The sequence below is a fragment of the Urocitellus parryii genome, chromosome 1 (assembly GCF_045843805.1).
Source record: "Urocitellus parryii isolate mUroPar1 chromosome 1, mUroPar1.hap1, whole genome shotgun sequence".
Classification (NCBI taxonomy): domain Eukaryota; kingdom Metazoa; phylum Chordata; class Mammalia; order Rodentia; family Sciuridae; genus Urocitellus; species Urocitellus parryii.
Window position 1 is genome coordinate 219,381,165 of NC_135531.1, and position 133,952 is coordinate 219,515,116.

The following is a 133,952-nucleotide window of genomic DNA, read 5'->3' on the forward strand; positions in this document are numbered from 1 at the left end:
ACACTAATCCCATAATAAGGGCCTTGTCCTTATCTCCTAATCTTCTCTCAAAGGTCCCATATCAAAAACAAAACAAAACAAAACAAAAAGATACCTACTGGGCTTAGAGAGCCAGCATATGAATTTGGCAGGAACACACACATTTAGTTTTAAATGTATAGTATCTGCTAATAATAAAATAGAATATACCTTGGATTATATTTTTTATCTATCATACCTTCCTGTACTTTAGATATTGAAAAGTCCCAACAGAAAAAGAGTCCTAGCTTTTAACGCATTTTATGCCAAGGTGAAGAAGATATAAATATAAATCCAAGCCAAACTAAAATGTTATATAATTTATGATCTTTAATTTATGATGTTTACCTAGTACCTAGTATGTATTAGCAATATGACATATTTTAATTTATTCAATCTTTACAATAAACCTGCTAGGTTGTTATTAGCCTCATGTCAAGGACCAGGAAAGAGAAAACTTACAAGGCGGGGGGGTGGGGGATCTTTGCTAGTTACTCTTCAGACAGAGGGTTAATATTTAGAAAAAATAAAAACTTAAAAACTTTATACCAAAAATTCAAATAACTTAATAAATGGGAAATGAAATTAAACAGACATTTCTCAAAAGAAGAAATATAAATGGCCAACAAATATATGAAAAAAAAAGTTCAACATCATTAGCAATTAGGGAAATCAAAACTATGCTGAGATTTCATGTCGCACTATTCAGAATGTCAGTCATCAAGAATACAAATAATAATAAATGCTGGAAGGATGTAGAAAAAAGGAACATTTTTTTATACTGCTGGGTAGGATTGTAAATTAGTACAACCACTATGAAAATCAGTAAGAAATTTTCTCCAAAGACTAGGTATAGAATCACCATATGACCCAGTTATACCACCCCCTCAGTATTAATCCTGAAGAATTAAAGTCCTCATACTACAGTGATACATGCATAGCCAGGTTTATAGCAACACAATTCAAAGTAGCCAAACAATGGTACCAGTCTAGGTGTCCATCAACAAATGAATGAATAAAAAATGTGGTACAAATACTGAAGGGAGTTTTACTTAGCCATAAAGAAAAATGAAATTATGTCATTTATAGGAAAATAGATGAAACTAGAGACTATCCTGTTAAATGAAAAAAGTCCAACTCAGAAGATCAAGGGCTAAATACGTTCTACCATATTCAGAAGCTAGAGATAAAAAAGGAAAAGGAAGGTGGGGGCAGATCTCATGGACATCAAAGGGAAGTCAGTAGAAGTAGGGGACCAAGGGATGAGGGGAAGTGATATGGAGTAATATTGTACAAATTATGCTATTATATTGCATGCACATACAAATATGCAACTACAAATCCTTCCATTATGTACTACTATAATGCACCAATAAAAAATGTGGAAAAAATGAATTAGGAAACTGAGAAAGCTAGGTGTTAAGTAATTTTGAAAGTCACTTTGACCTTTAACAATGGGGTCAAAGGTTGGACTAGCTCTCTTTTTTCCTAAAGCCATGCCTGCACATGGTATACACACTGCTACATGTTGATTAATTTATTTTGTGAGAGGAAAAATTTCCCTTCATTTTAAAATTTTGCTTTACTTTTATCCTTTTTCATTTTTAGATTTTCCACTGGTGAATTTGATAAACAGATGGAAACTGGATCTGATTTACTAAGAGATTATAAAATGATAAGAGAACGGTTCTGTTGGATTCTTCTACTTCTCTCTCTTTTCCTTTCATTCTCTCTCTTCCTTCCTTTCTTTCATTCTTCCTTTCTTCTTCTATGCTCAGGATTGAACCCAGGGCCTCACGTACACTAAGTATACACTAGACCACTAAGCTCCAGCTCAGATCAGATTATGAAGAGGAAAGTTAAGAGTGGGAGATAAACGAAAGGGTAGAAAAGAGAAGGGGGTGAGGAAGCTCAGGATTATGAAGACATAAACCAGAAAGGGGAGAGAAAAGAAGGGAGTGAACCCTGACTGGGTATTTCTCTGGGCATGGTGGTCTGATGGCATGCTAGCTTCCCACTCTATGACCCTGATCTCTGCATCTCTGACCTGTGGCCAAGCACAGAGCTTGGCAGGGTCTATCCAATGGTTAAAGGTGTTCTGGGGAGAGGCTTATGAGGGTGATTTCCCGCAGCTATTCTTGTGTTCTAATCTTCCTCGAAAGGTTTTGGTGGTTAGTCTCACACCACATAAATACTTAACTCTCCTTTGAGTTATATTCCAGAAAACTGTTTTCAAACAAGAATAAGTTAATAGTCTAAGTTTCAGTAACCACAAATGGATATTAATCTATACTAATGTCACTGTGTTCTTTCTCTTCTAGAGATTTGAAAGTACAGATGTACAAAATTGGTCTTGTTCATTTTATACCTCCCTTTACCTTCTATTAATATAGCACAGAATCTAAGATGTACAAAAAAGATTAAAGTCCAATCATTCAATCCACCTCTCTTCCACATTTTTAAAAAACATAGTCCAAAGTAGTCTTACAGCTGTTATAATTCTTATAGCACAAGGACTCACCACTTTTGCAGGTATTCCTCTCCATCCTTGGACAACTCTGATATTTATAGAGTGTTTTCTTATTTACCAGTCAGGATAGTCCAGGCATTTTCTAGTAACAAAATGCCCTAAGATGTGAGTGACTTATTAGAATAATAGAGGTTTACTCAATTGCTTACATCTGTGTTTATCACCGACCACATGGCTCTGCTGTATATTCATTTCTATACCCTGTCTGAGTAAAAAGGCTCTCTCTGGGACATTCCTAGTCTCAGGGAAGAGGGAAAGAAATCCTAAGGAATCACATGCTGGCCATTTGAGTTTCCGCTTTGGATTGACCAACCAACACAAGTCACACAGAATTCTCCTACAGGGAAGGACAAGGCAGGAAGCAGGACAACCCAGAGAAAGGCACAGGATTATTTTGAATGGAAACACACTCTATCACATATTCATTGAGTCAAGATTTTTGCCTGACTGATACTCAAACCATTGTTCTTACTCATTATTTTTTCTTTCTACCAACTCTCCAAATATAATAAAATCTCAGTGTCTGTATTTTCCTTGAGCTGTCTTCCAAGTCTAAAAACCCCCATTTCCTGCATTGACCAGTTCTCTGTATTTAGAGGTCTCAGCTGACACCTTCTTCAGAGTATATTCAGCTGTCTTGGGTCAGCTGGTGAGAAAATTGTTGGTCTGTTCTGCAAAAGAGGATTCTCTTGACATATTCCACTTGAGGACAATGGTTTGGGCTAGGGCCAAATTTTCTACATACACACACACAAAAAAAGTTTTTCTAAAACAATACCTTATCTATTAGGTCTCCCAAATTTTTTAGCCAATCAGATCATTATCCTTTCAAGAACTCTCAAGCCCTTTGCCCATTATTATATACATCAGTATGTGGAACTCTTTAAATATTCCAGAGAGCCTATGTCAGATCTCTGACTATATTTTAGTTAGCAATTTGAAGAATACTGGGAATGGATGAAAAACTCTATTGCCAAAGTTTTTCAAACCCATTATTTTTGCACAGGATTGCTTCAGAATATGGGCTTTGAAAAAAAATTGGTCTTGGATCAAACATTAATTTCAAATTATTACCTGTATGAACTTAGGCAAGTTGATTAATTCTCAGCTTTTATTTTCCTTACCTAACAAGGCGGAGATGATAGGTTATCTTCCACATGTGGTTGTTGAGAAAACTAAATGACATAACAGTTGGATTCAATGAATGTCTTTTCTTGTTCACACAAAGGGGTTCCAGCACTCAGTTATCTCTTGTCAATCAAGAATCAGGTCCTCTAGAATTTCTTAGGTTTACTACAGCTATGTATACCTCCAACCTCTCCTGCAAGTGCTCTCCTGTCCTCCTGAAATCTTTTATTCCTAAATAAAAATTACCAAGTTTGACTAGTCTCTCTTCATATGTTGTCTAAGAACAATCTCTGCTAGAATCACTTGGAGGCTCACACGTTCCATTTCAGACCAACACACAGAATACAAATATGGAACTGGTAACTCTGGATGTTAACAAGCTCCGTAGGTGGTATTGCCAGGTAAAATCAAGGGTATCCAGATAAATCTGAATTTCAGATAAACAAAAAATATTTTTTAGTATGTCTCATTCAATATTTGGAACATACTTACACTAAAAAGTTATCCATTGCTTATCTGAAATTTAAATTGAACTGAGTGTCCTGTATATTTAATTGCTAAATCTGATGAACAATCCCAGGATTCTGATGCTTACTAAATTTAAAAACCACTGGCCTAAATATTTGACAAAGCCTCAAATTTAACTACATGATCTTTCCCTCAAGGGAGAAAACAAAAAGGGAAAGAAAGCAAGATAAAAAGCAAGCAAGAAAAGCACATGGAAGTAAACTAGATATCCCCTGAGTCTGCAAAACAAATATTCCAGAAAGCAAGGGTACAGTTCTCTTCTCTTCAGAATAGGTAAGTCTTTGTTTCCAGCAGTCACAACAACAGAAGTTGACCATCCAGCAAAGAAAAATTATCTTTCTTATATCCCACATAGTACACCAGCTTTGGGTTGAGCTTTAACTGTCTCTTTCTCTTCCTCTTCTTCCCTCTTTCTCCCCACCCACTTCTCTTTGGTCTCAACATCCCCACACCATGCTCACTATTACCTACTCTTCTTTCATTTGGTATTTCTTCTTTCTCTTTTCTAGAAGCATCTTGGACTCATCCTCCTCTCTCTGCTCTAAGTTCACAAATACCAGAATGCCTCATCACATAGCCTTCTCTCTCCCCCTAATGTTGTATCTGGAGTCCCCAACTGCCATTCTCCCATGGTAACATCCTGATCTCAGCCCCTTCTTCTTTATCAGTAATAGAGTAATACATTGAGCTCATATTGTTTGTTTGCATTTACACAATCCTCAAAGTAAACACTATTTTGGTTAATATTCACATAACCCCATAGATAGGCACACGGAGAACTGAGGTTCATGAGGCTTAATGGAAGCTGAGATTTCAGCCTAGAGCATTTTATTCCTAGATGAAGACCCTTTTCACTCAGCCATTTCCTCCTTTCAGGTTATTACACTCACATTGGTCATTTGTCATTTTAGAATACTAATTATGCCACAGGTGTGTGACCTTGGGCAAGTGGAGTTTTTGTTGTTGTTGTTGTTTGCATTTCTTTGATCACATTTTTCTTTTTTATTTATTTTTCTTTTCTTTTTCTTATATCTTATTTCAATTATAACTGTACACAGTGTTTGGGTTCATTTGACATGCAAAGAATTTGATTTCCCCCATCAAGTTTTTTTAAAACCAATCTATCCCTCTATTTCTCATTTGTAAAATTACTTTAACTATGCTATCTATGTTTATGGTGCACTCAATTTAATGAGATGATCCACATCTTAGCACCCTAATTCCAACTCTGTGAGCACTCCGAAAATATTAGCCATTATAAAATTAATTACCCTTTGGACTAGTTCTTTTTAAGGCTCAATTCCCCTTATGTTATTTTCCAGTCAGTAGGTACAAAAGGTGGGAAATTTAAATCAAAACCAGCAAAGGAAGAAATTTTAATGGCTATGTCATAAGGTAATGCAGGTCTGTGCTGTATTTTCTGTTGGCCAATACTTCCTTTTATACTGCCCACATCCCTCAACTCTTTGTCCTCACTCCTGGCAATTTTATTTGTATGCACAGTGAGGAATATATTCATCCAAAAAAGACTCTGCAGTCTGGAGATTACTCATTGAAATATTAGCAGTCTGGAGATTACTCATTGAAATATTAGCATTTTTAGTTAAAAGCAGGAACTGGAGTATGCTACTAAGAAAAATGGGTATTATTTGCATTTATACTATCCTTCATTTTTTCCTTGGTACTATGGTAACTATGGCATCTTAATGCCAGCTGTTTGGAGTTATAATATTGTCACTATAGTCATCATCTATTCTTATTATGGTATTTATATGATAATAGGCCATGTGCTATAATAGTCTCATTGGATGAGATACAGTCACCTGTACATGGGCAACTTAAAAACACAATTTTGTATTGCGTCTACTTGGAATATTTTCTTCAGAAAACCTTCAGGACGATGTTCCTATGAGTAATGGGAACTGAATGGTGATTTTTGCATACACACACACACAAAAAAAAGAATGTCAAAGTACTGAATGAGAACAAGGGAAGCTATCTAGACCAGTAAGTCTCAAGATGGGGTCAATATGCAGCACCAGAGGAAAGACAAACCAAAGTTCTCTTTTCATGGCTATGTCAGCTTTTGCATTACTGTTTCCTTTTTCTCTTAAGGGCATCACACAAATACGCAAAAGAAGCACTAAAGATAGTCTTAGGACAGCAGTAAAATCCTACAAACATTTTTTTTTGGTGGAACTTTATATTTGATTTTTTAAAAGTTTTCATAAGTAGAAAAATTGCAATTTTTACAGGACATGTATTTTTGGCTGAAAGTTCGTTTGTTTGTCTGTTTGAACTATATTTTTGGAAGAGTACAGGATGGGTAGACATTGTAATCTCTTATTTTTTAAAAGCTCGAAATGTTTCTATCAAATGTAGTTCAATACTCCATAGGATTACTTGACTTTGGTCATTGAGAGAGAGATCATAAACCTTTTATCCTCTCTCTGGAAAAATGCTGATTTTCCCCATATTAGGAAGTGGAATTTTTCAGTATCATTACTCTTTTATGAACAACAGGTCAGATTATTTCAGGTATTTTACATGGTTCCTAGCATAAAGTACCTTAGACACCTCCAGTGGCTCAAATACTTTTGTCTTTCAGTGGTACCAGGAAGTGTGTACTTGGAGCATATACTTGATCTTTCTCCATCTACTGACATACTAACACTTTGGCAAGTCCTATTTTATTTGCTATGCAATTACACAAACAGTTCATTGGACAAATATTGACTGAACAAGTAACATGTGAAGGGTTCACTCAATGAATATTTTCAACTCCACTATTCATCATGCATGAGAGGTTTAACTAGCGGGAAAAGGAAAACAAGAGGGAGGAGAGAATTCCTCTTCTCAGGAGCTTCAAATGTTTAGAGGAGAAGATATGGAAATATAAAATCAGTACATTTCTTCTGTTGCACCCATAGACCGAGATGAAAGGGGGTAGATGTCAGAAGGAAGAACAGTGTGCTAGGGAGAAGTATATTTTACAGGGCAAAAATTGACACCGACAAATATGAACTGAGACAGACTATAATCATGCCCTAAGAAGAAATAGGCTTTTATTTGAATTGAAGCTTAAGCAGTAGAAAAATGTATGGATTTTGGAGTTAAGTAAAATTTTGAACCAAACTTTTCCAATGAATTGTGAGACCTTGAACATGTTATTTTGCTTCTTTGAGCCTCATCTGTACAATGGGAATAGGTATGCTTATCTCAAAGTGTTGCTGTATGTCACACAGTGGCCCAGAGCATGGACTTTAAAGTCAGACTGCTTGAGTTGGAAGTTTGGTGCCAACACTTAGCTATTAAGTGTTTGGCAAGTTACTGGACTTGTCAGTGCCTTATTTTCCACATCTGAAAATGAAAATTATAATAATAACTAGTTGACCTCCTTCAGTTGTAAGAATTAAATACTTTTCTACAATACCTAAAAGAGTGCCTACTCATAGTAAGCTCTCTACCCATTTGGAATTATAACTTAAGTACTTAATAATGCAATATGTGCCATTAAATTAGTAAATTGCCTGGATAATAGATTTCTAATAAACTTTTTATTAACTGTAATGAACTGTGCACTGAAGCAATGCATACGTGTAATTTTAGGGAAGACAATGAAAAGAAATGTACCCTAGTTGTAAATAATATTCACAAGTAATCATAATAAGATGGTATGTAATAAATACACAAGAAATAAGTAATAAGATCCTAGTAACATATAAGAAAAATAAGAGAGTAGGGGGAAAAATGAAAAAAATAATTATAATGGAGATATGCCCTAGGAGTATGGAATTCTACTGGAGGAGTGGGTGTGTCTTGGATGGAAGGAGAGGCAATGATCCTTGAGTCAACAATGCAGGGCTACGTAGGCCAGAGCTGTGGATTAAGACAGGGAAGGCATTCCTGACAAAACCAATAATGGGTTGGAAGTCTGTGAAGCATGAGAAGGCCGTATGTGTGTGTGTGTGTGTGTATGTGTGTGTGTGTGTGTGTGTGTGTTGCAGAGAAAAGAGAATCATTCAAGATAGATGATCATAAGATGTGTACTTGGGGCCATCACATGACAGATGGTGATACAAAGATGAATAAAACATGAAAGAAGCCTTTGGGATGAGGCTTGCTGGACACTGTTTTTCTATTTTTTATGTGCTTTCCTTCTTGACTGCCTCTCTCCTTTCTTTCTGTAAAATATATTTATTGTTAGCTACAATGATCCAGGGAAATGTGCTTCCTCTTGTGTCTTTTCTTACAAGGCAGAACTTTGTCATGAAGGAAGTGATAAAATAGAAATTCCTTCATAGCACATCTCACACGATAGAACTTTGTCCTGTGAGAAGCAATATGATGAATATTTTATTTCAAGATGCAATGAGGCTTCAACTGTGGTCTTTCATTAAACACTGTTGGTGTGGTTGCCGTCCCTTCCACGTCCCTAGACTGTGTAGAATTCTTCCTTTTAGATCAAGTGGGTTTGGTAAAGGGTAATCAGGCAACAGGTACTTGCAGCATTGGCCTGAATTGCTCTAAGACTTTAAATGTTCTAGAAGGTGTCACAACTTGGTGACAAAATTTAACAATTTGATGGCAAATTCCTTCCGAAACCGAAAGTGGAATGTTTCTTTAAAGGAGCATGAGTTTGTGGAGATCATTTCTCTGGTTTAATGGGATTTGGGATCTGTGTGCTGTTTTGGTTTTTGTTGTTGTTGTTGTTGTTGTTGTTGTTTTTAATGCACTGAACATTAAACCATGAGGATTTTTTTCAGATTCTGAAATGTGTTATTTTAGCCCTAAATCAGTGCCCATCATTGTTAGTTTTATAGTGTACTCATTAATTTTTCATATTTTTATTGTGAAGTTGTTCAAGTGAAAAAACAAAAATTTTGTCAAATCTACTAGTGAGGGTACATTGCAAATATAATACATGCTTCAACCTAGTAATCTCATTCTAGAACTTTATCCTACTTACACAAATTTACACATTCATGCAGGCATATTTCTCTATGATTACTATTAGTTACTATAGAAAAAAGAAGATGATAACAACCCAACTACCCTTCAATAGAAAACTAATTAAATAAGATATGGTATATCCACGTAACCAAATATTACAGTCATTAGAAAGATGATGTAGAACTCCATAGACTTGTTTGAAATGAACTTTGGGACAGGTTTTTAATTTAAAATTATGCACAAAAGAAAGAGGATCAGTATCAGGGAGAAAATTGTCATTGTAAGACATAAATTTTTTATGCGTTTTATACATCCATTTATTATCCATGGCTATTGTGTATAACAGAAAATTTCTATAAAAATAAGCAAGAAAGTACAAATAATGATGACTTCTGGATGGCATTTGGGCAAGGTTGCAGGCACATATATCCTTTATTTTCTGCATATCCTTTATTTTCTGCAAAGTTTGTCATGAGCCTGTATTTTTATTAAAAATTATTTAATTCAGGAAAGAAACTAGCCAATGGAGCAAAGTCATTAACTCCATGGTGGCCATTGGGAGACTCAGTAATAAGAATTTTGTCTTTGATGCCTATGTTAGTAAGTCTGTTTCCCAACCTGGCTTTATTACAAGGGCATTTTTAAAAAATCTCTTAAGAATATCTAAAAATTTCAAAATATAATTCCAAGGTAATTTAGTTTAAAAGGAACCATGTTTTATACACCTTGGGAAAAATAAAGTTATTTTCAGAAAGAGTGCTGTGCTCTGATAAACAATCACATTTGCATGTCTATGCATCCTTAAGCTAAATAGAAAATAGTAAAGCTGTTCTTGTAGAGTACACTGTAAAATTGCTTTAATTTCCCTATATGCAAAGGTCAAAAACACCAGAGAACCTCTGACTCTTGACTTCAGCTCCTTGGGGGCAATATTTCTCTTTGCTCTGGAACATAGTCAGCCCTTGGGGAGTGAAGCCAACTTCTCAGTTTCTGCCTTTTCTGGGTTTCTGTCTTCCCCTCTGCTTCAGTGCAGGTCAGTCACACAGATAAGCATTATGCCTGGAATAAAACTGGCTTTGTTCATCTGAACTAATAAATGAATGGAACCAGTTATTTTCATTGGCTTATTCTGGAATGAAACCAAACTAATTTCCACAGTCCTTAAATTGGACCTAAACCAAGTTCCTTGTCCTTGTTAATAATAACAGCAGTAACAATGAACCCAAAGTATAGAAGTAAACGTTTTCTACAAAGGTTAGATGTAGTTGCCGCCAGGAAAGGAAATGTGGTTAAAACCAGTTGCTGACATTGGGGACTCTGCAAGTCATGCAAAGATCTTCCGTGTCAAGGAGTCTGAGCCTTGCAGGTCGGTGGAATCTTTCTTCACGTTCTAGATGCTCTCATTTTACTCCAGTCAACAATCCTAATCAAGCTATGCTGCCTTCTGCTGATGAGCAGATAGCATCTGTGTGGTACACTCACAACTTTTGCACAGACCTCTGTGTTACTTAAGATAACTTTAAAAACTCACATTTGTACTCCCAGGGTTCCTGACAGGTTGTATGCTTTATTTCACACCTTGTTCATGAGCAAGGAGATTTTTGACTTCCATTGGGTAGTAAAGTGTTCTCATCAGTGATCTTCCCTTCTTCAACCGACGGCAGAGGCTCCTGTGTCCAAAGGGCTGTTCCCATTTAAGATTCATTATTGGCCATTTTATCATACTCCCAAGACCACCCCTAAATTTATTCCCATGGAAAATATATAAAAGTATTTAACTTAATTGTTATCAGGCTCAAAGATATGGACAATTGCTTGGAGTTGCCTCTGGGACTATTGCTTATGTTTCAGAAGTGCTTTAGCTATTATCCCCAATAGTTATTTCTAATACAGTGATAATGGGAAAAATTCTTTCATTGGAAGAATTAAATTATTTATTTATTTATTTATTTATTTTAGTCCTTTTGGATAAATATCAAGGAATGGAATAGCTGGGCCATTTGGGTGGTCTCATTCCTAGTCTTTTGAGGAATCTCTATATTTGCTTTCCAAGGTGGTTGTACTGATTTGCAGTCCCACCAACAATGTGTAAGTGTTCATTTTTCTCCACATCCTCACCAACATTTATTTGTATTCTTTTTTTAAAATTTATATATGACAGTGGAATACATTACATTTTATTGGAAGAATTTATAAAGGAGTCAATTCAAGGAGTAATTTCCCATAAAATATGTTTTTAAATGAAAGTAGTTTATTCCTTCTTTCTGATCAATAAATAATTTGACTTGTGGAAAAACAAAATCAGACAATTCATTAAAATTAAATAAAATAAACCCATCCATGTTCCTAAATGAAAAAAACATTATGAAAAATTTCACATGCTTTCTTTCAGACATTCACATGGGTAGAAATTAGGAAAATATACACACACATTTTAAGACTGAGGAGTTCAGGACAAGACAACCCAAAATATGTCCTTTTGTATATTGGTTATTTTGAGAGGCAAGCACTTGAGAAAGAGCAGGTACAGGAAGGGCTTTTTAACCACGTTTTTTTTCTAAAAACAAGCTCTAAAATTTCTGATGAGATTGCACTTCTTCTACCAGAAAGAGAAAAAAATCCTGATCACCAGAGGTTGGAAATCAACACTGAAATAATTCTATGTGCATTTACTAAAATAACCTTATGGTTCAATAGCTTTCCCCAATATATCTTTAGTTGCTCCCCTACCATTTACTGCCCCTAGAACATTTTTCCTACCCTACAATACCATACTCTTTTCCAGTTAAGGATAAACCTTTGAGATTCCTAAAAGAATTAAAGATAGACATATAGAAAGATCAGTAGACTTTTGATCAATTGATCTCCCCCTCATCAATGATAATGCTACACAGTACCATAATTCTATTGGATGTATTTCAGAAATTTACTAAGGATAAACAGTTAAATAATCTTAATTCAATTTTCAAATAACAAAAGATTAATTTCAATTTTTCTAATAACACTATAGCAAACACCCATGTGCATTTGTCTGATTATTTCTTTAGTTTTTTCCCCCCTAAAAGTTACTTAATATACACATTTAAAATGTTAGAAATGTATTCTCAACCTGCTGTCCACAAATGCTAAGATCATTGCACAGTGTTAAATGCTATTAAAGGACGGTTATAGATGCCACAAAAATTCCTTGAAAGCCAAGCACAGTGGTACATGCCTGTAATCCTAGCAACTTGGGAGGCTAAGGCAGGAGGATTGCAAGTTTCAGGTCAGTCTTAGCAATTTAGTGAGGCTCTAAGCAATTTAATGAGAACCTGTCTCAAAATAAAAATTAATAAGGACTGGGGATGTGACTCATGGTAAAGAACCCTTACGTACAATCCTCAGTACCTAAAAAAAAAAAAAAAAAAAAAAAAAGTTACGTGTAAAGATCTTTTGAGTGAAGGAAGCAGTGAAGATGGAGGATAAACAGCAGATGATACTAGATATATTTCTTAAGAAAAAAGATCTTAAGAATGTAGAAATATAAGTAAAGCTCATGGGTTATAAAAACAACAACAACAATAATGATAAAGGTATGCGTGACATGAAGTCAAGCACCAGTTCCAAGTCCTTGTCCACAGCCATGTGAACCTGAGGCACCTGAAGGAGAAAATCCTGTAGGGTTTTATGGGTGAGCTTCAGTGCAACTGTTTTGCTTAGAAGATTGAACAAGATAGCAAGAGATACTGCTTACAACTTTTTCCAATGTCAATAATTTCTCAATGGGCTGAAAAAAACTGGTTCTCCTTTTCCTACTACAGTCAAACAAACAATAAAAACAACAACAAAAAACATTGTCTTCTTTCTTCCTACCTCAAACATCTTTTTGGAGACTAGGAGCTGCTGGGTTAGATCTGGTTAGTGAATATCCTCTGGAACAAAATACACTTAGAAACAGGACTTTACTGTTTTGAAATATTTCTAAAGTGTATATAGGTAATTCTTACACTTCTACAGATGTTTAAATGCAGAAGTTTGTTCATGGCTAAAAACACAGAGGTCATGAGGTTTTATAAAATGAACCCTTGATAAACCCATGGAGGGGTGGAGAGGAGTGTATACATACTACATACTATTGTTGAACATTCCATGGTTTCTCAGGTCTCCAACCTCCCTGACACCTGTAAGCCCCATGGGCCAGCTCCTCCAGTCAAGCTCTACCCCTTCAGACAAAACTGCCAGGTAGGAACCAAGGACTGGAGGTATACCTCATTCTCTGCAGCCAATAGAAAAAGTCTGCTCACTGAGAGGGATCCAGGTTTCTTCTAATAGGATGTTTTCAACTAAACCCCCAATCACAACAAGTAAGGCGGTAGCTCTTGTTTTCCATTCACAATTGTAGATACTGATAAGACACTGATAAATCAATATTATTTCAGTGGAGCTGCAATTTGACTTCATCTTTAATTTTATCTGAGCAATACACATTTTCATACTTTGAAAAATTAAAATAGGACTTGAAGCCTTTTAATAGCTTTCCTTCTCCAGTGCTCTATGCTAAACATGACTTTTAGCATTGGGTTGTTTGTATGTATCCCCGAATCTCTAAGCTACCTATTCACCTTACTGATTTTCCAATTTTAGATATCATTATTGAATGATTTCCCCTTATGAAAAAATGTCAATTAGGGGGTCTAACACCCCTTCTCACCACACACCATAAATACATCCTATCTATAGCACACTTGGGAGTAAAATCAATATTAATGTTTACAATTGCTATGACTGCATCACTCGCAGCTGAGCCACCCTGTGTTTTATAATTAACATTTCTTCTCTTGCAATAATTGTTTTTCCTGGACTTTAGCTCTGCACTGTTTCCTTACTTTCTTGTGTACTTATCATTCAAGCATCCTCAAATTTTCTGACTCTGCTGTTAAACTCTCAGTAAAATCAGGCACATTTGGGGATATACTATTTTCACCAAGATAGTCTTTTTGAGGCTGTGCAGCTCTTCAGGCCTGCTGCATTGCTATGGGCCAAGATATTTCTTTGGCCCATATTCTGTGTATTCCTGTCCTTTCTCATTTGTAATCAACACTTTATGGTTTGGGTTTGATGCCTTCTTTTTTACTTACTTCTTCATCCTGAAGAAACAAATAGTTGAGCAGCCTCTTGAGAAGAGGGGATTGGGAGGTAAATATTTTGAGTTTTGCCTGCAGAACAAGTACCTTTATTCTGTCCTGTAGCTTGATTATGGCATTTCAGGACACAGAGTTCTGGGTTGGAAATTACTTTCCTTCAGAATGTTGAAGGAAGAGCACTCCAACTGCAATGTGGTCAATCCTGCTCTTGAGAAATTTGGTGAAATCTGATCCTTCTTCTGAATCCTTGTAAAGAGATTTGATTTTTCTATCCTGGAAAACTTTAAAGTCTTCCCCATTATCTCTATTTTTTTAAGGATGAGTGCAATCAAATATGTGATTTAATATCTTTTGATAAACAAAATATTTCATAAGAATAGTGAATACATATACAATTTTTTTTTGCAATTTTGAACTTATCACACATTAAGATACAAAACTATTTTAACTTATCCCAAAATAAACTTGTATATGTCTTTTAACTTTTAGAAATTTATTTGATTATAAATTATTATTACAAAATACCAATCAAAATGGAAATTTACAACTGTGTAATCTATAGGCAACTCTGAATCAAAGGACACAGCAGATTGAAAGCAAAAGGATATAAGAATGTTACATACAAAATTCAGAAAAAGAAGGCTATGGCGGCAAAATTATGGTATGAAAAATATTTTAAAACAAAAAGTTATATGCAATAACATATATTTTAAGTTAAAAAAAAACTTTGAAAAGAGGAAAAGCAGAATATTACCTAAAAAAGGGACCTTTCCCCTAGGATACATAAACAAGAGTAGATAACTCTTGCAACAAACACCATAATTCCAAAATATAAAAAGGTAGGATGGAGAAAAAATGAATAAAGAGGTAGAAAACAGCACTGAATACTAAGAGACACCAATCCCCAATTCCTGTAAGAAATAAAGTCATTCAAAACAGTAATCTCAAAACAGAAGACTTTGAAAAATATTTAAACCAATTAGACTTATATACTCAATGTTTTTAATAGCAAAGGGAATATTATACTGGGTAGACCAACTTGTAGGAAATGAAATAAAGATTAGTAGACATGAAAATATTAAAAATATTTTGATAAACATTATAGAATAAAATTAGAAATCAAAAGTGGAAGGGGATTTTAAAAATCCATAAGTATGTGATCATAGATTGGGCACTCTTGAACATGGTCTTTTTCAAAATCTCTGGCCTTTTGATAATGAACCTTGATATAATCCCTTTTTTCATTCATTGTGATAAGGCCTTACTCAGCCCTTTGGCTCTAAAAAAATTTTATTTCTTTGATAATATTGTCCCCTCTATATTCTCTTCACTGCTTGTGAAACTATTATTAATTGGATATGATGTCTCTTGTTTTCATCTTTTATATCCTGCTTTTCATCTATTTTTAATTTATTCTAATTTGTTATATGTGACAGCAGAATGCAATTCAATTCATATTACACACACAGAGCACAATTTTTCATGTCTCTGGTTGTACACAAAGTAGAGTCACACCATTCCTGTCTTCATACATGTACTTAGGGTAATGATGTCTATCTCATTCCACTGTCTTTCCTACCCCCATATCCCCTCCTGTCTCTTCCCTCCCCTTTGCCCTATCTAAAGTTTGTCTATTCCTCCCATGCCTCCACCATCCCCATTATGAATCAGCCTCCTTATATCAGAGAAAACTTTCAGCACTGATTTTTTTTGGGATTATTACTTCACTTATCATTATATTCTCCAGCTCCATCCATTTACCTGCAAATGCCATGATTTTATCTCTTTCAATGCTTAATAATATTTCATTGTGTGTGTATGTATGTATATATATATATATATATATATATATATATATATATATATATATCACATTTTACTTATCCATTCATCTACTGAAGGACATCTAGGTTGGTTCCACAATTTAGCTATTGTGAATCGTGCTGCTGTAGACATTGATATGGCTGCATCACTGTAGTATGCTGTTTTTAGCCCTTTGGCTATAAACTGAGGAGTGGAATAGCTGGGTCAAATGGTGGTTACTTTCCCAGTTTTAGTGTCTGAAAGATTATCTGAAATTTTATGATTTTATTCATCTAGTTTTCTTGATAGTACTGGATTTTTTTTTTATTTTAAAGAGCTCTTTTAGATAGTATTCTGCTCTGTTTTTCATGGATAATCTACTTTTGACTCTGAAGATATTACTTCCAGATACTTTTCCTTATACTAGATGAGGGGTCTCTGGTGTGTGGTGCTAAGAGTATGGAGCTCGGCACTGCAGCCAGTTCAGATGCCAGTATGGCCATTGAATGTAGCCATTAGTGTTGGGCAGATAGGTTGTTTGATTTCTGTTCATCAGATTTTCTCAGTAAAGTGAAAGTAATAAGAGTATTTATTGTATGGGTTGTTGAGAGTTCAATTGAAATTAATACGTTTCAAACATAGTACCGGAAAAAGAGTAAGCCTGTATGATACTGTATCCATTTTCTTTTTCTTTTTTGTTTTGTTTTGTGTTTGTTTCAGTCTTTAACTTTTTGCATTAGACACTTTCCTCAAATGCCTGGTGATCCTTGGTTCTGAGTTTCTATTTAGGAATAAGGAACACAGAATCTGACTGGAACCAAGGAACTTGGACTTGTGAGCTGCCATGCAGGGAATCTAACAAGTGGAATTGCAGCTCTGGAGACAGGCACATGATTACAGAGCAAGGTGCTCCAGGAACCCACTGTTGCATTCAGCATGTGAAGGCAATAAGACACCCCAAGTGACAACCACCTCACCAAGTCCAGTCAAACCCCACATGATGAGTTATCATAATAATACTAAATGATGGCCATTGATTTATGCCACCAAGTTATTAAGTTATGTGACGATAGTTGGAAGAGATTGGGCCTAGAATGAGCAAAGGTCTCAGCTAGTATTAGATCTTGTGACTTGTAAGTTTCAACTCATCATTCAAAAACAACCTTCTGATCTCTATTTCCTCAAAGTCTACTAGAAAATACCCCTGGTATATTCTCTCTAGACATTTTTAAAAGTTCATCTTTCTCTGTGGTTCACAATGGTCATAAAATTACAGCTGGAGTCAGTGAGGTGTAGGAACCAGCTTTGAGGCACAGAAATCACTTGTTTGCTACGTATTAAGGTAACACATAAACGGCCTACAACAAACAGTGTAGTCATTACCTGGATTAATAACACTCTTCTTCTCTTAGCATCTCATTAGTTCACTCACTGATCTAAATTCATTCCTGTGCATTCAAAAGAGTGCTTTAAATTAAGGGAAATGAAAATGAGATGAAATTTCCAGAGAAGGCTTCTTAGAAGATAAAACAGTCCTTTGAAAAGAGATGCCCACAAATATTAAGGCTTGGATTTTAGAAGCAGATAATTCAGTATTAAATGATGTGCAAGGTAATTGCTTAAAGTGCATTTGTTTAGATGGTGGCACAACTATTACTCAGCTAATACACTGTGAAGAGGGTTTGGAGCTTTGAACATGTTCACAGGGACCTGGTGTCTGAAATGTGTTTATTTCAAGTCAATAGACACCGTTTACATGTCACTGCTCACTTTATTTCCACAATTGAAAATGAGATTAAACTTCACTCAAAGAAGTCATTGCTAACGGAGGGAAAAGGCAGAATCTCACAGAGGAGAAGGCAACTAAGCACCCAGACTGAAACACTTACATTGAAACAGCAGTAAACCACATAATCAGCCATTCAAAATGAAACCGTCAATTTCAGCCATACTCATTAAAATTTTTACTCTGCATTTATTTGAATATTTCAAAACTCTAAGTTGAAGATGAATATCAGGTTAGCAGGAGAGATTGTACCTATTCTGATTTTATCAAGTTAGTCAACAATGGGGAAGCACCATGTAAGTTGTGTAGAAATGGTTACTATTTATTGAAACTACTGTCGGCCCCATTCACAGGCTGAACCTTAACCTTTACATCAGTCAAGTGCTGTGTATAAGAATGCGCAGAGGAGGCACAGCTATCTTTTAAGTGATTTCCATTAAATAAGAAGGTTTATACCTTTCAAAATCTTATATGACCTCAAAAACTGCAGCCACTGTTTTAATGGGTCGCTTGTTTGTGAAGAGGACCTTGTGGAGAATCTTGATCATTTATCCTCTGAATCAGAAATCATAAATATCTGGGTTGGGATCAAAGGGTATATAGTCAAGAATGTAAGATTCTAGTTCTCTTTCAATGAGAAAGTAATATATTTCAAAATGGTGGTATTGAATGGTAAAAAATACATAATCTGTAATTTGTATTTGCTGTGTTGCTTAAGAATTGTTAATTCAGCTACAAAAGATAAGAAAATGAATGGGATGGGTGAAACTAAGAAGTATTAAGCATAGATGAGTAAATTAGAAACCTGTGAGATGTGTTCACTATAAGGAAGTAGAGCATGCTCATGCGTGTGGATGTGAACAGACAGAAATAGAAGGACCTACTGACATTAACCATTCATGACATTCTAAACAAGAATGCAGCATATGTGGCATCTGACAGTCACAATGCATGAAGGGTGCAATACAGAGCGGGAAACACTCAAAGAGGAGCTCTCAAACGGATGTGAAAGGGCAGGGCTCCTAGGAGACACCTGGACCGAATTCTCAAGTAAAACAGTTGAAGTTTATATCATCCAAAGTGGGAAGGCTTGTGGAGAAGCTTAGTGTATCCAACTCCAAAATCTTACTGTGAAATACATCTTGATAAGGGATGTTTTAACAATTCTACTCAAGTACACAAAAATTTCCACAAAGTTTGATAATTCCAAGTTTATGTGACACTTTTACACTCCTCAGTAGCCACAGCAAGAAGTAAAAAGTAACATCCTACTGTCAACCCTGCTCATAATAATCTGTAGACAAACATTTTCCTTGATACTTCAAATTGCCTGTTGCAGCCCTACCTATCTCCAGTACCACTGTGAGGATTATTTAGCATCTTCACAAACTTTGCATTCTTTCTCATCAATACAAAATGGTTAAGATAATAAGGTTAAATTTTTAACTTCTTTCCAGAATAATTTACATATCATTAAGACTTAAGTTTGGACTTCAGATGCAGTTCAGTGGTAAAGTGCTTACTTAGCATGCAGAAGGCCCTGGGTTTCATCCCTGGTAAAACACACACACACACACACACACACACACACACACACACAGAGTAAACACATGATATCAAAGGAATATATGCTTTTGGTGGTTGCCTTTTAATCCTTGACAAACAGCCTAAAAGAGATTTTGCTTTTCTTTGTTTCTGAACAGGAGAGGGAGAAGGAATATGCGGTAGAGATTACTGAGTGGGAATGTACCTCTGACAATCCCTTGCCTGAGAAATAAAAAAAATTAAACTAGAGGTGAGGTTTCATTTCTGCATCCTACTAATATTTTCAGAAACCTGTGTTCCTTCTTTCCAACTAAGTTTTGCATGAAGTTAGGGAAGGTTAATTGTGCAGTTGCCAGGTAATCTCTGGGTTACTTGGATTTCAGTGTTATTGGATAGGGCCTTTTGGGAAACTGATGCAGGGTAAAGACAATCCCCGGTAAACCCCAATTCTTGAGATCACGTCAGACTTGTATCTCAGAGTAGCAGGCATAAATTTGTTAAAGGGAAAAAAGACACTTTCAAAAGAGAAGGTGGGTCCTTTCAGAGAGGAGAAGGACAGCATGCCTCTCCTGTACTCTAGTTTTGTTGGGGATCCCAGAGAAGTTCCAGAGACTCCCACCCAGGTCCTACTCTTGATTTTTGACTGAGAGCTGAATGACATTAGACATTCTAGACATTCAAGTTCACACTACCATGACAACTCTAGGTCACCTTATTTCCCTGAGTTTCAGAATCTGGTTTAAGAAAAGGCTCCACAAAATTTTCAGGTTACCTTCAGGGTAACTTGGGTTCCTTTTGACATTATTTTGGGCCTACATTTCTCCTACAGATAACAGTTTGCTGAGGAATGTGACATATCCTCTTCACTGAGGCCAGGCAGGGCTGCAAGTAAATTGCTTCTCAGAAAAGAGAGAATGTGGGAATGAGTACAGTGAGCTCATTTTATAGAATTATTCCTTTAACCTCATGTTTCTACCACTTGCATCTGTCTATCCCCTATCATCAGGAGGAAATTATCAGGGCTAGGGTTCACTGTGGTTCCCCAATGATTGTATTTAACAGCTGAGAGGTCAAGGAGGCTGTCACTTTCTGAGCTTTACTTTCCTTAAATTTCACCTGGGCTTTTAAATATTGAAACCAAATAGACACACATGATGTCCGGAACCTGTAATCCTAACTACTCAGGAGGCTGAGGCAGGAGGATCACAAGTTCAAGGGCAGCATGAGCAAATTAGCAAGACCTTATTTCAAAATAAAAATAAAATAAAATAGAAGGACTGTGGATGTAGCTTACCGAGTGCTTACCTAGCATACTTGAAGTCCTGGGTTCCATCCCCAAGACTATTACAAAAAAAAGCTTACTTCAGGAAGAATTAAACAAATATATAATTATATAAAGATATAACTTCCTGATCATTGCAGGTGAGATAACATATCAAAACTGCTGAGCCATGAACTTAAACCAAGGACCTTCTAGTTCAATCTTCAAGCACTGAGAGGTCTAGACACATCTTCAGTAGGACAAAGAAAGAATTAATTTATTTCTCCCTTGACCCCTGGCCCCCAGAGAGGTGGGTTTGTGATGGGGTTTGAGAAATGGTGCTGTGGCCATAAAAGCCAAATAGCCTTCTTCCAGGGGTCATGCCCTAGGGAACCCCTTTAGTGTTTTTGCTGGGCAGAAAGAAAACAGAATTTCACAGAGAATTAAAGCCTTATTCTTCACCATTGATAAATACATTGGAGAAGAGACACCATGTAGTCCCCTGAGCTTTAGTCGTTGAGGGATGCCAGTTACTGAAGAATAGAAAATCCTGTTGTGGAAGTTTCTTGCCAGGAATGTCTTGTACTGAACAGCCTGACTCTCCCCTCTAATCTGGAGATTGAATATCAAATATGTAAGTTTCTCAAAGGTTCAATTAAGGAATAGGGAGTTTTTAAGCCTAATGAAGAGTCCTACCATGTTGACAAACTTAAGGACATGATTCATAGGCATTTATCTCATTTCATGCTATGAGTTTTAGCTCATAAGAGAAATATAGCAAGCTCCATAAGAGAACTGAGTTGTGGCTCACACATTCTAGGTTCTCAACAAATATACTCACTAAGTGCATAAATAGATGAATGCCAGAAAAAAAAAAAAACCGTGAAGTGATTTGTGGAATTATATTTTGGGAAGTCTTATTGATGAAAACTGTGGTAAGAATTAAACAGAATAATAAGAAATGAAGTCCCTGATTCATTATGCTATGAAATATAATTTGAAAATGAAACCAACACATCTAAGAAAGCAGAGCCTGATAAACCTGCAGAGAAAGGGGGCAGAATCTTGCTTTGTTGTTGGGCTTAGTGTTGAGAAAATATGTGGCTGATTTTCTAATATTTGCCACTGAAACACTGGAATCGATTCAAGATTGGTGGCTTTGCCTCAAGTGTGGCAAGAGTCTTACCAATGAGCACAGTGCACTTGTCTCTATCCCTAGATACTTCTTCCTCTACTAGTAACTAGAAAACCAAATTAGTGATCACAAGTTCCTCCCTGACTCCACCGGATAGTGGAGTCCTTTAAAAAGGCATGGGATTTTTTTTTTTCCCCAAAAGAGTTTAATTAAATTTTCAAAAATCCTCTTCAAGTATTGGAACCTAAAATGAAGCCACACTACCCCTGTCTAGTGACTGGGAGATGCAGGACACTCTGCAGTAAAATGTATCTATCTTTCCTTCTTTCTCTTTCGGACAGTGGTGGATACCATCTACGTTTGTCTTCTGTTTCTTCTCTGTGTAGAGTAGATCATGACTGTCTAAAATAAATAATAACATAAGCCTCAAATTCAAGCTATATGTGAAGTGTAAAGTTTTCTAGTAGATAAATTTAAAAAGTGAAAAGAAATGAAAATAAGTTAATGATATATTTTATTTAACCCAATATATTTAAAATATCACTTCAACCTGTGGTAAACATAGATGTTATTTAATGAGATATTTTGCATTCCTATTTTTGTACTAAGCCTTTGAAATCTCAAAAGTATGTTTTGACTAGACACATATTCAGTGCTTAATATACAATACAGTGGTAGCCACACACAGAATCCTTTTTTTTTCAGTTGCAGCATAAAATGCATAAGACAGATAGTGCTTAGCATTTAATTGATTATGTAATTGTATTACTTTACTATTTAAATCATTATTAAACTAATATCATTCAAAGCCTATGTGTGATTTAAAGCAAGCTTACAAATAATAGTTTTTAATTCAGAGGTACAAGCCACTTTTGATGGTATAAGGGATGTCAATTGTGTTTATCCAAGGATTTTTTTGTTCTTTAGTGAATTTCACTTTTAAAGTAATTCGATTTAAGTAATACAACTCAGAACCCCCTAGTTTTAAACTATGTATTGACCAAAAGCATTCATGCATTGGGTGAGTATTTATTCCTACAAGTAGAATAGCTAATGCACCAGATAAGTAGCTAAACCTTGCCAGTTATCCTCTGAGTTAAAAAGTGTTTTGTATATGATTAATTGATTTTTTTTTTAAAGAGAGAGTGAGAGAGGAGAGAGAGTGAGAGAGAGAATTTTTAATATTTATTTTTTAGTTCTCAGAGGACACAACATCTTTGTTGGTATGTGGTGCTGAGGATGAAACCCGGGCCGCACACATGCCAGGCGAGCACGCTACCGCTTGAGCCACATCTCCAGCCCCTGATTAATTGAATTATAACCATGTTAATAAGTTGATTAACTAAGAGTACAAGGGATGGTGTACTGCGGTGGAGAAAATACAAGTTTCAAATTTTAACTACTTACTAGAAACATTGGTTGTATTAACATATTTATTAACTCCTCATTAGTAGAACTAGAATAATAACATTATGAAAAAAGACTGTTAATTGTGCCCCTATGTCCTCTCTCCCCTTCTTCATCAGTAAAGAACCCATAAAGTTTTGAAAGACACATATGCTCAGAATGATGCCCACATCTTGGACTTCCCTTGTAGTTGGATGTATTTTTGTGGTTAATTTCTGGTCACAGAGATAAATATAGAAGCAGTGTTTGCAACTTCTAAGAAGTGTTCTTAAAGGAGAAGGGAGGATTTTCATCATTGTTTTGCATTTCCTCTTCTTGGAATATTTTGCTGAGGATGTTCTGTAGTGCAGGATTTCTAGTTGTAAACTTTTGTTTATCATGCAAGGTTTCTATTTCATCATCAAATCTAAAGCTTGGTTTTGCTGAATATAAGATTCTTGGTTGGCATCCATTTTCTTTCAGGGCTTGGTATATGTTGCTCCACTATCTCCTCCTGGCTTTGAGGGTCTGGGTTGAAAAATCTACTGAGATATGAATTGGTCTCCCCCTATATGTGATCTGATTCCTCTCTCTTGCGGCTTTTAAGATTCTATCCTTATTCTGTATGCTAGGCATTTTCATTATAATGTGCCTTGGTGTAGTTCTGTTGTAATTTTGTACATTTCGTGTCCTGTAAGCCTCTTGTATTTGGTTTTTCTTTTCTTTTCTTTTTTTTTCATTTTGGTAAAGCTGAAGCAAATTTATTCTTTTTTTGTTAAATTATTTAATTATTCTAATTTTTATACATAATGACAGCATGCAACTCATTTCATATCATACATATAGAGCCCAATTTTTCAAGTCACTGATTGTACACAAAGTATTTTCACACCATTCATGTCTTCATACATGTACTCAGGGTAATGATGTCTAACTCATTCCACCATTATTTCTACCCTCTTACCCCCTTCCTACCTCTCCCTCCTCTTTGCCCTATCTAAAGTTCTTCTATTCTTCCCATGCCCCCCCCATTGCCATTATGAGTCAGCATCCTCATATCAAAGAAAGCATTTGGCTTTTGTTTTGGGGGGGATTGGTGAAGCAAATTCTTATAGCCTAGAATAGAAAAACAGCAACAAACGAGTGGGGAATAAAAGATTAAGATAAAAACAACAATGCCAGTTGTGATTATATCACTTTTGAGTATCCTCTTTTGACATTATTTTTAAAAACATCTGCTGCTCTTTCTAAGTGTCTCAGCTTTTTAAATGAAGTGACCAAAACCCTTTAAAATAGGTTTGACATACAAGAATTGCAGTGTCACACAAAGCAGAGGTGATAATAATTTTCTAGTAAATTTTAGATATGTAGAAAATGAAGTGGATGATTGTATCTCCAAATAAATCTAATTTACTACAGTCTAATTTTAGCCTTTTTCATCCCCCTCTCCCTCAGAAATCTCTTGTTCATTGACAATCACTCTCATCCCCACTGCCAACCTAGCTCTAGGTGACCACTGATCTACTTTGTCATTATAGATTTGTCTATTCTGGGGATTTAATGTAAATTAAATAATATAAAGTGTTTTCTTTTTTTGCAACTGAGGTTTTCACTTAGAATACGTTTTGAGGTTCATTTATGTTGCAGTATATACAAATGCTTTATTCCTTTTTATGGCTGAAAAGCATTATATTTGGTGGATATGCTACACTTAATTTATTCATTCATTAGTTGATGGATATTAGGGATTTTTTTCCTCCTAGTTTTTTTTTTTTGGGGGGGGGTTCTTCACATTCTGAAGATAATTGAATTTTTTTTATTGTTGGTTGTTCAAAACATTACATAGTTCTTGATATATCATATTTCACACTTTGATTCAAATGGGTTATGAACTCCCATTTTTACCCCGTATACAGATTGCAGAATCACATCAGTTACACTTCCATTGATTTACATATTGCCATACTCGTGTCTGTTGTATTCTGCTGCCTTTCCTATCCTCTACTATTCCCCCTCCCCTGTATTTGGTTTTTCAATTCGTTCTTCATGCTTGGGAAATTTTCTGATATTATCTCATTGAAGAGATTGTGCATTCCTTTGGTTTGAAACTCTGTGCCTTCCTCTAGCCCAATAACTCTTAGATTTGGTCTTTTGATGGTGTCCCATAATTCTTGGATGTTCTGTTCATGGTTTCTTACCATCTTCACTGTGTGCTCAACTTTATTTTCCAGATAGTATACTCGGTCTTAATTATCTGACATTCTTTCTTCCAAGTGATCTAGTCTGTTGGTTATGCTTTCTACTGAGTTTTTAATTTGATTTATTGTATCCTTCATTTCAAGGATTTCTGTTTGCTTTTTTTTTTTCAGAGTGTCTATCTTTCTCTTGAAGTAATCTTTTGCTACCTGTATTTGCTCTCTTATCTCATTGTCAGAGGGATCAAATTTTGCCTATATTTGCTCATTAAGGCCATTCTTTAATTCACAGATCATTTTAATTATAAACTTTATGAACTCCTTTCCTGATATTTCTCAACTTCTCTGACCATAGGTTCTGTTGTAATAGTGTCATGGTTTGTTTGGGGCACTTTTCTCCCTTTCTTTTTTCATGTTGTCTGTGTGTCTTCCTTTCTTGCAGTGAGATATTACAGTTTCTTCCCTATATTCTTGTAGTACCCTTGCAGATTGTCTGTGCCTCACCTTGACCTGAATAGACACTTCTCAGAAGATGATATACAATCAATCAACAAATACATGAAAAATTGTTCAACATCTCTAGCAATTAGAGAAATGCAAATCAAAACCACTCTAAGATTTCATCTCACTCCAGTCAGAATGGCAGCTATTAAGCATACAAACAACAGTAAGTGTTGGCGAGGATGTGGGGGAAAAAGGTACACTCATACACTGCTGGTAGGACTACAAATTGGTGCAGCCAATATGGAAAATAGTATGGAGATTTCTTGGAAAACTTGGAATGGAGCCACCATTTGACCCAGCTATCCCTCTCCTCGGTTTATACCCAAAGGACTTAAAAACAGCATACTATAGGGACACAGCCACATCAATGCAACACAATTCATGATAGCTAAACTATGGAACCAACCTAGATGCCCTTTAATAGATGAATGGATAAAAAAAAATGTAGCATACATATACAATGGAATATTACTCAGCAATAAAAGAGAATAAAATCATGGCATCTGCAGGTTTAAATGGATGGAGGTAGAGAAGATAATGCTAAGTGAAGTTAGCCAATCCCAAGAAACCAAATGCTGAATATTTTCTTTGATATAAGGAGGCTGATTCATAATGGGATAGAGAGAGGGAGCATGGGAGGAATAGATGAACTCTAGATAGAGCAGAAGGGTTAGAGGGGAAGGGAGGAGGAATGGGGTTATTAATGATGGTGAAATGTGATGATCATTATTATCCAAAGTACAGGTACAAAGACATGAATTGGTGTGAATATACTTTGTATACAACCGGAGATAAGAAAAATTGTGCTCTATATGTTAATAAGAATTGTAATGTACTCTGCTGCATATATAAATAATAAATAAATAAATAAATGGGAGGATGATATGTTTTCTTCTTCCCTTCCTGATATCCAGGATTTAGAAAGGATCTGCAGTCATTATGAACCATGAGATGAGGAGTGTGTGTTAACACCAGCAGAGCAAGAGCAGGACCTGGGACCCTCATGATCATGAAATCACCACAAAAGCCCTGAACCCTTTACACAGGCATTTTTATACTGTTTTTATACTGAGCCATTGCTGCTATTCATTTTTGTAATGTGCTGCTGGAGCTAATACATACTCAATCCATAGCAGTGTTTGGGAATTAAATAAAATAGCATTAGTAGAATACTTTGCATTGTTCCTGGCACATGAGATGCAGGTGCTTAACATATGACAGCTATTATTACCAGGATGAAATATCTCCTTAAAAGGGTCACTGGAAGGGTCAAATTAAAATTATAAATGAGTGAGCTTTTTGTATTGGTAAATTTTAAAACGGCTATATAAATGTTAGTCATAATTTTCATTATCATCAAATTATAAAGACTTAGCAAACTACCAATACTTTCTATTTGGATCAATATATTTAGGGCAACTTAAAAATAGATATAGAATTCTTTGCTTTTATTAGGTTTACTTAGCTTCAGTCCATTATGAATGTTTATAAGCTTGTATTCTATTGAGGCTTTAAAGCTTAGATGAAATACCCATTTGGGTATTATAAAGAAAGTTGTTAGAACTTGATGAGGCTGTGACATCTTTTATTCATTTACTGTTATCTTAAAAAAATCTTTATTGAAAAAATCAACAGTCAAAATAAAAGCTTGAATCATTATACATTAAGACTTTATAAATTAATTATAAAGTCTTGAATAAAGTGAAAGAGAATAATTCACCCTCTTTCTTCATTCTTCATCTCATTCTTTGGAACTAACTCTATTAACAATTTAATTGGTATTTCCTTATATGTAAGTATCTCTTTTTGTATAATGGGGTGGATATACATTTTCTTTTTCAATAAAAATGGAAAATAAAAGAAATCATTTTTGAAGGAAGTTCAGAGTTGAAGAAAATAAACTCTTTTGCAATAACTTTTTAAAATTTTGTTTTCCAATTTAAAATATCTCCTGAACATATTTTAATATAAATACAGGTCTATGAATCTCATTTTGTGTGTGTATGTGTGTGGCACAGGGGATTGAACCCAGGGTTTTGTGCAAGTTAGGCTATCACTGAGCTACATCCCTTAAAATGAAATAATAGTAGGTAAAATAGCTTAACATTGTAGGGATTTAGCAAAATGTCTGGCACATAGTGAGTGATTAATAAATAAGAATTAACCACTATTAATGTGGATAATAATGATTAATTTGAGCATCCCTTTGTGCTCAGTCTCCAAAAACAATGTCTCATGTCAGAGAAGTTTATTATATATCATATAAACTGCCATATGTGATATCCTCCATCTTATACTTTCATTTTTAGGCTCCCTCTAAGGCTCTTTTGTATGGAGGAAGTGGGTTCCATTCTCTAGGAGATCTGTCAGACTCTGTTTGGTTCTCTCCATGATCTGCCAAGCCCATGACTATTCAGCTCAGTGTCCAGTGACTATCCATCTGTCAGCTGGTGAGGCAGGAAAGAAGGTATTTAGCTCCCAGGGCATTTAAGAACCTAAATGAACCCTAGCTGAGGAGAGACATCTGCTGGGTGGGACTCACCTCCTCCAAGTCTTTGACACCAGGGGGAATTTAAATGAATTTAATGAATCCTGAACAGCTATAGGCAGCCAGCAGTGCAGCCTACCCTGGGGAGATGAATCAGAGGGTGCTGCATGGGTACTAATTCTCCAGGAAGAGGAAAGGAGAGTGTCTGTGGCCCCATGAAAGGAAAGACATGTTGTTTATGGCTCTGGGAGCAGAGAAGGGTCTATGAAGGATCCATAACCCAGAAGGGGAGAATGACAAATCTACCATGATGAAGAGTGAACTTCCTCTTGTAAATCTGATTATTTAGCCATTCCCAAAATGTCTTAAATGTAATTATACCAGAAATTGAAAAAAAAAAGTAGGTAAGAAAGAAACTGAAATATATATTTAATTAAAACACGTAATTTCTACCAGCAGTAAGTGCCTGGGTAAATGATATTAAAATAAATAAACAAACCCCAAAGTAGTTTGTTTCCTAAACTGGAGTGTTCAGAAATTTACATGAATATACTCTCATTAGTTACAGTGTACACACATCACCAGTTAGTCCTCTGCTACAACATTACTGACTTGTTATGAAGCTGGAGGCTTGAATGGTCACAACTGGATCTAAAATAACATTGGCCTAAGGATCATCATGTACATTCTTCCTATTCTGCCCAGAAGTATCAGGAGGCCTGAAATGCATCTTTCATAGCTCCTGAAAAGAACTGTGCCTTGAGGAAGGAACATCTTTCTGTCACTTGTCCACCAGGAGGTGGACGCCTTTAGGTAATTCACACAAAGACCTTCCTTGTTAGTGAAGGTCTTGCCTCAGCTGGCTCAGAGATCTAGGTTTGATTCCCAACATGGAATGTCTTCTAACAGTACAATTCCTGTTAACATTAACAGGCTACTCTCAATTCTGTGGACTCATAGGATCATGGAATTTAGAATCAGTTAAATACTTTAGAAATTACTGCTTCCAACCTATTTTAGAGTTGAAAGAACTAAAGCATAGACTTTAGACAGGTAATAATATTAAATTAGGTGACATTACAGTATAATCTTTAATGAGATTTTATAGACCCATTTTTTACTACTGCATTACTAAAAGAAGGAAGAAAGGAAGGAAGGAAGGAAGGAAGGAAGGAAGGAAGGAAGGAAGGAAGGAAAGAAGGAAGGAAAGAAGGAAGGAAGGAAGGAAGAATCAAAGTTTCCAGGGTTTTTTATTTTTAAAAAAAGTTTGATTTGGTGATTTCAAAATTCACATAGAAAATGCCCAAATGAATTTTCCCTTAAAATTGAACAAAACAAAACAAAACAAAAAAACCATGACAAACATCAGATATCTATCAAGTCTAAGAGGAAATCGAAAAACTCTGACAACCCATTACTGCTAAGGTCTAGGCAAATTTGTATGGGTGAATTCTGTGAAGACAGGCCTGGAAAAGATTTCACAAGTCATTTACACTCATTTTCAAGAAAGGCTTTTCCTTAATCCTCCTGAACAATGCCAATGAGGAAGATATCATGAACACTATAAAATTTCATTGTTGAGATCCCCATAAAAATCAGAAGATAAAGAAACTGATTTTTATAGAGTAGCTGATTGTCCATGTAGCAAACTTTACATGAGAGATTTTAGAGTAAATAACAAGCCCCTCACAATAAATCACAATTATTATCTTCCTGATTTTACACATGTACACATACACACACACACACACACACACACACACACACACACAGACATGCACAGAGAAAGCAAGTTGCTCTATATCTCTCAGTAATTAATTTGTGCAACTGTGATTCAAACTCATATTTAACAGTCTTCATTCACTCTCTGGTAATTTCTCCCTAAATCTAACGTCATACTTTTAGGCTATATTTTAAGCCCAAGAATGCCAGACAGACAACCATCCCAACCATTTTATATTAAAAACAGTGAATATGCTAGAGTCAAACAAATTTAAATATTGTAAAAAGATATGATAAGGCAATTCATAGAAGAGAACTCCAAATGGCTGATAAATATGTAGTAAAGTGTTAACCCTCAATAGTAATCAAAGAAATACAAATAAAAATGAGACATCCTTATATTTATCAGGTTGGTAAAAGTAACAGCATTGAAGAATAGCAAGTGTTGGTGAGACAGAGAGACTTGGGAACCTTTGTACAAGGTTAGTGGGCATCTAGAACTGATGCAATCAGTTTGCAGTATTTGGAGAAATTTACCACATACACGCTAGACCCAGCACTTGGGTCTGCTATCTACTTTGTAGAAGCTGCAAGCTGGCTTCAGACAATATCTGTTATTAAAAGAATGGATAAGTAAATGTGTTGAGTGCATACTGTGGGTAACATGAAGTGATTAGAAGCAATAAAGGATATATTGCACCATCTGAAAAATGTAGCATTGAATGAATAAAAAGTGTGACAGAGAATGAGATCTATTGCACAATACAATTTATGTAAATTAAATATGCATGCAGATAAAGAGCTTATGTATTTTCCAAAGATATTCTGTATGTTCAATGACATACATCAAACTTTTTAGGATGGCTGCTTGTGGGGAAGGAAAAATGAAAGTGAGGTCAGGAATAATATTGGAAAACAGAAACAAAAACATGAAGGAAAAGAACAGAAGGGTCTTGACCGTACTGACAATGATTGTGCCTTAGGAACTGCAGTGTGATGCACTTGAAGTCCCCCAAAAGACAAAAAGAAAGAAAGAAAGAAAGAAAGAAAGAAAGAAAGAAAGAAAGAAAGAAAGAAAGAAAGAAAGAAAGAAAGAAAGAAAGAAAAAAGCTATGAAATAAATCTCTATTGTTATTGGCAAAATAGGTTTGCTGACCTGGGATACCCAGTGAAACAGATATGGTTCTCTTCTATGAATTGCCTTTTCATATCTTTCTATTGAGAAAAGAAGCCAAATCAAAAAAACATACTCTCATGTGCTGAGAGGAACAGAGGAGATTTTTTCCCCCATAAAAATAAAAAGATTTATTTCTTAGATTTGTAGTTGGAGAAAACATGATGAATGTTTTGGCAAGTGGTTAGAACTTGTTCCTTAGTCTTGTTTCAATGGAAGAGAATCTATTTTGCCAAATCATTCCATCTGAATAGAACAGTCTTGTGGTAGGTCATTCCTCTGTGTATAAATAGCCAGGGCATCTTTTATTCTGGTTCCACCATGAGTCACCTCAATCACTCTGCAGCCAAGGGCTGCAGGTCTTGCACACTCAGGTCTACATGGACACTTCGCTTAAAAGGGCAAAGCATACCAACTGAATTGTGTGTTTTCTAGTCAATTTGATTTCACAAGAAGTAAATTATTTGGAATAACTAATATCTTCCTTTTCCAAAAAAAGTCACATGCCTTTGATATATTTAGACATGGGTCCAGAATATATTTGCAGACTAGTGATTTAGAATCTACTCAGAAAGCAAAAACTGAAAGTTATGGATTATTCTTTGTATATACTACTGAAAATGTTTATATAGAGAATAATGTCTAGATTGAATTTAAATATAAATCACAATTATTAAATAGTAGTAAATGAGCACAACTTTATAAAAACTAAAATTTTTAGATATTAGAGGAATCAAAATCCATAAGTTTAGCAATCTAACTTCGACTACAAATACATTTTTGTTAAGTATTATTAAAATTTGACCATGCTCTTATTTCATTAAATCAATATTATGTTAAATTAGAAAAAAAGAAAGTTAGCTATTATAAATTAGTAATTAATTAATTAATAATAAACAAACAAATGAGAACACACTAAACAAATAAGCCAGAAAATCTAGGATACATGACCTTGTGCTAAATACAACTACCGACCTTGACTACAAGGACTACAAGGAATGAACTCCAAATCGAGTTGGGTTGAGGATTGGGTCCCCAAACAGATGTTATGATTTAATTGAAAATGACTTTTGTCTATTTTAATAAGTTTATCAGATGGAAGAAAAAGAAAAAAATGGTTAAAAAGACATTGCTTCATTTATCTTTATTTTTTTAAGAATGATGATGTGTTTTATATGTGTGATTCAACACTTAACTTCTTCTTTTTGGTTTACCCACCCTTCTTAAAAATCTAAATACTCTTAGTATAATTTCCTATTTTGAATAAAATTAATTATACAGTTTTAGGCATAGAGTCCCTGGATATCTCTGAATTATTTTACTGTGTGTCAACATAGTAATGTCTATAAGGGCCATTGGAATGTAAGAACCATTAGTGTACACAAAGAACGATAAATTTCCACATGTTTGCAAAACAAATCTGCCTTTTATTGTTAACTTCCCTGTCTTTTCCACTGTGATTTTTTTTTAAGCTGTTACACCCTTCCTTGGCCGTCTTCATGTCTAACATAGTCACATTTTTCTCTGTGGAAAAAAGAAAATTCATGGAATTTCTTTCTTCTTACTTGAGGGTATATCCACAAGAAATTCTAAAAACTTATTCCCTATTCAGAGTAGGGAATCCCTTCTAAAGTTCAAAATAATTTCCAATTAAATCCTCAAGGTTTTCATTAAAAGGGTCCTGTCTACTAAGGGATAGCCATTTGAAGTTCACTGTTCATTTCATTCTATCTGGTGATCTATCAATAAACATCAGGCAGAATTTTAGTTGTTCCCACTTTGTTTTATAGCTCCTGAATTTTGCTAGAGAGTTCAAAATACTTTTTTTCAGTTCTCTTCTGCTGGCTGCAAAATTTTCAGAGGCTAAAAAAAGTCTGAATCTTATTTGTCCCTAGTTATAGCAACAGCAAAATTTAGCATGGGAAGACACAAACATTACATCATCTGTAGAGGTATGACTACAACTTCCCTGCCTTTTTCCTCATTAGAATGTCACTCTCCAGATACACAGAGTAAACCTGGTGAGTGGAGCTATGTCTACACACCCAGTGGTGCAGTTGTAACAAAATTACAGTAACCGCCTTCTCACTAGGACCCCTTGGAGGTTGGGCTATTAGCAGGACTAACAGCCCTTCATACTCCAACTCTAGTACCCCAGTACTAGTACTATATACAAGTTAACATTTCCCTTCCCTGAATAAGGTGAACTAGCCTTCGGTAGTAAATATTGTTACTACCTAACATTGTTACTACCTAAAACTACAGTTTAAAGAATTAAAAAAAAAATCACTTGGCCCCCTTGGCCATTCTGAAAGAAGCTCTATCTGACTACCTAAGCTGTGTACAGATGCTCAGTGGCAAAGCCCTTTTTGAACGATGCGGTGTTCTACCAACCCCATCTCCCTTAAGCATCGAACACAGTTTCCCTGAAGAAATGCAACTGAAATAAGGTTGGATGGTCTGGTTTCTGGTGCACTGTCAATTCAACCAAATGACTAGAGACCAGCATGAGGACAACTGAGGGCCTACATGAGCAATTCTTAATCTGCAAGCATAGTCAGAGGGTACACAAAGATGGCAACCCTTACAAGGTCTAAAAAACTGTTCTTTAACTTGCAATACATAGATTGCTACAACCCAATATAGAGTACTGGGAACATCTAATTCAATAATATCTTAAATAACTAACAATAGAAAATTTTTTCCAAGGGTTCTCAATTTAACTTCCTGAAAGGAATGATTAATGCTAGAAGATTGTCTTTTAATTTCTAACTGCGTTTCTTTAATACTATTCAATAGTCATAGAAAAGCAATCCTCATATAATAGTGAGAAAAAGTTTCAATGAAAATCTAACATCTTCATTATGCCTTCAGGCACTAACATGAATATATTATAAATTTACATGTAATGGATAGTACTTCCCCCAAAAAAACCCTATTTCTTAAAAAGTGATATTGAGGCCTATACTGGGCAGTAATGCACAGAAAAAAGCAACAAGAAATGGATGACAATTTACAATGAAGAAAACTCATGAAAATGGAACCAATTTATAATTAGTAGCAGAAATGAAACCGTGCCCACTTGATGCATTCTGTGATAAAACAATTTTTTTTTCAATAATGGTAAATGCAAACAGAAATACATGTGCACATAAAATATTTCTTCTGATACACATACAAATAAAAAATAGGCCCTGCTAATTAAAATTTTAATGTAATTGTTTAAATTTGATTTAAGAATATGTAGTGGAAAGTTACTTTGGGAGCATAATACAATAATAATTTAAACATCTAAAATTTGTGAAATTCAAAGAGAATATCATCTTTATACTTCAAGTCTTAGAGTTGAGCAGTTAGCCCACATTACAATAATTACTTTTGTAATGTGTTTCAATTTAATATTAGACTTTCATGGTTAATTTATCTGCAACTTCCCTTAAATAATCTAGGACTAAAAGTTCTTCCTGGGCTTCTAAAACTATTGATGTTCCTTCCTGATATAAAGAAGTATTTCTTAAAAATACTTGTGAACTGTGAATGAGAATTTTGTTCTATGTTTTCTTAGCCTGAATCAGAAGGGAAACAAAGAGAAATACTCACAAAAAGATGACCGTAGTCCAGATGCTTCAATTAGTTCTTTTCTTTATCTTGCCGTTTTCCTCTTTAAAGAATGAGTGGACAATAAATCTTTGGCATTCCCAGGGAGTGACTGAATTGTAGCCTCCATCAGGTCATGTAGATTCGAAGCTCTCTGACAACTTTACAATGTAGGCAGTAAATAAGGTTGTTCAAAACACCAGCCGAAAAGCCTGAGGTCTGCCAGTGGCTGCAAATGCAGCTTATCATGATTTGGACACTGCTGCTGAAACCTCAAAGACTTATGCACTAAGTAACAATGAAGTTACTGTAGAATCAACCAGGATAGGAGAAGCAGGGGAGTGCTTTCAGACCATAAAAGAGATGTTTATTACAAGGAAAGAAAAGCCACTATTGGATTTGAAATACAGTCAGGGAAAAATTTTAAATATATATTTATACACATGTAAATATATACACACACATACACATCAGCACCCAACCCCCATAAGATATTAAAATCACAAGGAAAATGTTTTAATAAAAGTAATTCACAGATGAAAAAGCATTTGTACAAATCCATTTCAGGATGCACACTTTGCTAAATTATCTACAAAATTAGAAAGAATTAGATTCATTGTTGAAATGCATTATCTGAAGAGTACATGACGTCCAGAAATTCTGTTGCCTATTCCACTGGAATCAGCGTGAGGTTTGCATTTGTGAGGACTGTGTAGCTTTAAAAAAAATAAAAGAAGAAAGCTAGGAAACTAGTGTTAATCCAAGAAACAAAGAGTACTGTCAATGACCTTCATTTCTCAATGAGGAGAGGGCTTATTAAAAAATAACAAAGTACCATCTTTTTCCTTCAGCTATTATATGCAAGTTAACAATCTCTAGTGCTTCTGGGGAGAAAAAGCTTTTTTTTTTTTTTCTTTCTACAAATAATGCACTCTAAATACAATTCAATGGGTGCTATTGAATTGTGGTTCACAAAAAAACTGCAGTTATACCTTTCATGTAGCAAAGAAGCCACTATGCATGCCAGTTAATTGTGCAATGCCTTGCTGCTGTTTCACGTGCACTAATGTCAACAATTTCTGCTTCTAACAGTGATTCTCTCCCTTTTATGTCTGAATGCATCTGATGTAAACTTTGCTCTCCCATCAGTAAAAATGATTCCCAGCAGCAATCACGAAACCTTTCATAGGATATAATGTTAAGTGTTTGAATCTCTCCAGAGGGAAGTTAAAAGGAACTCCATAGTTAAGTTTCACTCAAGATTCCAATGTGATCCCTAGAATAGGGGTGTAAGCCCCTCTTTGCTTTAGGAATCACTAATATTCCCAGATATTACCAACTCTTTCTCCTTTTGAGATCACTGATATTTGACTGATATTTGATATTTGACTGAAAAGAATTCGTATTTTTTCTTCATGCTTGGTTAACATGTTGCTGGAAAACCGTGTGTTTATGTTAGATGTACCTGGGGCATTCACTATCCTACATTTGATAGAACTCAAAATTTCATTTTGCTTTTCTTACAGTAATCAAGTATTTACACCTACCCACCAGTGTGGATACAATCACTGGCATATGAAATTTGTCTGGGGTTAAGGGTCTAGACAGACCTTGAGATAAAATGAAGTTTCACTTTGCCTTATTTGCTCCATGATTCTAAACAAAGCTAATGAACCACTGATGGAAGCGATATGCTGACAGTAATATTAATGGTCACCTTAGGGCTAAGTAAATTACCTGGACCTTTCACTTGGATATTTGATTGTGAGGAAAATGAAAGGAAGAGGCCAAGCCAAGGCTGAGTTGGAACCTCTTTCACTAGAATCTGAAACAGGTAGCTCTAGTAGCCACACAAGTGTTAAAGTGCATCATGATTATCTATCCCAAAAGATGACAGGCAGGCAGCCTCATCCCACAATAAATGCTGTGGCAGGCTCCAGTCCACTACAGAGGATCATGGTACTCATTTGCCAGATGCCAGGAGTGTTGGCTGCTGATGGTTCACAGCGAAACCCCTTTCCAGAAATTGTCCACGGCTGAAGATTTTATTCTCTTCTGTGGACAAGTGGCCCATACACATGCAGGGGCAAAGCAAGTGAGGAACTGGCCTTGAGAGCTAAACTTAATGGGTGTCAAAACACCTCAATAATCAAGATAAGTAATATATTAATGCAGTATTTTTAAAAATAGAAAATGTGAAGAGTCCCTGATTGTGTTAGTCAGCTTTTCATTACTGTGATCACAATATCTGAGAACAACTTAGAAGAGAAAAGTATATTTGGGGGTTCATGGTTTCAGAGGTCGAAGGAAATGGTCAGCTGACTTTGTTGCTCTGAGTGAGGTGAGGAAGAACATATGGTGGAAAGACATGGTGGAGGAAAGCTTTCCAGCTCATAGCAGCCAGGAATCAGAGAGAGAAAGAGAAAGAAAGTGAGAAGCCAGGGATAAGATATAGTCCCCAAGGGCAAACTCCCAGTGACTTACTTCCTTCAGCCACATCCCTCCTTTCTATTGTTGCCACCCAGTATTCCATTCAAATTATTAATCCATCAAATGAAGTGCAACTCTCCTAATCCAGTCTTTGCTCCTAGGAACACTGTTGCATTGTCTAACGTGAGCTTTTGGGGTAAGGACGTGTTTCAAGATCTAAACCAAACACTGATGTTTAAAATTCCTGTAAAACAAAGATATCATCAGTATGACCAATTCTTAGTTTTGCCAATGTTAAGGTTTGGATATGAGGTGTCCCCCAAAAGTTCATGTGTGAGAGAATACAAGAAGGTTCAGAGGAGAAATGATTGGGTTATGAGAGTCTTACCCCAATCAATTAATTAATCCCCTAATAGGGATTAACTAAGTGGTAGAGTGTGGGTAACTAATGTGGGTAGAGTGTGGTTGGAGGAGGTGGGCATGGGGGTTGAGGCTTGGAGGTATATATTGTATCTGATGAGTGGAGTGTCTCTCTGATGCCTGATCATCATGTGAGCTGATTCTCTCCAGGGCACTCTTCTGCCATGATGTTCAGCCTCATCTCGAGTCCCGAGGAATGGAGCCAGCCTCTGAAAAACTGAGACCTCTGAAACCATGAGCCCCCAAACGAACTTTTTTTTTCTCTAAAATTGTTCTGGACAGGTCATTTATTCACAAGAGTGAAAAAGCTGACTGAGACAGCCAGTGATTCTAAGATGTTTCCATATAACACTCTTAATGAACTCATCTTTATCTTAAAATTTTAAGATCTTATTCATTGTGAATTTTGCATAATTTTTTTTAAAATTATGCATTAAAATATTGTTTATTTTGGTTACTGGGAGTTTGGAGGGTCTGTAAATTTTGTCCCCCAATTTTGCCCTCTTCACCTTAGTTCCAGCCCCAGCGGGTTGACTCAGCAGGTGCCAATACCTGACTCCTTTGCCTTGGAGAGCACCATTGTGAAGGGCCATCCCAGCCGCTGATCTTAGGGAGGTCAGCTGAAGTCCTTTTTAAGCCTGCTTTCCAGTCCAGTCTTGTTTTGCTCACTTTGTCATTCCCAGGAGCACTTCTGAAGGCAAATTTCTGTATTTACATCGTGTTTCCCCTAAGACATCCCCATAGAACTGAAGAGGAAACCAAGGGTCATGGAGAATAAGGAACTGGCCCAAATTCTTAGATTCTTTAAGTGATGTGAACCCAGGTTAGAATCACTTAAAGCCATCATAACATCTTTTAACTAGGAACAGAATTAGGGGCCCTTGTAACCTATACTTTGATAGGTGAAAAGGTAAAACCCCAGAAACCTGCAATTCCCATGCACTATCTTGATCCAAATTCCTATTCGTGGACTAGAAATCAGGTTCTCTGATTTCCAGGAAGTAGATCTCTGATTAAGCCAAATCTATGGCAAGCAGAATAATCCTCCCTTCAAAAAATGTCCACATCGTAGTTCCTCATGAATATATCAATTTATGTGGCAAAAGAGATTTTGCAGAAGTGATTAAATCAAGGAACTAGGAGTATTCTGCATTATCCAGGTGATCCAATATAATCACAAAGGTCCATATTAGGGTAAGGTGAGGCAAGAAAGTTAGAAAAGGAGATATGATGACAGAATCAGGGATCAGAGTGATGTAACTATAAGCCGGTGAATGCAGGCTCTAGAAGCTACAAAAGTCAAAGGACAAATTCTTCCCTAGAGTCTCCAGAAGGAACACAGCTCTGTGGCCACTTTGCCATTAGACCTATACAACTCATTGAAGACTTCTGACCTCCTAAAGTATAGGAAAATAGATTTGTGGTGTTCAAAACCAGTCACTTTATGATAATTTGTTATAGCAGCAATAGGAAATTAATACAGGTCCCTAACAGCAATGTTTTTATAATAGCATCATGGTATCTCTCACATCATTATGATTTGATCCCTAATAAAAATCAAGCAGAACCACTAGAGGATTTTAATGAAGACTGTTCAATTGTATTGTATTAAATTTTAAAAAAACTTGGATATGTGGAAGGATTGATGATCTGTATTGATACCAGATGGTCATGTTCTCCTGATGACAGATGGAAGTCTATGATAGGCGGGGCATCTACATGAAAGTAGGAGATAAATGATTGATAGAGGAAGGCCAGCACAATCCAGGAATTCATTATACAAGTTTTACTTTTCTGATTCTTCAGTAATATTTTTTGAATTGTGGCAGGAGATGTATATTTCTGTTATTTTAATATGAAACCAATGGTTCTGTTTTTTTTTTTTTCTCTTTCCTTTCTGCTTTGGAAGAATTTAGAGTTTAAGATTCTCTTGCATTTGAGCAAAAAGAGACATATTTTCTTTTTTCTTGCTGTTGATTAGATATTTGGGTTTAATTAGGTATTTGGGTTGATTAGATATTTGGGCTATCAAAATTTTCTTATACAAAAATTAAATGTTGAAGAATTATTTTTTACATTAATTTTTTTTAAGGAAAAGGACCAAATACTTTGGCTAGAAACCAGGGCAAGAGAATTTGGAACATCAACAAAATTTCTTGAGAGGAGGAGAAATGATTGGGTTATAGCCTTAACCTAATCAGTGAATTAATCCCTGATTGGATTAATTGAGAGGTAACTGCAGGCAGATAGGTGTGGCTGGAGGAAGTGATTCATTGGAGGTATGCATGCCTACGGGGTATATATTTTGTATCTGGAGAGTGGAGTCTCTCTCTGTTCCTGCTGCATGAACATCATGTGAGGTATTCCCCTTTGCCACATTCTTCTGCCATGATGTCCTGCCTCACCTTGAGCCCCAAGGAATGAAGCCAACCATTAATGGACTGAGACCTCTGAAACTGTGACCAAAACACCTAATGAAGACAACTTAGAGTATCAATTTCTGATTTAGTTAGCTTCTCTGTTGCTGTAACCAAAATATCCAACACAAAAAAATTAGAGGAAGAAAAGTTTATTTAGGGCTCACAGTTTCAGAAGCTCAGTTCATAGATACACCATACTGCACTGCCTTACCCTGGCCTCAAGGTAAGGCAGTGCAGTATGGTGAAATAATCCCATAGGGCGAAAAAAGCTTAGTTCAAGGAGGAGTCAGGAAGCAGAGAAAGAGGAATTGGGGTAGGGGCTACAGGTAGAACAACCCTTCTGAGGCACACCCCAAGGGATCCACCTCCTCCAGCCACACCCCACTTAACTACAGTTAACACCTAGTTAATCCTTTCAAACTAGGATGCACTGACTAAATTACAATCTTATCACAATGTTCAGAGGTGTCTGAACATTCCTGCATTATTAATAGGAGCTTTGAAGAGATATCTCATATCCAAACCATATCAATGGAGGAGTATGGATCTTTGTAGCTTCTTAGATTTGGAAAAGTGTAAGTCTGGACAGCTATAAATCATTAATACTCTCAGCAAGATATGACAGATATGTAGTAGAAAGAAAATAAATAGAAGAATTATGATTTTGAATAAGAAATTTACCATGTTACAAAATGCTTCATCAATAAAAGCTGAGTAATTTTCCTCATTATTTCATTAAAATCTGTACTCATTTGTATAGGTGGTCAGCTGTGCTGGTGCCCCAGTACCCTTTAAAAATATACCAGCCAGGCATGGTGACGCACACCTGCAATCTGAGCAATTGGTGAGGCTGAGGCAGGAGGACTGCAAATTAAAACCCAGCCTTAGCAATTTAGTGAAGCCCTAAGCAACTTTGTGACACCATGTTTCAAAATAAAATAAAAATAAAAAAGGCTGAGGATGTGGCTCAGTGGTTAAGTGTCTCTGGGTTCAAACCCTCTTCAAACAAAACAAAACAAAAAAGCAAATAAATAAACCAAACCCCTCCCCCCAAACAAAAACCAGATTACACACAGTAGAGGTACAAAAGATTCAGCATGCTTGTAGTGGACACTTTGGGAACTGTCTTCCTAGCAACGTTCTAATCCATAGAGGTGAACATTTATAAATTTTTTCACCTGGAGACCTTGCTCTTGGCCAGAGTAATGGGGATTAGAAATCAAGAGATTACATGTCAATAAACTTGCAACTTAGGAACACTGAAAATATCTGAGAGAACTGGAGAAGAGCAAGTCGGCTTGGCATAGTGCCTGGCATCAAAGAGGTTTTCAGTGAATATTTGTTGAGTGAACTGAATTCATAAATGGATAAGTAAATGAATGGATACTGACATGAGAAAGCACCAGAAAAAAAGATGCAGAGTTCTACCTACATTCTAGTACTTGGTTCCAGGTCCTTTCCACCTTTGTGCCCCAGTGCTGACCTTAGTCTCCCTGAGTTCCTTGAATTCTTACTTATAAGTTGTTTTTTGTTATTTGCCAAGTATACAGCAATCACTGCTTGGAGTCTATTTTGAGACAACCATGAAAAAAAATCATGAATCATGTATTTATATAATAGATTCTCCCTCCCTCCCTCTCCCTCTCTCCCTCTCTCTGTGCACTTGTGTGTAGGTGCATGTGTGCATAGGTATATGTACATATTAGTCAATTTTCTGTTGTCATAATAAAATACTGGAAGATGAGTAACTTAGAGACAAACAAAAAAGCTACCTAGCTTACTGTTTTGGAGATGGGCAGTCTGAGATTGATCAGCCCACCCATTTAGTCTCTAAGGAGGGCCTCATGGTGGATGGCAGTGTAAGAGTGCATGAGGGAAAGATCACGTGGTGAGATAGGAAGCCAGAGGCTTGGGACGGGCGAGTCTTGTTCTTTTTATAACAACCCACTCTTTGAAAGACTCACTAGAGTCTCAGGAGAACTAAATTAATACACTCACAGGGCAATGACCCCAATGACCTAACCACCTCCACTAGGCTTCACCTCCTAAAGGTTCAACCACTTTTTAACACCACCACACTGGGAAACAGGCTCCCAGCACATAAACTCTTCAGAAAATTCTTAAACTATATCTAAAGCATACCATTATATATGTATATAATATGATTTACATACACATACATATGTCTATATAAAAACATATATACAAATAAGTCGAGCAACTTAATCTTTGTCCCTTAGCTTTTTCCCCTTTCTTTTTATTTTTTTGGTACCAGGAATTGAATTCAGCAGGACTAGACCCACTGAGTCACATCCCCAGCCCTACTTTGTATTTTATTTAGAGACAGGATCTCACTGAGTTGCTTAGTGCTCACTTTTGCAAAGGCTGGCTTTGAACTCGTGGTCCTCCTGCCTCAGCTTCCAGAGCTGCTGGGATTACAGGCTTGTGCCACTGCGTTCTGCTCAGTTCTTTATTTCTTATCTCTAAAATGAAGGGATTAAAGTCCATGGTCTGCTGGGTGCAGTGGCACCCACCTGTAATCCCAGCAACTCAAAAGGCTGAAGCAGGAGGATCACAAGCTCAAAGCCAGTCTCAGCTACTTAGCAAGACTCTGTCACAAAATGAAACAGAAAAGTCTGGGGATATAGATCAGTGGTAGAGCACCCCTGGGTTCAATCACCAGTACCTTCACCTCCAAAATGTCAACCATCTGAAATTTTAAGAGGTATATGCTTTCTTGGATTTATGTCAATGGTAAATTAAAAATCACCAGAAGGTATACTGTTGCCAGATAGGCGTACCTAGGAAAAACATTTTGGAAAATCTTATATATTCCATTTCGTACCATTGCTGATATTTTGGGAAGCTCCTTTGGGAACTGCATTCAGAAGTGGTTGCACATTATTTTAACTAACTGCATAGAGACAAGATATCCAGTTAGATAAATACTCTGATGAGGTTATTGGTATCACTACTTTGGGTAGGAAAGCAAAACTTAGCTGGAAAAGTGCAGTGAGATGTTAACCGTGTAGTTAACATCCTTTTTAGTCTCATTTTTCAACAGTAGGAAACTGAGCCTTAAAAAATACAAAGAATTTTCCCCAAAGCACACTGCTAAATGACAGGATGAAATCTAAGACTCAAAGACCACTATGCTCTATGGCCTTTCTTTTCTCAACCCAAATTAGAGGCAAGTAAGAAGAGCACAGAACATTTAGTCTTACACCTGTTCTAACTTTGAAAGGTCCTTCACTAAAATAATATTTATCAGAACATAATGTTCTCCTGAATAGCATTGTCTGCCTACAAAATAATGATAGAAGATTATAAATGGTTCAAAATTCGTATGTATTTCACAACATGAATTTCTAGCTGTTCCTTTCACTTCGTGATTTCAATGATGTCTGAAAGGGCAGCGTATCTTTCTAGTACTATGCTCTAGATCTCTCAGGTGGTATGTATCATTGCTCTCCTTTCTCCTCTGCATCTCAGGTAGGGCACTTCTGCCACCCACTGAAGTTCAGTTCTCCAAAGGTAATAGCTTTCAGGGAATAGCAGAGGGGTTATTTTTTTTCAAGTTAGTGTGGAGAGAAAGGCATTGAGCAGGTTCTTCCTGGATGCCTGATTTCTAGTCAGCATGCTGCTTGGGTCCCCTGGTTGAACACATTTCAGCCGTCCTGTGCCTAAGGAGAAAAACACCACTCGTGGCTCACGTCACTATGGCAACTGATGCTCAGCAGGCAGTTGCAGTTTCATTTAACATAACTGGCTTTTAGAACTTGAGGGGGAAAGTATGCTTTCATATAAGAGAAAAGGGAAGACAAGCAGTTTAATTAATGTGTCTCAATTTAACATAAGGATACAGGTCACATCCACCGTTCAACCACATCGTGCCTAGTTCCATTTCATATCTGTATCACAGCGAAGGCATCAAAGGCTGGAATATTTCTCTCATCATGTGTGAAGTGCACAAACTGGGCAGGAGAGGAGAAACAGGGGTTGTGTTAGGCCCTTTGCAAAAGGTTTTTCACTTTATAAAACCATCTCAGCTTGAGAGTGTATAGAAGAATTGCTTTCTCTTCTCTCATCCACAAAGGAGGCCTGAGAGATGGGTTGCTAGGCAACCTCACACCGAAGTCTGGGGGAGCTTTGAAATTAACATAGCTGACCTCCCCATCATCTCTGCAGCTCTGCTATTCAAAACCCTTTTATGAAGCTGTAGGACTCAAGAAAATAGATATAAAATGTAAATACAAAAATAAAAAATAGAGAAGTAAATCTTTTTTCATGCAGGATTCGCTCATTGAAAAAAGACAGCATTTTAAAAGGGTAGGTTTAAAGAAAAAAATAGTATTTGTCACTATAAACCAGAAACTTGCATTTTGAATAATATAGGAAGAAAATTTTTCCTCAGTATTCTTTTAGAGATACCTATAACTTCCATGTAAATGATCACAGCAAAGGGTCTGAAAATATGGTCAAACAAAAAATAAAATGGTTTGTAATAATGTAGCTGTATTATACGTTTTCAAGAGAAATGCTCAACTCTCATTCCTCACCACATGGTGGTTTGTTTAAGCTCCAGAATCTCCTACTCTCCTTCCTGCCACCACATCATTAATATGATACTGGTCGGCGTGGGAAGGGATGACATTTATTTTGCAAGTAGATGAATATTTAGAAGGAAACTGTAAAGCTGGTGTATGGAGCACAGCATACACTCTTATCAGCAATAAATTATTTAGTGTGGATTTTTAAAATACTTCATGCCACTGGGAAATGGTTGTGACAATGTTTTAAGATAGGCTGTTGGATTTATCTGCATTAAAAATTAAGCAAAATTATTGGTAGTGTGAGAGGGGGGACTTCAAATAAATCCTCAACTTCAATTTATAGGTTTGCTTTTTGTTATGGATGCTTGGATGGAGCAATTTTGAAACTATTTTAGGTGGCTTATATCTCGAGGTTGTTAGGATCTGGAGTTTCACTGTGAAGAAAGGTCAAATAAAAACTGGGGGAAAGCAAGAACAACACCTGTAGGAATGAATTGGAATCTGGAGGAACTGATGTAATTTTGTGACTTATAAAACATACATGTGTTCAAACTTATATGTTGTGTGTAAGAGTGTATGTACGCACATATGAATGGGTGTATGCGTGTTTTTTACCTGCTCAAAAGGCCTAGAAGAAATTACACCTTGGTATCAGTGAGCAAACTTAGCATTCAGATCTTTCTCTCTAATATCATTCTTCAGTAAGGGGAATCAGGGTTGTTTGGAGAAATAGCTTGTTTCAATTTGGGGGCGGGGTAATTAGAAGTTAAGCCTGGGATATCTTATGCTACAAACTAAGGAAGTACTCAAAAAAATGAATGATGGGGGCGTGTCACAAAGATACAGGAGCCAGCTTGAAGGCCTTCTGTCCTGCCTGTCAAATTAGAATCAATTTGAGCACTGAAGTGATTGAATTATAAACCATTGAAAAAAGTAGGAATTCATGATCCTAAATTCTATTAAATAATAAATATATTTAAAAAGTAAACATGATAAATAAGCAAGGGAGGGACTTGTGCTTATGGTAAGAAAGCTGAATGTTGACTGTTGGGTACAGGTAGAGAAAGGGCTGAGGTCAGATATCCATACTTTATAATCATCTTTAGCATCAGGAAGAACCACAATAAATGTAGGAGAAATTTTGGAAAAGGAACAGGATAGTTGTATGATCTAAGATTACCTTCTTAGAGAATGATTATTAGTTGCAAGGGGGAAATAATAACTATACAGTGGAGAAATTTGAGTAATCAAAACTAATTCACAAGTGGGGACAGACACACGTTTCCAGATGTGATGACCTGAGGATACATCTCTTATACACTGTGTCCAGGAATGCTTATCCCAATTCCATCAGGATGAGCTATCAAACAAACCTCAGGTGAGGACCTTTCTGCTAAAAATGTTGAGGACGTGTGGAAGGCCATGTTCTTCCAAAATGTGTATGTTATAAAAGACCAAAAAAAAAAAAAAAGCTGTGGAAATGCTGTAGTTTAAACTACAGCATTAAACTACGTGCTAAAGACACGTGACAAGCAAATACAGAGTGAATCCTAACTGGAAGAAAAAATACACCATTGGATCAATTGGTGGCAAATGGTAAAGTACTAAGTCCACGTTAAGTTTACTGGAGCTGATAACTGCACCACGGTCCTATAGGAATGTATCTATGTTCTCAGAAAATACACAACACTGAAGTATTTATGGGTACAGGGATGTGTATGGTGTATGCAACTTACTCTCAGAATATAAAAAAGATGTTACTGTTCATGTATATGAGTGTGTGCGTGTAAATGTATATATTAAAGTTTGTACTCACAAAAAGGTAAAATTAGCAATACTTATGAGGTAGCTAGGTAAATATGTATATGTAAGAACACTCTTTGTACTCTTCATATTCATGAAAATTTAAGTTTGAAATGATCTCCAAATAAGAAGCTTCTCAAAAAACAAAATTTGTCTTTTTATGAAAAAATAATTTTTATTTGAACTAGAATTCTAAAGAATATTTGGTATTTTAAGAAATTTATGACGACCACAGCAACCCAACATGTACAGACACTACACTTTATATGAGGATGTAGATATGTGTGTTTAAGGCAGAGAAGTGACATCAGGATCCAAATGCATCTTGTTTGTTCCATTTCTTCCCCTTGCCTCTTTGTATGGTATATATTCAATCATTTTAAATTTGTTGTTTTTTCTCAATATTTTAGACTCTTCCCAACTCCTAAAACTCCCCTCCTCTACAATCTGTGACTTAAGTCAGAAGAAAACCCTGGATTGAGACATTTTCAAGAAACTATGTCAAGGAAGAATTCTCATTTATACCCAGAGCAGTTTCAAGTATTTAAACTGTATAAAGAGAATATTTATGAAATTTGATAGCTGTTTGGTGCAAGCCTGGAGTGTCTTTGGAAGAAAGCTGTATCTCAAGTGTGAGACAGGATCTTTTGCCCCACACCTCATTAGAGGTAAACATGCTACTGAACACTTCAGAGCACTGTTCATACTTCAAGTGTTTTTTAAGGTTCTTACATCATTTACCCATGAAAAATAAAACTAGGCTGCTTTTGGAGGAAACGGAAGTAGTAATTACCTTCTTAAAATATCCTTATGTTTTCTTAAAAACAGAGTTTCTTCTACATTGCCAAAAGAATTTGTTTGAAGAAAGATAAAAATAACATACGTATTCTTTGAAAACAGCCTGGTTTAAAGATTGCCATCTATTCTAAGGTTGTACCACTCGAAGGAAGACATTTAGAACCTGCTCATTACTCAGCTCTCCTCATTTATGGGATCAAATTGCTTTTTCGGGCATTGTGCCAGATTCATTGATGTGCACTGTAAGGCAGATTATAGAAGCAAGCGTTTTTCTTGAAAACATCTGGTTCTTAAAAAAAGTATTAAAAGGTGGATAGTAGATTTTTGCTCATAACTATGACATTTATTATGTTATAGTAACCCCTCTCTAACCTGGCAGGCCGACTTCCAGCAACCACAACCAGGAACCTGGAAATAAGTGAAAAATATTTTGAGTCCAAAGAAAACAGAGGCCTAAGACATCAGGCATATGTGGGAGAGTGGAACTGCCCTTAGGTCAAAGTCTATTTCACTTATTGTAAAGTTATTGGAGCCAATTAGCATAAGAGCTCCTGGGGCCACAATCATATGCAGTGCTTTATTTATTTATTTATTTATTTATTTATTTCTTCCTGGTACAAGTGATTGACCCCAAGGGCGCTTAACCACTGAGCCACATCCACAGCCCATTTTAATTTTTATTTTGAGACAGAGTCTTACTAGGTTGCTTACAGCTTCACTAAGTTGCTGAGGCTGGCTTTGAACCTGTGATCTTCCTGTCTCAGCCTCCTGAGCCGCTGGGATTATAAGTGTGCCCCCAATGCCTACAGCACCTCTTTTTGAAGTTATTTTGTTCCTTCACTCCCCTTACAAAAATCATACATCCCTCTGAACTCTAATTCTTTCAAATGTCCCCTAGATTCCATTACTTTCTTCCCCAGAGTCCCTTCTCTCCTCCTTCTTGTACCCTTTTCCCTTTAATAAATCGAGATGCTCAAGTAGCTTTCATCTCAAACACTAAAACTTCTCATAATCCTCTGAACTTGGTACCCGAGTCTTGTATCTGAAAATTTTCTGTTCCATTTCTTTTCCTCATCTTCTATCCACAGAGCTAACCTACCAGAAAGCTTTGTTCAAATTTAAAAAGGGGTTCTATTCCTCCAAGGGAATGCAGAGACAGGGTGCAAGACTTGAGGGATTTCAGCCTCCATGCATTGTACCCTGTGGAGGGTCATTCTGTGTAGTATACACACTGCACTACCGCACACTGTAGCCCTGTTTGATTTTGATTATTTCCACTGGCTTCTAGTTTATTAAATTTGGTAGGAGTATTATTAAAACTCTGTTTCTTTTTGCATTCTTTGTATACCCCCCTAGGAATTTCTGTGCTCTTATTATTCCTACTGTTACCACTTCTATTGTCAGTTTTAGACATTCTTTGTCTATCTTCTACCTCCTGATCTCTGGCAATTAAAGTAAATTAGAATCACATCTTATATGAACAAATCAAAAATATATTGAGTTGACAGAATATCAGTTTTTGTTTAGCTATAATTTTTTCTACCTGTCTTTGCTGAGCAAAATAGGTTTAAATAGCAAAACACAAGTTTGGTAAGACTGCCCTCTAAAAAAATAAATACATATAATTGTAGTATAAAATATATATATTCATTGCAGTTACTTTTAATAAAGGCAGAGAAATAAAAATTCTCTGATATTTCATCACTCAAATGTAACTATAGGTTAGCAACTGGCTTAGTTTCATTTAGTGTATGTATGTGTTTGTTTTATGTATACATCTATCTATTTTTTGGCAAATTGATCGTTTATTTGGATGATTTTATTTTCTGCATTTTCATGTATTTTTCAAGAATTTTAGCAGTCAACAACATTTGAAAAAGTTTGATAAATCTTTGAAAACTCTTTTTAATAACTAGGTAGTGATCTATTAAATTTTAATACATCTGGCCATTTCTTTTATGTTGAATGTTCACCAAAACTAGTGAAAAACTTGATGTTACAATTTTTTAACTAAAAAGTTGAGGAAAAAATTATGAATATATTTATGACAAGCTTCTTTAGATTTTATATATTTAGATATAAAATTTTATATATTCTCTCATTTAATCCTTATAACCTGAGGCAAGCTATTAATACTTATATGCTTTTTTATGGATGAAAAGCTGGAGGTTCAGAGAGCTTACGTAACTAAAGAAAGAGGAAACATCTAAGTGGTTGAGTGACAATTCAGATTCAGACTGGTCTGGCCTTACATCCATGTTCTCAAATGCTACACTACACTGCTTAGCAATTGGACTTCTCTTTGCTCAATTCTAAATGTGTAAGACTATTCATTCTATTTAGCTTATCTTGTTCCTCATTATTTAGCAATTTCCCTGATAAAACACTTAGTTTTCATCTGCTAACCTGATAGAAACAAGGTAATTTTTTCTTACAGATACATTCTCTCTTAACTATGGAAGGCATCAAAGTATACTAAATAGGCATGGGCTTCGAATCTGGTTGTGACATGATGGAATCCGGATTCTTACACTTTTTTCTGTGACCTTAGGCACTTCATTTAATCCAAGACTCCACACAGGAGCTGAGCGCCCCCTAGTTTTGAGCTATGGGAATGTGGAGATGTGGCAAGCCAGCTCTGGGCTGTGTGTGTGAGCTGTGAACATTCTGAGCACACAAAGTGGACTGGACTGATGAGGCAGCTCTGTCCCTTTTGCCTGCTCTGCCTTTGATGATTACACAGCAAATGAGATGGGTGTAGCCTTCCAAGATGTCAGTCAACCTGCTCACCTGCAAGATATCAGGAAACTAGACTACACCCCCTGAAACCTGACCCCTTGTCTCATTAGAATGACTTCTCCCCAATAAAACCAGGTTTGAGGCATACTCTTTCTCTTTCTTGCCTGCCCTGTCTCTTCTGTGGGAGCTGGGTCAGAGGAGCTGTCACAAAACCCAAAGAAAAAGGTATTTCTCTGTCTGCATGTCATTATTTTGTGCCAGCCCAGTTCACCTGGAGTGACTCTGACTGGTTTAGTCATGTGTCCTGACCCCTCACCTGAACAGTAAGAATACTATTTCTCTGGAGAGTTGAGTGAGAATTCAGACACAAAGAAAAAAAAAAAGTCTCTAGAATAGGATCTAACAAATGGTAGGGGTAAAATTAAAATAAAGAAAAAGGAAGTGAAAAGGCTGCTTAAGAAATAAAACAAAACTCTCATTTTACACTTTACAGATAACCAAACTGATTTGGGAATTTCTTGCTGGAAGAATAGATGTTCCACTTTCTCTAACCAATTTCCATGAGTCTAGCTTCAATGAGGCAAGTTCACTAGAACTACTAGAGGTATTCTGTTACATATTATTTCTGCCCTAGTCATCAATGGCTGTTGGAACAAAATCCCATATGCTGGGTGACCTATTAACAGAATTTGACTGCTCACAGTTCTGAGGGTTGGGTGTTTGAGATCAGATGTTTCTGCATTGCATATGACTGATTTCTTGTACCTTCAGATGGTGAAAAAAGAGCTAAAATCTCTCTGGGGTCTCTTTTATAAAGGCACTAATCCCAATCATGATGGCTCCACATTCAGGAACTAATTACCACCCAATGGTTGCAACGTCTCACACCATCACTTTAACACATGAATTTGGACAGGCACAAAATTCAGTCCATAGTGATATGCTTAACAATGTCCATCTGCAGTTTAGCTCAGTGATAGACCACTTGCCTAGCATGGATGAAGCCCCTCAGGGTTGACCTCTGGCAGAGCAAAAACAGAAAATATCCATTTATGCTGAAAGATGATTTTTCTCTTGAATTAGGGAGAAAGAGATAATGTTCCATAGTTCTAAATCTTTAGAACAAGGATAATAATGCCTTTACCCTAGCATCATAAAAGTCAAACATAATAAGACATGTAAAACTATTTTAGCAGATATGAAATGTTTCATAAATGTTCTTCTTATTAAACAGTTTCATAAAATGCCAAAAACAAAAGGTAGGCGGAAAAAGAGGAATGAAGTGGGCATAATAGTCTGCACCTGTAGTTCCAGCTACTTGGAGGACATTTGAGCCTAAGAATTGAAGGTCAGAAGAGTGATATAGTGAGATCCCACCTTTGAAAAATGAATAAATAAAAATTTAAAAAATAAACAGGAATGGTTTAATTTAGTGACATATAATTGAAATTAAATGGGCACTGAAAATTGAGACAAGAATGAAATCAAAAAGAATGTATTTAGAAATAAATATACTTGGGACATTTAAAAGCAGCAAATGACTTTAAATGCCTGTGTTTATTGCCAGTGCAAATAAAACTGAAGACTGTGTGATTACTGCATTTTTAAAGAATTGAAGAAGGTATAGACAAGGAATTAAAAATAATACCAAGAACTGAATTCATAATGGTCAGGTTAAATTTCACTGCTGTACTGGAATGCTGTCAGGCACAGCTTGGTAAACAGTTGCTTTCAGTGTGCTTCCCAAGTTCCTGCTAACCAAAAGCATGTTTTTACCTTCCTCTACTGTATGACATAGGGTCTGAAATAAGACCTAGTATTCTAGGCTAAAACCACAGAGTGCTAGAAGGGTATGGATTATTTCCTAAGAACACAATGGTACTGAGAGCAGGAAGCATATGCTCAACAAAGGGGAGGGAAATTCACTCTTTACACTTTTCCAGAAAAGGTTTTCTAAGAAAGTCTCATTTTCTCCTATCTTAACCTGAACAGTGCAAACTTCATAGGGAGCTTATCCTGCTTTTGCAAAACTTAATGTGTATCTTGAGTTCCAAGAACAATGTAAGCCATATATTTATAAAATCTTTATTAAAAACATATATTTAAAATACACATTGTTTTTTTTCATAAATTATCTACAAGCCTTTGAGATATGGAATATAACAAAAAATTTTTAACAGATAACAAGGCATTTTAAATACACTTCCCATTACTGACACTCCTTAGAAAGATGATACAGGACACTAACTAGAGTTTAACAAAAAATATTTTTTATAGAAACAAGTTATAGTCTATACTACAGAATTACCAAATCCACACCTAATTAAAAGAGAATGAAACCGACCAGTTCTCATTCAACTTCTCCATTAGAAAATAGCAAGTTGATACAGGCTTCTATTTACATACAGCAGCAGCCTCTGCTGGAGAAAGAAAAGTATGCTTCTGTTCCAAAGCATTAGCTCAACCTATTTTGAACTGGAAGAACTCAAAATTAGAGCTACTTCATTTCCTGTTTAACAAAGTAAGCTAAAATTATTATTTTCAAGGTCTTAAAGATGAGCGGGCCTTATCAAGAATATCCTTTCTGATTTTTGGATAAGATGGATATGCTTCAAGAACCTGTAAAAAGAAAAAAAGCAAAAGAACTTGTAATTGACTATTGAGAACTAAGGAGCTATAAAACTTCCTATAAAGGAGCATTTACAGTTGAAATTTTATTGTATTAATATTGTGACTACAACACTTTTGGAGGGTGACATCTTAGATGTAATATGATGACTCATTTATAGATGTTCTCATTAATAGATGAGAACAAGAGAAAACATATGAATATCACATATGAACATATGAAAACCACATGTGGAAAATTTTTTTTTTTTCAACATTTATTTATTTTTTCCTTAGTTCTCGGCGGACACAACATCTTTGTTTGTATGTGGTGCTGAGGATGGAACCCGGGCCGCACGCATGCCAGGCGAGCGCGCGCTACCGCTTGAGCCACATCCCCAGCCCCCACATGTGGAAATTTAACAAAGATAACTGCTTCCTTAATAGATGAGTTGTAGAAAACAATTATGTACCAATGATTTAAAGTACTTTGGTAATTTAGCTACTCATGGTATTTGATAAACTGTTGGAGAGTGATTTTTAACCAGGAGCACATGTCAAATTTACCTGGAGTGATTTTGAAATATACAGATTTCCAGGCTGAGTCCAAAAAATGAGGAGATACTCATTTTGCCCCTATGATACTAGGGACTGACTTAGTGGTGCTCCACCACTAAGCTATATCCTAGTCTTTTTTTTTTAATATTTATTTTTTACTTATAGGTGGGCACATATCTTTATTTTATTTTATTTTATTTTTTTATGTGGTGCTGAGGATTGAACCCAGGGCCTCGTGTGTGCTTGTCGTGAATTCTACCTCTGAGCCACAATCCCAGCCCCATATCCCAGTCTTTTTAATATCTTTTTTTTGAGACAAAGATAACTGCTTCTTTAATAGATGAGTTGCAGAAGACAAATATGTACCCATGATTTAAAGTACTTTTGTAATTTGCCCAAGCTAGCCTTTAACTTGAGATCTTCTTGCCTCAGCTTTCTGAGTAGCAAGGATTAAATCTGTGCTACCATACTCAGGTGAGATATTAATGTTTTAAAAAAGATAACTCCATGAATGATTCCAATGTATAACTTTAATGTACAACCTTAACCCTAATGAGGAACACTGAAGGATAGGCTCAATAATTAAACACAAGCCTCAAGGCCAAGTATTTACTAAAATGATGCTGATACACAGCTTTCAGATAAGGGACATCAAAAATTAAAAAACAAAAGACCTTTTCTAAGGAGCTTTTCTTGGAGCTGTTTGCAATGTTTAATAAAATGGCTTACATAGAAAATCAATGGGGCAATGTACGTACAAAGGACTCTAGGAATTCTAAAAGTATATTTGTCATTTTAGTAGGGAATGAATTACAGAACTGTAATTATATAACTTCTAACTTAGAGCATAGCTATCATTCCTAGTTTATAAATCTGAATTCTCTAATACACAGATTTAGACAATTCACAGGAACTTCAACTTAGAACAATGACCCAGAGAATCCATACTACCTTCAAATATCTTCCAACTTCAGCTTCATTTAACGTTTCTCCCACTAGCCTGTCTTTATATTGACACAAACATTTTACTATTTGAGACCCAATTAAAAACACATGTGATCTTTATTATTTTCTAAATTTTAAATGAGAATCTCTCCAAAATATATTTAATAAGTCATTTAACTAAAAGACTACATTCTCTATTTCTATTCTTTCTTTTTTTCTTTTTATTTTTTCGTACTAGGGAATGAACCCAGGGGCAATTAACCACTGAGTTACAGCCTCAGCTTCCCAAGGTGCTGAGATTATAGGTATGCTCCACCAGCCTGCCTCTACTTCTATTCTAGTATATCTTGAGATCACACTAAAAGTAGGAAGCTTTGAATCTTAAAAAAAAAAGCAAGAAATCTAAATTTGTTTACCTGGTGACATATGTCAATTGCATCCACATATCTTTTCGCTTTTAAATAATTAAATGCCAGTTTGTATCCTGTTAAGAAACACACACGCACACACAAACACAGAAAAAAAAGCATAGTGATATAAATATTGCTAGCATTACTTTTTGTGTATGTGTGTGCCTCCTTCCCTGTTTGCTTACTTATTAGAGAAGTCCTGATGGAGGGGTGACTGAATACCTTACAGAGAAGTGATAAAATGATAGAAGGGGGAGTGAAATGAAAGAAGAGCAAGAAGAAAAGAAGGCACAGCTAGAAAAATGGACAACAGTGAATATACTGTGGGGTGAGAAGACCAACATCCCAAAAGTTGTATTTCCATTCCTTACTAGAAAAGTCTTAATTTATTTCAGGTTAGAGCAGAAACTTATCATAGTTATTCATTTATATAGTGTAGACTCACTGAACACTCCTAGAGTAAGGAATTTTAAGTTCTAGTAGAAGAGAAACTACATTGTTTAAATAAGTAAATCAATAATTTCTAAACTGAGATAAGTGTTATGAAGTCAAGATCCAAGTCAAGAGTTATAATAAGGCAGTTGAACCAAGGAGGAAGAGGTGCCAGGGGATGTTTCAAATCTGAAGGATGAAGCATAAATTAAGGCAGGCTGGGAATCGAGAACACTGTCAGTTAAAACAGTGGTAAGACACAGAGAAGCCAAATAATCTCAGAGAACATCGTGAGAAAACCACGCTGGTGAGCAATACAGAGGAGTGGGGGATTAGTCATCAAATGTTCCACATCCATGATTAGTGAGAATTATTATAATCACCAATGCTGAGGAATGAAACTGACCCAATTATGTTGTGTGCATGTACAAATATGTAACAACACATTCCACCAACTACAACTATAACTACAAGGCACTGACAAAAAATTCTGGAGAAAAAAGAAAAAAACATGTTTGTCTTTTACTGTGGACAAATTAGTAGAAAGCTTTAAGGCATTCTTAAATGATTGTTGCTGTTCTGTAAGAATGCTATAAAAATAAGAAAACTAATGAGAGGATAACTAACAGTAGCTGTGTACTGGGTAGGTAAGATAAAAAACACTGTAAAATAATAAGTAATCATAAATATATCACTTTACATCTTTGAAATGAAGTAGGAAATATAAATACTGCTCATGTCTCTTAACAAAAATATCAATATAATTTATAAAATTTCAAATAAACATTTGAAAAGAATTCCTGGTTAATATAATCATACAGTTGTAAAAAGAAATAGGAATGAACTAAAATTCAATATGTCACGCAAATATCTTAAATTCATACATACACCAACCCCTCCATACACACAGTACTGCCACATATGAAAACAAGAAGTTTCAAAGAAGTAAACTCAAAGTTATCAAATAATCCTAAAATGAACTAATACATAGTGACATTTAAAAGGAAATCAATTTAAGATGTCATACCAACCATCATTTACATGGTAATTTAAGTTTTAGTTTGTGGCCTCTGACTAGCTTTAGGCAAGTTGCTTGAGCTGTCAGTTTCAAGTTTCCTCATCCATAAAATGGGGAAAACAACTCCTCCTTCTCTTAGAATAATTTTAAAAATCAACTGGTACACTTATTATAAAATACTTAATATTTTTAAAGTACCACATAAATATTAACATTTTTTTCCTATGGAAGCACTAAATTATAATTACAGAGTCTTAATGTTGGAAGAAACTTGATAGATCATCTAGTGCAAAAACATTTCAGGAAATAAAGGATTAGAACGAACAAGGAACAAGGAAGATGTACACTGCAGATGCATTACACCTGTCAAATACATAAGAACTCAACTATGTGACATCTGGAGAAAAGAAGAGCACAGAAAACAACATAGTTGAGCATCTCTCAGTTCCTTGTGTCCTCTTTCTTTTCCCTTTTAAAAAATGTTCTTATTGTATATGTTAATATAAGATGCATAACATTTTATACAAATATGTGTATATAAAATACAATATACAATATTTCCCCTTTCTCTCTTTCTCAGTCTGTCTCTCTCTCTCTCTCTCTCTCTCTCTCTCTCTCTTTGTGTGATTACTACAACCACACAGATCCTATTCATTTTGTTGTTGCCTTTCACAGTAATAACAATCAATTCTGAAATCTATGGAAAGAGGATGAACAAGATTTTAAAGGCTTCTTGATAACTGAAAAAGTGAAATACACTGTTCATATGAACAGGTGTTTGGAGTACTGAAAGCAATACCAATCATAAGGAAGAACCTGAAGAATAAATTGAGAGTTTATGAGAAAACACACTAAAGCAAAGCTGGAAGAACTAATAAAAATCGTCTACAAAACACAATGCAGTGAAAAAGATAGTGAGTTGGATTCTCTGTATTTACTGGAACTTTCCAAGGAACAGAATTAGATAAATAATTAAACTGCTAGATGTAGTCCCTCTGTTGAATAAAATGTCAAAATTACATATGTTTTAAGAATATTTAAAAAGTTCTCATTTTGCAAACTATTTCGTAAGATACATATTATCTGGGAATAAAAAATACTGTAAAAATCATTAGTTTCTGTGCTTTATGCAAATCTAATAAAAAGACCAGACCCCAGAAAAAATACAAAGTGAAGGAAGTCCTGAACGAATGGCAGTTTGTGTAAAGATGACAAGACCACAAATTAGACACTGCAATATGGCTGCCCAAAACACTGATGCCATGTTGGGTTGAATTAGCAGCTAGAAAATGCCTAATCAGAAGAAAAACATACCTTCACCATACCACAACTAGAAAAATTAAATTTGAGAACAAATTCATTTATGACACAATAAGTCAGAGGGGTATGTACAAATCAAACAGCATTTTCCACAACCCATCCTCTACATCTCAGTTGTCCTCCTCCTCCTCCTCGTCCCCCTCCTCTCCCTCTTCAACCCTCCTCTCCTTCTCCTTCTCCTTTTTCTTCTTTTAAATAAATATTAAGATTTCACAAGTGTTTCAAAGAATAATCTGGTAATATTATTTTAGAGCTTTGAAAGGACAGAAACGAGTAAGGTAAGACTTAAAATCAAGTCAGTGGACAAGTAACTGATCATGGTTTGGAGAGGAGCCTTAGGAGAGATATGACGAAGGTTCCAACTAAAGGGTTGTTACAGGTTAGAGGGAAAGGATTACGGATTGTTCCAGAGAATAGATCTGGGCAATTTGAATGAAACATATTCTAGGTCACTAAGAACAAAAAGGACAGCATGGGCTAAGCTCCCTCACAATGCAGGATTAGGTTAGTCACTAAGTATATTTCAGATATTTCCCATAGTAGACTATCATTCCTCAAATAAACACTGTACAAATGCTGGAGCTAAATGATGTTTCTCAGAAGAAAAGCAACATCTTATGGTCAAATAACTGCGGGAAATATGGCATTTCTGTGATATCTGTTACAATGCACATGCATGCTTTAAGGCTTTGAGAATAACTATAGTCAAGAAACTTGGGTGACTTGATTAAATGCAATGTTTGCCTAACCGATTGATAATGGGACACTTTTTTTGGCGGGGGGCACAGCATTACTGTTTTCAAAATAGCAGAGAGTTAAAGAAGAGAAAAGGGTAAAATTAGACTAGATGTCCTCTATGATGACTAAGTACAAGTTTGGACCTCAAGAAATTCTGCTTAACTAGTTATCTGAAGATAATAATTTATTATGAATACAGAATATATTCTCAGAAAGGTTGACAATGAAAGTTGGCTCTTGGTATATTTTGTTCTGAAAAACAAAACAAAACAAACAAACAAAAAACCTCCATTGTACTTAAATGAAGATTTATAAATAAAGGAGTTTTCCAATGAAAATCTAGTGCCTATTTTGTAAACTCACCTACTGCTGGATTTGTCTGATTGCCACGTTTCCATGCAATCTCATAGTTTAAGGCAGCATCTGTATATCCTTGCTCTTTTTCCATAATATATCCCATGTATTCATAAGCTTTGCAGCAAGACTAAAGAAAAATGAAAGATACATTAATAGATTAAACCTGAAACCACTAAGATTTCATGAGATGTTTATGAGTGTAGAGATCAATCATATTAACCCATTTAAATGGTACATAAAACAAGACTTTCAGCCTCAACTATGCAATTAAATAATGGGGATGCCAAATCCCCATCCCACATCTTTCAGAATGAGAATTCTAAAAACAAATTCAGAAAAATATATCAGGGTATGTGTATTTTATGAATATACATGTACATTATTCATAATAAATAATTTGAATACATATAAATGCAGAAATAAGAGTATACTGAACTCCATGAACCTATAACTTACTTTGAAAAACTGACGTGACTAATATTGTCTCACCTGTATCCCACACACTTGTGCTTCTATATTATCAGGAAAAAACCCCTCAGATATTATATCATTTCATCAACACATGTTAGTATGCCTTTCTATAAAATAAGGGCTTTCTTTAACATAACCGTACGTCATGGCACATGATGATTAAGGTAGCAACTCCTTAATTACCACAGAACTAGTCAGTATTCAAATTGCAAACTGTCTCAATATAATTTTTAAAACAATTTGTAGTTTGTTAAAATAATCCATAGAAGGCTCACATACTGAGACTAGGTGAAATGTCCCCTAATTCTTTTTTTTAAATCTATAGATGTCTTTTGCTGTCTGTCTCTTTCTGCTCTCTTCTTTTGCTTAAATATTAGTACACACTAACAAGAATACTTTACCCTGAAGTTCCTCTTAACTCAGATTAAGTTGAGTGCATTCTTGAGGTGTTTATATGAGTCTATGTCATTGACATTCCCTGGAAATTGTAGTGAGATCCAAAGATTTGGTTTGAATATTTTATATTCAAATATTTATATAGCAAATGAAATTATTATAATTTTAATTTCTTGACTTTAATAATAGAAATTTCATCAATATTTTTATTAAGGCCCTAGTCCATTAAGAATATATATAAAAATATGATAATAAGGATATAATCTTTCTCTTTTGATTCAGAATCCACTGTAGCTTGGCATAGTCCTGTCAAATTCTGTCCATTTAACATTTTAATATTTTGATTATTTATTTGCTTTTTAAAACTGCATAGAATTATTAGTTATCTTTAATACTATTTTTCTTATCTCATCCCAGTCCTATCGTAAATGTTGTGTTCGTTGATCCTGAGACACAGAATGTCTGATTCTTCCTCTTTTTTGTGATAGTAACTATTCATAAATGCATCATGGTTGAAAATGGTGATATTCTATCAGTCTTCTTCATTTATTAACTGGAAAATGTCTATAATGAGAAATGTCTCCTTATCTACTATTTGGTAGCCTAATGATTTATACAGATATATATATATATATATATATATATATATATATATATATTTAAATTTTATTTATTTAGTGCAAAAACATAAGATCAATACTTACTTATATCTTTCCCTGCCAGGTTTAGAGACAATAGTTTATTAGTATACTTCAGTGATACCTAACCATATTTTTTTTTCTTATTTTTATGAAGGCATGGTATATTTGATGTTTCAATCCACTGCAGTAAGCATTCCTATTGGTACTTACAGCACCCACCTTTGGTTCCTGGGCATGTCTTTGACTTGGTTTCTAAGTCCCTGACATCAACCTTGATAGATTCCTTACCATCTGGTATAACAAGACGATCTAGTTTTATTTTGTACATTTCCTGCCCCATACCTGGATGACTTCCATTTTTTAATTATGTGATCCAAGGTTCCTAAGCTTTAGTTCCTGAATTCATGATTCAAATATACTCATGCCTAATCAGCATGGCTAAACAAAGTTTCTAAAGCAATTATCATATTCAGTTTTGTAAGTTATTATTGGTAGTGTTCCAGCAAATAAATTTATCTGAAGAGAAAACCTTAATTCCCATACAATCTTGCTTAAATCTAAACTAAGCATGTGAGCTTCAACTCTTCTGTACTTTAGATTTTTAAAGCTTATTAATGAGTATTCTCTGTTTTCAAGGCCAATTTAACTTAAAATTGGTGTAAACGATTATTTAGAATTGTTTATAGGTTGATAAATGGGTAGTTTTTTTTTTTTAGGTTTTTAAGTTCCTAAGAAAATATCTTACCAGTGCTAGGTAATCATAATTCCTCTATGAAAAACAAATGATCCATTTCATAACCTCATTTGTTTCAAGAGAACAAATTTATGGTGATTACAATTTTGAAGAAATTGGTATAAATTTGTGAAGATAAATATTCTTAAATTTCTAGGCCAAGTTCAATTGTTTTTCAGCAAATAACATAAATCTAAACTTTATAAAACTGTCATAATAAGACATCTCATCTTTTCTGTGTGATTAAACTCCAAAATATTCGTGGAGAAGTTCATACAGACTTGAGATTTTCAATTTTGTACCTAAAGATAAGGACTTTTTATTTAATTGAATCAAAAGGTGACAAGACTTTCCCCCACTACATATTATGCATAGTGGATTCTAATACTGTGGAAATGACATGCAGCTGCAGTAAATTCATCAAGAGTATTTCTTAATAGGAGGGACATACGCCCACAATTAATGTTCTGCAATTTTCATTAGTTCTTGGATGAGATTGGTAATCACAGGAAAATGCTTGACATTCCAAAAACATTTTGTGTAAGTAGGGCATCACCACAGCTGAAACGTGAAGCTGCATAAATCTCTTTTTTCTCTTTTATTTTTCAAGGGCAAATGGCTTCTTTCTTATTATTAATGTTTATTTCCTGACTGTGGTAACCATCAACATATAGTATTCAAAAAATACTCGAGAATCACAAAAAATGGACCAACACTATAATACACAACAAAGGTAAATAATTATTTTTCACTGTTTTAACACCTACTTTATTGTGATGTAGGCACCGTTTTAATAGTTCTTCTGCTATGTCATATTTTGCTGACTGAATATAAATATCAGCAAGCAACAGCCAACTTTTCTCAAAATCATCAGCATCAATAGGATTCCAAGTCATTTTTGCAATCCGCTTCAGCTGGTTTCTAGCTTTCGGAATCTGTTTCAAGATCATATGAGCTGTTGCCATTCCCAAAAGTGCTGGAAGATTATCCTTCTGTAAGAAAACAAAACATTAGACTGCTAGACACACAACATAAATATCCTTTTTTTTTTTTTTAAAGGAAAAACATATAGAAAGCAGAAAATGCTATACAGAACTGGTCTGTAGACTCTACCTGGATCCATCCCAGATAACTGTGATTATCATTACTATTTAATACATCAAGTAATCTCAAGCTACTAGGAAAAAACTTGATCAGGCACTGTATGGTGGAAATAATTCAGTGTCTATGCAGATGCCAAAACCTCATAATTCCAGCAATCAGTTTGAATTGATTTTTAATGGAATCGACTAGCTATTTTGGTTTTGTATTGAAACAGAAAAAGAAAACCTTTGAAATATAATATTCACTGAGCAGTTTTTATTTCAGATTTAACATTTACCTCCTTAGTTCTTTAACTTATCAAACAGGGATAAGAAAAAGACTTACATGTAAATGATAGTTTATCTATCTTGACTTCTATTACTTTTTCCCTTCTTTCTTGTATTAAGAAATACCCATCTTGTCCCAATAAAGTTTGACCAATTAAATGCTACAAATAAAGGGTGCAATTGATTAATCACTTGGAAATGGTATGAAATAAGCTCATGTCTTAAAGTAGGATTTTGATAAGGACTGTATAGCACAATAGTTTATTTGATTGATTTCAAAGTCAGAAAATGTCACTCTGGGAATCCAAAAGGTTAGTAAGAAATGCTTAAAATGGAGGCCAGAAGATAGCAATATAAAAAGCTAATTTAGATAAACAATAATGTTTACATTCCTGATTAAGGGAGGGGTGTTTCAATTAAATTCCTTCCTTCCTCTCTCCTTCCCTCCCTCCCTCCCTCTCTCCTTCCTTTCTTCCTTCCTTCCTGCTTCAATTTATTTCCTTCTTCCTCCCTCCCTCTCTCTCTCTTTCTTTTTTTGGTTGTAGGGATCTAGGGATAGAAGCCAGGGGCTCCTAACCAAGAACCACATTCCCAGCCCTTTTGTATTTTAATTTTGACACAGGGTCTCGCTAAATTACCCAGAGCCTTGCTAAATTGCTGAGGCTGACTTTGAACTTGTGATCCTCCAGTTTCAGCTTTACCAGCCGCTAGGATTATAGCCATGTGCCTCTGCTTCCAGTAGGAGGGTGCTTCTTAAATTTCAGCAGAGGGATTATGATACTTTTTAGAAAGGGTAAGGTCTTAAGTTTAAATTTACAAATTAATTAGAAATCATAATATCATGACAATACTAAATATTCCCTGTAAGACTGCAAATTTGGGTAACTAATAAGGAACACTGCAAAATTACATTATATTGATAAAACTTGCAATATCCAACATTGGTGGTGGATGGCAGTCAAAATTTAATTTTTTAATTAATTGCAGACAGAAGGGCAATTTATTAGGGCTTGATGAAAGCAATAGGAATATAAAACTTTCTTGGCAGTAATTCCATGTTTATTAATGAACTTCCAATAAGGAATTCTGACACAGATAATGAATGGCAAAACAGTTTAATTTGAATGCTAAATCCAAGCAATTGGTAGTAGATTTTGAAGACATGTGGAACATTGTCAATTTCATTAACCTTCAATCCACTCATCCAGGTGGGCTGGGAGAGGGAGAAAAGGAGACCTGTTATATATTTGTCAGCCATTTCCTAAGATGGTCTGAGAAGGGCCCTGCAAAAAGACCCTACCCCAATTCACATGCATAAAAATATCCCATAATACTTAATTAAAGTAAGTCTCTGATTTCAAAACCACGTGCCTTGAGCTACATTAGAATGAGCCAGTTCTTCACAGTTTGATTAAATGCAAACCATAGTTGTTCCCCGCATTAGACCAGGAGATTTGGTTTTTTTTGTTTTGTTTTCCTTTGGCACTGAGGATTGAACCCAGGGACTTGCATGTGCTGGGCAAGTACTCTACCACTGAACTGTACTCAGCTCCATGGCGTCTTTTTCTGGTATAGACAACCTAAAACGTTAGCCAGCTTCCCTCTTCCAGTCTTAATCCACTCAGAGGATAAGATTCGAGTGAGGGCAACACAAATTGCTTATGATCAACATGCTCTGTGGTTCAAGGAAATGCAATATAAGCAAGTGGATATGGCTCAGCTTGGGTTAACTTATCTTCCCCCGTTTTCTCCATGACTTTCTGTGACGTACCTCTGAGTGACACACAGTGTTCTGAATACACTTCATTCATGCTTTTCTGCCTCCCCACTTTTGCTCATATTTCCCTCTTCATTTAGAAGACACTCAGTCCATTTGTGCCTATGAAAATGCTATATTTTTCTGGTTCTTCAAATTATAACTGTTCCTTAAATCATACCTTCTCCACAAAAGGGTAACTGAATTCTCCTACTGTCACTTACAGACAGTGCTCTTATTTGCAACTCTAGGATAGAATACATTTGGCTTTGTATTTCAGTAATTATAGTTGGTATGCTTGTCTCATTTTCTGTAATTTAAGAGAAACTTCAAAAAAGGAACCATACATTATTTATATGTGTGATTCCCACTATGCTTAGCACCCATTGGCTGCTTGATGAATATTCATTATATTGAATATGTAACCTATGAATTAAAAGAAAAAATGCAAGATGAGGCCTAATGTTTATGAAATTTCAGCTCATCACCCATCATTATTATTTGGATATTATGGTCAGTAAACAGATTTGGTAAATTTCTAATCTCACAGGTAAAGATGATAAAAAATTATGCAGTCTCATCAACACAGAAAACTGGCATAGGCTGTGTAGAAAACAGATGTAATGTCATTCACTGTTTTTTGCTTCTCTCTCTTAAACTTCACAGTAGAAATAATGGACTTCCTTAAAATAACTCATTATTGTATGACAGAATACCATTCCACAACAGTCAGTAGCTATGATACCTTACTAGAAAATGTGTTTTATCATATCCTTACAGATTTTTGTAGATTTACATGATTATGCTATTTCTCTTCATTCAGTAATTCATCCGTTTGCTATAAAAGCCAATTCAACAGAGCCCAATCCTTGAGAATACTACTTCAATGCCTGCAGAAGAGCTCTGCTGTATGGTATTATTGCTATTGATGCTACCTTGCGGTTTTTGTTCCTAAAGCTGCTTCCTAGATATACTCAACCACAACAGGTATTGTACGTCTCCCATAGCCTTGCCATCTCCATCTTCTCCAGGGTCCTGAAGGTGGGAGAAAGGATCACTCTTGGGGTTCATACAGTCTATTGCTACCACTGTGTCTTTAAAACCATAAGAAAACTCATCAAAATTTGATATATGTTCTGAGAGACACAAAATTATGAGCTTTTGGTGGCCTACACATTGCTAAGTGGAAGATCAAACACAAAATCCTATGAACATACTTAGAAGTAGGTATGACCAACTGCTGGTCAGGTATGTATCTAGAATTCCTTCCTTAGTAGTACTGAGTGGGGAATACAAGATCAGAGTTAAAAAGGAAATGGGGTTGAGTGGGATGAAAAAGAAGAAAACTCTGATCTGATCTAATAATACTAACATAATAATAAAAAGATTGCAAGAGGTTACTTCAGTCTTACTAAAGACCAATGTTATGATTTGCATGAATTAATTATAAACAGTCAGTATTGTTCTCATTTAGAACTAGAATTGGAAAAGTCCATTATAAAGTGAAAAGGCAAAATGGCAAGGCAGCTAGGTGTTTATTTTCACTTTGTAAGTTAACACACATGACATCTGCAACACAGAAAATTCAGAAGATAAGCCATTTTTTTAAGAATTGACTTATGCCTTTTGGAGGACTTCCCTTTCTGTAGACTACAATAATCCAGTAGTGATAAATATATCAATAACATATCAAAGCAATTAAGTGTCTCTTCTGGATCAAAGGCACACTATGTTTGATTAAGAAAAATCTTTAGAAAATAAACAATTCAAACGTATTTCTATACTATTAAGAAATAATAACATATAAAGTTGTAAAAGAAAACTACTAACCTCAGATGCTGCTATTTTGGTGAAAGTATTTAATGCTTGCTCAACATTAGATTTCTGTTTGGTAGCCAACAGGCAATAATTTTCCATTATGCGAAGTTGTATGTGCCCGTGTACCGTATGAGGTTTTAGTTCTTTAAGGAGTTTTTCTGCTGTTCTCACTGCTAATTGCACAGATTCTTGCTTCTCAGTTGAATTACTGAATACAATTAAAAATAAATCGATTATGTCCATCACTTATAAAATTCAATGAAATTAGAAAGAGATTTAGGATACACTAGCTTCTCTTTTTATAATTTAAAAGTAATCATTTGTGAAGCATGTCACTCAACCTCTTCTAATACAAAGTAATACACATCTATTAGTATATTTTTAAAAATAAAATTAATATCTCCTCGGTAAAAAAAAATGTTCTAGAAAACAAAAAATTAGACAATTAGACAATATCCATATTGAAAATGTTCACTTCACCTAATATTAAGCTAGGATAAAAGCAGAATCATATAATTATCAAATGGTGTTTCCTACTCAGTAAGTGAAATTAAAGAAAGGAAGAGGGAAAGGGGCCAGGTACTATATGATTTCATTCAATCTATGTTGAATGCATTTATCTACAGGTAAACTGAGACTTCAAAAAAGTGAAATGATTTATCAAAAGTCTCAGAAGGAGGCAAATTTTAGATTTAAGTTTTTCAGATATCTAAAGTCTATTCTATATCCTTACCATGTTAACTATCAGACTCTCAGAAATTATACGTGTTGAAAAGTTGTAATTTTATATTCAATAACAATTTGACTATTTGAAGGCAAGTTTCTGGCACATATATGTATGTGTGCATATATACATCAATTAAAGGAGATATATTTATGTGAGTATATCATATATAATTTAAGAAAGGAAATATTGATATATAAATCAAAAAAGGAAATCAAACTCTCAAAGTCCAATCACTGGTCTTTCCCTCAAGACTTTGGCTTTTATCTTGCTTACAACATTTCACACTGCTGCATACCTTTTTCAAAGTTATTCTCCTTAAGAATTAACTTATGAATTAACTTAAACCTCTATAATACTGTGCAGGTTTGGTTCTTTTCCCACTGCACTGTTTGCCCTTTCCTGACCTCCCTTCCTCCCTGAAACTTCTTAAATGTTAACATGTCCATAATTTAGTTCTCTAATCTGTTACTATATCCTACTTGCAAAGAAGACATTCATGGAGTTCCAACTAGCCACCCTGTGCAATACATCCTTCCAAATCTCTATCTCCAGCATTGACCTCTCTGAAGTTCTAGTTTTGTATTTTTCATCTACTTGCTGAAGAGCTCCACTTGGGAAGCCTATCATTTCATAAAAGAATGCTCCTTCAACCTTCCTAAGACAAACAAAAAACAAACATGTCATTTCCCTGCTCTAAAATTTCAATGTTCTCTTTAAGCCAGATGTTAACATTTGTCATCGGAACATCTTGGAAGTCCAGTTCTATTTTTTTCCCTATTCCTCTACACACCCTCACTTGACTACTTAGGTATTATTACAATTTCAATGAACTCCTACAATACTTAATATCCATTTTTACCCATGTCAGTTGTGATAAAGATGGAATGATTTCAGGTATTGTGTTATATCCAAAGTAAATTATACGCTACTAAAAATAGAATTGTCTCCTTACATGGTCTTTACCTCCTTATACATTCCCCACCAAGGCCTTGCCCAATTCTGAGAGAAGCAGCAACAAACATAGTGTGATGGAAATATCACTATTTCTCAGAAGTATACCCTAGTGACTAATAGCAGGAGCTTTGGGCCAGGTAGTCCTCAGTCTGAATCTTGCTCCATTTATACCAAATATCACTAGAGAAGCTGATTCCAGATTGTTTCATAATAGTGTTCTACGGAATAAATGAGATAATGCATAGAAAGTGTAAAGCACAGGGTTTGGTAATAAACTACCATTTATTGGGTACTTACTCTTCTTGTGTGGACAATTTTCCATCATTGTAAAATTCAATCTTTCTCATTTTCTATAGAGTGACTAGGGAAGTGCCTTTATAACATGTCTATTCTGATTTAGGAAGCCTGGCACTTCCTTTCTGTTTATAACATGTCTATTATGATTTAGGAAGCCTTTCACTTCCTTTCTGTTCCACTAAAATTGTCATTTTAACTATGATTTATTCATCTGACCTTTCCTTAGTGCTATCCTAGGTTTTAGCTCTATTTTATAAAGTATTTCTGCTTATTATCTACAATAACTGTTAAAAAGAAGTTGTCCAAAGATAATGTGTCAAACACTACTCACCCCAGGTCTCCATCCAGATTTTCGAATACTTCACCTCCAACAGTTTCATTGTCTGGATTCAAACAGATTTCTATCATATTATACAGTGCATTTTGGCCCCATTCACTATCTTTCCGAGCTTTATTAAAATGTCGAAGGGCATCATTTGGTTCTCCAGTAAACCTTATTAGACGTTAAAAACAAAATCTTATTTTAATCACTGACTATAAAATTCAGAGTACTTGTCTGGTAAATAAAACTATTAGCATATTTTAAAATGTATATTTAATACCAAAAAAGCTCATTCTACTTTATCTACAATGAGAAAAAAACTACCATGTAGAATTTATTTTGCCAGTAGACTTACCAAAGATATAGTCCTTTACAGTACTGAAATCCTGGCTCCAGTTTTGCTCTAGAGTTACGTTTCTCAGCCATTACAAAAAACCTTGGAACATCTTCAAGTTTTCCACATCTTCTTAGGAGATCAATCAAACGAGAAAAAGTCATATAATTATCTAGAAACAAAAAAATACTTCAAATAAGGATAATATTTTCGGGGCTGGGGATGTGGCTCAAGTGGTAGCGCGCTCGCCTGGCATGCATGCGACCCGGGTTCGATCCTAAGCACCACATACAAAGATGTTGTGTCCGACAAAAACTAACCTAAGCACCACATACAAACAAAGATGTTGTGTCCGCCGAAAACTAAAAAATAAATATTAAAAATTCTCTCTGTCTCTTTAAAAACAAACAAACAAAAAAACCAACTGTAAGTTTAAAAAAAAAGGATAATATTTTCTAACTTTTATTCTGATGGTTATTATCCTACTTTATCAATGTTTGATTAATATGAAATATAATTTAAATAAAAGTAAAGTAATAAAGTAAAGGTGCTATAATCCCTAAAGTAACTATACTTCCAACTGGTTGATCTATCAAATGACATAAATTGGGCTGGGCTGGTCACAATAAGAGAATGTTCTAAATAGGGACATCCTACTCAGCAACCATTATGTAACTGCTAATGCAAGTGGTGGCCCTGGAATGCCAAGTGTTTTCTCCAAGAGGAATACATTTTAGACTATGTGTTGAGAAAGACAGAATAAATAGAAAGATCAGTAAAGTAGAGAAAAGGAAATGGGGTGTGGAGAGAGGGAGGACTGCTAGAATAAGGGGAAGTATTGGCGACTTAACTGGAGCAAATGATATTCAATGTATGTATAATTATGTCAAAATGAACCCTAATGTATTGTATAACTATTATGAACCAATACAAAAATAAAATAAATGACAACAACAAAAAAGAATAAGGGAGGCAAAATACGATATTGGCAAAAGGACAAATCCACAGACTTGGAAGTATAATTGCACATCATTTGGTATTGTAGGAGTACAAAATCTTTACATTGAATTTATAAATAATTGATTTTATATTTTTGATTACAAACAGTCCCAAACAGCCAGTCCACTATGCCAAATTATGCTGATGCCAAACAACAGAAACTTGGTGAGAGAAACACCCAGGACACATGATAATGTCTTTAAATCTTATAAAACCATAATATGAGGAAAATATTGATAAGAACAGCTTAAGAATATTCACAAGGAAATAAAGATGCTCTAAAGAAACAAGGTGAGATCATTCACTCAAAGGAAATACTGTGGAAAGGGAACAGCTTGCAAGAGATGAAAATACTATGTGTATTTCCATTCAATGTCAGCTCAGAGAAGGAAAACAAAACAGTGTCAAGATTTAAGGTAGAAATAGCAGGAAAGAAAAGAAGACAGGCCTGTAGGAAAGGGAGGTTTGGGTAAGGTGGGTGGGAGAATACTGATTAATTTAAAGTGGGGTGATGTCCAGGCATGGCTATATGCTGGTTAGGAAAAAAAATGATGGAAGGAGCAAGAGAGGGAGCTGCAGGAGCAGACCCCTTTGGCAGGTGAGGGGCAGTGTCCAGTGCATACAGGGAAAAGCTAGTGGTAAGTGGGGTCACAATGTGGCAATGACATGGACTAGATAATGGATGGATTTGGTGACAGGGAATGGAGCTCTTTTCTAGTTGGTTATATATTCTTAATCAAATATGTGTCAAGGTTTTTAGATGAAGGTAAGGAATACAGAAAAGGTGTTGGGAGGTTAAACGAGACAGAAGAATTCATGAAAAGTAGCCGGAAGCAGGTAAATTCATTAGAAAGACACAGTAGGAGTACCCGACTGACCACTTAAGATTTGTGGTCACTATTGAGACCATTTCAGTGTTGCATTTTCCTCACGGCCATTTCAACTACTCAAGACCACACATGGAATAATCAGAGTCAGATTCAATCAGGGTGGCTGTTTTTCCAAGAGTTTACCAGCTAAGAGGAGAAAAGAGAAAGAAGTTTGACTGCATTAGAAAAATATATGGACGATGATTAATTACCTGGTTTGCGTTCTAAAAGCTGCTGTAAATGAAACACTGCTTGTTCGTAGTCCTGTTTTCTGAACATGAGATCAGCCATCATCTATAAAGATAAAGTTCGTTCTAAAAACACTGCCATATTTTTCACAAAGCATATTCTTCTAAGACTGAAAACTAAGAAAATACCTATGAAAACTATAAGGAGGAATAAAGTTTTACAAAAACTTTTCATTTTTGAAGTTCAAGTATGCCTTGAGCAGACTGGCTTGAAAAATCAGTACAACATAAGTTAATCAAGGACGCAAAACAGATTGCTCTGTTCACAAAACTGTATTTTTAGCATAAAGTATGCTTCAAGTGGTGGTTTCAAAAACAGAAATGGAAGGGAATGAAGTATTCTATGTACTATTGTAGGAAATATGCCTCACAGGAGTTGGCTAAAATGATAATAAGAAGATTAAAAACAAGACAAAAGAAAGCAAAACTTAAGTCATAAATATCTCAAAGGAAGGTAAACCAAGGAAGATGTATGGAGATTTTCTAATTGTGTTTCAAAAGGGAAATGGCTTGTATTCTTTTTAGTTACAACAATAACTTTGAATAAACCTCACAAAACATTATCCATACAGCTGTTTGCTCACAATATTTCAACCCAGGTGAAATAAGAAAGAAAAGCCAAATTTTATTTAAACAGGACCATCTTAGAATGATACATAAAGTTTTTATTTCTGTAACTTCAAACGTTTCACTGAAACTCTTAAACTAATCCAGGATGTCTAAGTAAGTACTTGAAAGTTTTAGCAAATTGTAGCATTATAAAGAAAACAAAAACATGTAGCTTTACTATATGAACTGCCTGGCTAAGCATTCCCTTAGGCATAAAGAAATATTATCTCAAGTAATGAACCAGGTTTGCTGTCATGCTTATAAATATGATGCTAATGGTTCTTGGTCTTTATTAGTTAAATGTACTTATGTTAGAAATGTTATTTCTTCCAAAGCTAACATGACCAGGCCTTCCCATCTAGTATTATTTTATGGGGTAAAATTTGAGACTTCCAATTGGAATATAAAACTCAACTCTCTTCACATGGAAATCTCTTGGACTGACCGTTGTAGCAGCTTCGTTGTCCTGGTCATTCTGCAGCAGTAGTGCACACTGCCTCATGCAGGCATCAGGGTCACCTTGGGCTAGGTATAATCGTGCCAGCTCCAACATTATCTAGAAAGCAAAAGGGAAGAGTAGTCAGAAATTGGTTTTGGGATAAAAAGTAAATGAGGAAAAAGTTTGGATGAGATTAAACTCTAATTGATCAAAGGTTATTGCAATAAAAATGTTAAGCATGGTAGACTAGGAAAACTATGGCAATTCCATATCTATTTTGTCTTCTGAAAACAAAACAAAAAAATAGATAACAACTCACTTGAAAAGTAGAGAGAGAAAGGTATTGTGAAAAGAACACTGCCCTTAAAATTAGGAGACAGGCTTTTAGTTCCCGAGTCTCTGACAAAACCAAGTTAAGTCCCTTTTATTTATTTCAACCTGCTTTCTCATTTGCAAAATAAAAAGGTTTCAATCAGATAATCTCTAAGGTGTGCTTCTGGGTTACAACTATGACTCCCACTTCTTTTTACTAACCACTTAAAAATGTATCTGCTGTTTGGTTTATGCCTTACAAAAGGTGAATTATACCAGTTTTCACAATGTGCCACTTGAGGTCATAGATTTATTCTGAATCACTTTTGTATCCTCAGCACCAAAATGCAATCCTAATACAGATGTGTACAATAGCTATTTAGTAAACTGAATTGAATCACCTAGGTGCAGATATTTATTTGTGACTGAGAAACTGTTTTACAGTGATTATTAAAACATAAATGAATATTAAAAATAATGACCTTGCAGGTTTGCTTTATATGACTTGTTCCATTATAATTTTTAGACTCTAATATTTTAAAAGTATCATGTATTTTGAAAGTTTTCTAGAAATAATATTATTTTTTAACTTGTTTTTCATATTTCTTTTGAAATCTTTTAAAATAAGCTAGTAAGAATTTTACATTTGAGGAAATTAGATGACATCTGTAATAAAAGGAACTTAAAATTTTATAAAGGTACTGACCTTGCTGTCTGTTTCACAATGAACCAGAGCCTCTCTATAAAACTTAATTGCTTTTTCAGGGTCTCGCTGAGCTACAGAATGTTTTGCAATCTCTGCACAAATTTCAGCTGCTAAATGTTTCTGTGCAGGAACTGCATCTGGCTGTTCCATCTGAACACGTTTTAGTACCCGAGCTTGTAGTTCTCGAGCCTAGGAAGGAAAAATAAGGATAAAAAGCAACTTAAAAAAAAAAAAAAAAAGAACCAAGAAAGGAAATGAAAAAATTTTCAACAGCTCACACACAGTATAATTTTACAGAAGATTTATTCAGGCATTATTGGCCTTTGATCTAACAAAGCCTAATCCAAAGAAAATGTCTTATTAAGATCTCAAACATGCCCTTGTTTGTATATGATCCAGCATGTACATAACCTTTTGAAGAAAGTGCTATAAAATTACTGAATCTTTTCCATGTTATAAGGATATGTACAGGAAGCTCATTAAAATGGAAATGCAATCATGAAATGAATACTTGGAAAAGATACCTAGATGTTATTATTAAATAATTTAAAATTTTAAATGCTAATAGAATTAATAAAATAGCAAGTATCTGAAATTAAATCAAATATTGGCAGATTCTAGGTAACAAGTACATTTACATACATTTTTGACAGAAGTTGAATTAGTACAATCTTTTGGGGCTTCCCCCCAGTGAAATATACCAACACCATAAAACTAACCAGGCTGCTGAATTTAGCTGCTCCACTCTTTGGCAAGGTAACCATTATAAAGAAAAATGATCTGTGTTATTTGTTGTATAAGTAAAACAAAGGATATATAACACTAATAACAAAAAAAGAAGCCCAAAACCCTGGGAACAGGTTAAATGCCCAATTAATTGATGGTATATGTAAATACAGTCCTATACCATGCATAGAAATGTTAAAAGAAGGTGGTGACTTTTCTTTGGGTAAGAATATCAAATAGATTGCTTAACTGGAGGAATATCTGCTTTACCACCCATACATCTGATTTTTGGTACACTGAGAGTTTCCTAAATTAAATGAATGAGAACTATGGTTTAGGCCTTTACAAATAAAATTTAACCTTGAGCTACAGAAAATCATTCATAATGTATTCACTGAAAAAAAAAATAGCAAATGCCTGTCATGTGCCATACATTAGTCTACACAGAGTACCTTTCAAGGAACTCCTGTCAATACACTAGCTGACAATTGGTATCTGATGAATAAAGTTTAAAACACGATTTTTTTCCAAGCTGTAAGTTCAGTGGGTCATAATAGCACTATTTTGGACATAAAAAAGGATTAGAAAATGTAAGTATAAACAGCATGTGATAAAAATTAATACTGTCTCATAAATGTTTTTTCTTGTGTTCAAGAAAGATTATTGCTAACTTTTACAATTATCTGGTACAATAACCATGTTAGCATTGATTGTCAACATTTGGTTTTCCTTTCCTCTATTTTATAATATATACATTTTTATAATTCCTTCAAGCACTTAGAAGGAAGTATAGAGATAAGATGTTTCATAATCCTTATCATCATAATATGGTTGCTAACAGCCTATGTAATAAGAGACCTGACTGAGATCAAGTGAAATCTGAAAAATTACTTCTCAATATTCTCTATTTTAATAGCTTTATTTTACATATCTTAATAAAGATCACCTCAAAATAAAACATATCAATTAAAGAATATCATATTACTTTTCAAATGATGAATACAAAACTATAAAAATATTGGAAGAATATTAAGTGAAAAATAAAAGCAAATGTAATCTGCACATAGTAATTACAACTATGTAGTTAAGTACATATAAGATTATAAAGTAATACAATTGGTAATGTTTTATGTCATAGAGTTCCTTTATTTCTGATTTATTTAGATTTTATTTTCACAGAAAATTTAGTAAATGCATTCTATTCCTATAATTGTTTCTAGAATTAAAGAGTTAAAATAATCTGTGATTTTCTTTCAGGTCTCACCACAGGTTTTAGATGATTCCCATGATCTTGCCTCTTGATACTCACATCCTATATAATGTCTTACCCTGTGTGCAGGTGGGGCACAGAACTTGCTTGTAACCAAGAAAATGTGACAAATGTAACAGGATGTCACTTCCATGATTATGGTATATTATACAAGACTCTGTCTTGCTAGTCGACTGGCCCTAGAGATTTTCTCCCTTGATGGCCTTTAAGTAACCAGATTTGCTGGCCCATCAAGCAGGGAGCTGAAGATTTCCAGAATCCAAGGGTAGATGTGAGCTGACAATAAACAGCAGCGGGAGCCTTCGATCTTAACTGCCTTGGGGAAATGAATTCTGCTCACAGCCTACGTCAGTATGGAATCAGATTCTTACCCTGATTAGTCTCCAGAACCACACCTAGCCAATAACATAACTGATGCCTTTCAGAATCTAGTTCTACTGTGTATAGACCTCTGACACCCAGAAGATGTGACGATAATAAATGGGAACATTGTTTTCATCCACTATATTTGAGGTAATTTGTTATATAGTACAAATACTTACATGGTTTACTATGAGGCAAGCATTCTATGGTCATAAAACACAGAATCATACCTCCACTCCCAGAAATTCTAATTTTAACAAGAAGACTAATACATAATTACAGCAAATTATGAAAAGCTTCATGGATGGGGAATACATGATAGGAGACCCAATCTGTCTTGAGGTCATATGAGACTTGAAGACTAACTAGTAGTTACAATCTGGTTGAGTTTGAGAGAAAGAAAGGGAATGAGGAAATGGGATGTGGTCCTTACAGTAGGAATTCCATGTGAAGGAAAGAAGGGAATACTACAGCTTGATTAAAGAATTAGAAAAAAAAATGGAAATGGCTGGAAAGACCCAGAGAATTTACAACAGGTAAGCATATTAAATAATTTACATTTTATTTTAAAGGCAATGAGATGCAACTATTACATCTTTATAGGCAAAGGGGTGACTGGATAAGGTTTGCCTTTGAGAACTATCACTGGGTATCATTATGAAGAACTAAGTAGAGTGAACCAAGATGGGAAGAGGTAGGTGGTCAATTAAGAGGCTACTTCATTAGTCTGGGCAAAAGACAGTGGCTGATGGGGCTAAAAGGTAACAGTGAGGGCCAAAGCAATCTGGTCACTTCAGATATCCGAAGTCTACAGAAAGCAGAATTTCTAAGACTTCAGATTTTTCTAAATTCACTAGTTCTGCCACTGCCAAAAATATTTAACAACAATGCAAAAATACTCAATGGAACTGCCAAGGTACACAAGGTGGAGAACGAAGCTGAAAAAATGGGTGCTAACTAAATTAATACAAAATATTAAAAATTCTGATTGTACTTACAGGCTTCTGTTTGAATTTTACATTAAGATTTGTCTTTTTTTTTTATCACAATGACCACCATGTTGTAATTAGGAAGCATCTTATGGCTCTTTAAATTTTATTAAAGATGAGTAATCCCTGCATCATTGCATAGAAACTTCAAAAACTACCTAAAAGTTTGGCTTGTTGGTATTGTATGGCCATGGTATGATGTTCGTCCTTTTGTCTTCTTTTATATATATTTTTCTTTTAATTGCTTGATGTATCCATTCATACAACATAGGGACTTACTCAACCAGGGTGGCCAGGACTAATTATATTCATAAAGGGTTGAAAAAAGCATGTGGCTATTTCAAATAACTTGGCTTTGTCACTTCAAAAATATTATAAAATTTAAGTTTATCAAAATCATACTTTCTTTGTAGCTACTGGTAGTTGATCTAAAGTTAGAAAATATATCTATAATATGATTCAGAAAACGAGAATTAAGAGATACTGACAAGTAAGGGTGTTAACATTGTTGAGGATTATATGTTTTAATGAGATTCTAGCTTAGATGGGTATCACAGAAATCTAATAGTCCAAGCTCTTGATTTGTTCCCACCAGAACAATAAGTCTTTAGACACTGCCAGTGAAACAGATTCTTTCTCACACTCATACACACATATCACTGTTAGCTAAACATTTGACAGACTATGTGAAGAAGGAAGAACTCTTCTAGATATAAGAGAATCAAGCCCAAAGGTGATAAGTAGTGTGGTATCCTGTAAATCTTACAGGATTTGTAATGACATGCTCTAAGTTCTTTTTTAACCTCTTTTACCAAGCAACTGCATAATCTTGGGCAAACATTCTCTGTGGGCTTCTTCCTCATTTGGAAAATAAGGAAAGTATCCATTCATAAGGGGAAGAGGTGGTAAATGGTTTATGAAAATATAGGAACTGACATACATAGACAGATAGACAGATATCTATCTATATTTTTGTACTGAGGATTGAATCCTGGGGCATTTTACTATTGAGCTGCATCTCTAGTCCTTTCAATTTTTAAATTTTGAGACAAGCTATCATTAAATGGCTGAGTCTTACCTTGAATTTGCAATCCTTCTGTCTTAGTTTACCTGTTGGCATAATTGCAACCATCTTCCTTTCCCCCACCCCCACTTTATGAATGTTGATCTTATTCCCAAGAAATAGAAACTAGCCAGAGATAAAACCTACTGGTCTGGAGACATGCCAGTCACTCCCCTGTTCTCTCACTGAGAGATAGGAGATAACTTACCAGCCCCTGAGATGGGGACATACTGGTTTCCCTGTTCTCTCCTTGAGAAGATAAAGGGACACGCTGGTTTCTCTGTTCCTCCTTCTGAGAAAAAGGAAAACTGCCTGTCCTTGTCCCCATGAAACAAAATTGTCTTCCACAAGATCAGGGGATGCTTAGTACGTCAATTAAGACTAAAGCTGCCCCTAACCCGTAGCCAGGAGTCTAGCCTATATGAGGTAACATTCAAGGCGGAGTTGCTGCTGCTCTCCCTAGTTTGCTGCTACTCTCCCTCTTTCTGTGCAGAGCAGCCTTGTCAGGCTCCTGACAATTAACCCACTTCTTATCCCAGGTGTGTGTTGGATATGTGCTGTACCACTTTTCTTTCATTCCCAAATTGCTGAGATTACAGGGCTGTGCCTGTAATGCCTGGCAGAATGAAGAGCTATTAAAGGCTATAAGCATTCAAGGAAGACTCTAAGGGTGAGATATGCAAATTACATCTCTCTGGTGTGATATAATGGAAGGCATCCATGTCCTCTACATGGCTTCTACTCTTGGTTTCTTATTTATCAGGTAACCCATTCATCATTTGATCTTTCTTTCTGGTGTACTTTCAGAAACTAAATGAGGTTGAGGTCACTGAGAATGTCATCTGCTCAAAAAATGTCAAGTCATAAGTTGGTATTGCTTCCTAAGAGCTTTGCCATTACACATCAATGACCAGCTCAGTGTTTCAAGACTCCATGGGTTTGAATAAACTCTGAAAATACAGTAAGGTAACTACAACATACCACTATGAGGACCTTACTAAATAGAAAGCTAGCATTCCTGAGGTGAAACTGCTTTGTTCTCATTGTTGGGTTATTCTGGGTTCCTATACAAGGAAGTGAAATGTGTACCAGCAATGACTGGTTTTGTAAAATTTTATATCTCATTGTAATAGTTCTAAAGATAACATACAGGAATATGTTCTAAATATCTAATATTTAGGGAAGACAGATGAAATACAAAAGGAAATAAGAGGGAATGTAAAAATTTAAAACATCAAAAAGAAAACAAATCTTAAGATGACATACACAAATCCAAATGTAACCCCTATTTATATTGATTATGTAGTCAACAATCAAGTCTACTGAAGTAAGCAAAAAAATATTGTATTGAAAAAATTAAAAGATTAAAACTGTCAGAATAGATTAAAAAAATTAAGTGCTGGTAGATCTTCAACATAAGACATAGACACTTGAAAGTAAAAAAAAATAAATAAAAAGGTATACCAAGGAAACTGCAACCAAAATAAAGCCAGAGTAGTTCTATTAATATCAAAGGAGTGTAAGAAACATTATAAGTACTATAGAAGGCCATTTTATAACTACAAAGAGACTGATTCACCAGGGGGTTATCACAATTATTAACCTTGATCATCAGATACAGATCAGGATGCAAAAATAAATACGACTGAGAAAGAAAAATCTATAATCACACTGAAGGATTCAACATCTCATAACAGCAAATTATACTGGCAAGCCAGAAGCAAGCAAATAGTAACAATCAGCCCTCAGAACAGAGAACATTTGAACAAATAATTGATGAACAAACTCACTGACCTTCTAAGCACTCAGTAATGCCAGAAACACATTATTTCAAATCCAAATGGACCTTTACCAAAATTGATTACAATGTAGGACATAAATTAAGCTTCAAATAACTTCCAATGCTTAAGTGTTTCAAAACGTGTCTTTTTATAAAATTATAAATCAATATTAAAAAGATTATAAGAAAACCAGAATTGCTTAGAAATTGAATGCTACAGTTTTAAATAATCCCTGGAACCAAGAAGTGATCAAAATAGAAATGAGGAAATATTGTGAACTAGAAAATAATAAACTATTGAGATATTAGCTAGAGAAGTGCCTAGAGAAATTCACTACTTTAAATGAATAAGAAAAAAGCAAAGACTAAACTCTATTACCTAGTCTGCTATTTCAAGAAGAAAAAGATAAGCAAAGCAAACCCAAAGAAGTAGAAGAAACTAATGAGTAAAGATGAAAAATTTAATGAAGCCAAAAAGGCAAAAGTTGATTTGTTATTGTATTAAGAAGAATAAACCCTTAGCATAATTAATTACTAAAATAAAAAGAAAATAAAACTAGTATCAGAACTGTAAAAAAGGACATTTTTATAGTACTTGTAGGTTTTCAAATGGTAAGGAGAGATAATGAACAAATTTATGTTGATATATTTGACAATTTAATGGAATGAAAACATGACTTAAAAAATATAAACACTCTAGGGGCTGGGGCTATAGCTCAGTTAGTGGAGTGCTCACCTTGTATGTACAAGGTCCTAGGTTCAATCCCCAGCATCACCACACACACACACACACAAAAGATATATCTATCTATCTATATCTATATCTATATCTATCTATCTATCTATCTATATATGAGAGAGAGAGAGAGAAAATATGAAACTGACAAAAGAGAAAGTTATTCAAATAATCAGCCTAAAATCTACTCAAAATGCCAAACCCACTAAAAAATACTTTCTATCAAATAAATGTTGAGGCCCTTATAGTTTTAATATTGAATTTTTCCAAACATTGAAGAAACCATATCATTAAAGTATATATATTTTAAAAAATGATATGGCTTATATCATATGTGTGTGTGTGTGTGTGTGTGTGTGTGTGTGTGTGTGTGTATTTCCATGTCTTAGGCATATAATAAATTTTATTTGTTTTTTAAAAATTTTATTTGTTCTATATGACAACAGTATGCATTACAATTCATATTACACATATAGAGAACAATTTTTCATATCTCTGGTTGTACACAAAGTAAATATATATTTAAAAACTTTATTTTATTTATATATATTTTTATATGGTGCTGAGGATCAAACCCAGTGCCTCATCTGTGCTAGGCAAGTGCTCTACCACTGAGCTATAGCCCCAGCCCCACTATATCATTTTTACACATCAATCTCTCCCATGAATACAGAAGTAGAAAACTTGAGAAAAATATTAGGAAACATCCATAAATTCTGGGAATCATTTTAAAAACTGCAGCAAAGTGACATTTATTTCTGGAATATAAGGGTTGGTTTATATTCAACAATCAATCAATTTAATATACCACATTAGTAGAGAAAAATAAAGAGGATAAAAGTCATATGATCATCTTATTAGATTCAAGAGACAGTATTTGATAAACTTAAATCACTTGTAAAAAAAAATAGTTAGCAAACCAGAAATAGAAAAAAATAATCAAAATCCTTATGGAATACACCCAAAATGACTTATGAAAAATTGTGTTCTATAAGTGTAATAAGGATTGTAATACATTCCACTGTTGTCATGTATTCAAAAAAATTAAAATCAATTAAAAAAAGACAAATTGGAATTGCACAGGTGACAATTTCCTAAGTATAGAAAATAATCATACTCTGATCTTTTACGTTAATCAAGATTTTAAAGGGAAGTTTGAGTAAATGTAAATAAAATGTGTATGTTGAGTTTTATAGTATCAATCCATACAAAACAAAACAAAACAAAAAATAAAATAAATTAAATATAAAAAGCATTGAGCTCAAATCTGACTTGGACAAAGTCATGTGACTTCATACAAATATTAAATTGTGTCTTAACTGTAAAACAGAATTAAAAATACCAACCTTCCTTAACTGTTTTAATAGTTAGCAATATTTAAACTGTGTAGTCATCAGTTCTATTTGGATATATTTTCTGTGACAGTGGCCAAAAGAGGTTGTTTTCTGCACATGTATGGCAGGTTCCCTTCAGTACCACCTTCTGCTCCTCAACCACACCTGCAAGCATGGTTACCTGTTGTAATGCAGTGATGGCATCATCAGGTCTTTCCATCTGATTATAAATTTTTGCTAGAAGAACTTGACAACGTCCATCCTCCATGAGAGCTGACAGTTCATTTACTATAAAAGAATGGAATATAAAGAAAAAAATATCTTAAATAAATCTTGATATTTTCTATGATTTTAAAACTGGTCTTTAAAAAACATTTTGAGAAATAATAAATTAAGTTAAAAATTTTTCATTTTTCATAAAGTATAGCCAAATTACAAAAAGAAAAAGAACAACTTTAGGACCAGTTGTAACAACCACTACTATAGAGAAGGACTGAACCTACAGAAGCAATTGGAGGTTGCTCTTCTTCTTTTCTTTTTTTTTTTTTAAATTCAACAAATCTGAATAAAAATAATATATAAACCAAGAAAACAAAACAGTGGCTACATTAAAGAATTGTATGCCTTAGGCATACATTTAGACAATTGTTGGCAGGTATCAACTATAATTCTAGAAAATTTGAGGACCAAAATACATTAATTAACAACAACAATTACAAAGATTTAGGATTAAAATTGTGTGGAAGACAATTTAAAGTACTGAATAATAACTAGAAGTTTTTGTTATGTTAAGGGATAATCTAACAACACAAATATGCATTTCAGTTTTCATTTGTAGGTGAGTAAAAATTAGTTCATTAAGTCATTAAAAGAAGATGAGTAGTTGCTACATGCCATTAAGAAGGTAACTACTTTTTAAAAAGTAACAGATAGTTGATTAGCAGTAAGTATCACTATTAAGAGCACCAACTTTCATGCCACCAAGTCTGGTCTCAAATCTAGACTCCACTGCTAGGTAATGGAATTTTAGCCTTTGGCTTCCTTATTTAACAGCCATTTAATCTTTTGTACTTCCTTTTCATCTGCCAAACAGGGAATATAACAGTACCTACCTTACAGAGATATTATAAAATATAAAGTTAACGCACTGTTAAATAAATTAAACTATGTAAAACAATTAAATTAAAGTCTGGGACATGGTGCTATACCAATTATTTTGTGATTGAAAGGTAATGTAAGAACCCTATATAAATACAAAATAAGTTTCTTCCACCATATATCAAGTACATAGTCCTTGTCACACTGTGTTCCAAAGATTTATACACATTATTTCTTTAAATGTCAACCTGAGAGGCAGGTTTTGTTATCATTATTTTAAAGGTAAGAAAAGCTCTGAAGTTGGCACAGGTGAAAACAAGAAGTCTGTGTGGGTGAAGAGAGAGTAGCAGGAGAGGTCAGTGAGGATATAACAGGCTGCCTAAGCCACAGTGAAGACTCTGGCCTGACCTGAGGGAAAAGGGAACAACAGTGAGCTTGAGCAGATATGGTGGGACTTCCACTGCTTAAAAGACTTAAAGTTGCTGCTGGGTTGATGTCAGAGCAGGAGTTGAGGATGTGAGCAGGGAGATCAGCTGGATACCACAGCAATTGAGTAAAGGGTTTGATGACAGAGAGACAAAAGAGGATTCTGAATACATTCTGAAGGTGGAGTCAAACACATTTCCTAAAGGCAAGAGCAAGCCTGAAGAAAAGGATTTTGTCTCTTTAGCAACTACCAAGAAAGATGAATTTTTTATTAACGAGATGAAGAAAGCTGTTCATGGAACCCCTTGGGGAGGCAGATCAGAAATTTGTTTCAGACATGTTAAGTTTTAAGATGTTTGTTAGAACCCAGGTGTTGGATACATGAAGAAAATTTATTCTCAGACAACTAATTAAAAAACTGGGATAATAACTGATTATACTTGCCTCAAAGGTTAATGTAAATATTAATAAGATAATACATGAAATGTATTTGGAAGCATCTAAGTATACCATAGAGTGTTGTCAACAAGTATTTGTTAATCAAAAGCATTTATGCTACATAATGATAGCAGACTTAATGTAAGTAAAACATACTTGAATCTCTCCATACAACCTTCTTAGAATGCATATACACACGAAGACTTTTGTAGTGTTTCAAAGAAAGGTCTGACAGACCCATGCATGCTTTTTATGGAACTAATAGCACTTTAAACAATAAACACATTCATAATTTAGGAGGATTTAAGCATCAATTTCATCAAAGCTAAATTAATACATGAGTTTGAAAATATTAGAAAACTTAGGGTAGGCTTTTCTTGTTATGTATCCAAACATACTTTAAAGCTAAAGTAAATGTGGTATTGGCAAAAGAAAAGAAAAATGAGTCCATGGAATAAACATTTCCCACAGAGTCATATGATAAAGGTGGCATTTCAAAAGATGGCACCAAAATAAATTTGGCTATCCATTTTGGAAAGAGGTAAAAAAACCCCAAAAAACTGTAGGAGGATTACAGTACATGGATTAATGTTCCCAAAATAAAAATTAAAATAACAAAAATGCCAGGAAAAATATGAAAAGTTTTATATATTAGAATAATGGAAATTTTTAAAACTTGTGTAGTTATGTAACATTGTAAATGACTTGAATATAGTGACATCAAACTGTATTTGGGATATGCCACATAGGAAGTACTATGTACTTTTGAAAAAGAAAATTAAGACAATGACAAAAAATTCAAAGTCAAAAAAGGAAAGGTGAACAGATGTACTATACAATGAGTATTCATTTTACCAAAGATACAGCAAATAAATCTGATAAAGGACAAACTAGGAAAATACATTTACAACATGAATGACAGGTGGAGCATTAAAGAAAAAGGATATGTAAAACACAAAAAACTATGACCTATATAAAATAATGCCTAGGCTGATCAGCTACAAAAGAAACTCAAAATAAAATAAGGGTTTTATTTTTTCTCATGATTAATGCAACATAGATTGGGAAACTTTTATCCTCAAGAAAGAACAAGGAAGCAAGATTCAATTCAAGGAAGTACACACACATATATAAACAAAGATTTTTATCTCAGTGTTGTTTTAACTATTCTCTAATTTGATTAATCAAATCAAATATATGTTAACATACAATACAATACATAGCTTAAAAGTAAAGAACAGCTATGTTTGCCGACAGGATAAGAAGTTATTAAATGACAAATTCATACTGTATAATTATAGATATACTATAATTCTTTTAGGTAGAAAAAAGTGTGTACAGTCAACCTCTAGTTTCCATGGATATTGGTTCCAGGACCTCCCACAGGTACCAAAATCCACAGGTGCTCAAGTCATTTAAGTAAAGTAGTGGTGTATCGGCATAACCTACACACATGCTTCTGTTGTATTTTAAATAATCTCAATTACTTAGTCTATTTAATACAATATAAATGGCATATAGACAGTTGTTACACTGTATTGTTTAAGAAACAATGACAGGAAAACATGTGTACATACATGCTCAGCACAGATGCAAATTTTCTCAAATATTTTGGATGAAAAAAAATGTGTATGTACATGCTTAGTACAGATGCAAATTTATTCTCAAATATTTTTGATCCATAGTTGAATCCTTCAATGTGGAATACAGGGCCAACTGTCATTGTGCATGGATGATAAAGAGATGGGTATTGAGGGGACTTGGGATAATATACAAGTTGTTAAATGTGATTAAATATAAAAGCACAGCTTTACTTTTGTAATATTTAAATTCTGACAAGTCATGAAGACTCAATTTTGTTCAAAAATTAAGATATTAAACAGTAAATTTGTATGAATTTCTAAGAAGGCAATTTGAAAGTATCAATAAACAATTTTTAAATGAAAACTCTTTATATCCAGCATCCTACTACTAAGAAATACAAGCAAGTGTACCATCGAATGAGATATAAGATACTCATTGTAACATGATTTACAATATCAAAATGACAGAGAACAAAATAAATACCCAATAATTCAGGAAATTAAAAACTTATGTAGTTATGTAACATTGTAAATGACTTGAATATAGTGACATCAAACTGTATTTGGGGATATGTTGTATGCAGAAAAAAACTGCAAATAGGAAGTACCATGTAGTTTTGAAAAAGAAAATTATACGTACTATTTTTATACGCACATATACACAGATGCAAATATTATAGAGAGGAAATATATACTTAATCAAAAACTTCCTATAGGAAAGTAATTTGAGAATAGGGCAAATAGAATTCATGGGAGAAATAGATGTTTTATGCACTATATTCTTATAGGGTACTTGAAATTTTTTAAAAATCTGAATATTAGTATCTTAAATTTTTATTTTATTTTTTTTACAGTATCCTATTTTGCTGTTGTATTTTTTTATTTGTACTTTTCAATTATGTATGATAATATAATTGGACATATTTATACAAACCTTCCTATTTTAGTATCTTTAAAAGGTAGAGATTATAAAAGTGTTAATGTGTTTAAATATAGAAATAGTTTGCAATTTATCAATTACATTCTTTACATCATTTTGGAAAGTAAACTATCTTCCTATAACAATTAACTTTCATAAATCTCTTATTAGACTTTGAATTCCTCCTTTTAGTAAAGCAGTATTCTGATAAAAGAAAAAAATATGCATTTATATAACTTATAGCACATAAATATTAAGAATAGAAATACACATTTATATAATAACAATATGAAATAGGTTAGATTTATCAGGTATACTGTTCTGAAACTAGAAATACTTTCATACCAGGTTCATGTGCTAGAGCATGTTGAAGAACTTTTTCTGCTTTATCATACCATTTCAATTTTAATAAGAGCTCAGCCAGGTCATAGCAAAGGTAATTCTGTTGTCCACTTTTCAGAGCAGCTTCATAATAAGTGATAGCCTAAACAAAAACCACTTTAGTTAAAGGGAAAAAAAGGTACTGAGACTGGTATTCAAGCACAAACATTTAATATATCACAGATTGAAGGTATATTGAGTATACATCATGTACAACAAGAGAAGTCTCTAATTAGAAAAATTTTAAAAAATTTTTTAAAAATTAAAACAAAAGTTATATCCTGTAACTGGAAGTACCTAGGAAGAATTTTAGGCATGTACCTGCACTAATCACTAAGTATGCCACTGTTTTTAGCAAATCAAATACACAGAAGGGAAGAATATTTCTTAAGGTAATTGACTAATGAACAGTGCTTGCCCAAATTTAAAAAAAAAATAGATTTCTTCTAGAGGCTAGTGAACCATATTGAATGCATATACTTCTCTAGCAGGTGTACATATATTTAACAACTACCCAAAATAGGGCAAATGTATAGCAGTTAAGAAAAATTTGTTATCTCTGCTAGAAAAAAACAAAAAAACTTAAAGCATTGGTTCAGCAAAAAAGACATTGATTGTGCTTTGTTATATAAGAAAGAATTGCATAAGACATAAGAATTGCAACTTTATGGTAATTGATTTGGTTGTAAGGAATTAGATATCTAAGATGGAAGGTTGACATAAACTCTGGGGTCCAAACAATCTTCACAAAATGAAGCAACCATAATGTAAGGCACTGAGAAAGACTTTTGCACAAATTCTAGTTCATGAATACAAATTTACAGTTTACTACCACAAAAGATACAAATGTTGCTTGCTTAGGACTTCTCTAGAGCAGTTTTGATCAATGTGATCCAATAAATGCATTTAGAACTATAAAGTACTTATTTACCTTTGAATAGTTGTGAGTTTTAATAAGTGCTTTCCCAATTTTGCTTGCCAATGTTCCATCTTTTGGGTTCTGATTTAACGCTTGTTCATAGGCTACTATAGCTTCTTCAGGCTAAGATTGTTGGAAACAAAAAAATAAGCAAAAAAAAAAATTAGCTTTAAGTGGGTCCCCTTAAATGGCAATACTTCTATAATTGCATTCTATATTTGGAACACTTCATAATTCTAAGTACATATTGAACTCCAGGAAGCTTAATGATTTCAGAAAGATGATAATGAGTAAGGTAGATACAATTTATTAGCATAACCCTACCCCTGCTGATTGTGCTTCCATTCATACAAATGAAATATGAGAACTAAGGGACAGCCTCATGACTTCATTTTTGTCATTATAACTACTAGTAAGAGTCAGAAGCCTGCTTCCTGATGGTGTTTTTGAAGAAAACACCATCTTGGCCAGTAGCCCTGTTCTTCCTTCTGTTTAAAGAAGATTCCTAAGATGCTTCCAGGATCATTTCTATTTCAAATTATGATACTGCTGAATTATTATACCTCAATTTAAAAACAAAATTTTATTGTTATGGCTCTTATTGTGATGACTGAATCATCAAGTATTAAATAATCATTAATAAACCACATTCCTCCTCATAGAAGTTACACTAATCACAAAAGGTTTTTAAATGTAAATTCAGTAGCATATGAAATTTTACCTCTTGAATATTCATGTATGCATCACCAAGGAGAAGAAAAGACCGGGGGCTGGGTATTCTTTCAGCAATTTCTCTAGAAATCAGACCAACATGATTTAGTATATTGATTATAAATATCTTCTTGTAAGCCAATGAAATAAAAGGTAACCTCAGTTTTTTTTCCCCCAAGGCTAGTACTTTTAATAGTCTTACAAGTACCTTCTATATATTCAACATTATTAAAAAACAAAACAAAACACCCCATAATTCCCACACAGATTGTTTATATGCTAGATCAATTATTTTTTTTTCATTGAATTTTTCTACTTTCTGAAATGTAGAAATGAGAGTAAATAGTAACATTCTCATTATTCAGAAATACATGTTTTGCTACTTTAATTTCAAAATGATATAGGACTGAAGATATGAAAACTGGTCAGGGAAATAAAACTTTGCTGTCCTCCTACGTGTCTTGAGGTTTCATACTCAAGACATAAATGGTAGGCTGAAGTCAGCTACCTTATAAAATATATAATTTTCTACTTCAGTATCTGTTCCATATTTTTACCTGCAAAATTTAAATGCTAACTTTAGAATAACAGTTATTATAAATAATAATGTGGTGCTAGTTCTTAACATATAAATTTCATCTAATTAGTCCAAAAACTATAAGAAAGATAATTATTATCCCAATTTTCTGATGCTTTTGAGTTTAAGTCTATATCTATATCAGATATGCCTGAAATAAAAATTTATGCTTTTAACTATTATATTATAGTACATCCAAAACAAATCAATCCTTTGTTAAATACTTGTGGATCATTAGAAGTTAATAATGCTGATAGTTTGGAAATATATTAGAAAACGTGATCTAAGAACTCTAGTTTATCTACACCTTTGTTTGGTGTATATTAACCTATAACTTTCTTTTACTATGACTACTATAGTGAGTATTAAATATGCCTATCTCCTAGATTGCTCTTAAATTATCAGAATATACGTAACTATTGCTCTTTCCCTTCTTAAACAGACTCAGGGTCTAGAAAGAACAGTAGATAAGGAGAACTGAGAAACAAGAGAAAGCCACACTTTGAAATCATCATAATTTTGTTTAAGGGAAAGTAAACACTGGGAAACAGTGAGCATGACTGCAGTGGAAGGAAACAAGACCACATTAAGGAGAGGATCTATAAAATGTGTGTAAAGCAGGTGAAAGGAAGACAAAAACTAAACTTGAGAATTAATTTTGGAAGGTAAATGAGTCAACTGTAACTGGTTGAAAAAAATATATACCTGTAACAAGTGATATATAACATTTTCTCCTTTCGATGTTTCAGATAAATATCAGCCATTTTTTCTTTGGCTTCTATAAAATAAGGCTGCTCAGCTGTGACATTTCGAAGCATGTTTAAAGCCCGTTCAACATCTCCCTGGGTCAGAGCTAGGTCTGCATTAGCAATAGTAACACGCAATTCTTCAGATGTTCCAGAAAATTCATGGATGGCATCTTGTAAAACCTTTGCTGCCTCATGCTATAAAGATGAAATTAAAACATCATTCTTTCAAAATATTCAACCATTGATACTAGAAAGTGGGATTTTCTAATAATAATGAATAATAAATGCTTCTACAGTTACAGTGTTTACAAAATTGATCAATTTTCTGAAAAGTACAAAATTTAAAACTAATCCCAAGAACCCAAATCATATGGGGCTAAAAATATTTGTAAGCAGAAGAAATGTTTCCATAACTAAGATGACAGCAGTTACTACAGGCACGGCTACTATAATTCAATAAGCATTTACCTTGTAACCAGCACTGTATTAGCCCACTTAATTCTCACACATACCCTCTAAAGTAGTTGTTGTTATTGTTATCCCTATCATGTTGTTAGGAAATTGAAATCTAAAGTGAACAAGTTATGCATGATGGACTAAGACATCAAATCCAGGTATCCTTCCCTCCTGTCCATGTTCACTGCCATCCCTTTGATGAGATCCAACCCAGGACCTACACCAAACACAAGCTCTTGATGGGTAGTAGATTACTTCATTCCTTCCAGTAGAACAACCTTTTTTGTTATCTCAGGATACTATTTTTACTTTATTTCCAAATGTGTATCTTTATGAAACTAAAATGACATTCATTTTAAGATTCTGCTCAACTTCAGAAGTTACAGAAAAATCTTTTTTAATAAAAAGATTTTTAAATAAAAATAAAACAAAAATCTTTTTTTAATAAAAATGCATCATAGATATCTATCCACATATCTATCTGTATTATTATTTTTCAAACTATCTGACATGATATTCCTTCATTAAATATTTCTTTCATTTTCTCAATTAGTAGAATTTCAGGTTTGTACTTTCATTTTATTCCAATAGAATTTGTGTGTGTGTGTGTGTGTGTGTGTGTGTGTGTGTGTGTATGTGTGCGCGCGCGCATGTGTGTTCCTTTTAGGAACACAAGATTATAACTACATTACAGTATTACATCTTATGGTAGCCAACATAAGCACACTGAGACTTAAAGTCATTCAAGAGCAGATTATGATTAATGAAAACTTGCAGAAAGTATATGACTTACTGCAAATTAAAAAAAAAAGACTTTTGAACTTTACCACTTGGTCAAGGGAATAATCTTAGCTTTTTCATATTCTACTAATATATACCTGAAGAACAATTTCAGATCTGAGCCACTGAATTAGAACTTGACTTACATGTTCTCCATTTAAGTGGTGAACTTCCACCAACTCAAGAAAGATTGACAAACGATGGCTTGTATCAACTTCAGTATTTTTACATTTTGGTTTTGAGGAAGCTCCTGTTCTCTTCATTCCTGGTAAACTCATTGCCATATGCAGAGTTTTAATTGCTTCTGCTATTTCTCCCATTTTCTTTTGTGACTGAGCTTTTATTAAGTGATATAAAGGATAGTCTCTCACCTGAAAAAATAATATTCAGTAATATTTCTTCAGAATACCCAAAATAACAATGCATAATTTATAATCCATCAAGCATTAAAATAACAGGATCACTGAAGACAGCCCATCATGATTATACACATGGGGTCTGTTTCTATTCTATTAAATTACTAATCATTCCTTATATTAAATCTGATTGAGAGAAAGTGCCACTACCTAGTATTCTGCTGGATGAACAAGAGGTTGATCAGGTGCTTCTACTATGACCCAAGAGAAAATGCAATGTCCAGAAAGCTAGCAAATGCATTCTCAGAAACTGTAAATTTTCAGGAAAAGAAGTACTTTTACTATGTAAGACTTCTAATATTGACCCAATTTTTGAATTTACAGAAACAGTTTCCCCTCTTTCTTTTATTTTTTAATTTTAAGGTTAAACATTTCAGGATAATTTTATCAAACATTGGTTTCACATTTTGATACTAGTCCAAAACATACAGTAAAGAAGCTTCTGTCTTTACTCTGATTCCCAACAATGTAGATACACAACATAAAAAGAATGATAAAAATGAGTGAGGAAAAAAAAGCCAAAGGGAAGGAGATGGCCCAGAATGAAATGATGTGGCAGCCATCTAAGCAGGCTGCTTTCTCAGCCTGAACATGGCACCAGAGTTCCCTATGGCGCTGAGTAAACACTCATGCTGTGCTCTGGTCCCAGCATCTGACTCACTGGGGCTATGGCACCTGCCCTGGATTATGCTACACCACCCATTTTGAGATCTACTGTCTTAAGAAGCAGGTGATACCTTCTGAAAATCTTGCTTAGAACTTGAATTCTCTAATTCACTCAAGGGTTGTCCCATAACAGAGCCCTGAATCCTGTGATGCAAAACAAAGTCTGAAGCCCTCCTCCATGAGTAGTAGTTTGGGAAGCACCTGAAACTAGGATTCTTTCTAATGCTGAGGAAAGACATAAAAAAATACCTGGGATAAAAATATAGCATGTTTATATCCTTAAGCCACATAATAAATTTCAAAATGACTAGGTGTTCTTTGATGGCGAATCTGAAAGAAGTTATTAAAAGCCAAGATCCAAGAAAGAAACGGGCCATAATATTTATTATCCTTATACCTAAAATTATTTGGCGTAATGTTCTATGGATAAAAATTACTTTATAGATATTCATTATTGCATTTAACTTTTATCACAACAGTAGAGTGTTATTATATGAGTTTTATAGAAAAGAAAACCTAGGGCTCTGGGTGACAAGTAGAAAGACCAGCTATTCTGCTGCCAAGTTTATACAGTTTTTGAATTACACTAAAGGTACCTCCATTTTTTCTTCCTTCTGCTTATGAGCCCCAAATTATTTCCAATAAAATTTACTTTTAAGCAAACTATTACAGAATAAAATAAAAAATAGTTAAATATGTAAATATTCACTAAGGTTCAAGGAGAGGGATGTGTCCTATTCACTTGAATCTAGAATACTTACATTAAAATTATAGCTAAGACAAAGTTCAAGAGACTGAGAACACAATTTGAATTTTTCTTGAGACAGGTAAACCTGAGCCATCAGGAGATGGGCATCTGCGTAAGAGGGACTATGGTCCAGGCAATGCTGCAGATTGTTATAGGCTGCTTCAAAGTCACCTAGTGAGGGAAACAACATAGGGTTACCAAACCTGAGTGATGAACACCTGAAAGAGAAGGGGAGGAAGAGTATTTAGATACAGTTCTGTGTATAAAGTCCTCTGTTCAGAAGGCCATGGTTTAACTTCTACCTGCATTGCTGAGCATCTGTTGGGTGCACATGAAGAATAGAGCTGCAGTTAGGACAGCCCTTGAGTGTAATTAGCAAACCAGGAAAACATCAAAGGGTGACAGTTGATCATCAGGTCTATAAATGTACCTTCATTCATTTTGTTGTAAAAAAATAAGTGAAATTGTATGTTGTAAAAAAATACAATTTCATTAAAATAAGATTTTTAAGACTTAGACATTTACATAGATAAGAGTTTTGTAATATCACTTCCATAACTAAAAAGTATAGAGTCTTATTATCATTCTTATCCAGAAATTTTATTACTACAAATAAAATAAGTAAAAAGGCATAACAATACATTACAGAGAATCAGATTTAAAATGCCTTTAAATGTCAACTGAAATATTTATGTTTTGAAAAACATCTGTTATGTATCTAGGAGTCTAAAAATAGAAGGCAATGATTAAAACTGGTGTAATAAGAATGGTGGATTTGTTCTTGGATGGGTAGGTGGAGAAGCAGAGGCTCTTCAAAGAACAACTGGCACAGACTCTAGGTCCTAGAAGGTTCTCACAATATAACCCACAGGGATATGCATTTAACCCTATAGGCAAATGGCCTTTATAGGTATATTAATGTCCCATGTCCCATTCAGCCTAGGAGAATGGAAAAGAAGAGGTCTAAATCATTATCTGTTCTATTACATTCCTCAGACTAACAAAAGGCTTAAAGTCAGCTTCTTGCTCCCAAATGGTCAAACTCCTGATAACAGAAATCCACTGAAACAGAAATATTTTTACTCAGAGACAGAGGATTAATGAACAAGTAACTGGCAGAGACAGTACTATAACTTAACTAACTATAGTATCAAAGTATAGCAATTGACCATCAAGCTAATGCTGGAGTCTTTTTTAATTGTGATGCATCTAATATTTAGAATTGTACAGGGGAAAAGAAATGAGAAGGTTAAGAATAGTAAATCTGAATGCATAGAAGTTGTCTGAATCAAAAGGGAATCACGTCTATCAGACCCTAATCAAATAAATAATATGTAGCAAGGAAAAAAAAAAAAAACTAGAAGGACCCTTGTGTACTTGTGCCTATGATAAAAAACCATTATAAATCATGAAGACATGCTTTGTTCCCTAACAGGAAATATTACCAAAAATCCCAACAAACTGCAGCTTGCTACATGAGTTACAAGGACAGTCAGACAGATGTACAAGAACATTTGCCTGACACACTACCTTCATTAATGAACTGATGCCAACTCCTGTACTAAGCCCCTATAACCAATGTTCTATTTGTCTCAAAACAAATTGTTTGCTTTTTTCTCTTTGGCCTTTAAAAGTTTCTCCTAGGCTCAATCTTCCTATGTGTTTGTGGTCTACCACTGCCCGTACATCCTACATTGTAAGTCTTTTGCTTATTCTCAAATCAGTGTTTACATTTGAAGAATCTTTATTGACAAGTTTTTTTTTTTTAGGAAGGAGAAGGATTAAGAAGATAACTTGATGTAAGAGGCTACCATTGAGGGGGAAAGTACACAGAAAAGAATTATGGTTTGAACCATGAAATGAAGAAAATGAGGAATGTGTGAAAAATTGGGGTCAGACTCTTAATTCTTTTAGGGGTGAGGGAAAGGAAGTGAGCAGTTAGCATCACAAGGCCATTAAATGTTTAAAAATGAGAACTGGGTCATCAATGTTGGAGAAAATAGATTATGTAAACAAAGATCAATATCAATATTGCATCCTTAACTGTCCAATCTTCACTGGGGGAGAAATGAGAGATATTTCTGTCCTGCACATCTGTCTGTGTCTGAGTCCTATGTAATATAGTATTTGGCTGGTGATTTTCTTGGGTTTCTGGAAGAGAGTATCTAAATCTTGAAATTTCCCTCATGATAGGATTGTCTCATTTCAAAGAGTCAGTTCTTACAATTAGAGTATTTTAAAGAAACAAGCTTTTGAGATCAAAGGTTTTTTCGAAACAAGTAAAACTAAAGTTCAAAACACAGTAAAGGAAACCTCTTAACTATCTTCATTATATATAAGAAATAAGTATTTATAAGAATATATTTAAACTGGTATTTTTCAGTTTTGCTGAAAAAATGTATTTTTAAAGAAATTTCTTTGTATCTATTACTATGCAAAGAAGAAAAAAAATTCTGATTTTTTAAGATAAGACCCTTCATCCTACAGAAGAAGTAAAACTGAATAGAAAACTAGTAAATACAATTTCACAAAACTCCTTTGGATAGCATTTTGCTGGAAAAGGTACATACACACAAGCATATGATGGCCTATTTTTATATGTAAACTCAGACATTTGTCTGTGTGCTAAAAAGCTGTCTACAATAGGATAAGCTATAAATAATCATCCACAAAAATAAGAATTAATCAGTACATTCCCTAAGGGCCTAAAAATCTGAAAGGGTGCATTTGGTTATGTTAACAAGTTAACAACTAAGGATTAGGGCTGAGAATTCTTATCATCAGTCCCCAGTAACATCTGATAAGACTTTTCTTTTCTTAAAGTGGTACTACTGCATTTTCCTAGCAATTCATCTGGGCCACAAAAGTTTATAGCAATTTTGAATAATTAAATAGTAAGTTTTACAATTTTGTTTTGGATTAAAGGCCCTATTCACATGCAAAATGTGCATTTTATGTGAACATTCTCTACCTATACAAAGTGCTTGATTCATTTATACCTGTTTCTATCAATACTGGATACAAAAGTTATTTTAAGTTTTAAGGTATACTTTACCTGATAAATACTTCACTTTTGCAACTAGGAAGACAGCTTGCAGAAGACCTGGTATAGTTCTTACTATAATCTCCAGGACTGAGGTACAACGTCTAAGAAGTGGAGAAAGAGGTTGCCCAGGACTTGCAGGCTAAAATGATTTGGAAGATCATTTTATAAGTTTATAATAGTAAAAAACTATTAGAGAGAAAGAGTCAAAAAAGAAACATTGGTTGATTTTAGTGTGACTAGCAAACTATATATTTCTACAAATTTCTCTTATTCTATTTATTCCATATTCCCTTTGCTATGACTGGACTAACGATAAATTATCTCTTTGAGATCTATGAATAGACCATGCAAATAATACCTTTTGTTTAGAAAAATAATTATGAAATTATTATACAATTACTAATTTGAAAGGAACATATCTATTAAAAATTTCATCAAAGATACATATGTTCAAAGGTAAGATAACTAAGAGGTAGAGTTTCTTGCTAGAATCAATAGTCAAGGCAATAACTGTTCAAATTATAGATCTGTTCTGTGATTTATGCAATTCAATAACTTTCACTATTCCCAGAGTACTGTAAAAACAGTTTTGAAATAATGTAGATGCTTTTCCCTAGTTGAAATCAGAAGGTAGAATACTCATGTATTCTATGCCGAATGTCTCAAACCTTCACATTCCCCACTTTTGTGCCTCACGTCCTATAGGCCCTCAAAGGTTCTCTTTACAAATACTGAATGTAAGTAGGATGGGGGTGTGGCTCAGAGATGGAGAGCATATTTGGCATGTGTGAGGCCCTGGGTTCAATCCCTAGCACTGAAAAAAGGAGGAGGAGAAGGAGAAGAAGAAACAGTTCATATGATAAATAAAGCAGTAAGAACACTGCTTTACTCAAGTTTTCTTTTTCTTGTAATAGCATTTACCAACCAAAATTTATCCAACTTTATCCAACCATGTCGGAGAAATATGACACTAGAATGTAAACACCAAATGTACATAGCCCCTGCTTTGCCTTATGAATGCTGATTTCTTAATATGAAGGTTGATGTTCCCCATGCTCCTTACCCTTCAGCTAACACAAAGATTATCGAAAAGGACTGTAACCTCTTACAGAAAAGTTTTCTATAATGAGCTACTGTTACTGATAAAAAAGTGCCACTTCAAGGATGTGGAGAAAAGGGTTTCACTTAATACATTGCTGGTGGGACTGTAAATTGGTGCCACCACACTGGAAAGCACTGTGGAAATTCCTTAGAAAACCTGAAATGAAACTACCATTTGACCCAGTTATCCCATTCCTCAGTTTATACCTAAAGGACTTAAAATCAGCATACTAGAGTGATGCAGTCATTTCAATGTACATAGTAGCTCAATTCACAACAGCCAAGCTAAGGAAGCAACCTAAGTGCCCTAGAATGAATAAATAGATAAAGAAAATGTGGTACATATACATAATGGAATATATTCTAGCCATAAAGCAGAATGAAATTATGGCATTTGCTGGTAAATGGATGGAACTAGAGAAAATCATGCTAAGTGAAATAAGCCAGTTCCAAAACACCAAAAGCAGAAACTTCTATCTGATATGTGGATGCTAACCAACAAGGGAGAGGAAGATTATAAATTCAGTGGACTAGACAAAGGGGAATGAAGGGCAGGGAGGGAGGATGGGAATAGAAAAGACAGTAGAATGAATTGAACATATCTTTCCTATCCTTTTGTATAAATACATGACCAATGTAACCCCACACCATATATAACCACAATAAGGGGATCCTAATTGGAACAAGTTATACTTATTCTAAGTATAATATGTCCAAATACACCCTACCCATCATGTTTATCTGGAAAGGACAAATAAACTTAAAAAAAAAATAAAACAAGAAAGTGCCACTTTTCCTCACCTATGCTGAGATATAAAAAAATGTGTGCTCAAAAAAGATATTCAAAATATGCCTACTGCTACCTAAAATACTTCAACTTCTTTAAAGTTATAAAACATTTTTACCTATTTTATAGTAGTTTCCATTTAGGTTTGCTTCTTTTATGTAACTAAGGGTATTTATATACCTTGAAGATAAAAATTCATACTTCCTTGCATAGTAATAGATACAATGTGAATTGTAAATCTGTAAATAGAACTTAAAATAGTGAAACTATAAGTAATGGTAAGGTTCTGGCAATGTTCTTTGCCACCTGTTAAGAATTAGTTATTGACAATAACTATCATTCTTACTGACAGTGGTTTGCATGTGCAAATCACAAGAAAAAATAGATGGCTTCAAGACTGTTAAGATGGCATTTGTTCAACAAAAATTTAGAACAAAATTATACCTATATAAAAGGGCCAAGCAAGTAGGAACAAAGCTGGAGAGAATTCTTCTTACCTATATTTCCCCATTAAAAGTAAATGCTGATTAGGTTTTATCATATTGACAAATATTATATTATAGGAAAAATCAGATACATAGTTGGAATAGTTATTATTTAATACTTCTTTCTTTTTTATTTTTTTAGATGGGGGTCTTACAATGTTGTCCAGTCTAGTCTCAAACTCATGGGCTCAAATGATCCTCATCCCTCATTCTCTATAGACAAGTTGGGACTTATCACTGCACCCAGCCACAATATTTTTTGTTCTGTTTAGTTTATTCTCAGTACAGCTGCCAGAGAAAATCTTTTAAAACTTTGTTTTAAGAAGCTGACAAGATCCAAAAGGAATATTAATCTAGGATTATGAGATGGACACAAGAAGATAAAATTTAATAAGAATAAGAGTAGAGCCCTGCACTTAACTCAAAGGTACAATGAATAATAGATTTAAGGACTTTAGTCAAATGTTAGTTAAATAGGAGTCAATAATGTAGCAAGACTCGCACACAAACACACAAATATAACCCTGGATGGAAATTCAGAATAAGAGGAAAAAGAAGTTTTTCAGTACCATGTAAATAAATAAATAAACAAATAAATAAAGGCATGTGTCAATCTATAACTAAAAAAAAAAGTCATGCACAAAATAAAGGATATCATCAGGTTTACAACCAGGGTTCTCAAAACTATGTCATATGAAAATAAATTGTTTAAAACACTGATGTATAAATGAGTTTTTAAAATCTGAAGATCTATTTTATGAACACGGAATGATCATTGCTTAAACTTAGTAACTGGAATAGTTCGATCTTTCTCTGAGCAGCAGAACCAGTAAATGGCCCTTTTTCTACATAAAAGCAGAGTTTGACTTAACAAAGGAAATGCAGTCACATTATACAAGAAGAAATCCATTTTTAAGTATGCCCAGAGGTTAGAAGGGCACTTGATGGTGATGCTACAAAGCAGATTCAAATATATGGTGGATATCTTAATTAAATGATTTTTAGTAATTCTTTTTTTTTTTTTTTTTTTTTTTTAATACCAGGGATTGAACCCAGAGGTGCTTAACCACTAAGCCACATCCCCAATGCTTTTTTTATTTTAAGACAGGGTCTCACTAAGATGCTTAGGGCCTCCCTAAATTGCTGAAGCTGACTTTCAACTTGCAATCCTCCTGCCTCAGCCTTCGGAGCCACTGGGATTACAGTCATGTGCCATGGCACCAGCTTAGTAATTCTTTTAAGATAAGTTTTTAAGAATTTATACATTACAAATGTGTATTTGTATATCAAACACTTTTATTATGCAGCTCAGAGGTAGGGCTTGCCTAGCATGCTTGAGGCCTGGGTTTATCCCCAGCACTACAAACAAAACAAACAAAAAACTGTATTTCATCTCAAATAGTTACTAATACTACCCTTTACAATACCCACATAGTCTAACATATTAAAGATAATGTATTTGCATATAAATATATCCTTGAAAATAAATCTCATAATTACTTACCTGCATTGGACAGAAATTCAGATAATCTGTAACAATTTCTAGCAAGAAATCAGGATTTAGCTTCTCAAAATACTGTATGCCAAGAGGTAAATCTTCTAAGTTTGAAAAATGAGTGTCCAGGACCTCATTTAACAAATTTATAACTTCTTCTTGTCGTTTATTTTTCTTCATAGCAAGAACTGCATGTAAATAAGTTAATTCCTAGAAAATGTGATTTTCACAAATTATTCCATTTATATAGCCATTTATTTCTACTTAGATCTTAAATGTATATGAAGTAGTATTTATGTCCAATTATTTGTTCAAACTTGAGGTTGGATGGACTTTTAGAATCATTCAGAAGAATATTTGAAGTTTACTTTTGAAAAGGGGTAAATTAATAAATTCAATTACTTGTTAAAATTAGTATAATCATCCTTTAGAGCCATTACTGAATAAAAACTCTGATTTAAATTTTTATATTTTAAAATAGTAACTGGGATCTAAAATCTGGTAAAATACTATACCGCAGATTTCCCGATGGATTGCTGAATTTCACTAAAGAATTCTAGCTGCTGATCTGCGTCCTGTAATTGCCCTTCTATTAACTGACACCAAATAAATCCTAAAACCAAACAGGACATAAATAGTCAAAGCAGACACCAATTCAGACATATACAGTTCAAGCTAACAAGCTAACATCAACAACCATAACAAAACAGGTTTTTCACCCATTATAATTCTTCAAAGTTTTAAAGAGGGGAAAAAAAAGTGCAGAATGGGAGAAATAAAGAAAAGAGTAAAATAAAGTAAAACAGGTAGTCTTGGACCTTAAACAATCATTTACCATGGTCATAACTTACAGGGATTACCTCATAAAAATCTTTCTCTCAAGTTATTTATAAAGTAAAGATTCATTTTTAAAGATACACAACTTTACCTATTTTGTATACTGCAGAACAATATAATTTTAGAAAAGCATGAAATACGTGTCTTCTTTAATAACTGTTATTTAATGCAATTTTTGCTTGCATCTGTATTATACAAGTTTATACAAATAATCATTTATACAAACAGTCATCATACCTACTAGTGCAGAGACACTAGTCTCATTAAGTGTCATGGCAGTCTTATACCACTTCAAGGCCTCTTTAATTTTTCCTTGTAAAATCATTTGGTATCCAAGTTCTGTAGCAAATTCTGATTGCTGAGGGGATAAACTGAAAGATTTTTCTAATAGTGTTTGAATTTTTTGAAGTATGAGTTGACTGCGTCCACACTGAAAAGAAAAAATAATTGTTAGACCAGAAGTCAAATACTGTTACTTAGATTGAAGGAAAACATGAATATTTTGTACTTCTGTGAAGAAAAAGAAAAACAATTATTTAATAATCAAAGGAAAAGAAAACTTCTATGTTAAATATCCAGACAATGCATCAAGAAGGAGTTTATGACCTATAAAAACTTATATATCCTAGGGACCATGGTAGAGCTCAGTGATAAAGTGCTTGCCGATATACACAAGGCCTGAGTTAAATTCCCAGAACCACACTAAAATTTAAAAAAATAAATAACTTAAATATTCTAATGAACAGTGCTTTCACAAAATAGTTGTATTGAAAAGTATACTTCCAATAATGGGTACACATTTATTACAACTATTTTTGAAACTATCTCATGATTGCTTTACAAATTAGATAAAAAAAAAATCATTATATCAAATTATGTAGTTTACAGGTGAGGAAACAGCAATGTAAGCCCAGAAATTTCAACTTTAAAAGTGATTATCTCATTCTATACTTCAATGAAATTGGCCAAATTCAGCTATGTGCACGTATGAATATGCCACAATGAATTCCACTATTATGTAAAGTTATTATGCATCAATAAAAAAATAAATGGAAGACCAGAGATTACAGGAAGGGGATTGAAATGAAGTAAATAATACACACATACACATATATATATATATACATATAGAGAGGATAAATATATATATGTATATATAATTATTTACTCCATATATATATGGAATGTGTCTAAATGAACTCCACTATTATGTACAACTATAACACTAATAAAAAAGAAAAGCTGTCATCAGGCCTACTCCATTCAATACACACACACACACACACACACACACACACACACAAAAGTTATATACATATATACCATATTTATATAAAAGTATGGGAAATTTAGAATTAGGCTCTATGCCCCTTAGTGAGAATTATTTTTAAAAGATCTTGCCTTAGAATGTTCATAGAAACAACATCAAAAATATTTTAAGAAATTGCAATGTTGTTAGAGTAAATATGTAATTTTGGAAGACAGCAACTTTAAAAAGTAAAACATTTAAATGCTTAAGTACATTTCAATAATTTTAAGCTTATAAAAAAACTAATCAAAATAATGTGTCTGGCACTAAGACAAATACAAAAGGTAAATATCACTTTTAATTCAATCTTTTGTAACAACAGGAATTTTTTCTTCCTCTGAATTTCACATAATCTGACAATCTTCATTTTTTTTAAAAAAAGAACTCAATTTCCTTGTATAATTTAGCAGTTAATGCCTTAATTTTTTTCAGTTTTATGTTCACTAATTATTTTATTTCCTTATGTGTATTTTTCCCTTATTCTTCGCTAGCTTAATTAACTTTTAAATTCTTTCATTCCTTATATTGGTTTTGAGATTCTGCTGTATTTTTCTGTTGTATTCCTAATAATCTTCTATTTAAAGCTTACAATAAAAACACTTATTACATGAAAAATAAGATACCAACCATTTCCTCTTCTAAAAAACAAACAAACAAAAAAACCCTCTATTTTTCACTTTAAAACTTTTTCCAAATAGTTTTACAAAACAAAACCAAAAATAATCCTAGTCTATAAAACCTACACTCTGATTAATGGACCATTTTCTATTTCATTTGTCTGGAAGGTTCTTCTCTATCTTTAAAGGGTCAGCAAATGTTCCGCTCTTTCCTCCATGAGTCTCCCTGATGGATTCGAGTTAGCAAACACATCTCCTCTGAACCCCCTTTCTTTTTGTACTTCTGTGAAGAAAAAGAAAAATGTCTCAGACAGAGACATTTCCACCCCAAGCTTCTGTTCTTTAGAGCCTCCACCCTGGTGATTTATTTTATATACTGCATTACAGAGAACGCAGATCTAGTACACAGTGGGTCCACTTACAGTTCTGCTGAAGGCTATTGTCATCTTATAAAAAAGTTGAGCATTCTGGGGTTCCATGGCATCCAGTGCTTTTCCTAAGTTTTCCAGCTTCGTGGAAGCCTAAAACAAAAGTCATCCAAATTAATTTTAAAATATACTTAAAAAAACATAATGCCTGCACATATAACTAATAAAATATACTATTACAGATATTTTAAGAGACCTTTGCTTATATAATTTCCTCCTCTCTCAATGGAATCTTATTCATCTTAAAACATATTAAAAATTATTTTAAAACCCTCAATAATTAAACATAAAGAATTCTTGAATTCTAGAATGTTCCTTTAAAATTTCTTATTGAATAGAAAAACCTCTGGATGGGTAAAGATACCCAGAGTATTCAATTAACTGTGCATGCCAAACTGTCTCTCCAATAATTAATTCATGTCCCAAATGAAATATGAGTGAAAACATTTATAAACAATATTACATGAGATCAGCTGCTGAATTGCCTATAGATTAGTTTATACTTGAAATATTTTCTAGAATTAAAAAATTATTGAGGTACTTAGTATAAGTTTTTTTGTGTGTCTTTTGTTTTTCTGGTTTTTTTTTTTTTTTTTTTTTTTGCAACACTGTGAATTAAACCCAGGACCTTGCATGTGCTAGGTAAACATTCTACCATTGAGCTACATAGTCCCTAGTAGTTTTAACATCTGAAAAACATTTGCCTTACTGATCACCTTACTGATCAGTCTATTCTTTTAGTACTTACTGAAATACTTTCTAGAAACTGTCACATCAACCAAGTTAAGCACATAAAAAAATGCAAATCTACTTCTTACTATAATACTATTTGCTACAAACTGAATTTTGGCACTCCATGATCCTGTATGTAGCCAATGTGTTCACTACTACAGAAACAGATGTTCCTTATTATAAGGTATTTCCGAAGCCCATTTAACTCATAGAAACTCAATTATATTGTAAAAATATTATAAATTACAGTTTGCATATGCAATCTTTCATATCCAGGATCAATGATTACATATAAAACCAACATACTTAATTAATAACTTAAGGAATTTTCTTTTTTATATAACCAATGAACATATTTAATATTTTCATAAAAAAATGTACCTAATAGAACATAGCATTTTCACTCGTTATTAGGAAAAAGTAGACAGAGAAATGCTGGGTATTGTCAAAAGAATAAGAAAACAGGACCTCTCATACAGCTTTAGTGTGAGTATAAATTTTATAAATACAATGTGTATGGAGATTAGTTTCTCAATCTGTATCAAGATTCTTGAGAATTTGTAAAGCATTTGATCTACTAATTCTGTTTAAAGACAGAATGTATTCTACTGACATGTATAACTAATTACAACAAACAAAAATATCAAATGATAAAAAATGATAAGGTATTTTTAAGGGTGTTATTGCAATGGAAGAATAGAACTAGAAATCCACCAATGAAAAGGTGATCAGTCTATTTATATATTGGTTAATATATGCATATCTGTATATTAGAAATTAATTTGTGTATATCCTGTATTCAGAAATTAAATGTAACTCATTTGATGAGATTCTGGTATAGAAGAGCTTCTATGACCTGTTGATAAGGGAAAGAAGCAGTCTATAAAACAGTTTGTATAATGTCATTAAAAAAAATTCTTTAAGTCTGTGTTCTCATGGACATATACTGACCCTCACATGCTTGTGTATATGTTCATGTATAAGGAAGGACACGTGCAATTTTATCTTAACAAAAGTCCTCTGGGTGGTTAGAATTCAAGTTGATCTTATTTTATTCAGTATTTTTTGTATGTGGTCATTTAAGAAATATATATGTATATTTTATATATATGTATAGTATTATAGGTAAATATGTATGTATTTAAATATAATACATGTATACACATATATAAAAATATATGCATATAATAATGTGTATATATTATCCTAGTTTTTTTTCTCCAATGCTTTTGATACCTTTGTTTATTTTCACATTTTTTTAATTCATGCATTATAACTATATAAAATAATGGACTTATTATTATATATTTGTACATACAATACCCTAATTTGGTCAATTTTCTTCCACAGCACATCCCCTTTCCCTTGTCTCCTCCCGTCCCCTGGTTCCCTTCCTCTACTCCACTGGTCTCAAGAAATTTTCAAGAGTAATTCACCATTTAATATTTTTACTTACTAGTTGATATAAAAAGATAATCTTTTTGTTAAGGTATCTATCTAATAACCAACTAAAAACAACTAGGTTCTAAAACAGAACATCAGGGTTGTAATGTACATGTCTGCATGCATGTGCATAATGGAAAACATCTTTAATACAGGAAATTTAAATAATACAACTTACTTTCTCTATATCCCCCTCTCTACACAAGTGGTAAAGAGCCAGCATTCTTAGTGCTTCCACATTTTGATTATCTTGAAGCAGCAACCTGTAGGAAAACCTTTGTTAATGCTTATAGAGATGTACATATTATCTTTTATACAAGGGCTTGAAAAGTTGGTTTACTGGCCTAACATTCCACTTACCAAATAAGTAGTTTTAATTAGTAAAGTTACATCTGTATTATTTCAACTTTAAAAGTCTAGAAATCTGATTTTTAACATTTCTAAAACATGAACAGATTGTACCAATCTCGTCAAATTCTGTGGCAAGCCTAAGGTGAAGTATTAGCTAGCCATACATAACTATATAAAATTTTAATTCACCTTGACTAGGCTGATATATAGCAGGAATTCAAGGAATGCCAATATGAGTCAAATATTTTAATACCTACTAATGTTGTTCACAACATTACGATAGTTTCTTGTGTAATAAAAACAAACCCCCAAAATATTATGAAAAATATCCTATTAAAAATTCAAACAAAACAATAAGAAAAAGGTATAAACAACAAATGTGGAAAAACTTTTCTTTTTTTATATTTTTTTAGTTGTAGTTAGACACAATACCTTTTATTGATTTACTTTTTTATTTTATTTTTTTTTTGTGGTGCTGAGGATTGAACCTAGCGTACCACATGTGTTAGACGAACTCTCTATTGCTGAGCCACAACCTTAGCCCTATAAAAATTCTCATGAAACTTCACTGAAGGTTATTTTTAAAAGAAACTGAACAGAAAGGGTAACAGACTAGATTTCCCATCATAATATAGGACACTGAACTATTGATTCCAGTTTTTCGTCCCTCCCTGGATATGAGCCTCTCCCAAGGAGTGTACTTCATGGTTCCTTGACTAGGGACATGAACATTTTTCTAACACTGGCCAAAGAAATGTTGGCAAGGAGTGGCAGTATGTGAAGCCCAGACTCCAGACACACTGCATGCTTCTGCTTGTTGCTTGTATCCCTGCTACACTAGGAGAAGCACTTCCTCTACATAGCTGCTACTTTTTGGCTTGAGCCCTGAGAGATCAGAAGAGCCCAACTGCAATAAGGTGCCACTCCCACACAGCTGGATCTGAAACTTGAAGCAAAGATCCTTCAAAGCCTGATTAGGATCAGCAGACTGCAGATTAGCCACACAAATGCAAGAAATGAATGTTTATTATTATATTCCCTGAGATTTATGGTTGTTTGTTTTATGCCAATGGTTGCCTAATATGATAATACTCACTTTTAGTTTAAAAACTTTCCTCCAAATAATCTATAGATTTATTTATTTTTGCATCCCTGGGTGGGCATGAAGAATCAATAGACTTAATGCTGGATAACATAATGAACAGTTCTGTATCTTAGTTTAGTTAGTTGCAAACTGCCATACCGATAGCATCCATATCTTAGGAATAAACAGCCAGGCTATTTACTAGCTGTATGTTGGACACACTGAGAACTTTACATTAGATCATCAGTGTTGTTGCTGGTTATTTTAGCTGTTTAGGCTAAAAAGTGTGTAGTGACCCTTAACTGTCCTCATACTCTTACCTTCCTATTAAAACACATGCAGAGTCCAGTCACTGCCCACAGCACTTGCACCACAACCATCCTGGTCCCTGCACCAGCACTTTTCTCTTGGATTATAGTAATAGGTTGAAAAATGGTCTCTCAGCTTTTGCAATTGCTCCCTTTCCCAGGCTGTTCTCAACACAGCAAAGTGATTCCTTAAAAAAATACTCACAACCCTCTAATGATTTCATATTTCAGAAGAAAAAAACAAAATTCTTATGAGAGCCAACAAGACTCTTCCATGACCTGACACCACCTCCCTCTCACTCTCCATCTCTGACTTTGCCATCTATTAACCTCTTCCTTCTTCCCAATTTTCAAACACAGGACAATCTTCCTGCCTTAAGATCTTCATACTTGCTTTTCCTTCTTTCTGCAAAGTCTTCCTCCAGACATCTGCATGGTTCTTTGACTTTCTTCAGGCCTCCACTCAAATGCTGCTTCTCAATGAGGCTTTCCCTGACCCCATTTGACATCAAATCCCCCAGCCCTGCCCATTTTACTTGACTGCTTCTTTTCTCCATATCAATTATAACTGTCTAACATACTATATGATTTACTTGTTTGTTCTGCTTGGCATGAGTCTTCTGACTATAATGTAAGCTTCATGAAGACAGGGATATTTTCATGTTGGCCTAAAAGACTGTCTTAAAATAGCTGTTCATACATTTATGTAAGTTAATAATTCAATTTTAAAAGCAACACAATTTTAAGTGGTCATTCAGTTCTATGTATAGAAAAGTTAATTCCATCTGGTTTGGAAAAATTTGGTTCTATACTGATGTTTGAAAAATTTTATCACACACACAAAAATACATGCAGATTTTCTTTTTATCCATAATTATAACCAGATCCAAAGAGACTTGTGACATCTATTTTTTACTTAACCTTTGTGCTGTCTCAACTGTCTGGTCCCAATCCTGCAGGGCTAGTTGTAATTTCATTTTCTTCACAAAAGCAGGAATAAAGCTTGGAAAGTTCACAATTATCTGGTTCACAGTCTCCAAAGCACCTGAATAATTTTGACGCATCTCAAGGCACTGTGCCTAATGGGAGAAAAAGTGGCATCAAAATGATGATCTCATGTATCATGTTTCTCAACCCAGAATGGGTAGAACACTAATGTTCCATATTTTCTGACTTTCTTTTAGGGAGCACACATCACTTTTATATTGAGGAAAAATAATCTTTTATCAAAATCACACTTTAAAACATCACTGAAAAATAAAGTATTTTATATTAGCAAACACCAGTACAATACAATTAGAAGATAAAAAACTTCTAAAAATATTCTTAGGAACACCATAAAATAAGGAATATTTCTATTTACAATAGGAAAATTTCCTTTTTAGAATAAAATAGCTCCATGATATTTTAAAAAAGCATCTAAACTTGGGCTTTTGTATTTTTTGGGGGGTGGGGCACTTGGCTACTGAGCCACATCCCCAACCCTATTTTATATTTTATTTAGAGACAGAGTCTCACTGAGTTATTTAGCCCCTGCTTCTGCTGAGGCTGCCTTGGAACTCTTGATCCTCTTGACTCAGCCTCCCAAGCAGGCATATACCACCATACTCTCCTGTATCTTCTTAAAATATTACTCTCAGGTTAAAGAAGATGTGATTTTAAAGAATATACAAAATTAGATCCAAATAACTGCCTTTACCTTATTTTTACTTTAAGGAATTATCATAGGAAATAATTGGAGAAGATCACAAGAAGCCCTTAGATGCTATTTATGGCAGAACTATGCACTTATAATTAGAAAAATAAAAACAACACAAAATATCCATAGAGGAGTTAGTTAAATTTTAGCATATCTATTTAGTAAGATTTTAGGTAGTCATTTAATGTGATTATTCAGATATTACTATATTTATGAAAATTTTTTACAACATGCATGAATTAGTATCTTCAGAAAAAGCTATAAATATAGTTAATATATTAAAAAATATAATGATGCACATTTAGTTCTTGTGTATCAGTTAAAAATGAGCTATCAGTCTCAAAGAGGAACTGCAATATATACCTGAAATAAGGTTGAGATTATATTCCCATATAATTAAAACAAAGTCTAAAAACCATCCAAAGAAATCAGTATATCAAAATAAATTAGTTTCTATATAATTGACAGGAAAAGAGATTAGTGTTGATAATTTTTAAAATTTACATTTGCCCTTGAAATCTCTCTTAAAAAACTGGAACAGCAAAGTAACAAAATTATACCATAAAGACTTTGTGTGCTCACATATAATCTTCTTCTTTAACCATCACTTCTCATACAAATGCAAAAGTAGCATCTTAAACTAAATTTGCTGTGCATATGAATGACATTATTCCTAGCTGGGATTGAACCAATTTAGTGCTCTACTGAATTAACTGAAACATATAATTGAAATGGATCTACTTATGGTTGGAATGTTTTTGTCCCTTCCAAAATTCACATTGAAACTCAATCCCCAATGTAACAGTGTTGGGAGGTGGGGCTTAATTGGATGTGTTTAGATCATGAAAACTTAAGGCATATAAGAAGGGCCTGTGGCAATGGGTTCAATCTCTTCTGCTCTTCTGCCATGTGAGGTACAGCATTTCTCACCTCTAGAAGATATAATATTCACAGCACCATCTTGGGAGCAGAAATAAGGCCCTTAACAGACAACAAACTGTCTGGAGCCTTGATCTTGGACTTTTCAGCCATCAGGATTATCATATATAAATGTCTATTCTTTATAAATTACCCAGTCTCAGAATGTTTTGTCATCAGAGCACAAAATAAACTAAACCAGGGTCATTCCAAAAAAGAATTTAAACATAACTTGAGTACTGTAAGAAAAAGGTAAATCCCTCCTTAGTTGTCTGTATTAACAACTGACATGTCCCAATGAAAAGAGTTTATCAACTAGTTTTTCTGTTTAGAGAGGAAGAAGAATGAAATGTCCAATCTCTACAGCAGTTCAATTAGATAAAACTTGAATTCAATCATACTGAGTACTATTTATACTTGTAGAAAAAATCTGAACAAATTCATTAGCCAAAGAAATTGGCAGTTATTAAGGACATTACAAGAAAACAATCTTCTCTTTATCTTTCTTACTCCAAATTCTTGCTTACCTAACAGTTTCCCTAACACCTAAATTTGATTTCATTTTGCTGAATCAAAAATTTTTTTAAAAGTAAGGTATTTAGAAGTCATCAGTGGGGACTCAAAAAAAGATCCAACATAAATATTTCCACCCAGTGATTTTTGACTTTCAACTGCTCATTCCTCAAAATGTAAGGCAGATCATGTTAGTACTCTGATCAAAATCTTCCACTGGCCACCTAATTCAGAGCAAAAGCCCAAAGCCTTGCAGAATCTCCTCATCACCCTTATATCTTCTGATTCCACACTCACATAAACTTCCTCCAGCCTTCACTTCTCCCTTCACTCATTCCACTTTGACCTCCTGGTCTCTATACTAAGCCCTGACTGTCCCTAAAGATGTCAGAAATTGATATCTCCTCTACTTGCAATAGGTTCTCTCAAATGCACATAGGGCTTTAACCCTCATCTCCTCTAAGTATTTCTTAAAAATATCTTTGTTTGATTACCTCACTTGAAATTACAAGTTCATGTGCCAACTCTTCTTCTCCCCCTTCCCATTTATTTTTCCATCACACCTGTTGCCATTGAATACTATATAATTTATTAGTATGTTCACTGCCATCTCTTCCAGTAGAATATAAGCTCTACAAAAATTGGTTTAATTTTGCTCAGGGCTTCCCTAGTAACTAGAATGATGCTTGCCTCATATTAGATACTCTAGAAGCGTATGTTAAGGAAAAAAATGCATGATCCAACCACAATGAACACAAAACTGACCCAGGATTCAGGAACTTTGGTAGAGAATCCATTTCTCTAGTTATGTCCTACACAAATGCAGATCCCTCTACAAGCCAGAAATGACAACAGTATCATGAAAAGTATCATTTTCTAAAATAAGTTTTGTCAGATGTCAAATATGTTATAAATGAATTTTAAAACATGAATTATTCACCTTAACTCCAACTCACCTTACCCAGGAGGGCAAAAATATCATTTCCATCTTGTAATCCCTCTTCAAAATACCTTAGTGCTTTTTTAGCATAAGGTTCTTTTCCTCTTGTAATATCAAGCCATGCTTTTAAAACATGCCCCTGTGAAAGGAAGAATTCTAATCACACTTTTATTTTCTTTTGAAAATGAGAGAAATAATTGTTCAAGAGGGAAACCTAATATTATTATTTTTTGGTAATTAATAGCATAAAGAACTCTGTCAAATAATGTTATGAATAATTACATTCTCAATAGCAAAACCGCTTTTGAACCCTTGTCAGTTTAAAGCCTTAGAAACTAGACTACAGATTTTAATTTTTGATATGGGCTCAACATAAGTCTGTCAAATATTCCCCTAGTGTTAAAACCAAAATTCTTTTCTGAGGCTTTGCTAGTAAATTATTGTTCATATTGGTTAACATTTAATAAATAAGAATGTGTTGCCTCTTTTTGGACAAACAGCCCAAATGAACTTGAATGAGAAAAGGAGTAGAATGAGCATAGGTCTTGTTTCACATAGTTACAGATTCAGATCATTCTGAAGTTATTTTCTTAACCTCTGTAATAGTCCAGTGAGCTTCAAATGAAATAATAAATCATCTGAGGACTTAAAAAGTTAAGGAGTTAAGGTGTTTATCTTTAGACGTGTTAGTGTTGGTGAGTTGATGTATTAGTAGGAAAAAAAGATACTGAAACTGTTTCTTCTTAAAGTGAAATTTAAAAAATGGTGAAATATGTTCTTCTATTAAAAAATAAACTCATAAATTTACAGGTTTTCACTAAGATTATCTTTAATTCCCTGTATTTTACCTAAAATATAGATAAGAATCCACCAATACTGATTCTACTCTACTCACTAGTTAAGTGTTGCTATTTGAATGGTTTCAACTATCATCTTTGTGTGGGTGATTCCCAACCATATTTCTAGCACCAAACCTCTTCTCAACTTTTCTTTCTTGGAAGGCTTATCATCTTTGTTTTTTCAGTACCTGAAATACAGCATGTCTGAAAACTAATGTCTCATCTCAATGAATTTTCTACTCATATTAACTGGTCTCTAAATTATCCAGATTTAAAGCCTCAGAGACCTACCTATGTGATATGTGTGATATATGGGATACCTTATTCACTATCTATTATCTTTTCTTCACTATCTATTATCAGCTGACAAGTCCCATGGGTATTTAAAACTCCAGAAATATGCACTCACTGTATAATATTTTTTGTTTAGTCCCGTGAAAACTTCTGCTAGAAAGTGCTTTCTTTTTCCCACTCCCACATCCTAGTTTTTTTCCCAAGTCAGTTAGTTCATCCTACAAACCATTATTAAACTTGTGAATTTACACTCTAATACCACTCCCATGATTTAAAATCTTCAACAATCTCTCAATGTCTAACAAATTATATATACTTGTACCTATGAGTCAAGATCCTTCAATCTGTCCCAATCCATCTCTCCAAGTTTTCTTTTACCATCTTCATCTATGTATCCTGTTTCCATGAAATGTGAGAGTCTCAATGTACCCAGAATCAATACGTCTTATCTATTATTTCCTGCCTGGGAAGTAACTACTTCCCTTTTCTATAATCTTTTCCTGCTGAAACTATATACATTTTTTAGTTTTTAACTCAAATGCTATTTCTGTCAATATTCTTTCTCATTCTCCTAACACAGATGTGATCTCTCCTTAACTTAAAATATTATCTGACATATTGTAAGCAAACAATAAACATTAGCTATTATTTTCTTGTGCACTTTAGTCACATTTCTTTCAGATCATTTGTAACTTTTCTCATAAGCTGGATATGCACTCTATGCCACTACTGGATGATTCATTCATGAAAGTTATGTTTTCTTTGTCTTTGTATTATTAACAGTACAAATAATGGTATCTTGTGTCCAGGGCTATTTACTAAGAAAAGACAGAGGGAGAGAAGGAAAGAGATAAGGAAAGAAGGAACAGAGTGGGAAGGAAATGGAAAAGAAAAAGAGGAGAGAACCAGGGAGGGATCTTTTCAAGACTTAATAACATAAAAACAAGCAATATTATAGGATCCCTATTTTACACTATAGAAAATATTAAAATTAAATGGTTATTTGTAAAGTGAGGATAGAATGGACAATAACAATCAACAAATAGTACTAAATATATAAATAACACACTCTTCCTTTAACATTACTATTTCAAAATAAGAAAATGGCTACCTCACTACTACCATCTGAAATTTTGATCATTCTGTCAATGTATTCTCTCGCCTTATCGTGGCGACCAAGGTGCCATAAAAACAAGCCTGCATGGTACAAAGCTTTCTGTCCAGCTCCTTTACGTTGCTCCTTCATTCTAGCATCTGATTCCAGGATAGCTTCTCTATCTGCGAAGGGAAGACAATATTCAGTGAAACTTAAATTCTAGATCAAGTGTTTATAATAGGTCAAATGATTAACAGGGTGGAGAATTTAGTTCTCTCTAAAGTAGCACTAAGATACAAGACATATATGTAATTTAAATTTTCTACTAGTCCTATCAAAGAAGCAAAAAGAAACAAGCAAAACTAGTTTTAATAATGTAAAGGTTAACCAATATATCCAAAATATCATTATATAATTGATAAAGTTAATCTTAGTTAATGAGCTTTTTAATTAAATCTTCAAAATCTAGTGTGTATTTTACATTTATAATACATCTCAATTAAGATGTTAAGCTTTCTTCAGAAATATTTGTAGATAGATTTCATAAGACTGATAGTTGAAAAGCTGATCCATACACTCAAGTTGTTCTACACCTTATTTTTTTTTGTAGGGGGTAGGGGGTACTGCGTGGGGGACTTGCTGGGGATTGAGGATTGAACTCATAGCCTTGAGCTTGCTATGCAAAGTATTCTACCACTGAGCTACTCTCCCAGCCCATATATAAGATTTTTCTTTTATAACTAAATGAAATATCATAAGTTTTCTCATAATTGAATTAAATTTCAAAAGCAGATTAGGTCAAATTATATAAAATAAAAAATTAAATTCTTTAAACTATCCATATTTCAGGTGCTCAAAATTCACATGTGATTACCACTGTATAGTTTATGTCCTTCCCAAAATAACCAAACAATATATGCTAACATTTATTAATAATAAGATACATAAAATTTTGTAATGATTTCAAAATAATACAATTATTAGGGGCAGGATCAGGGATTAATACATAAATTATCTGACTTTCAAATTTAATTCTGAAACTTATAAACATGCCAGCTTATGGTCATGGATCAGTGAAAAGGTAGTATAAGTACTGTTATTCACATAGCTTAATATTAGCAATCATCTATGGTAGAAAGGAGAGTTATAGAGTCTAATATCTATGTCTCCTGGAAATCACATTTCCCAACAGAATCAATACTGTTGGGAATAAAAAATTAAATTAAATGAAAACTTGATTCTAAGAAGAAAATATTTTGTACTAGTTTTTTCTTTTTTTTTTTTTTAGTCTTCATATACATATCTTTACTCTAGCTAAACACTCCCACCAGGGCATAGAGAAAGGGGGTCCATAAAAGAGGCAAGCGCTGAAGTAATTTTGTATTTTTGCCCATCTGTTTCTCCTGTCTGGATTATTCTTTGTATTCAAATTCTACATGTCCTCCAAAGATCAGATTAACCGCTGATCTTTCACAAAGCTTTCCCTGTCTACTACAATAGATTAATACACATCAATTTCAATTATGGACTCGTGTTCCATTTTTATCATTTTATTTAATAGTAACATTGGAATTTAATGTTTGTGGTTTTTACATTTTATTCCCTCAGAAGATTATAAACCTGATGTTATAATCAATTACTACAATTCTTTTCTTTTCTTTTTTAAAATATTTTTATTTTATTTATTTATTTTTATGTGGTGCTGAGGATTGAACCCAGGGCCTCCCACGTGCTAGGTGAACGCTCTACTGCTGAGCCACAATCCCAGCCCCAGTTCTTTTCTTTCTTCTATGTGTATTTGGCTCAATCCTGTATATTAAGTAAGCACATAATAGTTTACTTTTTAACATAGTTTAAAATAACTTTTTATTAATTTATATATGTATACATGAAGGGAAGGAGGTATAAACCTTTGCTTATGAAAAAATTCTAAAATTTAAAAATTCTAAGATTTAAGAAAGCATTCTAGAACATGTAATTACTCTCTAGTTATTTGAACCAGGATCTATAATTACAATCCTGCTAGCTGTTAGTAGATATATATGGAAGAATACAACCCTATTTCTTCCTTATTACATATAATTTGGACATTGTTCTGCCTCAGCCTTGTGTTACACTATATTCTCAGACAATGAAATAAATATTTAATTTCTGGTTTCTGAGTGAGTTTTCTTTTATAACCTATTCATATGTCCAAACTTACTACTGGATAAAAATTTACCAAATGTTTTCCAAAAGCTTACCCCCATGGAGCAGGGGATATAAAGACTTCCAAGACATTTAATATATAGAAGAGATTAACTGCACATTACTATACATTTGCACATAACATGTTGTAAAGTTGGTTCTTGCAGATCAACCTATGTATACAATGTTCTTAGCTGTTTTACTTTGGTATAACAATTACTTATATACTAACAATTACTAATATAATTTATCTTTAAATTATAATTTAAAATTAATTTTTAAATTAACTGAAATAATACAAATGTAGTAGTGAAATTTCTGCCAGAGAATATAAAGAATACAAAAGCAGTATTAGACCTGTTTCTTGAGCTTGATGAACTTACAATCTCATGAGGAAGATAAACATAAGACAAAAGTTCTGTAGACAGTGTGATAAAATTAAATATGGTAGTAAGAAAAATCAAAATGGAATAAGGAACAGTCTCTTAAATACTATACCTGGATTAGGACTCATTTTATGGGCATATATCAGTGCAATTAGAGAACAAAGTGATACATCTTGTTTACTCTTAATAGCCTCAAATTCCCGAAGAGCTTCCTGTGTATTACCTGAAAATCAAGATTATGATATGAAAAATTATTCTTACTGCAAATCAAAATTTAGAACATAGGGAACAGGTTTAATAATTAGTTCATACCTTCCATTAATGTACCATAGGCATGATAAAACCTGAAGACTGGATCACTGCCATACTTCTTCATTCCTTCACTGGCAACAAGTAACACATGATGGAAGTATCTCTCTTGACAATAGTAATTAATCAGTGTCTAAAATGAAACAATGACTAAGTGTTAAAAGAAATTTTGGTGTTCTGAAATACTTTAAGAATTAGATATCAATCTAAACCAGGTGCAGTAGCATATTTCTGTAATCCTGGCTACTTGGGAGGGTGAGGCAAGAGGATTGCAAAATTCAAGGTCAGCCTGGGCCACTTAATGAGACCAATCTCAAAATAAAATAAAAGACTGGGAATGTAGTTTTGTGGTACAGTGCTTGCCTTGTATACATGAGGCCCTGTGTTCAACCCCTGGTAAAATAAAAGTAGAAGGAAAAAAAAAGCATCAGAAGTAGATATTAACCTACAATCTTGAATAATCTAAAACATTGGTAATAGGATCTTTCTTTTTTTTTTTCACGTCTTCATACATGTATAATGATGAGGGTCTCCTATCATCCATGCTATTCCCCTTCTTCCTCCCTTTCCCTCCCACCCCTCTTCCCTATCTAGAGGATCTTTCATTTTTTCCTTCTAAGTTCCTTAAAAAAATAAAAATAAAAATAATCTATTGTGGGGCTGGGGTTGTGGCTCAGCTGAAGTGTGCTCGACTAGCATTTATGGGGCCCTGGGTTCAATCCTCGTCACTACATATAAATAAATAAGTAAAATAAAGGTATTGCATCTAACTACAACTAAAAAATAAATATTTTTAAAAAATCTATTGTTAGTATAGATTCCAAAGAACTGTTATTGTTGGGTATTACCTTGTTTTTATATGAGTTCTACAATAATAATCATCAGTAGGAATAAATGAACCAAACTGTTCTTCAATGGAAATGACTAAGCTTTTCTCAAAATCGTGTATTTTGATTTACAAAATAAAAAACTACTTTCAAGAACTAAGTTCTGATTAAGTGTGGCTCTATTTTACACTGTTTTTCTTAGGATCATATATTAAGGCTTGGCTGTTGATGTAATTGAGGAAGGAAGCCACACTTTCACCATCACTCTGATGTATGTTTTGCCTTCGTAAACCAAATGGGGCCATCCCATAACTAACCCCCCTGACTCTACAGCAGGTTCAGCAGGAGTGAGAAGTATGGATGAAGCACTGGTTTTATGTTTTATGGATTAAAACATAAGGATATCTAAATAGCTCTGTTCCATTGCCTTGTTTCTGGACAGCCACATCCACATCCTTTTCCAGAGCATGGTTCAGCAAGTGTTCTATGTTGACTTTTACTCTGCTTCCTCCCTCCTATGGCTTCTGATCTCTACTCTCCTTCATAGCCATGGATCCGTAAAGTATAACCCATGTTCCATCCCCCAGACTCTCACAACATGTTTACCAGTGTCTCATTGCCCTACATGACTTCTTAGCTCACCACAGTTGAGGACACTTTCAAAATCATAGTACTTCACTTTTGTCCAGGATTTAGTATTGTTCAGCACCTATAACATTCCTGAAAGGCACCAACATAGTGTCATGAAAAGGACATGGATTTAAAGGTGGAAAGACCTGGTTTCAAATATTTGGTCTATTTTATAGCATCTCTGTTTGCTCATTTGCAAAATGCTGTTAGTATAGCACATTTACAGGTGACTATGAGAATTTATTAATTTTTTCATAATGTAAAAGTCTTATTTTGAAATAAAGAATAAGTTCCTCCAAACTCTATATATTGATGAAATAAAAAATGATGTGTTCACCCAAGACCTCTCATATAATTTTCATTTTACCTGCCACTTAAATCAGCAACTGTGAGTCATGATCATACCTTCCCATTTACCCAGACTCCCTAATTTTATCAGTCATTAAATTCTTTCTCTAGTCCATCCACCATTTTCCATTCTTATTGCCACTGCTATGGTTCAGATCAGGTGGTTTAGTTCATCAAACACTTACTAACTGCCTACTATTGCCAGGCACTGGGCTAGGTATGGAGAATATAAAAAGAATAAGACATATTCCCTGGCTCCGTCCTAAAGCTTAGTTCTCAGATGAGACTGTAATGTAAAGACTAACTAAAATACAGTGTATTAGTACAAGAAAGGAGCTTTGGGAAGGCAGGATAACTTTTAAACAGCTTTTATAACTGTGGGTGTAGTGAGGGGAGGATGTAAGAGTAAAATTTAGAGAAAGATTCCTGGAGAGGATTTAGAGCTGACTCTTTAAGCACAAATCCATCTCTCCCCCTCCACATACAGAACATCCTTCCTATTTACCTTTCATGATTCCTGGGAAAGTACAGGAGTTAGCAAGGCAGAGGAACAGCAATAACACAGATGAGAAGTCATCAACAGTAAGTGGGATGGGAGTGGTGATGGAGAGGGCTAAAAGCCACTTCATATTATAGCATAGGTTGCATACTACAATTGGACCATGTATGGCTTGCTGCCTGTTTTTATATGACCAGTGAGCTAAGAATGTTTTTCAGTTTTAAAATGATTGAAGGAAATATATTTCATAAAGTAAAATTTCAGGGTCCATAAAATTTTATTGGAATAAAGCCATGCTTATTCATTTAAGTATTATCTATGGCTGCTTTCTAGCTACAATGTACACATGACAGAGACCCTGCTTATAGTTTTATTCCTCCTACTCAAATGAAAGGTCCAAGATTCAAAGTTTTCTTAGTTTTACTGCAATATCTTCATGCTGAGAATACTGCCAGACCAGTAGGATGCATTCAATAAATAATGTTAAATGACCTAAGGCTTTCCTGGAGCATTAGACTATAAAATCTGTGAATGTACAATCTATGAATCTGTGCTGCTCGTGGCCAGCTCCAACTTCTAAGGAACATACAGAGACAAGTCCATAAATACTATCTGAACAAGAGACTGAGTGAGCAAATGCATAGAGAAGCTCATCAGCCAAAAAGGAAATTTCAAATTTTCAAATCTCATCTCTGCTTTATATCATTTCTGAAGCTGGCTGTCATTAAATATATGCCAAGTGGATGAATAGGTGATTAATAGAAAAACCACCAACCTAAAATAAAAACTCCTTCCAGTTTTTAAGCTTCATGTCTTTCATTGATTTCATGTACACTTTCCGTGCTCCTTTTACTATCCAGTGGGTGATCGGACACTAGTTTGCTCTAAGTTCTTAACCGCACCTGGAGGCGCAGGTCAAATGCTACCCACACTTTCCTAGAAAACGTGATATACAAGTAAAAGTAAGCACTAAGAACAGGGTGGGGACTAGAACACCAAAGACTTGCCAGAAGTGGCGCGCGCGGGGGGGCGAGGAAGGGGGTGCTGGCCCGACCTCAGCATCCCAAGCGGGGTCCCCCAAGACCACCAGGTAGCGTAGGCTACAGGCCTACGGGCTGGTGGCACCTACCAACCAGGCAGCAGCGGCACAGCAGGTACTAACCGCCTTGCCGAGCCCACCTAGCGCTGTCCACGCCCCCACTCCATCGCCATCAGGCAATGCAACCCCCGTCCTTCCGCTCACCTTCAGCCCCTGCGAGTCCATGGCTCCCCCAATGCCGAGAGTTCGAACGCAAAGGGTGCGTTCCCCTCAGCCCCGCCAAAGGGTTAGGGGCTCAGTCCTGGCCGCCCAGGCCCCAGCGGGCTCGCATTCCGGACGCGGCGGAGGGGCGGGGCGAGTCGGGGCGGGGCCGCTCCGCCATTGGCTACGAGCGGGAGGGGCGGTCCTTATGGCAGGGATTGCGGGGGGCGCGGAGCGACGTGAGAGGGGACCCAGAGGGAGGGCTGTGAGGGCGACCCGGGAGGGCCCGGATTAGGAAAAGGAGCGCGACTTTGTGGTGGGGCTGGAAAAGGAAGTCGAACTGGGAATGGCCGGGGGGAGGAGCGCGGGTAAACGGGCTGAGGATATGGAATTAAGGAATAAGAAAATGGTGGAGGAAGCAGAAAGAGGGATTAGTCTGTTTCCCATCATTGACAACAAAGGACTCCATTTTTCTGAACATTTACGCGGAAGCCGATTTCCGCAATGCGGTTGGTGCAGGCTTGACCAGCGCAGGACAACACGGTCAACTTTCACGTGTAGTGGTTGCACGATGGCCACAAGGTGGCGCAGAGCAATCGCAAATTCCTGACAGAAATGTGATGAGCTTCTTGGGTCCGCTTTACATCTTTGCAGGCTTTGTTGCACTCCTGGGTTTCTCAAATTTAGAATGCATATTAAATTGGTACGTTTTTACTAGCTCTGATAATGATAGGGATAAATGAGGTAAACGTGTGTGTGTGTGTGTGTGTGTGTTGATACTGCTGATTTTAAACTGAGGATAAAATTAATCCCTATGCAAATTGTCAGCTACTCGTAAATTCCTTCAAGAGTTAAATTGAAATATAATGAGATAAGAGATTTTCTGTGTCTGCTTGAAGAGACTTTAAAAATTGTGCATAAGGTTTGAAATTTAGGTAATCTTGGTAGAATCATTTTCGTGAGTTCCAAATTTCTAGCATCGTGATAATTATCTTACTTTAGTAGTAATGGTAGTAATTACCTTTTTGAGATTTTTAAGTTCTTTAAGGAGTTGCTGTAGTTTGGTTCTAGAATGCCCCCAAAGGATCATGTGTTGGAGACTTGGGTCACCAGCATGTGGTAGAACCCTTAGAAGTTGGGCCCTAGTGGAAAGAAGTTAGGTCATTGGGAAATGCCCTTGAAGAGAATGTTGGGACCTTGTCTCCTTCTTCTTTCTTTCTTTGCTTCCTGGCCACCAATAAGTGAGCAGGCCTCTTCTACCATGTTCCCACCATGGTATCATGTGCTGCCACACCCCCTAAATATAAGGCCAACTGACATGGACTGCAACTTCTGAAACAGCCTACCTAACTTCCTTCTAAGTCGTTTATGTCAGGTGTTTGTCACAGTGACAGAACACTAACGTGGGAATCTATGAACATTAACTGTATTTTCTGCCAGTAGGTTATGTAACGTCAGTCTTTAGAGAAAGGGTAGATATTACCCAGGCTTTAAAGCAAAGCAATATTTTTTGTTTGTTTGTTTTCCTTTAAAGTACATTCCATCCAGTGGGGCACATATGATTTTCATGAGACTTGTTTTCAATATTCATAGTCCAGCTAGACATTTGTCATGATAGACAGCTGGTAATAACTACTGGTCTGATTTTCAAAACTGGGTTAATCTGCATTGTGTATGCCTCAGAGAATGCCACAAGCCAACATGCTCAACAAAGTGAGTAATTGTGAACTGTAAACTTTTGGTTCCATGGGAATAGTTCATCTGGAAGAAACTGTCTAATGATCACGGTTAAAGAAATAGATGATCAACCTACTTTTCTGAAATCTCTCAATTCTTAAATTGGGCTGAGTCAGACTACTGGAAGACTGCATCCAGATACCTTGTAAAATTTCTTTCACTGAATTTCATTCTAAGGTTAAATCATTTAGCATAAAACACCATGCCTGGAACTTCGCGAGTATTGGTTGGATTAAACCTAGTTTTTGGCACTCACAGTAATGGTGTTCCTTGATAAGGTCTCATGTAAGACAACTGTAGAAAATTCTGTTTTCTCTGAAAAGTCAGTATATTCCTTAGCACATATATTTTATTGGTCCTTTTGTTTGGCTAGGAACTGACATCCAAGATGCCTCATCTGATTGTCATATTAATGTTTATGCCTTCTGTTCCCTTCAAGGAACCTTTATTCCAGACCAATGGGACAGCTATTCTTCTTTTGGGAATGTTTTCCCTTACTGTGATCCAAATTCTTTCTTCACCTGGCAAAACCTACTCTTTCATCTCAGATCTAGTTCTCTTTGAAGCCTCTAGGGATCACCATAATTGGATGGATATGAAAGAGAGCTTGTGGTAGTGGCAAGAATATGGGCTCCCAGACCTGGGGTGAACCTCCTGTATGCTGTTCACTTTTGTGACTTAGGGAGCTAATTTTCCTGAGCTTCATTTTGCTTCTTAACTAAAGAAATAAAATGCCTAGCAGGCATAAAAAGTTCTTGATGCATAAAAGACATAATATAAGCCATAATTTCCATTAGGTTCATAGTGCTGTATAAGATTTACAGTGGGGCTCAGGATGTAGCCAGGGGGTAGAGTCCTTCCCTGACATGCATAAGCCCTTGCTTCAATCCCAAACACCACACATATGAAAACAAACTACTGTACTTATCTATCCCTTATACTGTGGATATGGTGTATTGTTTGTCTACTCTTATCAACTGGATGATGAGCACCCACCTGAAAGTCAGGAAGTATGGTATGGTGGTCACTGGAGACAGGTCATCAGCATTAGTACCTTAATACCACCATTCACTAGCCATTCACTTGGAAACGTTACCTAAACTTTCTAAGCTTCAACTGTAAAGTAAGGCTATTACCTTGTAAGATTAAGAATATCAAATGTTAACTTTTTTTGTTTGTTTGAGATGACATCCCACTGTGTGGCTCTGTCTGGTTTGGAATTCATGGGCTGAAGTGATCCTCCCTCCTCAGCCTCCTGAGTAGTTAGGATCACCAGCCTAGGCCACCATGCCCAGCTTAAATGAATAATAGTTAAAGCACAGAGTGGCATTAGGTGTAGGGGAAGTGTTGAAAAACTGTTGGCTATAATACTTGTACTCCTAGCTACTCCAAACATAGCACAGTGTTGATCCCATAAGCATTTAGCAAATTGTATAGCAATGATGTAGCCTTTCTTTTTCATTTCTTTCCCCTCCCCCACCCTTTTTTTGTACTTTAAAGTGATACGTCTTTTCAATCATGTATTTCTGTGTTTGGTATCCTTATCCCCAATTTTTATAATGATCTACCTCTCTCTATATATTATCTCATCATATATTCAAAAGAAAACAGTAAAATTAGATGTTTCTGGTATAGGCAAAAGTAAAAGAAACTCAAAGAAAACAAACTGTGGGGAGGCTAAAGGAAGATAAAAGTTATTTTAGGTCTGTTTGCTTACTGCTTATGAGGAAAATAAGGTGTTTTTTTTTTTTCTGTCAGTTCAGAAAGGACATCTCCCACATAAGAGTTTTTAATCTTCTGTTTTCAGGAATAAAAGAAGAGATTGGAATGCTCTTGTTGCCTCTGCTGTTTTTTAAGTTTTTAACTCAAAATTATTCTTATGCCAAAGTGGCATATTACAGAGAGGCATATTCTGCCTTCCTTCATGCCTCTTTGTGGCTTGGTTCAACTTGCTTGCCCCAAATCCCTCTAGTTCTGCCAGTTTGCATTTCCTATAAGAAATTAGGCCAGGAGCTCATCAAACGATCACTTGACACTGATGCATGCATCATTCTCTCTATTTAGTTCTGGGCCTGACTCCATCTCCCTTTGGAAGAGAATCTTTCCCATCTAGAGTTATGCCTGAAGGCAGAGGCAATGTTTCCTCCTGACAGCTAAGATTTTTTTTTTTCACTCCAAAATGTCTAGGCTGTCTCTTTTTATGTTTAACTCCTGATTTCTCATGTGCGAGTCCTTCTCATCAGCCTTTCCACTTATCTAAATTGGCTGAACAGACTCCGTGGGAGATCCTTGTTCATGAATCCCCTTATAACTTGGTTGTAATTTCTGGCAGTATGTTTTTCTTCAATTTTAATTTTGAGAACTAAAACTCACATGGAAAAGTTAAAGAGTATAATGAACCCCCTATATACTCATCACCAGAGAACATTTTTGAAAGGCTGTTTTTGTGTGGCTCTCCATATTTTTCTAGTCTCCCTATTTTTAGTACATAGCTACAACCTTAGTGTTTTTGTATCAAGGTAAAATCAAAGTTTTAAGAACTGTGCTGCTCAGGAAGATGGCTACTAGCCACATGAGACTGTTCAAAATGTTTAAAGTAGCATTAAACTTAAATGAAATTTTTAAATAATCAGTCATGCAAGTGTATTAGTCCATTTTCTTTTGCTATAGCATCCTACTTGAAGTTATTTCTTTATAGAAATGAGGTTTTATTTAGCTCATAGTTTTGTACTGACAGTCCAAGATAGAGAAAATCTAAAGATAAATACTGCTAAAACTTGTTTCACAGTTTTTCATAAGTTGTTACTACATGTAACACTAAATCCATTAGAATGAAGAATTGTGATTAGTAGAGGCCAGGAAGTCTGGGAAGGTGATAGATTGAGGCTGAATAAGTACCAAAGCATTATTGGATAGATGTAATAAATTCTAGTGTTCTGAAACAGAGTGGTGTGACCACCACAATAACCTATTATATATTTTATTAATAGTTCATTAGAAAGAGGTTCTCAAAGTCTCCAAACACAAAGTAATGATAAGGAGGTGATTTGATCAGTACACCTTATAAACTTATACTGAAATATTACACTGTACCTACTAAATATGTGCAAGTTTTAATTCTTCCATATCTGAACATCATATATGTCTTTTGGATTCCTATTAAGTTAGGAGAAAATAAGAATTAGTTTCCTGAGCTAGGTGTGATGTATATCTGTAGTTCCAGATAGCTGGGAAGCTGAGGCTGGAGGATCACTTGTGCCCAGAAGTTCAAGACCACCTGAGAAACACAACAAAACCTCATATTACAAAATAAATAAATAAAATAGTTTCCTGCCAATCCATAGGAATGATGTTCAGTCAGTTTGGGATTTAATTAAATTAAAAAGAAGGAAAAGAAGTAAAAATTTCTTGCACACATAAATTTTAAAACAATATTTGGAATTTTAAGACAGTATTTAGAAATCATTTTAAATACAATGTATGAAAATATTTACTTCAAAAAAAAATAATATACATGTTTTTGGCCACTGGGGGACATTGTTGCCCCATGTATAAAACAAAGAAGGTTTTTAGAGCTGTGCTTTTCAAACTTGAGTATACATCAGAACCACCCAAGGGGAGGTAAATGCAGGGGCTGTGCCTCCACCTGCAGAGGTTCTAAGTCAGTGGGGATAAACAAATGTATGAATTTCTAACAAGTAACTAAATGATGCTGATGCTTCTCATCTTGGGATCACATTTTGAGAGTCACTGGGTTAGTAAAAGACTTAATATTTGGTATTAAGGCTGTTTATTGACCAAACTCTCCTCCTCATATAAATCACACAAACATGAATTTAGATGCTCTACTAATAGTAGGCTTTTGTCTAGCATATGAAGGTTGTATGTGGCTGTACCGTTTTGGAATGTCAATAGTAAGAAAATATGGAGAGTCATCTTTTCTCTGTAGATAAAGTGAAGTTGCACACGAAGGGACATGTCAATGAGGCTTAAAATCAAAACACTTTAATGGCTTCTGAAAATAAATTAGCTTAGGTTTGGACAAAGGTGTGTCCTCAAACTATTGGTACAGGAAAAGCCCTCAAGATTTGTCCCTGAATGTGGCAGACCCTAAAATACATAATTCATCTCCAAATATAATTCACACAATACCAAGGAGACTAAATTTTTTCCTTGGTGTTCCAGAGTGTGGTTCTATTTTAGGGTGAATTAAAAGACTGAGTCATGAGATTCTGATGACACATAGCTTCACAGAGCAGAGTTGAGGAAAACCATCTTCCCCAGTTTTTTAATAACTGGATGACCTTCTATTATATTGTCATATATATATTATATTGTTATATCTATTATATCTTTTCTCTCCAGACAATTATTACAGCAAATCAATACATAGAGAGCAGTTATTCCTGCTGAGGAAATATCCTTTGTCTATTGTTTCAAAAATCTACAAAACTCATGTGAGTTTTACTTGATTTACCATGTTAATTATGGTCGTTTGTTTTTTTATACACCAGAAATTGGCTTTATTCTCAGTAAAATAATGTTCTGAAACTAGAATGGATCTTGAAAATTCTTATTTTCAAATATATGGGAAAGAGAAATGATTGGGTCAGGTATTAAACATTCTTTCAGAAAACAACATTTCTGGGCTTCTGGAAAAGTGATTGAGAGACAGTAGTTTTGGAAATTTGAAAGGTTAAGTAAAATTTTCTGATTTGTGGTTATGTATAATCACAATTCTTCAAAATAGTATGAAATAAGTTTTAACAGTATACAGCTTTAGGCCTCTCATTTTCTATGTAAATTCTGTAGTGTTGATTTTGTTACAAAATTCGTGTTTTGCTACTGTAATGTAAAAAAATAGAGATAATTTTTATCTGAGAAATAATGTGCTATAATCTCATTGTTTTAAAATAAAAACCTTATTACTGAATGAGATTAACTTCTTTTAAGTATACTTCTCCATAGGTAATTGAATTATGTTTCTTACTTATCAATTCATAGGACAAGTAGGAATTGAGTAGCATCAAATGTGCAGTAGTATTTGCATAGTGTGAATTATTTGCATCTTTTCCAAATTCATACATTGAAGTCATAACTTCCAATGTGATGACCTCTAAAAGTGGGACTTTGGGAGAAGGTGATTAGGTCATGGTAGCTGAGCCCTCATGAATGATATCAGCGCCTTAGCTTGTCAGTTTTCCAATACTGTGACAAAATCACTGAGAGAAACAAAAGATCTTGTCTAAAAGATTCAGAGGTTTCAGTCTGTGGTCACTTAGGCCCATTACCATGGGCTTGTGACAAGGCAGAACATCATGGGCTGGGAGAATTCCTGTAAAGATTCTCATCCCATGTTGGCCAGGAAGCAATGAGAGCTAAGAGGAGGCCAAGAACAAAACAGCCTTTAAGGGCACACCCCTCATGACATACCTCCTCTAACTAGCCTTTACCATCTACATTTTCACTACCTCACAGTAGCCCATTAAATTATGAACTCACCAAAAAATTAAAACCCTGATGAGGTCAGATCCCTCATGATGTGATCACCTTCCAAAAGCCCTACCTCTCAGAATGCTGCTGCACTGGGGACTAAGACTTCTACATATGAGCTTTTGGGGGACAAATCTGATATCAATTACAGCAGTGACCTTAAAAGATACTTTTGGAGATCTACTTCACCTCTACACAGCGGGGACACAGCAAAAAGATGGACATACATGAATAAGGAAGACAGCACTTTCAGACAGCAAGTCTGCTAGAGCTTTGATAACAGACTTACAGCCTACAAAACTGTGAGAATTAAATCTTTTTTTTTTTTTTCTTTTCAGATCACTCAGTTTATGGTGTTCTGCTATGGACATGCACACACACATACATAAATAAATAAATAAATAAATAAATAAATAAATAAATAAAATATTTGTGCCAATAAATATAACAATATAACAGGAAGTACTGTTATAATAAATATCTAAAGAGGCAGAAACAGCCTTGGAGCTTAATAATGGATGGGATTGGTAAGAATTTTGAGGTGCAGGCAACAAAAAGGCTATATTACTATGATTATTAAGGGTGATTCTGATGAAGGCCCAGAAAGAAAAGAAGAAAAGGATAGAGACTCTTCTTAAGAGTCTCCCTAAGTCATCCTGAATAGAATGTTGGTAGGAATCTGGACTGAAAAAGCCATTCTGATGAGGTTTCAGTTGGAAATGAGGAACGTGCTGTCAGACATTGGAGGAAAAGAGATTTTTGTTGTAGAATGGCAAAAAAAAAATATATATATATATATATATATATATATATATATATATATATATATACCTCCATTGTGCTCATATTTGATTGTTTTGTGGAAGGTAGAACTTGCAAGCTATGAAATTAGGTATCTGCTGAAGGAAATCCCTACATGTTAAAGTTTAAGTGTAGAAGACGCAGCCTAATTCTCCCAATTGCTTATCGTAAAATTTGAGAACAGAGAAATGATATAAGAAAAAAGAACCAGAATTTGAACATTTGGAAAATTCTCTGTCTAACCATATTAAAAACAGTAAGACAACCTGTTTGGGAGAAAACACTAAGGATGTGGCGAAGCAATCCTTTGACAAAGTATGAACCATGAATTTAGTCAGTCATCCTAACAGAAAAACTGACAGTTTGAACCGAGGAAAAAGAGGTGAGAAAGAGCAGAGGAAAACTGTTGGACTTCTTAGATTTTACTGGACAGGATCATACGACATATCTAACAGTGAACATGTATTATTATTCAAGAGAAAGGAAGAGTGACTTGAAGGCAATTCAGAGATCATCGGGCCTGACTCTTCAATTTCTAAAGGGTAGAGGGGAGACCATTGTCTTGCTTTAAATGGACAAGAGAGCTTCCACCCAAAACCATGGGGCTGGAATTGGTGTCCCTCTGTGTCCAGAAGGTGGGACTCCTATCCGAGTAGATACAGGAGGCAGAGCATCTTGCTGAGGAGGGTTATTCCCAAGCCTTAAGTTTTAAAGTCATCTGCCCTGTTAGATTTGGCACTTGAGACTTGTCAGGTTTCTTCTTATTGCTTCCTTTTGGAATGGAAATGCCTCTTCTATACTTGTCCCGTCATTGCATTTTGGAAGTACATAATGTTTTGTTTCATAGGTTCACAGCAGGAGAGGAATTTTTCTCAGAGTGAATTCTACCTTGAAACTCACTTGTATCTCATTTAGGTGAGACTTTGGTATTATACTTTAAAGTTGACACTGGAATGAGTTAAGACTTTTGTGGTTATTAGCATGGAATGAATATATTTTGTATGTGAGACAGACATAAATTGGGGGAGGGGACAGGTGTGGAATGTTATAGACTGGTTGTTGATGTGTTGAAATCCTACCCTCAGTGTGATGGTATCTGATGGGAGAGTTTGGTAGAACCATTATTAATGAGATTAGTGTCATTATAAAAGAGATCTGGAGGGCTCTATACCCTTCTGCCATGTGATGACATAGTAAGAAGATGGCCACCTATGAACAAGAAGTGGCCTCTCACCAAATACCGAATCTGCTAGAGCCTTGATCTAAGACTACCATTCTCTAGAATGTGAGAAACAAATCTCTGTTGTGTATAAGTCCCTAGTCTCTGTATTCAGTTTTATCATCCTAGACACCTTAACTCTTCAGTTTAAAACTGTCTTCACTTTCATTCTCAAGTCAGCTATTTTTTCAAGCAATCATGTTTATGCAGCTTCCCACCATCTAAAAAATGATATTATTGTGCATACCATTTTGTGGCAGGTTCACTTAAAAAGATTGTATTATTGGCTTTATGTTTCTGTTTTCCTGAATTTCAAGATATTTTAAGGAAGTTTCCAGCACAGGGTACAAGTTCTATTCAAGTTTGTAGGTCATTCAACTTTTTAAATAGTGCGACGCCAGGCATTGTCCTATACAGTAGAAGACAGACATGGTTTCTGCCCTCACAGATGTTATGACTGTAGAACCATTTGTTCTAGAAGAGATGTTACATGACAAAAATGTAAACAGCATCCTATAATGACTTTTGTTCTAAGGAGAATCACCTACATCTAATCCACTATGTAATATAAAATAGACTGAATGTTTTTCATGTAAAAATTCAATCTCATAGATTTATCCAACAGAAATGCTCATAGATTGTACAACACAGATTGCTGTTCAGGAACAATTATATTCATTACACCCTTATTTGATACGGAGCAAAAGTGGAAAAATCTTATTGTTCGTCAATAAGTGCTTGGTTGATTAAGTCTATAATATTCTGTGTTATTTAAAAAGAATGAGCTACATTTATATGTGCCACATGGAAAATACCCAAGACATAATAATTTAAAAAGTCAAAACATAGGATAATATATAAAATATTACTTATAATAATAAAAAGTGTTTGTCTTAGTAAGAAAGTATTCTAAGTGCAGAGTAGGACAATAGTACTTTATATTTTTTGTACTATTTTAGGTTTTTTCCTCAATAATAGATATGTATTATTTTTACAGCCCAACCAAGAAAACTATACGAATTTCTAAAAATTGTATATGCCTGACACAAAGACCTATGAAGAATTAGGCAAGACTTATGGGTAAGTAAAAACCATCATTACTATTTAATTATTTTGTTTATCATAAGATATTATCCCAGCCAAGACAATAGTTCCCTATTTGGAATAGTAATGTAACTTGGACTTCATTTTTTTTCCATGATCTCTTTTATATTGGTAGATCAGATTATAAATGACCACCAGTTGCCTGGGACAGTTCCAATGTCCTATTTGTGGAATCCTTCATCCCAATGCTTAGGTATTTCACTCAGGGCAGGAAGATGGACTTTTTTGCAAAGCTCAATATGAAATCATTGTGTCCCCGAAGTTAGAGCACCTTTTCTATTAGTAAATACAAATCATGTATGCTAAAGAGTAAGCTATTTTTAAAAAATTTACTCAACCATGTTGCTGAGAAGTCATCCTTGAGCCTGTAATAGTATTCAGAACTAAACTCTGGCTCAGGATAGCTACTTAGTAATGCCAGCACATTCTGACTTTTGATTGTTGTATTGATTGCATACCGAAGTCAACTGAGGATGGGTTTCTTGAAACTTACCTGGCTACCTACCACAAAACAAGGGCTTCCTAAACTTGCCTGATCACAGTGGTCTTGGGAGAGCTTGCTATAGCTGTCCTCTGTCTCATTCTAAGTGTTAGCAAACAGACACATGCATGCATCTACATTTTATAATTAGGTGAGTTAAAAACAACAACAACTATTCTAAGTATACTGAAAGGTGAGAAGGATTATGTACTAGGCCCAGAGATTTGGAACACTACTGGAGTTTCCATGCTATTGATTTGGAAATTTAAGTCATAGATTAAGGAAAAGGCCATGGAAATATCTAGGTTTTGGTGTGGAGAAAGGGAACTGTCATACTGTTCTGGGATATATCTGGCTAGTTTCATACAAAATTTCATATAATTCAAGTCTAATTAGTTTTATGCTATCAAATCATAGCCTATGACAGATAGGACAACCTCTACTGCATACAAATATGTCATTTCTCATTTTCTTCTTATCTGAGAGAAATGTTTCTGGATATTTTAACCACTTGCTCTAAATTCTACCATCCACTTCTTTATATGTTCATACATTCAAAAACTTAACAGTTACTCTCTTCTCTACAATTTCATCTGTCTCAGCTTATTAGAATAATTCGGTAGACATTCTCCCTAAGGTAGAGCAAATAGTTTTACTTATGACTGAGACTTACCAAAGGCACAATTTGTTTGTCTTTCAAAATTTTTGTTTTCTGTGACTGCAAGAAATCCTGCTGAATAAGACATTTCTTCACCATCCTTGATGAAAGATGAACATTAATAATGCAGATAAGAATGAGGCCAAGTCATGTTGAAGAGAAAACAAGATCCAGAAAATCTAATTCCTTTTAGAAGAATAAATTTAAAATGGCAAGCTCAATAGTTCAACCACAGGGAAGAATGAGATGAGTAATATACAACCCTTACGTTCCAAAGAGTTAAATTAATTTATAGATTCATGTCTTAAAAATATCTATAAATACAATATATAAATGTATAAAAATATACTTTTTTTACCTATTCCCACACATAATTCTGTGTCTATTTCTTTGTAGGTAGTGCATGTACTTTAATTCATGTAATACACATTCATTTAAGTTTTGTTGTATATAGTCAATATGACTATAATATATCAAAGTTCATTTTTATTTGCAAATCTTATGATGCTTTTACTTTACACATGTTGCACATAATGACAGACCTCTTATATAGGATGTAAGTAAAGGAAAAATATTTTAGAAAGATAAATAATTTTTCAAAAGAATTATTTCAAATAATTTTAAGATAACCACTTTTCTCATTTACGAAATACCTACTGAGCACCCTATTTAGCGAAGGACTGTAAAGAATCATCTTTGCCTCTCAGGCACCACATGAGCACAGTGGAAGATGAGGGAAAGAGAAGAAGAGAGGCATTCTGCACTCCAAATGTCATGGCAAGGCAGATTAAGGGCAGTAAAGTGGCTTCTCATGTCCTGGTTGCCTGGAAGAGTCCTGGCTTATTCATGTTGTTTTACCATACTCATTCATATTTTTCTTCTACTTTCTTTAAGGTTTCAAGTTGGACATATACTTCAAAATCCCATGGAAATTCACAAGGCATAAAACCCTCTTCAAATAATAAGATACAAGACAGCTCTCACTGAATACTGAAAGCTAGGGTTGGTTTCACTGGGTAAAGGACAGATGAAGAAGGTAATTTCAGGCTTTTGTCTTATTATTCAATGCCTGTCTTCTCTCAGTAGCTTCTTAAATTGTGTCTCTGCTTTCTATTTCTTTTACTTTAAAAGTTAAAACCCGCCCACGCCCCACCTCCCTGCTCTACCTTCACAAACCTTCGAACAGTCTTCATCAGCAAAGCCCCCACCATGCAGTTAAGACCCTTTATCATGTGGCCCTTCTTATATCCCAGTTACCAACAGTATTCATTTCTCACTGTAGTAAATACTGAACCATTGCAAATGCTTTAGACATGCCTACCTGATGCTCATTTTCATTTGTTTTGGGTTATAATTCTCAAAATACGTACTTATACAGTCATGATTATCTATGTGAAACTGTTGATCTGAAATTGTTACTTCTACTAACTCATTGAGTCTTCACAGAAATTATTATTACCATTTCACGGATAATAAAATTGAGACAAAGAGAGGTGAAGGAAATTTTCAAGGCTTTTGAATATTTTAGTACTCTCAGCAGAGCTGGTATTTGAATCCAGGTGATATACCTCTAGAGTGTATGTATGCTTTTAACCACTATTACAGGACATTTTTACTGTGAGGGCTGTCCTACCCTTCCTATTCTTTATAACTCAGATCAGAAGTTACCAGTTATAACCTTCTCTATTCTTATATGGTTATTCATCCATTCCTCAATAGACTCTTTTGTTGAATTAGAATAATAATTTGAAGATAACAGATGTTAGGAAAGCAGGTGGATTTCTGGCAACCAAGAATTAGAATATGGAGACATTAGTTTTGGAAATATTAAGTTGAATGTGGCAGCCGAATCTGTCAGTACTAAAAGTCAATTGGAACTGCAGCACCATTTCATGTAAAAGATCAATGCTGCAGTGTAGATCCAAAAGGAGATAAAAAAATCAGTAAAGGGTAAAAGCAAAGACTCAAAGATAAGAGAGGAGGCCTAGGATGGTGTAGGGTGTTTATTTGTTTTAATGGGGATTGAACCTAGGGTTACCTTGCCACTGAGGTATATCCCCAGTCCTTTTATATTTTGACATAGGGTTTCATTAAGTTGCTAAGTGTCTCACTAAATTGCTGAGGCTGCTTTGGACCTTGCAATCATCCTGCCTAAGCCTCTGCAGTCACTGAGATTACAGGCATACACCACAGTGCTAGGCAAGGATGGTGTAGTTTTATGGAAAGAAAAAGAAAAGAGGTGGGGGGCACGCAATTTTAAAGAACAGGTGGTAACGTTCATCACCATCAAATTCTAAGATCTATAAATATGATGAAGCCTTATAAAATAAAGATGGTTGAGTTCAGCTACCTGTAAACTGGTAAACACAATATCTGAAAGCAAAATAAAGAGAAAGAATTGGTACTTTGAAGAATAAGATTCATCATTGGTTTCATATTTGAACCTGAGAGAGGCACAATTTATCTTAAAGAGCTTGAAGGGCAAAGATATGACCTGCCTTAGCACTTTACAACAAATAATCACACATACATAATGTCAAGTTTAATTAACACAGAAGGAATGAGTGCATTGGCATATTAGTGGGACATTTAAACTTTATATAACAGTTATTTTCATAAGGAATTTATTCTTAAAAATACAATTTCCTGTAAATTTATTTAAGAACTTTCTGGTTTCTCATAAGTAAAGGTTACAGTCATATGAGAGGAAACAATAAAAACAACAAATTGCAATAAAGACTTAAATACCTCTGGGAGCATCATGCCCTTCTAAGTAAACAGAGAGCCGAGGAGATGTAATCTGTGATAATCAGAAACTGAGTATGCACAGCATTGTTCCATATGGGTAATGTTCTTTGTTGCTGTGTCCACCTTTAATAACTTCTAGCTCTTTTGTCATAATGGTAATGGGAAGTATAATAGCTAGCACAGTGTTTTGAAATGCAAAGTGCTTATGTTAACAGGACTATCCGCAGCCAAATTTTCTCACAAATATTACTGAGACCTATATGTCTTTTAATTTTAACCAAGATTGTAGAAAGTTTGTATAGAGCCCTGTTTTTTTTTAAGGTAATCTTTAAAAGAATGATATAATGGGATACTGGAAAAAGATGTATCAAGGTTAACCAAAGTTATTTTTCAAGATGAGAAAAAATTGAAAGTGCATAAAAATGAAAGACATAAATAAAAATGATCAGTTAAGAGCGAGAGATATAAGAAAGGGGGAACAGATGGAGCAAGGTATCAAATAATGTGGAAATGAATGGGAAAAGCTATTTTGTGAATAGATGGGGGAAAGGACCAAGGGAGGGAGGAAGAGAAAGGAAGGAGGGAGGGACAGATGTAAGGTGAGCGAAAAGGGAAGATCAGGGAGAGAGAGGAAGCAAAGGAAAGAGAGGAGAAAGGAAGAAAAGGGAAGGAGAGTCAAGGGAAGGGATGGGAAAGGACTTGGATACCATTTTTCACTGTGTAGTAAAGAAGTCAAAGAAGAAGATTACCATTAAACAGGGATGAGAGGTGGGAGGGAATGGGAGAGAGAAGGGGAATTGCAGGGAAGATGGAAGGAGACCCTCATTGTTATACAAAATTACATATAAGATGGTGTGAGGGGGAAGAAAAAAAAGAGAGAGAGAAATGTGTTACAGTAGATGAGGTAGAGAGAGGTGATGGGAGGGGAGGAGAAGGGAAGGGGGATAAGATGGACAGCGGAATACAACAGACACTAGTATGGCTGTATGTATAAACGTGGCTGTATAAGCAATGTGATCCTGCAATCTGTACACGTGGAAAAATAAGAATTCATACCCCATTTGAATCAAATGTATGATATGTCAAGATCATTGTAATGTTTTGAGCAACTAATAAAAAATAAAAATAAATAAACTTGGAATCTGAATCTGAAAAAAAGTCAAAGAAATTTGTGACTGTATCCTCCTGTTTCTTGGTGAAGTAAGAGACCGTTACCTTCTAACATGAAGAGGTTCTAAGGGAACAATAAGAGACTCAAGCAATATTGGATAATCAGGTGACATTGCAGATTACCTACTTGTGATTTTAAGAATATCTTAGTGTACAACTTTCCCAGCTATACTTGGCTGCTTAGAATATTTTGTTTTTCCTAGTGCTTTTGCTGCCACACTGATTGAATCAATATTAATT

At 34.5% G+C, this 133,952-nt stretch overlaps 1 protein-coding gene across 3 annotated transcripts; it reads right to left on the bottom strand.

Annotated features, from left to right (window-relative positions):
* Positions 1 to 52,110: 52,110 nt before the first annotated feature.
* Positions 52,111 to 118,430, bottom strand: Ttc21b (tetratricopeptide repeat domain 21B). 3 transcript variants are annotated; one of them, XM_026411137.2, is made up of 29 exons: positions 118,305 to 118,430; positions 114,761 to 114,890; positions 114,561 to 114,671; positions 111,891 to 112,057; positions 109,663 to 109,785; positions 106,498 to 106,655; positions 104,012 to 104,096; positions 101,653 to 101,751; positions 99,542 to 99,734; positions 98,983 to 99,080; positions 98,477 to 98,677; positions 94,609 to 94,738; positions 91,567 to 91,724; positions 89,870 to 90,094; positions 88,444 to 88,682; positions 87,172 to 87,244; positions 86,463 to 86,573; positions 85,496 to 85,634; positions 80,868 to 80,974; positions 72,426 to 72,614; positions 71,414 to 71,524; positions 70,324 to 70,405; positions 68,265 to 68,415; positions 67,919 to 68,080; positions 65,622 to 65,817; positions 61,433 to 61,657; positions 58,431 to 58,551; positions 54,566 to 54,633; positions 52,111 to 52,658 (listed from the first exon to the last, which is right to left on the bottom strand). In XM_026411137.2, the coding sequence occupies exons 1-29, from the start codon at positions 118,323 to 118,325 to the stop codon at positions 52,581 to 52,583; spliced, it is 3,951 nt and encodes a 1,316-aa protein (XP_026266922.2). In that variant the 5' UTR covers positions 118,326 to 118,430; the 3' UTR covers positions 52,111 to 52,580. The 3 variants fall into 3 exon arrangements, with proteins under 3 accessions (XP_026266922.2, XP_026266923.2, XP_026266924.2); XM_026411138.2 differs by lacking the exon at positions 114,561 to 114,671; XM_026411139.2 differs by lacking the exon at positions 109,663 to 109,785.
* Between the last annotated feature and the right edge of the window lie 15,522 nt (positions 118,431 to 133,952).

Bases quoted from the DNA above. Each gene is read 5' to 3' on its own strand.
- Ttc21b (XM_026411137.2), bottom strand. From the start codon at position 118,325: ATGGACTCGCAGGGGCTGAAG. The intron at 68,416-70,323 runs GTAATTAATCAT...TTTTGTTTCTAG, and splicing joins GCTTTTAGAACGCAAACCAG to ATAATTATATGACTTTTTCT. The intron at 68,081-68,264 runs GTAAGTCTACTG...ACGTCTAATAAG, and splicing joins TGTAAAGGACTATATCTTTG to GTTTACTGGAGAACCAAATG.